Source organism: Oncorhynchus masou, chromosome 13 (assembly GCF_036934945.1).
Source record: "Oncorhynchus masou masou isolate Uvic2021 chromosome 13, UVic_Omas_1.1, whole genome shotgun sequence".
Taxonomy (NCBI): Eukaryota; Metazoa; Chordata; class Actinopteri; order Salmoniformes; family Salmonidae; genus Oncorhynchus; species Oncorhynchus masou.
Window position 1 is genome coordinate 35,273,563 of NC_088224.1, and position 142,192 is coordinate 35,415,754.

The following is a 142,192-nucleotide window of genomic DNA, read 5'->3' on the forward strand; positions in this document are numbered from 1 at the left end:
TAACCAAGTCAAAAAAACACGGTGTCCGACGAAGACCGTGTAAAAAGAGTCTAAACAACTGTCTATTGTTAGAGCCGATCCATTCCTACGAGAAAGCCATTTAGAATTTTCCCCGAACCCTAGTGTCTAACCCCTCAAGTCCTCTGGGGCCAGACGAAGCGAGGCGGGAGGTGATGGAGCCTTCACCGGCAAAGGGGAAACCACAGGGTCGCCTATTGGTGTCCACGACCCTGGACGCAAAAGATGAGCTGGAGGAGGTAGGGCTACTATAAAACATTCTCAAGAAGCTTTGCTACATCATACGAACATCTGTTCAACCATACAGCACGTTATAAAACATTCACTACAAAGACACGGAACCATTTTTTACAACATAGCCTGTATGTTGCTAGCTAGCTATCATTCAGCAAGTTTGGTTACTAATTCGAAATGGCATTTTATAGCCTGACGTGTATGTTTGAGGTACGTATTTTCGCTCTGTTGACGTGAGTTTAAATGATGGGGAATCCAGCAGAATTTAGGGTAGCATTTAGCATGCTATTTTGGTAAACATAGATGAGCCGTGCACATGCGCAAAACTCACCATACACATAAAGTACTTTTTCTGACAACCCTTGTCGTGATCCTTCCCCTAAAAAAAAATCAAGAGCCTAACCCCCACACGGTTAAGGCATTTTCATACAGTAGCTAGCTCAATTGACAGTGATCATCGTTCTGTTGTTGTTTGTGTGCAGCCTTTCTGTGTGATTTTTGTGTGTGATTTCTCTGACTTGTTGTGCCCATGTGTTTTAGTGTGCTGTGTTGTTCTTTGTGTGGCATCTTGTGTGTGTTTCTGTCTGTGTGTGTATGCCCACATTGTGAATTGTGAACAATTAGGCCTATCTATGCTTCTGGGTGTCTTTCTGTCTTTGTGTTTAACATTCCTTTTTTTGTTGTGTTCATTAGCGGTTGGAGAGGTGTGTGGCGATCGTCACTTCATTGACAAATGGCCTGTCAGAGCGTGAAGCCAACGATGCTATCACAGCTAATGTGAGTCCCTCGCCCTCTCACTAATAGTCCACCACCATGGGATAGGACTCTGCATACTAGAATATGCAGATGAGATGTAGCTACTTACATATTTTAGTTGAGCCTTAGGCTCTACATTAGATTAGTTGTATAGCACATGATTGAATTTAATCTAATAGAATTGACTATGGTCAGAGTCATCAGTTGCTTAGCAAATGAGTTGTTCTCATACACATTTCTGCAATGCCCTTTGTAAATGTTAGAACTCAAAGGATGTGACGCATATGCTACATAAGCATATTGAGATGTGTAAGATTATACAGTATGCTACTTGTAGGCTAGGTGAGAACTTCTCCTACAAGCCCAAACTTTGATGGCGAAATGGGCCAGGGACTAAAATGTAGTGACAACTCCAATAAAATAATGATTTGCATGGCACTCTTATGTTTTTCAATAAAGTTATTAGGAAACAGCTCTAAATGTATTGTGATTTGTGACTTGTACTATTAAACCCAACACAACCTAATATCATTACAATTGCGAAGCACTACACAGTTAGCTTAATTTCTCAATTAAAATTACATTTCATCAAAATAATTTCAGGAATGCCAATCTTACCTGTTTCTAACTACAAAAACAATTTCAAGACAATCTGAGATGGTGGTTGTCATGGCCTGCTGAAATGACAAGAAATGTAAGATGTTGAATTGAATAGGTTCAAGTTACATGAAGCCCTAATACGGCTGAAGCCTCCTTCGTCAACACCATGATAATGGAGGCTACAGCCCCATCAAATGACATTTTATTTGTCACATGCTTCATAAACAACAGGTGTAGACTAACAGTGGTTAGAGCATTGGACTAGTAACCGAAAGGTTGCAAGTTCAAATCCCCGAGCTGACAAGGTACAAAATCTGTCGTTCTGCCCCTGAACAGGCAGTTAACCCACTGTTCCTAGGCCGTCATTGAAAATAAGAATTTGTTCTTAACTGACTTGCCTAGTAAAATAAATAAAAAAATAAATGAAGAGAGCGAGAGAAATAATAATAAATTACACATACCTTGGTCAGGGATAAGTTACATGGTATGATATATTGTCCTCATCTCCTCCCTTCTCTAGGTGTGTAAAGGTCCACAGCAGCACGAGGAGGTGTGTCTGGGACTCTTCGCTCTGCTGCTCACAGAACCCTCACAGGCACAGAGAGTAAGGCCTCATTACTACCATATACATGATCATTATCATACTTCATATCATTATCAAACACGTTACCATTTCATATGATCATTATGGTTGCCAAGTCAGATGGAGCTCATTTCGGGTAGATTCAACATTTTTACATCTTAGTCTAATTTCGTTATTGCCTTTTCAAAATACTCTGGAATAGTTTTCCTGTTCGCCGGAAGTCGAAAGCCAATTCTGGGAGACTCCGGGTCAAACCAGGAGTGTCGGAAAGCTCTCATGATCATGTCTCCATTGATTGCATTCACTATACACACACCAATATTTATACACACCTCACATGGTTTGAATTAGCTTACATAGTGACTCTTGTGAGTGCACTAAAAATAGTGTGCTGTTATCAACACCCTAATACCTTGAATGCTTTAGGCTACAGGATATGTGAATGGAATTATAGACTCCAAATACTCTACCACCCAGCGTTGTAAAGTAAAAAAAACTTTAAAGTGCTACTTAAGTTGTTTTTTGGCATATCTGTACTTTACATTACTATTACTATTTATATTTTTGGCAACTTTTACTCTCTACATTTTCCCTGACACCCAAAAGTACTCGTTACAATTCAGACTTATCAAGAGAACGTGCCTGGTCACCCCTACTGCCTCTGATCTGGCGTACTCACTAAACACGTGCTTTGTTTGTAAATTATGTCTGAGTGTGCCACTGGCTATCTGTAAATAAAAATTTGAAAAATACAATTGTGCCGCTTAATATAAGGAACTTGAAATTATTTTATGCTTTTGATACTTAAGCACATCTTAGCAATTCCATTTACTTTTGATACATAAGTACATTTAAAACCAAATACTTTTAGGCTTTACTCAAGTAGTATTTTACTGGGTGACTTTCACTTTTTACTTGAGTAATTTTCTTGTTTCAAATATTTTTTATTGAACACACACAAGAATGGTGTATAGGTATACAAGACAGGTATACAATTCTTATCTAAACATAAAAGAGCAGACAGGAACAACAAGACCCAGAGTTCTAGGTACAAAACAAATAATACAAAACAAGACATACAGAACAAGGACATGTAAAAAGAAAGAGGGTAGATGTCGCCCCCCCACTTCTTCCCCCCCTTTATCCCCTTGAGTAATTTTCTATTAAGGTATCTTTACTTTTACTCAAGTATGACGATTGAGTACTTTTCCCACCACTGCTACATACCAATCTATACATCACATACACCTCAAACACTTCACAAATGTTCATGCTAAACTCTGAAGCCTCACTGTCCTTGTCAGTATTTATGGCTTTCACGCAACAAACATCACACACACAGTACAGACACTCATATTTATTACACCCTCACACAACACTATACATACGCACACTGCAGCCTCCTAAACCACTGTGTGTGATTACCTGTATCACACACACTTTATTCACATCTCACTTCCTCTAACACCACTATTATATATATATATGTGTGTGTGTGTATATATATATATATATATATATGTATATGTATATGTATGTATGTATGTATATATACATACATACATACATACATACATACATACATACATACTTTCAGACTGTAGATTATCATTACACCTTATGATGAGACATGAACATTTCCACCGTAAGGTTCTGTAGAATGGGGCTGTTGGGTAAAACTGTAGAAATTATTTATAGAATGGTGAAGTTCTGATCCAGAGTCTGCTGTAATGGTTAGACCTCCGGACCACATATCACCCTGACAACATGGCTACTAATCCCATCTCCTTCCTGTCTGTCTTCCTCTATCCGTCTCCCCTATACATTCTGACTTTCACTGTCCATATATATATCATTTTTATTATTATTGTTTATAGAAGTTCACCATTCTTAAAAAATTTATATATATATATTTAAAGAATGGTGAACTTCTATAATATTCCCGTGGCGCCTCTAAATCCTTGTCACCTGAACATGTTTGACTGGGGTGCCCACTTGAATCCACATTACAGTATTTATACATAGCCCCTATTGATGCACAAAGCTGTTCGTTATCACACTGTGTTGTATGTACACTGTACAGTATGTCCATATGCTACAAAGCAAATGAGCCTTTCGTCATATAACACATTTGTATTCGCCACTCTACCCTCCGCAGTGCTACAGAGACCTGACCCTGGTGAATAGGGACGGCATGAACGTGATCCTGATCAAGATCAACCAGATCCTCATGGAGAAGTTCCTCAAGCTGCAAGACGTGTGCCGCACCCAGGTCAACAGTTTGTCTCCGTGTAGAAAAGGCAGAAACGGTTTCTGTGCTCTCAATTTTAATTAGCTTTATTGACACACAATACACATGTAGATTTTGATGTTTTCTAATGAGTAAGTGATTGGCTAATGACCCCCCCCCCCCCTCTCTCCTTTCAGTTGGTGTGGTTGGTGAGGGAGCTGGTGAAGAGTGGCGTAATCGGAGCGGACGGCATCCTCATGACCCTTATGAAGCAGATTGCAGGTTGGTCCATTCACCATGTGCACTGTTGGTTTCACTGCTTTGAGATGCAGAGCAATTCTTTCTGCCAATGCACAAAGTAGTGTCTTGTTTCACCGTTGCTCAAAATGGCTTCCTTGTCTTTTTGTTTATTTTTTTATCTGTGTGTTGGTTTGCTTGATTGAGCAGCTATGTGGCTTTTTTTCTGTGTCCAGGAGGAGACATCACCAATAAGAACCTGTGGCTGGCGGAGAATGTGCTGGACATAGTGGTGGAGCAAAGGTGTGTTGACAAGTGGAGTTCAACAGGAAACACTCTTTCACTACAGTATTGTCATGTAATAAAAGTCCAACTGGATCATAGGGCAAAAACATATCTCACACAATTATTTTTTTTAAATCATCTCATGCTTTGAAGTAGGCTCATAACATATGCGAAGAGCTTACCAAGAAAAACTTCCAAAGGGACTACATTTGAGGCAGAAATTCAACAGAAATCAGTCTCTGCTTTTTGTTGTTAAGTGCTCCAACTCTTTTCTGCCTCAAGTTAGTCCTTTTGGAAGTTTTCCTTGGTCTGCCCTTTTTGTGATTGTTGCTTTTTTTGCTCAACACACTCACACTTTGTGGAAGTTTGGACTCATCTGGTTTACCATACAACAAACCCACGAGAATCATCTACAATCATCTCCATCTCTTTTTTTTCTTTTTTTTTTCTCTCAGAGAGTGGGTGCTGAAGAGTGGCATGCTGATAGCCATGTCAGTGTACACCTACCTGCGCCTCATCGTGGACCACGGCACCCCGGCACTGCTGGTCCTCAGACAGAAGGAGGTGGACTTCTGTATCGGCCTGCTTCGAGAGAAGGTGAGGGAGGGAGTGATGTAATGTGATCAGGGAGGTAAGGAGAAGAGCAATATAGTGAGTAAGGGATTGTGGGAGGAGTACATTTCAAGGTTGGAAGGAGGGAGAGGAAAGCGGGTGGAATATAGTTAAGCTAAATCCCAGAGGGGGGGGGCAGAATTGGAGTGAAGATGCATATGGATTCTTGATGGAAGGAGGACTGATAAGAAAGAGGATTCATGTCATATTCTATATGCCCAAGAACACAGACTGTTATTATACTGTAGCTAGGTTTGACATGGAGGAATTTCCACACAGCAATGAAGTAATTGAATGAGCAATGACATTTTCTCTCTCTCCTTTACCCTCGTCCCTGTCTAGTTTATGGAGTGTTTTATCATTGGGAGAGACCTGGTGCGTCTGCTGCAGATTGTGGCCCGGATCCCGGAGATGGAGCTGCTGTGGAAAGACCTGCTCCACAACCCCCAGGCCCTGAGCCCTCAGTTCACTGGTAAGGGTAAGAAAGTGTCGCTCAGCACGGGGTGGGGGGTGGGGGGCCATGTGTCTGAGAGACTCGTGGCTCAGTTCTAAATCTCTCTCTTTCTCGCTCCTTCTCCGTCTGGTTCTATAGGCTTGCTGCAGCTCCTGACCGCTCGCACATCCCGGAAGTTCCTGGCTTGTCGCCTCACACCAGACATGGAGACCAAACTGCTCTTCATGACCTCCAGGGTAAACACACACACACACTACAACACTTCTCAGAACAGTACAAACACATGTACAGTACATGCATATTCAAATTCCTTTATGCCTATCCTGTCCCTCTCTCCCTGTAGGTGCGTTTTGGCCAGCAGAAGCGATACCAGGACTGGTTCCAGAGACAATACCTGTCCACGGCAGAGAGCCAGTCGCTGCGCTGCGACCTGATTCGCTACATCTGCGGCGTGGTGCACCCATCCAATGAGGTGTTGAGCTCCGACATCCTGCCCCGCTGGGCTATCATTGGTTGGCTGCTCACCACCTGCACGGTAAGGGGCGGGGCAAAGATGGCTAGCGCTTTATTTTGCACTTATGCCAATGATGATTTCCTGTCTGTTAATTAAGTAGACAATAAAGCTTTTTTTCATTTGAATTTACCTAGTATTTACAGCTATTTAACTGGACGTTACCCATAAATAACATTGTTAAATAGTAATCACATTGTAATAAATACATTTTTATTACTTACATCTTCAGTCTAACGTGGCGGCCTCCAACGCCAAGCTGGCCCTGTTCTACGACTGGCTCTTCTTCAGCCCAGAGAAGGACAGCATCATGAACATAGGTAAGACGGGGGGAGGGTGGAACACTCCACCTGTATCTCTTCATGTAAGGGGCCAATGTGCTCAACCAAATGTATAGAAGTAGGACAACATGTTTTTGGGTGCTGGGTTAGTGGTATATTAGAATAACGGAAACAGAGTTTACAAGATGGACACCTTTCTGCTATCACCTTCTCTCTGCCACAGTATGCACTGTTTTCTCTTCCCTTTCTGTTTTCATGGTTTACCCATCCATTCTCTCTTCCCCCTCCCTCTCTCAGAGCCGGCCATCTTGGTGATGCACCACTCCATGAAGCCTCATCCAGCCATCACTGCCACTCTCCTGGACTTCATGTGTCGGGTGAGTGGATGCACACATTACACAATGGAGCTCATTTATATCACTTAGCTATGGTGAATTTGCTGCTTTTTTTTTTTAGCTATTCAAAGTGGAATAGACTTTGTTGACTCGTGCTTCATGCTCCGTGTGTTAGCAAAGCATTAGAGAGTGAAGAGGTGTTTTTACATTTCCTGCAGTGTTCACCCGTTTGGTCTGACTTGGGAAACGAGAGGTAAATTTACAGCAGTGGGGAAGTTTAATGGCAACTTTATTTAGTGTTCGTCATGCCATGCTTTAGAGACGTTAGTTGTGTGGTATTTTGGCCTTCTCTCAGATGTTTGACCCATCTCCTCTTTTGACCCCTTCTTGACTTCAGTTGATCCTACTGTTTTGCTCTCTTTTCTTCACCCGCTCCTCCTCTCGCTCCCTCGCAGATCATCCCTCACTTTTTCCCCCCTCTGGAAGGCCAGGTGCGTCAGGGAGTCTTCAACTCTCTCACCTTCATCATGGAGAAAAGAGTGCTGGCGTGAGTCTCTCTCTCACGCATACATGCACACACCACCGCCATCATAGGATATATTTGACCATAGACCTTGTCACAGTTATGCATAAACTAATGTAATATTATATTTCAATTGAACCTATATTTTTGATCCAATGATTTTGGTATTGTCAGTGATTTAGTTATTTTATTCCATTTTGTGTCCATGGATCTTCATCAGCGTTATTGAAACCACATATATGTCTGTCTTTTCCTCCCTTAGTCACCTAGCCCCACTCTTTGACAACCCCAAACTGGACCGGGAGCTGCGCTCCATGCTGAGGGAACGCTTCCCAGAGTTCTGCAGTTCCCCCTCGCCCCCCACAGAGGGAAGGGATGAAGGTACAAATGAAAGTAATGAAACTTTTATTTATTAACATTAATGAATTAATAAATCAACACTGTTGGTGGTCCTTAAAGAAGAATTTCTTTCCACAGCTCATTACAGTTACAGACATGCAAAATAAACATCCCTCATCTGCAACCATCCTCCCCCGGGCATGTACAATAACACTAATCAATATTGTCAGGTTGGGAATCATAAAGAAGCAACCTTTGAATCATGCTTTATGATATTGGTAGAGTTGAAATGGCCTCTTTCTAGCAACAGCTGGGAAAGTAGACCTTGTCTTTTGAATAGCCTCTAGTCCTTAGAGCCCAGGCTGTTGTGCCAACTGAAAGTGGCTTTGGGTAAAAGTGTCTGCTGAATTAGAGCATGTTCCATCTTGAACAGGAACTGTAAAGTAGAGGATTTTCAATTCAATATGACTTTATTGAATTGTATTGGGGTGCAACTGACCGTTTAAAACGTGAATTTCCCCCATTAAATATTGCATGATTAAATAATTGATCCTAGTGTTAATGTTTAACTACTTTGAATAAGGTTAACCAGGAAAATTGTGTGTGTGTGGTGGGTGTGTTGTTTTGGAGGGATATATCTAGCTAAGCTGTTATTCGTGTTACCTTTATCTGAGAAACTTCTGTTTCCTTTCCTCTACTCTGCAATGCCGTCTAATCACCCTTCGCTCATCAGTGAAAATGGAGGAGTCTGTTTCCTTGGAGATGGACAATCATGTGTTGCTGGACAAGGAGGGTGGTTGCTATGACAACACGGAGGCTGCCTTCAGCGACGATGAGGAGGAGATTAACAACAAGGGTGAGGGTAAGGAAGGACTCATTTTATTACTGCACTCAACCCATATAATAGATACTGTGTTATAACCACCAGACTCTCAACACTTAAATTGGTACAATCTATTTCACTGCATTTTACACCAAATGACCTCTAACGTGATCTAGCCTGGTCCCAGATCTGTTTGTGCTGTCATGCCAACTCCTATGCATGACAATGACCATAGGAGTTGGATAGACAGGCCTGGTCCCAGATCTGTTTGGGCTATCACTAGCATAATCTGAACTCTGATTATCACCACATTAGTTTATTTTTGCTTTCACCCCCCCCTTTCAACATAGATCAGCAGCTTAATACATGAACACTGCTTTTAGCTTCAATGAAACCAAATCAGAAACTTGCATGTGAAAGCAATTTAGAAACCCGCAAACCAATTCAAAAGACTGGAAACATATTAGGGGCTCAATCTCACTCTGCTTCTTACTCATCCGCTTCAAGTCATTGGCTGACCTCTCATTTTGGTTATTACAGGAAATAAAAAGCGGGAGTTCCGATTCCACCCAATCAAAGAGGCCATTATTGAGGAGCCCGCTGACATCACTCCTTACGTGGACCAATTGGACGACATGATGAAGGAGAAGGTGTTGCAGTTACAGAAAGGAAGGTCAGTTGAGTGGATGTGACTTGACAATGCCCTCGCATCATAACATTATTTGTCTAACAAACAAGCACACTCCATTTAATTCAATTCAATTAGTGTGATTGGTGTAAGACATTACCAAAGCAAACATATAGGAATATATATATTTTTTAAATTCATTGCCGCTGTTAACACTCAATCTTTCACATTCACTGACATTCTCAGTCAGATCCTCAGTCACACATGCCCGATCCCAAACCAAGAACTCGGAGAGATACTGGGTGCGAAGTCTTTTGTTCCACCCCGGCACTAATGCACTTGTTTCCAGCTATTCATGGTCCTCTTCAGTTTCGACCTTGATTATTTCAATCGGGTGGGTTACTGTGGGGCTAGAACAAAAGCTTGCACGCCCAGTAGCTTTTCACAACCAGTGTTGGAGATCCCTGCTCTTCCCGTTCACACTGTTAGCTTATGTATCGAATGAGGAGGCGTTGACAATAATGCCGTTCGCTTCACGCCTCTGCCTAGCTCACTAGTAGGTTGGGTTGTTTCTGCCATTTTCCGTCCATTGATTTGAGTTGATTTGGAGAGCCACTTTCATACTCCATCTCTCAGCCTCCCCCCAATCACTCCCATTGCTGTCGTTGCTGATTGCAACAACATTGGTGATTGCAGCCCTGGAAGTCTTTTATTTGAAATGGGCTCGTTAATAATGATTTCCTTTCCCATCTGTCCCCCCAACAGTGACACTGAGACACATTGTGAAGTCATGCAGGAGATCGTGGATCTGATCTTAGAGGTGAGTGAACTAAAAGAATAAGGTCATCTGAATAACATGGTCTTAAATCCAGATATTTATTGGGGGTCATCATACACTGAGTGTACAAAACATGAAGGACACCTCTTAAATATTGAGTTGCACCCCTGCCCTTTTGCCTTCAGAACAGCCTCAATTCGTCGGGGCATGGACTCCGCAAGGTGTTGAAAGCGTTCCACAGGGATGTTGACCCATGTTGACTCCAATGCTTCCAACAGTTGTCAAGTTGGCTGGATGTCCTTTGGGTGTTGGACCATTCTTGATACACACAGGAAACTGTTGAGTGTGAAAAACGCAGAAGCGTTGCACCTACTACCATACCCTGTTCAAAGGCACTTAAATATTTTGTCTTGCCCATTCACCCTCTGAAGGGCACACATACACAATCAATTGTCTCGTCTCAAGGCTTAAAAATCTTTCTTTAACCTGTCTCCTCCCCTTAATCTACACGGATTGAAGTGGATTTAACAAGTGACATGAATAAGGGAGCTTTCACCTGGTCAGTCTGTCATGGAAAGAGCAGGTGTTCTTAATGTTTTGTACACTCAGTGTATCTCTGGGGGGGAAATGAGAATTCTCTGTTTTATTGATGTTCCCGCTCGCCCTCTCTCTTGCTCGCCCTCTCTCTTGCTCGCCCTCTCTCTTGCTCGCCCTCTCTCTCGCTCGCCCTCTCTCTCGCTCGCCCTCTCTCTCGTCCTCTCTCTCGCCCTCTCTCTCGCCCTCTCTCTCTCAGGAGGACTTTGACTCAGAGCAGATGTCAACTCTGGCCTCCTGTCTGGCCGAGCTCTTCAAGGGCCACTTCAGAGGAGACGTGCTTCCCGACGAGATCACAGAAGAGTAAGTGTGTGTGCGGCCTCTGCCGTACATTTGTGTATACACGAGAGGATTTAAAAAAAAATGTATTTTTAAATATTAACTGTGTGTTCTTTTGTTCACAGGTCGCTGGAGGAGTCTGTGTGTAAGCCTGTCTGCCTGGTGTTCAGGAACCTGTGTCAGATGCAGGAGGACAACAGTGGCTTCTCAGTGCTGCTGGAGATGCTGGCGGAGCTCTACCAGAAACAGCCCAAGATCGGCTACCACCTGCTTTACTACCTCAAGGCCAGGTGAGGGCACTGGGCCCAACACACTGTTTAGCATTAGCTTTAAAAATGAATGAGGACCCCTTGGCTTCAGGGAGGCTGAGGGAGTCGTGCGTTAGAGATTTTGTTGTCCTGCCTGAAGTTACTGATTATCTAGCTCCTTTCCTATAACCGTGCACTTTTTTAGTTTCTCTAATGCTGCTGGTAATGCTCCTTTTACCGCGATAAAGCTGTCATTGGAGACAGTCTGTACACATTTTTGCCATCTCACGGCTCCGTAGGTTTAACATCATTTGATCTAGTGTTGTTGCACCATTGTTTGGTCGTAGCTGAAACCAAGTTCTAACATTGTTGTAACATTGTCTCCCACCACAGTAAAGCGGCGATGGGGAAGATGAGTCTGTATGAGTCTTTTGCCCAGGCTACAGCGCTAGGAGACCTGCACACCTGTCTGATGATGGATATGAAGGCCTGCCAGGAGGACGACATCAGGCTCCTCTGCTATCTCACACCATCCATCTACACGGAGGTACACGCAAACACCATCTTCAAAGATGGACTTTTCCCAAATATTGTTGTGTTACAGGCTGAATTTAACATGGGTTCAATTGAGATTTTGAGTCACTGGTCTACTCACAATACCCCATAATGTCAAAGTGGAATTATGTTTTAGAAAATGTTTACAAATGAAAAGCTGAAATGGCTTGAATCAGTAAGTATTCAACCCTTTTGTTGTGGTAAGTCTAAATAAGTTCAGGAGTAAAAATGTCACATGGACTCACTGTGTGCAGTAATTGTGTTTATCATGATTTTTAAATGATTACCTCATCTCTGTACCCCACACACTATCTGTAAGGTCCCTCATTTGAGCAGGGAATTTCAAACACAGATTCAACCACAAAGACCAGGGATGTTTTCCAATGGTTTGCAAAGAAGGCCACCTATTTGTAGATGGGTAAAACAAAGCAGACATTGAATATCTCTTTGGATGGTGTATCGATACACCCAGTCACTACAAAGATACAGGCGTCCTTCCTAACTCAGTTGCCGGAGAGGATTTCACCATGAGGCCAATGGTGATGGGAGATAACTGAGGATTGTTCAACAACATTGTAGCTACTCCACAATACTAACATAAATAAGAGTGAAAAGAAGACATTTTTAAAAATGTAGCAAAGATATTAACTTTTTGTCCTGAATACAAAACGGTATGTTTGGGGCAAATCCAGCACGACACATCACTGAGTACTACTCTTCATATTTTCATGCATGGTGGTGGCTGCATCAAGTTATGGGTATGCTTGTCATCGGCAAGGACGAGGTTGGTGCTAAGCACAGGTATAATCCTAGAGAAATTTGGTTCAGTCTGCTTTCAAGTAGACACTGGGAGACAAATTCACCTTTCAGCTGGATAATTACCTAAAACACAAGACCAAATATACACTGTAGTTGCTTACCAAGATGCCATTTCATGTTCCTGAGTGGACTAGTTACAGTTTTCATTTAAATCAGCATGAAAAGACTTGAAAATGGCTGTCTAGCAATGATCAAGAACCAACTTGACAGAGCTTAATTTTTTTAAATTAATATTATTATTATAATATTTTTTTTCACCATTATTTAACCAGGTAGGCTAGTTGAGAACAAGTTCTCTTTTACAACTGCGACCTGGGCAAGATAAAGCAAAGCAGTGTGACACAGACAACAACACAGAGTTACACATGGAGTAAACAATAAACAAGCCAATAGCACAATAAACAAGCCAATAGCACAATAAACAAGTCAATGACACAGTAGAAAAAAAGAATGTCTATATACAGTGTGTGCAAAAGGCATGAGGAGGTAGGCAATTAATAGGCCATAGGAGCGAATAATTACAATTTAGCAGATTAACACTGGAGTGATAAATGAGCAGATGATGATATGCAAGTAGAGATACTGGTGTGCAAAAGAGCAGAAAAGTAAAAATAAAAACAGGATGATGTAGGTAGATTGGGTGGGCAAATATTGGGTGGGCAAAAATCCAGGTGTGCAAATCTCTTAGACACTTACCCATAAAGACTCACAGTTCTAATCACTGCCAAGCATGTCTTGACTCAGGGGGTTGAATACTTATCTAATCAAGATATATCAGTGTTTTGTTTTCCTTAAATTATGTTCCATTAGAATTCTTCTTTGACAAAAAATGACAATTTAAATCAATTTTAAGCCCACTTTAACACAACAAAATGTGGAAAAGGTCCAGGGGTGTGAATATTCCTCGGAAAGTATTCAGACCCCTTCCCCTTTCCACATTTTATTATGTTACAGCCTTATTATAACATTTGTTAAATAATTTTTTTCCTCTCTAGGATTATACCTGAAATTTTTGGAAATGTATTAAAGATAAACTTCTTATTTACATAAGTATTCAGACCCTCTGCGATGAGACTCGAAATTGAGCAGGTGCATCTTGTTCCCATTGATGATCCTTGAGATGTTTCGACAACTTGATTGGAGTCCACCTGTGGTAAATTTAATTGATTGGAAAATCACACACCTGTCTATATAAGGTCCCAAAGTTTCCATGAGGTCGAATGAATTGTCCGTAGAGCTCAGAGACAGGATTGTGTCGAGGCACAGATCTGGGAAAGGGTACTAACAAAGATTGAACTCTTTGGCCTGAATGCCAAGCGTCATGTCTGGAGGAAACCTGCCACCATCCCTACGGTGAAACCTGCCACCATCCCTACGAGGAAAACTGCCACCATCCCCCCTATGGTGGTGGCAGTATCATGCTTTGGGGATGTTTTTCAGCTGCAAGGACTGGGAGACTAGTCAGGATCAAGGGAAAGATTAACGGAGCAAAGTACAGAGAGATCCTTGATGGAAACCTGCTCCAGACCGCTCAGGAACTCAGACTGGGGTGAAGGTTCACCCTCCAACAGAACAACGACCCTAAGCACACAGTCAAGTCAATGCAGGAGTGGCTATTGGGATCAGTCTCTAAATGTCCTTGAGTGGCCTAGCCAGAGCTCGGACTTGAACCCGATATAACATATCTGGAGAGACCTGAAAACAGCTGTGCAGCGACACTCCCCATCCAACCCGACAGAGCTTCAGAGGATCTGCAAAGAAGAATGGGAGAACCTCCCCAAATACAGGTGTGCCAAGCTTGTAGCAACATAGAAGACTCGAGGCTGTAATCGCTGCTAAAGGTGCTTCAACGAAGTACTGAGTGAAGTGTTTGAATACTTATGTAAATGTGATCTATAGAAGAAATATATAAATATGCTAAAATTTATAAACCTTTTTTTGCTTTTTCATTATGGGGTATTGTGATTTTTACAAAAATAAATTTTAGAATAAGGCTGTAACTTCAAGGGGTCTGAATACTTTCCAAATGTACTGTATATGTTGAGGTCAAGACCATCTCATTTACATAAAAAAAACACACTCATTCGCCCAACACACTCATTCAACCAACACACTCTAGCATACCACCGTTTGACTGCTGATATCTCCCTCCTCTCTCTGTAGTTCCCAGATGAGACATTGCGCAGTGCAGAGCTACTCAACATGATTGTAGCTGTCATCGATTCAACACAGGTAATTCAACCACACTCACACAAAAATATGCAGTACTGCATAGTATTTTTCTCCTTCAACCCTTCCATTTCACTCCCTCCATCTCTATTTGTTTTCTTTTTTTCAGCTGCAGGAGCTGATGTGTCATGTAATGATTGGCAATCTGGTGATGTTCCGCAAGGACTCTGTCCTCAATATCCTCAGTGAGTCACATATAACGTCAGACACACACACTCATATACTGGCACACACACCCAGACTTAAAAACACAGACTCGTAGTGCTTGTGTCTGCTGAATGTTGTCAGTCTGCTTATTGTATGAACTGTGTGCTTGTGTCTCACTGTATGAAATATTGTTTACAGTCCAGTCTCTGGATTGGGAGACGTTTGAGCAGTACAGCACCTGGCAGCTCTTCCTGGCCCACAGCATCCCACTGGAGACCATTATCCCCATCCTGCAGCACCTAAAGTACAAAGGTGAGATACGCACACACACACACACACACACACACAAAGGCCTAGACACTGCTCTCCACTATTCTTAGCTAAATCTCTAAGACTGTTGACCCCCTTACACTCGTGGAAATTGACCTGTATAGATGGGGCCAAGTTTAAATGTTTCCAACAGAAGAACCTCACAAGTCATATGCATGACCATGGCAGCAATTGAAATAACTTTTTGGAGGTGGGGTAATTATCAGATGATGATGATGGTGAGGACACAACAGTTAACCTTACACAAGACTGAATCCAAATATTACAATGTTAATTTTATGTGCATTTTACACTTGCTGTACTTTTCACAATATTTGTCAATAACAACATCTGATAATACTCTGGATACGTTCAGTAACATAATAAGAATATTCATTGACATTTTGGAATAGATAAGAAAAAACAATGACAAAGGTTTGAGTGAGAGGTCTAACTGGTGTCGTCACGTGGTCACACATCTCTCCAAACCGTGCACAAGTTCCTAAGTCATTTCAATGCACTTTTACGACTGAAGGAAGATCCTTCAACTGTAAGGTGTTTTTTTTAGCGCTCTTAGCTTTGCCATCGTGGAACTGAAGAAGGGACCATTGTAGTTTTTTTGTTTGGAACACAGCCCTTCGTCCCCACCATCACACATAAACATTCCATTATTAATCGCAATCTGTATCAGGTGGGCATAATTGAAAAGCTTTTTCTATTGCCAACATGGCTATCTAAGTTATAATCGAATTTACAAGCCCTTAACCAACAATGCAGTTCAAGAAATAAAGTAAAGAAATGATTTACTAAATAAATCAAATAAAAAGTAACACAATAAAATAACAATATTGAGACTATATACAGGGGGTGCCGGTGCCGAGTCAATGTGTGGGGGTACAGGTTTGTCGGGGTAAGTCGTACATGTAGGTAGGGGTAAAGTGACTATGCATAGTCAATAAATAGCAAGTAGCAGCAGTGTAAAAACAGGGGGAGGGGGGGGGGCAGCAGCAATGTAAGTAGTCTGGGTGGCCATTGGATTGTTCAGCAGTCTTATGGATTGGGGGTAGAACCTGTTAAGGAGCCTTTTAGTCCTAGACTTGGTGCTCCGGTACCGCTTGCCGTGCAGTAGCAGAGAGAACAGTCTATGACTTGGGTGACTGGAGTCTTTAACCATTTTTTGGGCCTTCCTCTGACACCACCTAGTATATAAGTCCTGGATGGCAGGAAGCTTGGCCCCAGCGACGTACTCTGCTGTATGGTACTACCTTCTGTAGAGCCTTACGGCCGGATGACGAGCAGTTGCCATACCAGGCGGTGATGCAACCGGGGCTCCCGAGTGGCGCAGTGGTCTAAGGCACTGCATCTCAGAGCTTGAGGTGTCACTACAGACACCCTGATACGAATCCAGGCTGTATAACAACCGGCTGTGATTGGGAGTCCCATAGGGCGGTGCACAATTGGCCCAGCGTCGTCCGGGTTTGATCTTAACAGACTTGTCTAGTAAATAAATGTTCATTTTAAACCGGTCAGTTTGCTCTCGATGGTGAAGCTGTAGAACTTTTTGAGGATCTGGGGACCCATGCCAAATATTTTCTCCTGAGGGGGGGAAAGGTATTGTCGTGCCCTCTTCATGACTGTCTTGGTGTGTTTGGACCATGATAGTTTATTATTGATGTGGACGCCAAGGAACTTGAAACTCTCGGCCCGCTCCAACACAGACCTGTCGATGTGAATGGGGGCGTGTTCGGCCCTCCTTTTCCTATAGTCCACAATCATCTCCTTTGTCTTGCCCATGTTGAGGGAGAGGTTGTTGTCCTGGCACCACCTGGTCTTTGACCTCCTCTGCTGTTGTGTCGTCAGCAAACTTAATGATGTTGTTGGAGTCGTTCTTTGCCACTCAGTCGTGGGTGAACAGAGAGTACAGGAGGGGACTAAGCATGCACCCCTGAGGCGACCCACTGTTGAGGATGAGGGTGGCAGATGTGTTGTTGCCTACCCTTACCACCTGGGGGTGGCCCGTCAGGAAGTCCAGGATCCAGTTGCAGAGGAAAGTGTTAGCTTCGCGGGCACTATGGTGTTGAACGCGGAGCTGTACCCATGAATAGCATTCTCACATAGGTGTTCCTTTTGTCCAGGTGTGAAAGTGTTGTTTGAAGTGTGATTGAGATTGTCTTATCTGTGGATCTGTTGGAATTGTAGTGGGTCTATGGTTTCCACGATGATGGTGTTGATGTGAGCCATGACCAGCCTTTCAAAGCACTTCATGGCTAACCGAAGTGAGTGCTACAGGGCGTTAGTCATTTAGGCGGGTTACCTTCACTTTCTTGGGCACAGGGACTATGGTGGTTTGCTTGAAACATGTAGGTATTACAGACTTGGTCAGGAAGGACACTTGATACGCACATGCTGAGTGACTGTCCAGGTAATCTGTCTGGCCCAGCAGCCTTCTGAATGTTGACCTGTTTAAAGGTCTTGTTCACACCTGCTACGGAGAGCGTGATCATAGTCGTCCAGAACAACTGGTGCTCTCATGCATGCTCCAGTGTCGCTTGCCTCAAAGTGAGCATAAAACGCATTTAGCTCATCTGCTAGGCTCGCATCACTAGGCTCGGGGGAGCTTGCGGCTGGATTTCCCTTTGTAGTCTGTAATAGTTTGCATGCCCTGCCACATCCGACGAGCATCAGAGCCGGCGTAGTAGGATTCAATCTTAGTCCTGTATTGAAGCTTCGCCTGTTTCATGGTCCGTCTGAAGGCATAGCGGGATTTCTTATAAACTCAGTGAGGATATTGCCTGTAATCCATGTCTTCTGGTTGGGATATGTACTTACAGTTACTGTGGGGACGACATCATCAATGGACTTATTGATGAAGCCGGTGACTGAGGTGGTATACTCCACAGTGCCATTGGATGAATCCCAGAACATATTCCAGTCTGTGCTAGCAAAACAGTCATAGTTGCCAAACAGAGGGCGAGTGAGTGCTTTGTATGCATCTCTGTGTGTGGAGTAAATGTGGTCTAGCGTAGAGGTTGACCGATTATGATTTTTCAACGCCGATACTGATTATTGGAGGACCAAAAAAAGCCGATACCGATTAATTGGCAGATTTTTGTGTGTGTGTGTGTGTGTGTGTGTGTGTGTGTGTGTGTGTGTGTGTGTGTGTGTGTGTGTGTGTGTGTGTAATGACAACTACAACAATACTGAATGAACAATGAACACTTTTTTTATTTTAACTTAATATGATACATCAATAAAATCAATTTTGTCTCAAATAAATAATGAAACATGTTCGATTTGGTTTAAATAATGCAAAAAGTGTTGGAGAAGAAAGTAAAAGTGCAATATGTGCCATATAAAAAAGCTAACATTTAAGTTCCTTGCTCAGAACATGAGAACATATGAAAGCTGGTTGTTCCTTTTAACATGAGTCTTCAATATTCCCAGGTAAGAAGTTTTAGGTTGTAGTTATTATTGGACTATTTCTCTCTATACCATTTGTATTTCATATACCTTTGACTATTGGATGTTCTAATAGTTACTTTAGCATTGCCAGCCTAATCTCGGGAGTTGATCGGCTTGACGTCATAAACAGCGCAATGCTTGAATGCGTTGGGAAGAGCTGCTGGCAAACGCAGGATTATGTTAAGATTGATTATTTTTTATAGGATAAGTTTAATGCTAGCTAGCACCTTACCGTGGCTCCTTGCTGCACTCGCATAAGAGGTAGTCAGCCTATCATGCAGTCTCCTCGTGGAGTGCAATGTAATCAGCCATAATCAGTGTTCAAAAATGTTAACTTGATATTGGCCCTAATTAATCGGCCATTCCGATTAATCGGTCAACCTCTAGTCTAGAGGTTGTTTTTTTCCCCTCTGGTTGCACATGTGACATGCTGGTAGAAATTTGGAAAAAAGGATTTAAGTTTGCCTGCAGTAAAGTCCCCGACCACAAGGAGCACCGCTTCAGGATGAGCATTTTCTTATTTGCTTATGGCCTTATACAGCTCGTTGAGTGTGGTCTTAATGCCAGCATCGGTTTGTGGTTGTAAATAGACGGCTACAAAAAATGTAGATGGTGTGGTCTAGTGTGGTTTATCATGAGTTACGCTATCTCAGGCGAGCAATGACTCGGTGAAACATAAGATATTACAGTTTTTAATGTCCCGTTGGTAGGATAGTCTTGAGCAGAGATCATCCAGTTAATTCTCCAGTGATCACATGTTGGCCAATAGAACAGATGGTAGAAGCAGGTTACCCGCTCGCCAACAAATTCTCAAAAGGCACTCCGATCTCCGCCCCCTCTATTTCCGTCTTTTCTTCACACGAATGACGGTGATTTGGGCCTGGTCTCGTAGAAGCAGTATATCCTTTGTGTCAGTCTCATTAAATAAATAATGTTTGTCCAGATCGAGGTGAGTAATTGCTGTTCTGATATCCAGAACCTCTTTTCGGTCATAGTAGACGGTACCAGCAACATTATGTACCAAATAAGTTAAAAAACAATGTGAAAAATGAACAGCACAGTTGGTTAGGAGCCCGTAAAACGGCAGCCATCCCCTCCAGCACCATTATTAAAAAATGACGTCTTAGTGTTAGGCTTTCAAAAGTCACTTCAGACAATCAGATGGTCATTTTAGTGCGCATAGAATGTCATGAGTGAATTGATGTGTGTGTGTTCTTCTACAATATGACAAACCGGCTCTTTCTGTTCAGGACAACCCAGGGTATATTATGTTAATAGCTGACAGTTAAGCTACTACCGGCTTATCTTTATAATATTTGAGCTGGGTATGCTATTGACCTTCACTAAAATGTGTTAATGGTTCTACACTACTCTTTCCACTGGCATAATATGCTCATGTTGTATCTCTTCCTTTCCAGAACACCCAGAAGCACTCTCCTGTTTGCTGTTGCAACTACGCAGGGAAAAGTAAGCTATAGTTATGGGTACATATCTCTGCAAATTAATAAAAACAAGACGACAGTGGAACCAGTACTGATCCCTGTGGTGCTCCTTCCCACTTTAGGCCCAGTGGGGAGATGGTGAAGATGGTGCTCAGTCGGCCCTGCCACCCGGAGGACCAGTTCACCACCAGTATCCTGCGCCACTGGGCGGCCAAGCACGACGACGTCCTGGGGGAACACATCAAGGCCCTGCTCATCAAGAACAACAACCTGCCACGCAAACGCCAGAGGTGACTACGAGTCCACTGCTTTCCATTTTTAAAGAGATGGAGTTTTTACCCCAATCTTAATGGTTTTCTTCAAATTCAGAGAAGATCTTTGATGTTACGTCAATCCACAGTTTGGATATTGCTAATGTTGGCATCCAATTGTGTATTGGTTCGCTACACTTTCTAAAATAGCTCACACATACACCATATATACAAAGTATGTGGACACCCCTTCAAATTAGTGGATTCGGCTATTTCAGCCACACCCACTGTTGACAGGTGTATAAAATCGAGCACACAGTCATGCAATTTCCATAGACAAACATTGGCATTAGAATGACCCGTACTGAAGAGCTCAGTGACTTTCAACGTGGCGGCGTCATATGGATGCCAAAGTCAGTTTGTCAAATTTCTTCCCTGCTAGAGCTGCCCTGTCAACTGTAAGTGCAGTTATTTCGAAGTGGTAGGCCACATAAACTCACAGAACGGGACTGCCGAGTGCTGAAGCGCATAAAAATTGTCTATCCTCAGCTGCAACACTCACTACCGAGTTCCAAACTGCCACTGGAAACAACGTCAGCACAACAACTGTTTGTCAAGAGCTTCATGAAATGGGTTTCAATAGTCGAGCAGCCACACACAAGCCTAAGATCACCATGCACAATGCCAAGCGTCGGCTGGAGTGGTGTAAAGTTCGTCACAATTGGACTCTGGAGCAGTGGAAACGCATTTTCTGTAGTGATGAATCACGCTTCAGTCTGGCAGCCCGACGGACGAATCTGGGTTTGGTGGATGGCAGGAGAACGCTACCTGCCCCAATGCATAGTGCCAACTGTAAAGTTTGGTGAAGGAGGAATAATGATCTGTTTCTCATGGTTTGGGCTAGGTCCCTTAGTTCCAGTAAAGGGAAATCTTAATGCTACAGCATACAATGACATTCTAGGCTTCCTACTTTGTGGCAACAGTTTGGGGAAGGCCCTTTCCTGTTTCAGCATGACAATGCCCCCGTGCACAAAGCTGGGACCATACAGAAATGGTTTGTCGAGATGTCTGTGGAAGAACTTGACTGACCTGCACAGAGCCCTGACCTGAACCCCATCAAACACCTTTGAGGTGAATTGGAACGCTGACTGCCAGCCAGGCCTCATCGCCCAATATCAGTGCCCGACCTCCCTAGTGTTCTTATGGCTGAATGGAAGCAAGTCCCAGTAACAATGTTCCAACATCAAGTGGAAAGCCTTCCCAGTAGAGTGGAGGCTGTTAAAGTAGCAAAGGGGGACCAACTCCATATTAATGCGATTCAACCTATAGCGCAACACTTTCACTCCAGAAGATCTGGGTTCGACTTAGAATTTAATATTTTTCGACAGCACTGTTTCCAAAGATTTAAAGGAGAACTTTGCATACTCGTGTTCCATGCATTGTTTACTTCACCGTTTATTTTCTCGAGGTAAGGAAAACAATTATCATTGGTGTAAAAGTCTTTATCTCTTTAACTGAAGACACACATGGGTTTAAATGCTTCAGAATGGTGTTCTAGTGTTTCTGTTCATTGACGTGAGCTTTTGGTGATTTTAACTGCACTGCAAATAGCCTGAGTGATCACCCATGGTCTTGATTATAAGTTGAATTGGTTGTTTAAATGCTGTGCTGGAACAAAAGCCTGCACACTGTGTTGATGACCGTTAGGTTAAAGCCTGGTCACAGTAGTGTTCCTGTTCACTGGAGTATAAGGAAGGAGTGTTTTATTGCCTGTGTGTTTCCCCCAGTCTGCGTAGCTCCAGCAGTAAACTGGCCCAGCTGACCCTGGAACAGATCCTGGAGCACATGGACAACCTGAGGCTGAACCTCAGCAACACCAAGAACAGCTGTGAGACACACACACACTGTTTTACTATTCTAAAACACATCTCTCCTGCAATAGCAACAAACTAACACCACCTTATACACTTACCTTAGTATCCCCCAAACACATGTCTAACCCAGTGATAAATACCGTACCGTGAACTCTGACCCTTCTGTCTGTGTGTCTCCAGTCTTCACACAGACACCCATCCTGCAGGCACTGCAGCATGTCCAGGCCAGCTGTGACGAGGCCCACAAGATGAGGTGAGACCCCAGACTCTCTTCCGGTCCTCAGAGGATCATTTAAAGAGCCTATGAATAACACGGTTACTAGGAGTGTCTTATAGGGGTTTAAGAGTATGACAGTATTGTAAATGTGTCCCCTCTTTCTGTCTCCGCCACTCAGATTCAGCGACCTGTTTTCATTGGCAGAGGAGTATGAAGAGCCATCCTCCAAGCCTCCCAAGTCACGGCGCAAGGCCCCCGCTTCCTCTCCGCGGTCGCGTAAGGGAGCGGCCACCCCTGTTAGCAACGAGGAAGAAAGCGCATCCAGCAGTGCCTCGGTAGGTCCTCCTATAACCACTTCCTGTTGAGAGACTCTGTGTTAAGATGAGCCTCCCATAGTCCCATAACATTTTACACTCCAGCACCAGGATTAGATTTAGGTTCTATTAATTGCTGATTAACGGAACCTAAACTGTTAATCAGGAACTATTTTGTGTCTCTCTCAGCTGTGTAATTATAGATATTTCGGTCTCCACTTGTTCCTCAAACCTCCTTTTTTATTTCCACCCCTACTCTAGGAGGAAGAGGACTCTAAACCCAAAGCTCCCAAGAGGAAGAGGAAAGGCTCATCTGCGGTGGCCTCGGACAGCGACTGAGAGCCCCACAACCAACCCGCTCCCATCTGCCATAGTGACATCCCTGAAGACAGGACCATCAGCCAACCAGCTTCTCCAAACCACAGAGGAAACCCCGCCCCCAGAGACACTCAACAAGAGGGCGCGGGACTCCTCCACGTGGATTCTAATGCTACTGGCCGGAGCCATGGAGACGCTCTTCCTCTCCTCTCACTGGTCATTGGCTGCTTTGTGTCAGTTGGTCTGGCTGGATTGGTCAGGGGGGGAATTCCAAAGTGCTCGAGAAGCGAGGGGAAATGCCAGTCGCTGTGGCACAGACTGACAGAAATACTGTTACCAGACCATCTGTGTCCTTGAGGAAAGGATTACATGACTAGACTTAGGATGTTTAGGGGGAGAGAACGTGTTGCCCTATTGTCACTTAGTGGTCCGCCTATCACAATGCACTTGGAGACATCAGACCGACAAAGCATTTTATAAGCCATGGCCATGATGACCGACCAACCAGCAAGACCATCCAGTCCAGTCAATTTTAACAGAGGCACATGTGGAAGGTTGGGTTTAGGCGATTCATCCCGTTCCTAGAAAGAAAAGTCACCTCTGTCACAATCCCACCCCCCCAGAAAGACAAAAAAGAAAAATCCTTCCTGCGTCTGAAAAAAACTTTAACTATTGGTTGATAAACATACCTGTCGCCTGTTCCTGTTCACTCTTCATTTCTGATTGGCCAGAAGCGAGAACATGGACACACACACACTCTCTCTCATTGGATCATTTTAACCACAGATGGTTGGACTGTATGCGAGGTCAGAAATAAAGACTGTATGAATGGAGGAGCCAGAAGTAGTCGCTGAACTTTTTAATGGAAATGTCTTTCTACTGAACTATTTTCATAAAAAAGGTCATAACTATGTTAAATGATTATGATATTAATAAAAAAAAAGGGCTAAAAAATAACTGTGGTGTGGAGATATAGTCTTATGTAATGTGTTTGACTATTATCTTTTAAATAAGAATTTGAATGTTGCATGTTAAGTATGATTCAGGCTTATAGTTGAGTTTTCACACTGCAGCACAGCTCACACCAGTCAATGCTGTAACACTACCCAGGACATTACTGGAGTACCCTTCTGCTTAGAGATGTCACATAATGTAGGCTATTTAATTATCTGGCTAAGTTTAGCAGTAGCTATTTAAACCAATCCGGACCGTAGATTAGTTTCTCCTGGCCCCATAGGCTATCTCCTAAAAAAAAAAAAAAAATATGAAATACTACATATGTATGCAGTGAGAACTGAGGTTGAGATTAGAAGTCTTCATTTATTGACATTTGTTTCAAGATATCAATGTTAAAGTATTGTCATTTGTATCAGGCAAGCAATTCAATATCAGGCAAGTCAAGTAAGAACATATTCTTATTTACAAGTTTCTATCGATTTGTTATTCAGTATGTACATCAAATCATACATCGATGTGAATGTACAAGATTGAAACATTGACTAAACTTAAGATCACATCTTCGATCACAAAATGCAATAATTGCACAGGGTTAAAGAACATGAAGCATCTCTCTAGTAAGGCTTCCTCGATCACAGTTTACACAGCTCTATGTTTTTGTGTCCAAAACCCAGGATAGAGGGGCTGAATGAATGTGGTCTGGACTCTGGAGGAGAGAGTCCGAAACGCTGTAGAAGGACAGAGAATCTGCTTTGTGATCCAGGTACACTCCTACTCTGGAGGGCTGAGGGCCTGATACTTTAATCTCATCATTATTGTGTCTGAAACGATAACCAACATGATAACGCTAATACTAATACTGAGTCATTACCACCTGTTCTCTGCTATATCCGGACCACTCTTCTCTACCTCCCAGTAACAGCTTCCACCTTTCATATGTTGTGGAATATGAAAACCTGGGTGAAGAGCAGAAAGTTAGCATGTCTTGGGGGTGTGATAGTTGACACTAACTTCTCTTGTAATTGGTAATGGTGAGAGGTTAGTGTGTCTTTGGGGTATGATCTTTGACCCTCTAACTTTCTCACTCATCATTATACACAATTCATTCAGGATTATCTGTAGTCATGGTAGCATCCACATTTTTTATTTATTTTACCTTTATTTAACTAGGCAAGTCAGTTAAGAACAAATTCTTATTTACAATGACAGCCTACCCTAGCCCAATTGTGCACCGCCCTATGGGACTCCCAATCATGGCCAGATATGATGCCACCTGGATTTGAACCAGGGACTGTAGTGATACCTCTTGCACTGAGATGTAGTGCCTTAGACCGCTGCGCCACTCAGGAGCCCTAAATGTAAAGTGTGTAGAAACATATATTCTTATTTAAAAACGCAAGTGACATCAAAATGACACAATACATTATTTACCATTCATTACTATCTGGCACAAAATCATCTGAAACACAACCAAAATGAACTCCAAAAGCATCCAACAAGTTTGTAGAGTCACAAACTTGATGTAGTCATTGTGTGCTAGGAATATGGGACCAAATACTCAACTTCTACTTCATTCATAAGAATCTTTAGGGGTGTCAATAATTTTGACCCCTACCTTTTTGAGAAAAAAGATTACTTGTTAAACAAAATCTATTGCGCTAATTGTATTAGTATATAATAACATTTTCCATTTTTTTTTTGCATACAATATAGCTCAATATTTGAATTCTTCATTTTATACAGTCATTATTGCTTATCTTTATCAAGGGTGTCCATCATTTCGGACCCCACTGTATGTATATATATATATATATATATATATATATATAATTAGTCTATGTATTTTTAGATACAGGCCTATTGTAAATGTGTATTATTGTAGTGTTACCATCTTTATTGCAAAAATAAATAAAAATACAAACATGAGTGACTGTGCCCAACACACCCCCACCTGTTGTTATGTTGGACACCTACTGACCAGAAAATATAACATGTAATTGCTAAAATAAAGTTTTAAGGAAATAACGGCAGGCACCACATACTACAAGACAAAACGGCTCACTCAATCAAGCCTGATGGTATAAGTATAAAAGCAAAGCTTTAAATATATATACATTTTTCAGTTATAAAATGTAGTGGAATGGGATAATGTCTTAGTGTGGTATGTGAAGAATCCAATAATTGTATGCAGTACAAATGACATTATTGTGGGAGCACCTCATCTAAGAGTATGCTTTAGGGAGAGTGTGGGTGAAGTAAGCATTGTGGTGCTCATGGGGATTTCCTTTATTTTTCGGCTTCAGACCAATGCCTACTTCTCACTGTTTAGTCTGTCTGTATGTAGGGACGTCAAACATTCAGGCTGCTGCACAGACACTAGTCTAGAGTGCACTGTTAAATTATGTTTATTTCCAATGGTATTGTACTTAATCAGGTAAAAACTGCTGAATGTCTCTGTTTGTATTAGGATATTTGTACTAGGATATTGAATTTGAATAATATTTTTCCATTTGTACAAATTTAACTTGTATTTCATGATTTTAAACTGAATTGAGTGAATATTTACAATTAATTTAATATTCAAATGCATATTTATATATTCAGTTTGAATATGGTAGATATTGCATTCATTTACCGTGTATCAAGTTTACAGACTATTTTTTCAAGTTTATCAAAGTGTCATATATTCAACTTCTCAGATGCAGCCACATTCAGTTTTCCAATTTAGTTCTCTAAATTCAGATTAAAAAAACAGAGACGACATCCTGCTACCAAAGACCGTACAGTATGAAGATAGGCTAAAATTGCTTCTGCAATAGAAATCCCAGATCACACTTGCAAGCGATGTCATAGCGACATTGGCTAGCAAAGCTCACGCAAAGACTTTTTTTAAAACGAACACTCATTGTATCAGTGACTCACACGTAGAAATACCTCATTGGGTCTTAAGGTCGTCTCGCGCCGAATTGCGCATGTGCAAGCCATCATCAATGCACTGCTTCGAAATAAAGTTATTTTTGACGAAAATGAAAACGTGTCAGTTTGTCACTTTCCCGAGGTTGGAGTAATTAACATGGTCAACTACTTCAGACATTGGCTCGAACCTAGGTTGTGCCTTTAGATTTCGAGAAAATTAACAACTAAGGAATAATTGTTTACTTCTCTCATTGACTTCTCAAAACCCAAACAACGGCCTAGTCTGTTTGGTCTGCTTCGCAAGCATTTGCAATGTTGCGCCTCTGGGTTTAGAAACTCTGTGCTGGTACTTTGCCAGACAGGAAAAGTAGAGAACAACAGATATAGTTAAAACGCTCACTATGGTAAAAAAGAAAGGTTCTGGTGGTTTCTGAAGTGAATGTGACATGTTTAATTTATTTTCTCCTATGAGTTTGGCTCTAGTATTTGGCACGTTATCAAATAAGTCAACTAAGACTCTCTGGAATGTGGATGCGCTTTCTGTTCCCCTCTATGATGATCTCAAGCGCTTTAGAAGGGAGTGTCACAAAAATCACAATTTGGCCCACAAGAATAGACTACATAACCAAACGTATGTGGACACCTGCTCGCCGAACATCTCATTCCAAAATCATGGATATTAATATGGAGTTGGTTCCCCCTTTGCTGCAGGCACTTGCTTCTATTCAGTCACGAGCATTCGTGAGGTTGGGCACTGACATTGGGTGATTAGTCCTAGCTCGCAGTCGGCGTTCCAATTCATCACAAAGGTGTTCGATGAGGTTGAGGACAAGCCAGTCAAGTTCTTCCACACCGATCGAAACAAACCATTTCTATATGGACCTTGCTTTGTGCACGGAGGCACTGTCATGCTGAAACAGGAAAGGGCCTTCACTGGATTTCCCTTCACTGGAACTAAGGGGCCTGCCCGAACCATGAAAACAGCCCCAGACCATTATTAGTCCTCCACCAAACTTTACAGTTGGCACTACGCATTGGGGCAGGTAGCTTTCTCCGGGCATCCGCCAAAACTAGATTCGTCCGTCGGACTGTCAGATGGTGAAGCGTGATTCATCACTCCAGTGAACACGCTCCCACTGCTCCAGAGTCGAATGGCGGCGAGCTTTACACCACTCCAGCAGATGTTTTTTGCATTGCGCATGGTGATCTTAGGCTTATGTGCGGCTACTTGGCCATGGAAACCCCTGACGTTGCTTCCAGGGGCAGTTTTGAATTTAGTAGTGGGTGTTCACAATCGAGGACAGCAAAGCTTGCGTGGCCTACCACTTCACAGCTGAGCCTTGTTGCTTCTAGATGTTTCAATTTCACAATAACAGCACTTACAGTTGACTGGGGCAGCTCTAGCAGGGCAGAAATTTGACGAACTGACTTGTTGGAAAGGTGGCATTCTATGACAGTGCCACGTTGAAAGTCACTGAGTTCTTCAGTAAGGCCATTCTCCTGTCAATGTTTGTCTATGGAGATTGCATGGCTGTGTGATCGATTTTACACTCCTGTCAGCAATGGGTGTGGTTGAAATAGCCGAATCTACTAATATGAAGGGGTGTCCACATACTTTTATATATATATAGTGTATATACTGAACAAAAGTATAAATGCAACATGCAACAATTAAAAATATTTTACTGAGTTACAATTCATATAAGGTTATCAGTTAATTTAAATAAATAAATTAGGCCCTAATATATGGATTTCACATGACTGGGAATACAGATATGCATCTGATGGTCAAAGATATAGTACCTTTTAAAAAAGTATGGTTGTGGATCAGAAAACCAGTCAGTATCTGGTGTCCCCACAGTGACTGTAAGTACATACCCCAACCAGAAGCCATGGATTACAGGCAACATTCGCACTGAGCTAAAGGGTAGAGCTGCCGCTTTCAAGATGTGGGACTCTAACCCGGAAGAAATCCTGCTATGCCCTGCCATGAACCATTAAACAAGCAAAGCATCAATACAGGGCTAAGATTGAATAATACTACACCGGCTCCGACGCTCATCTTATGTGGCAGGGCTTGCAAACTATTACAGACTACAAAGGGAAGCACAGCCGCGAGCTGCCCAGTGACACAAGCCTACCAGACGAGCTAAATCACTTCTATGCACGCTTCGAGGCAAGCAACACTGAGGCATGCATGAGAGCATCAGCTGTTCCGGACGACTGTGTGATCACGATCTCCGTAGCCGACGTGAGTAAGTCCTTTAAACAGGTCAACATTCACAAGGCTGCAGGGCCAGATGGATTACCAGGACATGTGCTCCAGGCATGTGTGCTGACCAACTGGCAGGTGTCTTCACCGACATTTTCAACATGTCCCTGATTGAGTCTGTAATTATTGTGACTTTGCCATTGTAATTGTGTGTAAACTTGTATAGTCAAATTAATCTATGATCGTATGCTATCCATTTGTTTGTATGCTGTTCTTTGTATGACATTTTAATATTTGATTATTAACCAATGATATTAGGCCACTCCTGGCCATGATTACAGACACCTGTGTCCTTTGACACTATATAAACGAGTCATCCCGCAGTGTTTGTGATTATACCCTGATGAAGACAGCTTGGCTGTCGAAATGTTGGTATTAAATGTTTGCATCTGAGCTCCAAGAGTGTGCGGCTCTCTTTTATTTTTATTTTCAAGTTTCTACTCCGCTAGCCAGCACCTCGTCTTTATAGGTGTGCGTTTCTCTTTCTTTTTCTTCTAGATGAGTCTGTAATACCAACATGTTTCAAGCAGGCCACCATAGTCCCTGTGCCCAAGAACACAAAGGCAACCTGCCTAAATGACCCGTAGCACTCACGTAGCACTCACGTCGGTAGCCATGAAGTGCTTTGAATGGTTGGTAATGGCTCACATCAACACCATTATCCCAGAAACCCTAAACCCACTCCAATTTGCATACCGCCCAAACAAATCCACAGATGATGCGATCTCTATTGTACTCCACACTGCCCTTTCCCACCTGGACAAAAGGAACACTTATGTAAGAATGCTATTCATTGACTACAGCTCAGCGTTCAACACCATAGTACCTTCAAAGCTCATCCTTAAGCTAAGGATCCTGGGACTAAACACCTCAATCTGCATCTGGATCCTGGACTTCCTGATGAGCCGCCCCCAGGTGGTGAGGGTAGATAGCAACACATCTACCACGCTGATCCTCAACAATGGAGCTCCCCAGGGGTGTGTGCTCAGTCCCCTCCTGTACTCCCTGTTCACCCACGACTGCATGGCCAGGCACGACTCCAACACCATCATTAAGTTTGCAGACGACACAACAGTGGTAGGCCTGAGCACGCCCCCATTCTCATCGACGGGACTGTAGTGGAGCAGGTTGAGAGCTTCAAATTCCTTGGTGTCCACATCAACAACAAACTAGAATGGTCCAAACACACCAAGACAGTCACAAAGCCTATTCCCCTTCAGGAAACTAGAAAGATTTGGCATGGGTCCTGAGATCCTCAAAAGGTTCTACAGCTGAGGGCCTCCCGGGTGGCTCAGTGATCTGTGCCACCAGAGACTCTGGGTTCGCGCCCAGGCTCTGTCGCAGCCGGCCGCGAACGGGAGGTCCGTGGGGCGACGCACAATTGGCCTAGCGTCGTCCTGGTTAGGGAGGGTTTGGCCGGTAGGGATTTCCTTGTCTCATCGCGCACCAGCGACTCCTGTGGCGGGCCGAGCGCAGTGCGCGCTAACCAAGGTAGCCAGGTGCACGGTGTTTCCTCCGACACATTGTTGCGGCCGGCTTCTGGGTTGGATGCGCGCTGTGTTAAGAAGCAGTGCGGCTTGGTTAGGTTGTGTTTCGGTGGACGCATGGCTTTCGACCTTCGTCTCTCCTGAGCCCGTATGGGAGTTGTAGCAATGAGACAAGATAGTAATTACTAACAATTGGATATTACGATTTTCTTTTTAAAGTTCTACAGCTGCAACATCGAAGGCATCACTGCCTGGTACGGCAATTGCTCAGCCTCTGACCTCAAGGCACTACAGAGGGTAGTGTGTACGGCCCAGAACATCACTGGGGCTAAGCTGCCTGCCATCCAGGATCTCTACAACAGGCTGTGTCAGAGGAATGCCCTAAAAATTGTCAAAGACCCCAGTCATAGACTGTTCTCTCTACTAACGCATGGCAAGCAGTACCGAAGTGCCAAGTCTAGGACAAAAAGGCTTCTCAACAGTTTTTACCCCCAAGCCATTAGACTCCTGAACAGGTAATCAAATGGCTACCTGGACTATTTGCATTGCTACTCTCTGTTTATCATGTATGCATAGTCACTTTAACTATACATTCATGTACATATGTACATACTACCTCAACTGGACCGCCCAACCAGTGCTCCCGCACATTGGCTAACCGGGCTATCTGCATTGTGTACAACCCACAACCTGCCAACCCCTCTTTTACGCTACTGCTACTCTCTGTTCATCATATATGCATAGTCACTTTAACCATATCTATATACTACCTCAATCAGCCTGACTAACCAGTGTCTGTATGTAGCCTCACTACTTTTATAGCCTCGCTACTGCATATAGCCTGTCTTTTTACCGTTGTTTTATTTCTTTACCTAACTATTGTTCACCGAATACCTTTTTTGCACTATTGGTTAGAACATGTAAGTAAGCATTTCACTGTAAGGTCTACACCTGTTATATTCGGCGCACGTGACAAATAAACTTTGATTTAATTTTATTTGCCTCATGCAGCTAAACACATCTCCTTCACATAGAGTGAGAGGAGGAGACGAGAGGAGACGAGAGGCTTTAAGAGAAGAGAGGAATGGAGAGGAGAGGACTGGGGATAGAAGAAGAGAGGGGTTGGGGAGAGGAGAGGAAGTGGAGGAGATGAGGGTGAGAGGAGGGTGGTGATCAGAAGACTGTGTGACTAGCTTGTGTTTCTGCCAGAGGACTTGATCAGACTGTTGATTGTGGCCTGTGGAATGTTGTCCGACTCCTCTTCAATGGCTGTGTACAATGGCTGTGCACAATGGCTGTGCGAAGTTAATGTATATTGTAGGGAACTGGAACACGCTGTCGAACAAGTCAATCCAGAGCATCCAAAACATTCTCAATGGGTGACATGTCTGGTGAGTATGCAGGACATGGAAAAACTGAGACATTTTCAGCTTCCAGGAATTGTGTACAGATCCTTGCGAAATGGGGCTGTGCATTATCATGCGGAAACATGAGGTGATCGCGGCGGATGAATGGCACGACAATAGGCCTTAGTATCTCGCCACAGTATCTCTGTGCATCCAAATTGTCATCGATAAAATGCAATTGTGTTCATTGCCTGCAGCTTATGCCTGCCCATATCATAACCCCACCACCACTATGAGGCACTCTATTCACAATGTTGACATCAGCAAACCGCTCGCCCACACGATGCCATACACGCTGACTGCCATCTGCCTGGTACAGTTGAAACCGGGATTCATCCGTGAAGAGCACACTTCTCCAGTGTTCTCTGAGCTTCCCTGGGACGGTTTCTGACAGTTTGTGCAGAAATCCAACGGTTGTGCAAACCCACAGTTTCATCAGCTGTTCAGGTGGCTGGTCTCGGACGATCCCTCAGGTGAAGAAGTCGGATGTGGAGGTCTGGCGTGGTTACACGTGGTCTGCAGTTGTAAGACAGGTTGGACATACTGCCAAATTCTCTAAAACGACATTGGAGGTGGTATATGGTAGAGAAATTAACATTCAATTCTCTGGCAACAGCTCTGGTGGACATTCCTGCAGTCAGCATGCCAATTCACACTCCCTCAAAACTTGAGACATCTGTGGCATTTAGAGTGGCCTTTTATTGTCCCCAGCACAAGGTGCACCTGTGTAATGATCATGCTGTTTAATCAGCTTCTTGATATGCCACACCTGTCAGGTGGATGGATTATCTTGGCAAAGGAGAAACGCTCACTAACAGGGATGTAGACACATTTGTGCCAAAATATTGAGAGAAATACGTTTTTGTGCGTATGGAAAATTTCTGGGATCTTTTATTTCAGTTCATGAAACATGAGACCAACACTTTACATGTTGCGTTTATATTTTTGTTCAGTAGTTGAATAGCCCTGTCATAGCTCTTCTAAGGATAGTCATTCCACCACCTATTTAATCTTGCACTTGTGACTGACTGGGTTCCAAACAAGTCTCCTTCATGTCACAAGACTGTGTTAGTCAATTTAGCTAAAGCCCATAGGGATGAGTGCAGGAAGCTAACACAAGTCTTCAATCTCCAGCAAGGTTACTCATCTCCAAAAGCACAGTTCATCAAACCCCCTCAGTTACATTTAACCTCCCTTTGACCTCATACTCAGAGATCACTGCACCAATATAACGGACTGGGTTCGAAATCAGGCCTACTGCACAACAACAACACTTTCTGTTGAGCAATTGAAGAAGGCCTTTTTCAATCACACGGTGGGTTGGAACACTTCAGGGGGGTGGTCACGTGTGTTTGCGAGTCAGAGGTCAAGTGAATCAGGGGGAAGTGGTACTCGTTAAGCAAGCATAGTCCTATAAAGTGTGTGTGTTTTTAATTATTATTATTTCATTGTTATAATTATTAGACAATAGTTGACATACGGTGTCTACTAAGTATAGTTTTTTTCTCTTTCATTCTGACTCTTGAGAACGAGATGGTGCATCTCAAGAGATTCCATTGTGCAAAATTTCAAATAGACTTAAATTAATACATGAGTGTTTTTTTTTTACTGTTAAAAATATATTAATTTCTCTGGTAGTCAAATAGAACGTATGTGACCCAGAAGGTGTCTATTTCATCCATTGCTTTCTATAAAAAGGCTTTTGCCTCAGATTGAGGCCTTAAACCAAAATCTGGTCAACACAACAGAAGCATCATGCCCACAGGGGGCACAAGGGCATGTGCCGGCTCAAACAAATGTTTCTCTGTAATTCTCTGTAATTAGCAAAGTTGGCTTTAGCTAGAACAGATTGGGAACCTATCTCCCAACCTCATAACTAGCTAGAAGCCATTTCAGGTTATCAAACACGAGTAGCTATTCAACTATCTTTTACCTGGCATGCCTGCTGGCAAGGTTGGCAAGCAATAACTAAATGTACTGAATAAGACTCACAATCCTCTCAATCTTTTCCCCAGATTTGAGCAGATAGCAGACATTTTTTGTTTCTTAAAAAAAAGAGACACTAGTCAGGACACAGAAAACTCAAAGAGGCATGCTTAGATAGGCAGAAATATCATAGAATTACATAGAATAAAGCATAATGATTATGGCTCTGTGCAGGAATCAGCTATTTCCAGTGTAATTCTCCAAATTCCAGACAGCGGATGACCCTCCAGCCTCACACTTAGTCCCCCCTCAGATTTTTGGGGTGCATGACGCCCCTGAAATCAACTGTTATGACTCAGTTCATCTTTAAATGTTACCAAGTGCAGGAGTTTATATATATAGCCTGTACCACTGTGCATAGACGGGGTTTGGACAATAAAGGCATTTAGTGTTATCTCGAGTGGATGACTCGCTTTCACTCTGCGCTGCAGTCGCGTGATGGTCCTGTGATGGCAGAGAGAGGTACAGTACATTCGGAAAGTATTCAGACCCCTTGACCTTTTCCACATTTTGTTACATTACAGCCTTATTCAAAAAAAAAATTCCCCTCATCAAGCAACACACAATACCTCATAATGACAAAGCAAAACCAGTTTTTTTTTTGCAAATGTATTAAAAATATGACATTTACATAATTGTTCAGACCCTATGTGCTTAGGGTCCTTGTCCTGTTGGAAGGTGAACCTTCGCCCCAGTCTGTGGTACCGAGCTCTCTGGAGAAGGTTTTCATCAAGGATCTCTCTGTACTTCGCTCCGTTCATCTTTCTCTTGATCCTGACAAGTCTCCCAGTCCCTGCCACTGAAAAACATCCCCACAGCATGATGCTGCCACCACAATGCTTCACTGTAGGGATGGTGCCAGGTTTCCTCTAGACGTGACTCTTGGCATTCAGGCCAAAGAGTTCAATCTTGGTTTCATCAGACCAGAGAATCTTGTTTCTCATGATCTGAAAGTCCTTAAGGTGCATTTTGGCAAACTCTAAGCGGGCTGTTATGTGCCATTCCTGAGTAGTGACTTCTGTCTGGCACTCTACCATAAAGGCCTGATTGGTTGTGTGTTGCAGAGATGGTTGTCCTTCTGGAAGGTACTCCCATCTCCACAGAGGAACTCTGGAGCTCTGTCAGGGTGACCATCAATTTCTTGGTCACCTCCCAGTTTGGCAGCACGGCCAACTCTAAAAAGAGTCTTGCTGGTTCCAAACGTCTTCCATTTAAGAAAAATGGTAGGCCACAGTGTTCTTGGGGACCTTCAATGCTGCAGAAATGTTTTGGTACAATCCTGTCTCGGAGCTCTATGGACGCCTTGTCCTCATGCATTGGTTTTTGCTCTGACATGCACTGTCAACTGTGGGACCTTATCTAGACACGTGTGTGCCTTTCCAAATCATGTCCAATCAATTGAATTTAGCAACATGTGGAAAAGGTCAAGGGGTCTGAATACTTTCCGAATGCTCTGTATACGTGGCGACGCCTCGTGTTGTGGCGGGTGGGTCAATATACTCCTGGTATCGACACATATAGGCTATGTACATAGATCAGCGGTAAAAACCTGTACTTGGCTTTAACTAGGAATTTACAGGCGAGGGGTTTAGAAAAATGACTCAAATGAGATGATTGCTTTGCCTGTGGGTCACAGTGGGTGGAAATAGAAGAAATGACGTTTTGATTGGAGTTTTCGGTGTATTTTGTTTTCCTATACAGCACATTAAAAATGAAAGCCTTTTTGTAAGAGAGCGACGTTTATTATTAGGCCCAAAAATATATGAATCATTCTTCAACGATATTGTATTAAGAGAGGGTTTTTTTCACACCAGGTGTCTGAAAAAAAACAAATAAGTAACTCAAGTGTGATGATGTTGTGCGGAGACATTAATTTCTGATTTATTCACCATCATGAATCATGAATGATTAAGTTTGTCCAGATGATTTTCCTTCTATTTCTCTCTATGATAACAGCTTGCCTTCTGAACTGAGACTCTTTTGTCTGAGGGGAAAATTGGAAAATCTGGGTTATAGACTAGACCATTTTTTGTAAACTCAAACATGTAGAACGGAAATCCAAAAATGATATAGCGCCCCTAGAGTTTCAAGAGGTTAAGCAATCAAAAACCTAACAAAAAACGAAAATGTAGGCAAATCATTACAACCTGGCTGTAATGCTGTCTAATCTATGCTATGCGAGATCCTGGCTTCGCCTGGCTGCTCAACCTTTATGCAGGGGAATACCAGAACAGATGAGAAAAGGAAAAACGTGAAAACATTTTCATAACGACAACATAACTCTGTGGTTGTGAAACTTGCAGTGAAGCACAGTGTCAGAAAAAAAATCATCTTTTATGATTTAAAGAAACTTGAAGAAACCAAAATGCCATTATTTTTATAGTCACATTTCAGTTGCCTTCACTGAAACCTGTAGGCAAGTGCTTTTGTAATTTAAAAAAAACAACTATGTGTATGCTTATTCTCTACATGTATTCACCCCTTGAAACCTGAAGTGTAATTAAATAAATTAGATCCGTTGGTTAGTGTGAGAAAGACCATAATTAAATAAATTAGATCCGTTGGTTAGTGTGAGAAAGACCATCGGTGTGTGTGTGTGTGTGTTCAGGGAACCAGCCACCCATGAAACAAACTCACCACCGGGGTCATGAGGCATGTGACCGCCGTGCCAGAGATGGGGGGAGGGCGGGTGTGGGAGGAGAAGTCAAGTAAGACCCGCGGGGACTCTGACATGGTTGGACTACTAGGCACATGTGTTTCCCCTTCTCTCACTTCTACTTACCAACTCCTCTCTCCATTACTATCAAGACACATCACCGGGCTGGTGTGTGTGACAGGACGGGACGAGACGGGACTGGACAGGTGTGATGTATTGCGATGCGGCTCCTTCTCATCCACGGTGTGTTTTTCCTCCAGTGTTTGCGGTTCTCCCAGCAGCAGTTTCCAAGGCTCTGCGCCACAACCGAGGCCCTGCTCTCTAAAGAGTGCTGCCCGGTCTGGGAAGGGGATGGTTCGGCCTGCGGGGCCAGCTCTGGCAGGGGGTTCTGCCGGGACGTGGAGGTATCGGATCTCCCCAACGGGCTGAATTACCCCTTCTCCGGCTTGGACGACAGAGAGAGGTGGCCTCTGGTATTTTATAACCGGACCTGCCAGTGCGCCTCCAACTACATGGGGTTCAACTGCGGAGAGTGCCAGTTCGGACTGTTTGGGGCTAACTGCGAGGAGAGGAGAGAGTCCGTGCGGCGGAACGTGTTTCACCTGTCGGCAGCGGAACGGCGGAAACTCATCTCTTACCTCAACCTGGCCAAGCATACCGTTAGCCAGGATTATGTCATAGCCACCGGGACCTACCGGGAGATGAATAACGGGAGCACCCCGCTGTTCTCTGACGTCTCGACCTATGACGTGTTTGTGTGGATGCACTACTATGTCTCCAGGAATGCTCTTCTCGGTGGACCGGGGAATGTCTGGACCGATGTGGACTTCGCCCACTGGGCTCCCGCCTTTCTGCCGTGGCACCGCGTGTACCTGCTGCACTGGGAGCGCGAGATCCGAAAACTGACCGGGGACTTTGAGTTCTCCATCCCATACTGGGACTGGCGAGACGCGCAGGGCTGTGACATCTGCACCGAAGACCTGATGGGCGCCCAGAGCCCGCGAGATCCCAACCTCATCAGCCCCGCTTCAGTGTTCTCTTCTTGGAGGGTGAGACACCTTTCATCCTCTTCCTGTCTCTTCCATCATCTTCCTCTCTCATTTCTCTTCACTCCTCCTCCCTTCATCTCACTCTCACTGTCACCTTGACATTGTTCTTAGAAGTTCACAATAGTCTCCAAAGTGTTGCATTTTAATTCATGGTTACGGGAGGTCTGGAGAGGAGGAGTCCGCTATACAGGTTTTATCATATACGGTATTAATAGTCACAGTAGTCCAAACTGCTCCATGAACAGCAACAAAAGAGTGATCAAATTAAGAGCCTACATCTGTATGTATCACATCAACATGTGTGCCAGTTCAAATTTAACACAAATGTAAACTTGAACTTAAACTAATGACACAGAGGCTCAAACTCCCAGAAAACAAGTTAGAGTGTTGTTTCATGGTATCTTTGCTTGGTGTCTTTTGCAAATCTCTGTCTAACTATATCTATGTACAGGCCCTTGACTTGGACAAGAAGAAGCGACTATCGAGATGTAATCAATCACACAGTGTATGCTTCTCAACTCACAAAACGTGAAGAGACATTTTCATAATTTAACTTTTCTTCATTACTTTTCATGTGATGACTTGAATGAATACTGTGATGATATACTATCATTGTTGAGCTCTGCTGTAACGTAGATAGGATGGAGGAGGGGTGGAGGATAGGAGAGGACTGGGGAGAGGAGATGAGAGGAGGAAAGAGGAGAGGACTGGGGAAAGGAGATGAGAGGGGAGGAGAAGAGAGTGGGGTGAGGAGAGGAAGTGAGGAGAGGGAAGGAGAGGAGAAAAGAGGAGAGAAGATGGGCAGAGGAGGGTGGTGATCAGGAGAATGTCTGATAACCTTATGTTTCTGCCAGAGGCCATGTTCTGTGATTAACACACACACTCTCACACACACACACACTCTCCCTCTCTCTCTCTCCTTGCGTGTGTGTTTGTGTAGGTGATGTGTTCACGGGCGGAAGACTACAGTGTGAGGGGGGTTCTGTGTGACGGTAACGACGAGGGGCCGTTGCTGCGTAACCCTGGCAACCACGACCATAACTTGGTTGCGCGGTTGCCGACGGCAGCAGAGGTGGAGTTCACGGTCAGTCTCCGTGACTACGACACAGGAGCCATGGACCGCTCCGCTAACTTCAGCTTCAGAAACACACTAGAAGGTAAGTAGGGGTGTATGTGTGTGTGTTTGTGTTTGTGTTTGCGTTATTAGTTCTAGACCTCTAGAAAGTCAGTAGTTCTAGAACACTCTAGAGAGCATTGTTCTAACCCTAACTCTGATGTTGTATTCTGACCTCTAACCCTTGACTTCTAACCCCTGACCTCTAGGTTTCGGCAGCCCTGTGACAGGCATGGGTAACAGTGTGGTGATGGGGATGACATCTAACCTCTAACCCCTGACCTATAGGTTTTGGGAACCCTCAGACAGGCCTGGGTAACAGTAGAGTGATGGGGATGCACGCCTCTCTTCATATCTTCATGAACGGCTCAATGTCTTCAGTCCAGGGGTCAGCTAACGACCCTATTTTCCTACTACACCACGCCTACGTAGACAGGTTAGCACGCACACACACGCACACACACGCACACACACGCACACACACGCATACACACACCTCTCCCACACCCTCTTTCTCTATCTCTCTCTTTCTATTTCTCTCTGGATCACTCTCTCTCTCTCTCTCTCTCTCTCTCTCTCTCTCTCTCTCTCTCTCTCTCTCTCTCTCAACACACACCCTCCCTGCCTCTCTCTCTCTCTCTCTCTCTCTCTCTCTCTCTCTCTCTCTCAGTCTCTCTCTCTGTTTTCAGTATCTATGAGCAGTGGTTGAGGAGACATGCTCCAGAGCAGACCCACTACCCAGAGTTCAATGCTCCCATTGGCCACAATAGGCAGTACCACATGGTGCCATTCATACCTCTACACAGAAACATAGAATACTTTACCTCCAGCAAAGAACTGGGGTACCAATACTCCTACATGCTCAACTCAGGTAAGTACAGTGTGTGAGTGTCAGCGTGGGTGTGTGTTGTTTGACTGACTAATTTAGTAATATGCATGTTATAATCATGAACGGCTGAATGATTTTAAAGGACTCCTCCCTCTCCCCTCCTCTACCCTTCTCTCCTCTCTTCCCCTCCCCTTCTCCTCTCCTCTCATCCCTTGCTCCTCCCCTCCAGATCAGAGGATATCGGAGGTTCTCAGTCCTTACCTGGAGCTAATGATGGAGGCGTGGCCCTGGTTGCTAGGGGCGTTGGTCCTGGGGGCGCTGGTTACCATGACTGTGGCTGCAGTAGCTGCTACTATGACCCAGATGTGTTGGGGTGCGTGGCCATGGCAACTCGGGGAGAAGAGTTCAGCGTTCCACCTACCAGAGAGGGAACCTCTCATCATCAGCAGTGATAGTGATACCCCCAACTACCACACTGTTTAGTCCCAACTACCACACTGTTTAGTCCCAACTACCACACTGTTTAGTCCCAACTACCACACTGTTTAGTCCCAACTATCTCACGGTTTAGTCCCAACTACCACACTGTTTAGTCCCAACTACCCAACTGTTTAGTCCCAACTACCACACTGTTTAGTCCCAACTACCACACTGTTTAGTCCCAACTACCCAAACTACTACACTGTTTAGTCCCAACTACCCCAACTACCACACTGTTTAGTCCCAACTACCCCAACTACCACACTGTTTAGTCCCAACTACCCCAACTACCACACTGTTTAGCCCCAACTATCACACTGTTTAGCCCCAACTATCACACTGTTTAGCCCCAACTTCCACACTGTTTAGCCCCATTTACCCCAACGAGCACACTGTTTAGTCCCAACTACCACAACTACCACACTGTTTAGCCCCAACTACCACACTATTTAGCCCCAACTACCCCAACTACCACACTGTTTAGCCCCAACTATCACACTGTTTAGCCCCAACTTCCACACTGTTTAGCCCCATTTACCCCAACGAGCACACTGTTTAGCCCCAACTACCACAACCACCAAACTGTTTAGCCCCAACTACCACACTATTTAGCCCCAACTACCGCACTGTTTAGCCCCATTTACCCCAACGAGCACACTGTTTAGCCCCAACTACCCCACTGTTTAGCCCAATGAGCAATGAGAGTGTGTGACTCTCTTTGTTTTTCTAGCTTCCAGTTTATTCTCCGTTAGTCAGCACCTAAACACTAAATAATGTACTCTGGGGATGCTCCAGCTCATACCTTTTATTGGGCTATGTTAGGAGTTGTGCCCCATGAACATATTTTATACTTATATTTTACAGTGCTATGTCAACTCACACTGCCTTTGACTTTAGTAGGAATATAGAGTAATGAAATATTGAAAAAGGAGTATTGCATTGGACAGCTCATAATAATGGCTGGAACGGAGCGAATGGAATGGCATCAAACATTAGGAGACCATGTGTTTGTATTTGATAAAATTCCACCAATTCCACTCCAGCCATTACCACAAGCCCATTCACCCCAATTAAGGTGCCACCAACCTCCTGTGGTAACATATACAATAAAAAGACACCCTTTTACAGTAGATGTGCTTGATTTACATCGGATTGTGCATTCTTGGGTCATTCTGTTGGCTACAAAGCGGGATCTCTGTCTACCGGCACACTGCCCGAGCTCAACCAAGCGCACGAATTGATTGACAAGCACACGAATCAGGAGGAGCATGTGTCGGGTGCGTCACTTGAATCACCAGCAACGAGATGTGTTCTGGCACATGCGGAATGTTAGGTTTAGATTCCTCCCCCGTTAGTCTAAAAAGCGTGCAAGAGTTCATGGAGTCTCTCTCAAAAGGTCATAACTATGTTAAATGATTATGATATTAATAAAGAAAAAAGGCAAAAAAATAACTGTGGTGTGGAGTTATAGTCTTATGTAATGTGTTTGACTATTATCTTGAAATAAGAGATTGAATGTTGCATGTTGAGTATGATTCAGGTTAAGCTTACACACTGAAGTGGTATTACAACAGCGTGGACTAGAGTTCACAATTGCACTAACAAGAGTTCCCTTCGCTCAGAGATGTTGTTCTCTTGCAGTGAAACAACATTCCCCCTCCCGGTTCAGTGATTTCATTTTAAGTGGATCAAGATTTTTTTTTTTAACCCAACAACGATAGGATTGAATGGGGCATGCAGACCAAGTTTAACATTTCTAGCCAAATAATTTCAAAGTGGTAAGCTTGGTCTGCATGCCCCATTCACTCCTATTGTTTCCATTGTTGTCTTCCACTCGATACGAAATCGCTGAACTGGGACCGGTTAATGTTGTTTCACTGCATGAGAATAACATAGCCTGCATTATTTAGTTTGATGCAATTGTGAACTTGATCCGAAAGCCCCATTCATTCCAACTTCCTGGTTAGAAGTGGCTTCTGTTGGCTTAATGGCTAGATGATAGCCTCTCCTGGCCCAATACACTACTTTCAAGTTAAATAGGAAAATAGAGATACATTAAGTCTAAAAAAGAGTAAAGATGTCCTGTAAATCTAAGGATCAGTCGGTAAAAACACCAGACAATCAGTCTTCATTTATTGAAATCCATAATAAAAAAATCATAATAAAAAAATATAGCGGCACAGTAGTTGTTACTCATTTATATCAAAGTGAGAATACATGGAGATGAATGGGAATGTACAAGACTGAAACATTGGCTAAACATCAAGATATCGCCTTAAATCATAGAATGCAATAACTGCACAGGGTTAAAGTACATGATAAGGCACATCCAGTAAGGCAACCTCTACAACTTACACAGCTCTGCGGTATCTCCAAAATAACCAAAGCCAAACCCAGGATAGAGGGGCTGAGTGAATGTGGTCCGGACTCTGTGGAGGAGGCTCATTGTACCAGAAACACTGTAGAAGGACAGAGAACCTGCCTTGTGATCCAGGTACACTCCTACTCTGGATGACAGAGGGCCTGATACTTGAGTGGCAACATTATTGTGTCTGAAATGATAACCACCATGATGATGCCGTAAACTCCAGGACTTGTCATTGAGTCCTAATACTGAGTCATTACCACCTGTTCTCTTAATATCTTTATATGAGGCTGCTATAGAAACACTGTTCCCACTCCTCTCCACCTCCCAGTAACATCGTCCAGACAGACCCTCACTGTACAGCACCTGGCAGCGGTCAGGGAATCTGTCTGGATGGTCAAGATATGAATGGCCTGGTTTAGCTGTTATCTTTTTGATCCCATCAGACAAAGAGAGGTTGTAATGTGCTGTGTTTGGGTCCAGAGTCAGCTGACAGGAATCTGGAAGAAGAACAGAGTCCAATGAGGGGAGAATAATTCTATAATTTTATACTGTTCCCTGGCCTGTACCCTGTGTTTTATTAGTGCAGAGCAGAGATCCAATCGGTGCAGGAGTCAGATAGCTACCTCGTTTTTGACTACATCTACCATTGCTGTATAATTCAATACGAGGGTGTGTGAGAAGTGTAAGATTGTAAGTTACTCAGGATGAAGAGACTCACATTGTAAGAACTGTTCTCTGGTCTTGGGCTCAGGAGGTAATAGAACATCCACTGTATTCACTAGACACAAACATGTTCACAGAGAGAGGGGAAATGTTACCATCCCATCTACAATATTACACATGTATGACGTTAAGTCTGGGACCTTTGGTCTAAAGTTGAATGTTTTTACGACGTGTATTATTTCTCTATTGTTTAACCCACCTGCGCTGGAGATCTTGGTCCGTTGTCCTTTAAGGAAGCCTTGTAGTTTCTCCCTCAGCTCAGACACAGCCTCGCTCACGTCTCCAAAGTACTGATGAGGACTAGCAACGATAGCGGGTAAGTCTGAAGAAGATACACTAGGATTGGAGTAAGACTGAGAGAAGACAGACAGACACAGAGAGAACATGAAATAAATGAACGTAGAAACATTCTCAAGTATAGAACGTACTGTATTATCTGTCTTTTCTGAAATGAATATTTTTTTAAAAACACCTGCAGACACAAGAAACAAAAGCCATCAGTATTCTAAAAAACCTCAGACTTTCCTGTTGTCTTGTAGATGAATAAATGATTAACAATGGTCTACAGGTTAATGCACTGACACATCAACGGAATATTCAACCCACAGCCCTGAAATACAGTAATAGTTCAGAAGAGAAGAATCACAGACTTTAGTGAAGAACGTTTTTACTTCAGCTTTTTCCGGAGGATTCTTAGATGTTAGATGTTTGATAGCCTATGGCCCCTGGGCTTGCCGCCCTTGCCTTGTCACGGGAAGTGTGCAACCGAGCAAGGGCATGCTGTATGTGGACAATCCAAATGTTACTTGCGAGCAGACATTTACATTCAGAAATGGCCATTAGGCCTATGCTCCAAAGTACACAAGTAAAAATGAGTCCGAGCGAGAGAGAGACAGAGAGAGAGAGAAACACATAGTCGAAAGGTCATTGACAGAATTGGTTATTCCTTTTAACAAGGCAAATTGCAATATAGTTACTTGGAGGAAATGGATGTGATCCTCTGTGTGTGAGAGCTGCTCCAGCTCAGTGTCTTTCCTCTTTCGCTCAGCTATCTCCTGCTCCAGTTGCTCCAGGAGTCCTTCAGCACGACTCACTTGAGCTTTCGCCTGGGCTTTTATCAGCTCCTTTGCCTCGGTGTGCAGTTTCTCCAGGGAGCGGATCAGCTCTGTAAAGATCCTCTCATTGTCCTCTGCAGCTTCCTGTGCAGAGCGCTGTTAGGACACACAGACAGAGAAGAGAAGGCTCCACGTTAAGCAGCATGCTGTATTCCCTAGCTAACTGGGAGCCAAGACAGCCTGTTCCCCACAGTGGTGCTCAGGGGGACTGAATCGTTGTCTCTCACTGGCTGACTGGAAGAAGGAAGTGACATGGTGCATCTCTTTTGGTCAACAATAATGTACTTGCCTTGAGAGACTCCACAGCCTGTTGGAGCTCCTTCAACTCCTTCTCTCTCCTCTGGACTCTCTGCTGGACTTTCTGCTGACTCATCCCCAGCTGTGTCTGTGGAGAAAAAGTGGAGCTACAGTGAACTATCCCTTTAAATTAAATGTGGACTCATAAAAGGTTATTTAGATTAGTTTAGAGTGCTCATCACTGCACTCTATACTCCTCTGTAAACTGGTGATCTCTGTATACCCGTCACAAGACCCACTGGTTGATGCTTATTTATAAAACCCTCTTAGGCCTCACTCCCCCCTATCTGAGATATCTACTGCAGCCGCCATCCTTAACATACAACACTCGTTCTGCCAGTCACATTGTTAACGGTCCCCAAAGCGAACACACCCTTGGGTCACTCATCTTTTCAATTCGCTGCAGCTAGTGACTGGAATGAGCTGCAACAAAACACTCAAACTGGACAGTTATCGTCAAAGACTCAATCATGGACACTGCTTCGTGTGATGTGTTGTCTCTACCTTCTTGCCCTTTGTGCTGTTGTCTGTGCCCAATAATGCTTGTACCATTTTTTGTGCTGCTGACATGTTGTGCTGCTACCATTGTGTTGTCATGTGTTTTTCCTTAGGTCTTTATGTGTTGTCTCTCTTGTTGTGATGTGTGTTTTGTCCTATATTTATTTTTAATCCCAGCCCCCGTACCCGCAGGAGGTCTTTCACCTTTTGTTAGGCCGTCATTGTAAATAAGAATTTGTTCTTAACTGTCGTTCTCAAATATAAATCATTTGAATGTATATCGGTCCTTTCTGAAAGGACTCAAAGCAGACATACTATTTGGCACTGCGCAGCCATGGAAGAACAATCAGTGATATAAAAACCTAAGACTTTCCTGTCATGTAGATTAATAAATTGTTTTATAAATGGATAAAACAGAATATGAAATAATCATCCAACAGCCATGAAATAGAGTTCTACTTTAGAAGATTGTTTTGTCTTCACAGGAATCATTTAAATAAGACTTTGAATAACACTTCAGCTTTTCCCATGGGATTCTTATAAGTTAAGTCTATGGCCCCTGGGCTTGCCTCATTACTGGAAATGAGCAAGGGCATGCTGTATGTCGACAATCCAAACGTTACTTTCAGATATTGACAATAGGCCTATATGCCAAAAATGAAAGTAGACATTAAAAACAAGTCTTAATGGAAAGATAAGACACCTATTAAAATACATTTATTTTGACAAAGCTCACAAAAATGACATACATTTGGTTTGAAACAAATTGGACTGGCACGGTTGTAGCAAAATAGGCCCCTAGCTCTCCTACGACCATCCATGGGCTTTGATCTGGTCCTTCCGTCTACGCACTGGTGTTAAGGCTTTCAAAGCAGCGAGAGGTTTGGTGAACAGTACCTGTAGACCAGCTACTCTACCGGTCTTCAGAATCTGGACAGAAGGAGAAGGGGCTGCCGTGCTTGGGGGCACGTCAGCCAGGTTGGAGTTGGTGCTTGTGGTCCTGCGCTGGTCTCCAAGGTCTACAGAAGAACTTGGACGAGTTGTGCAAGAGAGACAGTCCATGTTGGTTTCAAAGGAAGGTCCTGTGGCCGTCGCACCCTTGTGGAATAGCGATTCCCTTCGCCGCGTACATGGACTCTGGGCGAGCGCACGGAAGCCGTATGAGGTGGTGACTTTGTCGACGTGTGGCAGGGACATTGCAGCTCGAGTGGATGGGTCAGATAGGTCCTCTCTCGGTGAGAGGTTCCGGTGAAGCTTGGCCCTCATAGTTGGTGTCGATGGTAGTCGAGGGAGCCGAGAGGACGGAGTAGATGCGGACAGGTGTTGGTTGGGGCTAATCGGGGACAGTCTTGACTGATCCGTTTCTGAATCTAGCTGTGCACGGGGATATCGCAGCCTTGACGGAATTATAAAGGTAGGAATCCTTTCAGGTGTTAGAGCAATGTTACGCAGAGACACACCTGCCTTTGATGCTTGCATGGTCAGAACGCGTCGATAGTTGGGGTGCGTAACGTTCAACTTAAGCTGGTAAAACAATGTGCGACAGACTTCGAGCCAAACCTACTTGTATATTTTCAAACAAAGCCCCTTCTAAAAAAAAAAAAAAAGTCGTAATGACCGTAGTATTCAATTGCAGGTTTTCCTGGGCAACCCACCTGGTGTTTTCATAGCCTACGCTAATGGAGCACCAGGTGAATTTAATTAACGAATGACCTAAACTAATTAGACAATTTCACAGGTTCTGTTAATTGACCGAAGTCTGGCCAAGGCATTCCAAACGTTTCTGTAAAAAACAAATCTACGATCACACCGACAGTGTCATTGCATTTTGGTACACCGGACGTACACTTATTTCCAATGGAATGCTGCGTTTGCCTTGCAGCATTGCATTGTAGTGCGTTCTGTGTGGTGCTTACGTTGGATTTATCGAACATGTGCGTTAAACTGTATGCGTAGACGGCTTGACAGAAATGGTAGCAGAAGGTGAATGTTGAATTGTTGTTGCACACATATCCAGATGATGCTGCTTACTATTTTGCTCAATGAACCTCTCGGTATTTGTGATGCTCCTCTGGGTACCAGCTCATGTGGGAGTAGAGGGGAATGAGGAGGTGGATGTTATCACCAAGCAGGCTCTTTTTAAACATCCTAATGTTGACATGGAATTGTCCATCAGTAAAGCAGAAGCTAAGGGGTTGATGATAGCAGAGGTTAAAAACAAATGGCAAGAGTTGTGGAAAGGGGAAGGTGCCTGTATAAGATCCAGGAAAAGGTGGGGGCAGCGAGGTCATCAGGTCAAGAGAGAAGGGAGGAAAGTATAATCACAGGGCTGAGACTGGAACGTACAAGGCTCAGTGGGGACCCATCATTCAGGGCACCTGTTTTGAGCCCCACCTGTTTAGCAAGATGAATAAATAATAATAATAATAAATTGCTTTGCATGTTATTTTGCCATTAATACATGTCCACATATCAGTTTGCAAACCATGTAACAAAAAAAAGAATACATCTTTGAATTAATAAAGCTGCATGCAAACATGGTCTCTTTTTTTTTGTTGCTTTCTTGAGTAAGGCAGCTCCAAAAGGCAGGTGTTTCCGCCTAGCTCAGTGCTTTCTGTGGTGGTGGGTCAGCCATCCAGCAAATACGGAGCGTAGGGGTTGATGATGTTCTCTAGTTGCGCCGTGATTGGCTCAGTGTTCTGTCACACATGGGGACACTACGTCCCCGCAGAATCTAGGGGGAGAGCTCAACAATTCAAGCCCCTTGGGTGCTGCCATAGAGTTACATTAGAAATGCCCATACAAGAAGTCTCGAGGTCATTGGCCACAGATAGAATGACGTCAAATCACATTTTATCTACCGAAGCATTGATTGGGCTGATCATGTCAGCATCATACTTTCAATCTTACATCAATCTTAGCTAGCAAGCTGGACAAGCAGTCATCATCATGAACCAAGTTGACAATCTACTGGCAAATCATTTTCAATCCTTGTCATATGAAGAGAAATGATAGATAAAATGTATCTGTGCTCATCGGCCATTGTACATAAACATTACACAACAAGCTGGAAACTGCAAATTCAACAATGAGTGGTTTGAAAGGAATCAGTGGCTAACTGCAAGTGTTGCAAAGCAATCACTAGCCTGTTATTCAGTGTAGTGGGTGTGTGGTCCAAATTTGGGTTTAAGGGTCTCTTTTCCAAGCTGAAAAATGATAAACATTCAACACCATGGGCCAGAAAACGTTGAATACATTGGCCACGCTGTCAATTCAGCATGACTTCTGCCACGTTCAAAAAACTAGAAACTTGGAACTGGGAAATCTCAGACTTCAGTGAGTTCAAGACAACTGGGAACTTGGGGAAAAAACTAGCTCCGACTGGGAAAAAAGTTTTGAACGGTCATCCAACTCGGAATTCCAAGTCGGGAACTCTGGCCTCTTTTTAAAGCATCGACCTGAAGATCACTGACGTCATGATTCGACCCAGTTGTCTTGAATGCACCATAAAGAATGACAGACTTTGATGACAAAATGTGCACAAAGGGTGAGTCCAAAAATGTATTGTATGCTGCTGCATAAATGATGTAAAATTCCAGGGAGATATGTAGACTGTAGATATTAAGTATGTTGCGTAGTAAGCTGTTAGTTGCCCATGTTCATTTTATGAGTGTTACACCAATGCCATGATTACTGTGTATATATGTGATAACCTTTGTATGCCTGCAATGCGCAATGATGGAAAAGTACTGGTTTAAATGGAGATGTACTGCTTTAGTTCTCAGGCTGAGAATTGCAATGCAAATAGTCTGGGTAGCCATTTGATTAGATGTTCAGGAGTCTTATGTGTTGGGGGTGGATGTGGACCATTTCCATTTTTGTGGGGTATAATGACACCACTGTGGGACTCTAATTCCTTCTCAGTGTATGAGTCAAGAAAGTGCCTATACTCCTATATACGATATTACATATAGCAAGTCAATTATCTCACATCTCTGAAAATATTTGTAATGTTGTACTTCTTGTTGACAAAATTCATGCTAATGTTGGGTTTTCGAGCTAGCGCCCAATAGACTCCCATTCCCTCTTTGAAGGAGAGCTCTCCTTGTCACAGAATCGCCCAGAATGCACCGCGCGGCCCATTGACGTCGCATGGGCAACGGACACAATGGGAGTTAATACGATTTGAGATTGAGTTTCCCATCTCCTCAAAAGTGTCTCTGACAGGAATGAACTCAGTGTTGCACCCGGAAGCATAATGTCAGTTGTAGTTTTCTGCGTTTACCGCTGATGGAGCTCGCGGTTTTGTGGCGGGTAAGATAAAGTGTTGTTTTGAAAACTCCTATTCATCAATTAATTTGAACATAGTAACGTTATTCGCCTTTTGAGAAATTCGTTTGTTTAAATGTTGTTCTGTTGAGAATAATTTCCAAGCTAGTATCAAAGGCAGTTTGTTAGCTACTTAGCTAGCTAGCTTAGGTTGCTAGCCGTCATACCATCACAACTGGCACTATGAGGACACCACTCACTCAGTAAGAGCTAACATTTGTCAACTAAAGCTAACTGTATGCAAACGTGTTCATACATACCACCTCTAGCTAGCTAACGTAAGTACTTTACAGAAAGAGCTGGACAGATAAGTATTTACATTTAGCTTTGAGTGTTAGCTAATAGTAACGTTGGCTAACACTAGTGCCCATATGTGTACAAAACAGTGTGCGTCTCATTTAAACCAATCTGAGCTGACAACTGGACAGGTAAAATCGAATTATCTGTACTTACAAGCTAGGATATTCTATTCTGCCATATGGCTTCCCCCCATCTTGTCAGACCAGTGCAGATCAAAGGATCCAGAGGACACAAGGATGGGGAGATACTTGAGACTAGTTGTACATGCACACCATAAACTCTTTCCATGGTTGTTCTCAATCAATCTCACAGATGGTACTACAAAATGAGTCTGGTCCGCAAACGCAAGTCCAGCTATCTCAAAGGCGGCCCTGCCAAGTCTATTAGGACAGGGAAACTACAGTCTACTAGAACACCAGCATCCTACAATGCATCATCACCACTCAGAACAGAGGCTAGTGCCATCGTTACCATTTCCACGGAGGAGAGAGTCCCGGAGATCCATGGGACATCATCGCCATGGAGACGGTCTCCCAGGTTCAAGAGTCATGGCCTGATTGGCCAGGTTCCCAGCTCAGACCTTCTAGTTGCTGAGGGTAAGTAAGAGGAAAGGGAGACGGGCAAAGGAGAGTAGTTCTCACTTCACATTTAGCTTTTAATGATACGTTTTATCTATGTTTTGTGCCTCCTACCTAAGCAATTGATATATAGGTAAATATGTGAGGCTCTTGGCTTTGCAGGATCTCCAGGTCAGGTAGAGAATGAAGAGGAGGCAGGCCAATGCAGCCCTGCACAGTGCCCCCCTCAGACAGAAGAGGAAACAGACCTGGTCATCACAATGGGTGAGGAGAACCTATATCTATTAACTGCCCGCCCTTAGCAACTAATACTGAAACAGTACTCACATCTTGTATACAACATGAACAAGATAAGGAACGGTGCACAAAATGACCTTGGAGCAGGACCTTATCCACAATCGATCCTGAAGTTATCTCAGCTAACCATTTTCCTTTTATAGTATGAGTAAAGCATACTGTAGGAGGGCAAGACTGATTGACTCTCTCTCCTTCTCTGTCAGATGACAGGCAGGGCGGGGGACACAAGGGCAGCAGGAAGAAGGGAGGGGTAAAGAGGAAGAAGAGAGCTGCGGACGGAGAGGTGGGGGGCGGAGAGCAGGAAGGGCCCAGGCCAGAGCTGGAGATTGACAGGGAGCTGGACCGTGAACTAGAGAACAAGTCCAGACAACACAACTTGACCACGGCCAACGTCCGCAACATCATTCATGTGAGTGCAGAGAAGGACCACTCACTACGACCCTACCACTAACTCACTCATAGCTGCAACCTTGCCAATGTTCCTTATGCAGCTAGTGTGGACTGTGGAAACGTTGATTTCCTACAAAAACAATTTGCCTACAACCTCACATACTGACAGACAAATACAGACAGACTGATTGTAAGCCTGGTTTTTGACCTTTGACCCACAGGAAGTGATCACCAATGAGCATGTGGTGGCTATGATGAAAGCCGCAATCAATGAGACGGAGGCCGTGCCTGTCTTTGTGAGTGTCAACCATTGCATTTCCATGTCCCAAATGAAGACTTCTTCAGTTGGTTTCAGTTGTGAATTGACACGTTCAAGTCTCTGTGTGCACTTACATTTAACATCTTTCTCATCTACCTCTTAGGAACCCAAGATGACACGTTCCAAATTCAAGGAAGTGGTAGAAAAAGGAGTGGTGAGTTCACTGCCTCGAGTGTGTGTGTTTTAGCATATATTTAGATTTGCCATGTTATGCTATTGAGCCTCTTGAAATTCAATCTTTGTGTAATTTCAGGTAATTCCCACTTGGAACATCTCACCCATTAAAAAGGTCAATAAAGAGAAGGTAAGGGGATACCTAGTCAGTTGCACAACTGAATCCATTTAACCCAACACAATCAGAGAGGTGCGGGGTGCTGCCTTAATCGACATCCAGGTCATCAGCGCCTGGGGAGCAGTTGTTGTTGGTTAACTGCCTTGCTCAAGGGCGGAACGGCAGATCTTTCCACCTTGCCTTCTCAGGGATTCGAACCAGCGACCTTTCGTTTATTGGCCCAATGCTCTTAACCTCTAGGCGACCTGCCACCACCAATGAAAATCCATCAATCGTCCTGCTAATGCTGTTAAAGTTTAGTATGGCACCGTACTAGAAAAGGCTGAAGTGCCTGTCCATTTTCAGGCCCCACAGTTTGTTGACATTCAACTAGCGGAGGAAGACTCCTCTGATGAAGAGTACTGCCCCGACGAAGAGGAGGAGGACGAGACAGCGGAAGATGTAAGAGATTCATAGGATTTGTCTGTGTCTTGTGAGCTTGTGGCCTGAAAATGTTTTAGTTTTTTTAATGCATTGTAAGGCATTCATCATGCTTACGGAGTCATCGTTGTAGTTAAATAACCTGTACAAAGTGGTTCCGCTGTATTTCCTTTAGAATGCCATAGATATGTTATGATTGTATATTTCAGTTCTTTAAATAGAAAAACACATTTTCTATCTCTCTCTCTCTCTCTATATATATATATATATATATATATATATATATATATATATTTTATTTATTTATTTATTTATTTATTAAAGTGACTGTATTGAACTTTGTGCGTTGTAGACATTTCAGGAGAGTGACATGGAGAGCATGGCCTCGTCGCCTAGAGGAATCAGAGGAGGCTTCCACAGGGGAATACACACACAGTGGGACGACGACGACAGGAGTGTCAGTCCCATGCAGGTGACACTCTAAAATACAATTTTAAAGATTTTTTTTATTTGTAAAAAGATTTGTCTTTTTTTTATGTCAAATGTAATAAAATCCAGAATATTGCCTTTTGTAAATAGCATAATATGCTCTTGTTATTCTATTCTTGTGAGATATGTTTATGGAACTCCTCCTTTCCTCTTAGGTCCAACGCAGCAGGTCCAGACACCTGACGGTGGAGGTGGTCCCCATGGGCCCTCCCCCTCCCCCCAACCTTCCTCCTCCCATGGCCCCCAGGGTCCTTCTACCACCAGGGCCCCTCCTGACTTCAGCTTCCTGGAGAAGCTCCATGCCGTCGAGGAGGAGCTAGCCATCGGTCCAGTCTGCCTGGAGCCCTACCAGGTACCAGGGCGATTCCACGCCATGATAGGGCGAAAATATTTCCGCTGTCTCAGATTGTTCGGGCAATTCTCACATAGAAACTTAATTGGGAGGAATGATATTTCACATGCTTTTTTGCATTTGTATCACAATTTTTTTTTGTTGGGAAAATCTTAATTTTAGGTTACTTTTTAGACCTATACTGTACATACCTCCTGTAAAACCCTATGATTTGTGAACCGAACATGATACATACAAACACTTGGTGTCATTATCCTCCTTATATTGTGCTCGAAAATGTCTAAAAAATGTCACATTCATTTATTCAGCATTTATAATTATTAATATCTCAAATACCCAAATTGATTTTGTTTATTGTAAGACATATTGCTGAGGACAATATACTCTATCACATTTACAGTGGGGGCTCTCTGCTAATTCTGACGGTATGATTTGTTCTGGTAACCTCCTGCTTTTGCTCTCCCAACCCCGTCCACCTCTCCATATTGTCTTTCCTATGTCTGTTCCTCCCTAATCTTCTGTCTCCCTCCCCCTATCACAGCCACCCCTGGCGGACGGTCTGATGGCGTGTCGTACTCGCTCCAAGAGGCCCCTCCGGGACGTCCCCATGGGCCAGCTGGAGGCAGAGCTCTGCGCCCCCGACATCACGCCTGACATGTACGGGTGTGGCTCCGCCCCCGAGGACCTTGAGTGGACCCACTGGCTTCAGGGCATCATGACCTCTGACATGTACAACGATGGTGAGTGGGTGGAGCGTGTGTGCGCTTCTCAATTCCAAATCCACTCAAGCAACTATTCTCGGCAGCTAGTGTAGATGGGACATTCTCACGAAGCTGTCAAAAAAACAAAACCAATTCTCAAGTGTCATTTTTCACAAAATGTACTCTTGAATCACTACGATTAGGATCTGTACTTAAATTATGAAATAGATATTATAGTTTTTTTTAATCATATGTGTTTTACCAACATTTTCACAAAATTCGCATTATCCTATAAGTCCAAAAATAACAAATCAATATTCCTAAGAATTTTTAGATTGCTCCCCTAATGAGTTAAACATAACACAGAAAATAAAATGGAAATTTTCCCAATTTGAGCTCTTCAGCCAGTTCTGTAATGAGAAGGACAAGTGGGGTAAAAGGGGTGTTTTGAAAATATAAACCTAATTCTGAAGACCTATAAGCAAGTAAGCTAACTTATGGGGGCGGCAGGTAGCCTAGTGGTTAGAGCATTGGGCCAGTAACTGATATGCCACGCCTGTCAGGTGGATGGATTATCTTGGCAAAGGAAAAATGCTCACAAACAGGAATGTAAACAAATTTGTGCATTTAAGAGAAATACGTTTTTTGTGTGTATGGAACATTTCTGGGAGTTTTTTTTTTTTCAGCTCATGAAACATGGGACCTATATGTATGTGTGTGTGTGTGTGTGTGTATATGTATATATATCCCATTATTTTGTTGAGTAGTTGAATAGCTCAGTATATATCAGGGATGGGCAACAGTCCTCAGGGGCCTGATTGGTGACATACTTTTGCCCCTGCTAACACTCCTGACGCCAAGAATTAACTAATGCAATTAGTTTAATCAGTTGTGTTAGTTATAGGGCTGAGGGAAAATTGACACCAATCAGACGAGCGAGGACTGGAGTTGCCCATCTCTGATCTATATAATATATAGTGTTACTACTCTCTGACTTACTGACTCTTGCAAAAAAACTCTTGCAAACAAACTCTTGCACTCTGTTCCTCTTTTTCAAATGTCCTTTCTCTTACTCTTTTCAGAGGAAGGCGACGATGATGACGACCCGGAGTATAACTTCCTGGCAGAGATCGACGAACCCGACGTGGAGGATTACCGTAACGACCGAGCCGTCCGCATCCCCAGTGAGTTACCATGGGGACCCTAGGGACGGCGCTGCCTAGCAGCCAAGAGATGGAGTCAACTCATCTAGGCTGTGACCATGTTGGGCGCTGACCCTCATCTCCCATTCTTCGTAATTCTTTTTCAGAAAAGGAAGTGAACCAGTTGATGGAGGAGTTGTTTGAGACCGTAAGAGATTCTGTGTTATGTTGTTTCATTAGTCTCTTTCTTTACCCCTGTGTTTATGTTGTGTGGTTGTCTGTGTTTATGTTGTCTGTGTGGTTGTCTATGTGTGGTGTATTTATCTCTCTCTGTGTGTTCCAGTTCCAGGATGAGCTCACTGCTCAGGAGCAAGATGAGGAAGGACACGAGGAAGAGGAGGAGAGGGAGGAAGAGGCGCCTGCCCTGGGGAAGCCTGCCTTCAGTACCCCGCCAGATATCCCGTTAGTATACCCGCACACTTGTGCACGTCATATACACACTGTTCTGCTGTTGTTTTTGTTACGGTGTCATCTTCACAAGTACACTCTGCTGCAGGAAGTTTTGGAGTCAATTGAATTCCATTTCTCAAATCAAATTTTTAATTGTGTAGACTAACAGTAAAATGCTTACTTACGGGTCATTTTCAAACAATGCAGTGTTAAAGAAGCAACAAAAATAAAACAGAAATAGTGACCTCGAGGAATAAATACACAGTGAATAACGAATTCATAGTCCGTTCAAAATATTAATGTCAACCTCTAATCTCAACCTTCAACTCACACACCAACCTTTATACCTTCAACTCACCCACCCAGTGACATTTTTTCAATCTCCAATCACAACCTTCATACCTCTGAGTGGCAACTTTCAACCTCGTCTGATTTGACCGCTGTATAGCTGACCCAGTTTGACCTTTGATCTCTAGGTTGGGGGACCCCATGGCGGTGGTGACAGCAGGGCGCTACCGTACTGTGAAGGAGCAGCTGGCCGCCATCCGGCATCACCGGGCCCTGCTGGAGAGCCAGGGCCTTTTGGCCCCCAGGGCCCTTGTCACCAAGCCCCGAGAGCCCCCACCTCCATTCACCCCCACCCTCTCCCACTGCCAGAGACTCCAACTGCAACAGCAAGTCCAGCAGGTCTGTGGTTCTTGTCTTTGTTTTGTGGTTAATTCCACAAATTCAATTCTACTTAAATTCCCTGTCCCTGTAAATTAATTTAATTCAATTCAAATTCCAGGTCAGTCTTTGAATTCAGAGATGATTCAATTCCTCTCAATTCCAATGTTAGGTAAATTCCAACATTTCTATTCCCAATTAAATATTATCCCAAACAATTACACAAGTATGAATTAAATAGTCTCAGGCTTTCGGGCTGATTTTGTCACTGTTTAGACAGCCTAGCTATACTGGAAATATAGGAATACATGTTGAAATAATTGCAGTCAATTGTTTTATACTAAGTGCATTAATTCCATTAACTGGGACATTTACAAATATTGAATTTCAATTCTAAATTCCAATTGAATTCAAATTCTCCACTTCATGAGTGAATTGAATTGCAATTTCAAATTAAATTGGAATTGACCTGAACCCTGCGTTGTTACAGTTGAAGTCGGAAGTTTACATACACTTAGGTTGGAGTCATTAAAACTCGCTTTTTAACCACTCCACAAATTTCTTGTTAGTTTTGGCAAGTCGGTTAGGACATCTACTTTGTGCATGACACAAGTAATTTTTCCAACAATTGTTTACAGACAGATTATTTAACTTATAATTCACTGTATCACAATTCCAGTGGGTCAAGTTTACATGCACTAAGTTGACTGTGCCTTTAAACAGCTTGTTAAATTCCAGAAAATTATGTTTTGGCTTTAGAAGCTTCTGATAGGCTAATTTACATAATTTGAGTCAATTGGAGGTGTACCTGTGCATGCATTTCAAGGCCTACCTTCAAACTCAGTGCCTCTTTGCTTGACAACATGGGAAAATCAAGAGATCAGCCAAGACTTCAGAAAATAAATTGTGGACCTCCACAAGTCTGGTTCATCCTTGGGAGCAATTTCCAAACGCCTGAAGGTACCACGTTCAACTGTACAAACAACAGTACGCAAGTATAAACTTCATGGGACCACGCAGCCGTCATACCACTCAGGAAAGAGACACGTTCTGTCTCCTAGAGATGAACGTACTTTGGGGCGAAAAGTGCAAATCAATCCCGGAATAACAGCAAAGGACCTTGTGAAGATGCTGGAGGAAACAGGTACAAAAATATCTATATCCACAGTAAAACAAGTCCTATATCGACATATCCTGAAAGGCCGCACAGCAAGGAAGAAGGCACTGGTCCAAAACTGCCATAAAAAAGCCAGACTGGTTTGCAACTGCACATGGGGATCATACTTTTTGGAGAAATGCCCTCTGGTCTGATGAAACAAAAATAGAACTGTTTGGTCATAATGACCATTTGTTATATTTAGAGGAAAGGGGAGGCTTGCAAGCTGAAGAACACCATCCCAACCGTGAAGCACGGGGGAAGCAGCATCATGTTGTGGGGGTGCTTTGCTGCAGGAGGGACTGGTGCACTTCACAAAATAGATGGCTTCATGAGGATGGAAAATTATGTGGATATATTGAAGCGACATCAAGACATCAGTCAGGAAGTTAAAGCTTGGTTGAAAATGGGTCTTCCAAATGGACAATGACCCCAAGCATACTTCCAAAGTTGTGGTAAAATGGCTTAAGGACAACAAAGTGGCGTGGCCATCAAAGCCTTGATCTCAATCCTATAGAAAAATTGTGGGCAGAACTGAAAAAGTGTGTGAGCAAGGAGGCCTAGAAACCTGACTCAGTTACACCAGCTCTGTCAGGAGGAATGGGCCAAAATTCACCCAACTTACTGTGGGAAGCTTGTGGAAGGCTACCCAAAACATTTGACCCAAGTTAAACAATTTTAAAGGCAATACACTCAATTAGTATTTGGTAGCATGTAAACTTCTGACCCACTGGGAATGTGATGAAATAAATCATTCTCTCTACAATTATTCTGACATTTCACATTCTTAAAATAAAGTTGTGATCCTAACTGACCTAAAACGGGGAATTTTTACTAGGATTGAATGTCAGGAATTGGGAAAACTGAGTTTAAATGTATTTGGCTAAGGTGTAAACAACAACAAACATATCTAAATCAACCTAGGTAGTAAAATCCTGGTCAATCCTTGGAATCACAATAAAGATAACCTTTTTTTGTTTCTTGATCAGTAATGACTGTATTTTCCTCTGTCTGCAGCACGTCCAGCTCTTAACCCAGGTCCAAATGTTGACCAGCCCAGTGGCTGCACTGCAGAGCGAAGCTGCCACCACCAAGCAGTTCCTGGTGAGAGAGAAACATACTGACAAACCCACTTTCACTGGTGCCTTCAGCTGCACCAACTTTTAAACATACTCTCATTCTCTCTCTGATACTCCCACCATATCTCCCTCCTTTTCATCTCTCTCAAAATATATATGTAGTTAATGTACTCCTTCCCTACCTCTTCCTCAGATGGAGTTACAGATGTTTGCCCAGCGTGGGGAGTTGACCCGGGGCCCAGTGGAGCCAGGGTTCACCAGTGTGTTCAACGCCTGTAACCTACAGGGGGCACTGTCACTGCTAGAGGAGCTCTCACTGTCCCCAATCCCTTACCAAGAAGCCCCTAACGAGCCACGAACACGCAGGAGAGGTAAGCGATCGCGAGAGCAATGGCGATAGTCAAATTGATGAGGTAAAGGCGACTTCTGACAAACATATACTCTGTTTCATTTCAACATACCCGTCTCAATTGAAAATATTTGGACTCACTTAGGATGTTGGGCCTAATTCATGTTTGTTTTAATCTTTCTCACACTAACTGGTTCGTTGTGTGTTACCAGTCCGGAAGCATCCGTCGATGCCCCCCCAGCTGGCATGGCTGTTTGCCACGCGGCCCGTGTTCCTGTACCCCGAGCTGCTGCCCCACGTCAGCCTGGACCCAGCCCTGCATTCTACTCGCTCCGTCAGCATGTTCACCGCAGGAGAGGACTGGTATGAATCACCTATTAAATATAATGACTAAACGTTATACCCTCCTAGAATGCCCATATTACACTGTATATGCTCTGTTAAATGCACACCGTCCTAAACCAATTTGTTTCCGTAGTCCGTAAACTTGGAATCCTAAATGAATTTGATTTCTGTATGCTTTTTTGTGTTAACAACTCTCTGAGAAATAAACTAAGTCCGTGGGCTGAGTCTTTTGCTCTTCGCCATTTTGTTTTTCCAGCCTGATCGTCCTGGGCCTGAGGAACCTGGGGGAAACCCTCCAGCCCAAGGAGCTGCTGTGTCACTACCTGCTCCGCGCCAAGAAGGTCTCTCAGCTTCGTGACCACATTTTGGAGAAGTGTAAACCCACCCATGCCAACAACGTCATCAAGGTAGAACCTGGATCTACAAATTCTATACAGTATTACTAAAGTAAGTGTTAGTGGGACTATTTATTGTTTGGGTAGTGCACACATTTTTCTAAATGACTTGTTTCTAGTTAGTTAGTTTGCTAGTTTCTTTAACTTGGACCTGTTCTATAGGCCAGGAGAGATTACAATCTACACTCTAGATTTCTTCACATAGACATACAGTGGCAAGACAAAGTATGTGAACTCTTTGGAATTACTTGGATTTCTGCATAAATTGGTCATTAAATTTGATCTGATCTTCATCTAAGTCGCAACAATAGACACAGTCTGCATAATCTAATAACACACAAAAAATTATACTTTTTCATGTCTTTGTTGAACACACCATGTAAACATTCACAGTGCTAGGTGGAAAAAGTATGTTGAACCCTTGGATTTAATAGTTAAATAAAAATAACTGGGTGACCCTCCTTTGACAGCAATAACCCACTCCAGAAGGCGTATTTTCTTCTGTTGTAGCCATTCTGTTGTTGATTTACTTCTGTGTTTTGCATCGTTGTCCTGTTGCATCACCCAACTTTTGTTGAGCTTCAATTGGTGGACAGATAGCCTTACATTCTCCCGCAAAATGTCTTGATAAACTTGGGAATTCATTTTTCCGTCGACGATAGCAAGCTGTCCAGGCCCTGAGGCAGCAAATCAGCCCCAAACCATGATTCTTTCTCCACCATATTTTACAGTTGTTTTTTATGTTGGTGTGCTGTGCCTTTTTTTTCTCCACACATAGTGTTGTGTGTCCCTTCCAAACAACTCAACTTTAGTTTCATCTGTCCACAGAATATTTTGGTGAACATCCAGGTGCTCTTTTGCGAACTTCAGACGTGCAGCAATGTATTTTTTGGACAGCAGTGGCTTCTTCTGGGGGTGTCCTCCCATGAACACCATTCTTGTTTAGTGTTTTACGTATCGTAGACTCGTCAACGGAGATGTTAGCATGTTCCAGAGATTTCTGTAAGTCTTTAGCTGACACTCTAGGATTCTTCTTAACCTCATTGATCATTCTGCGCTGTGCTCTTGCAGTCATCTTTTCAGGACAGCCACTCCTAGGGAGAGTAGCAACTGTGCTATCTCCATTTCTAGACAATTGGTCTTACTGTGGACTGATGAACATCAAGGCTTTTAGAGGTACTTTAGTAACCCTTTCCAGCTTTGTGCAAGTCAACAATTCTTAATCTTAGTCTTCTGAGATCTATTTTGTTCGAGGCATGGTTCACATCAGGCAATGCTTCTTGTGAATAGCAAACTCAAATGTTTAGTGGTTTTTATAGGGCAGGACAGCTCGAACCAACATCTCCAATCTCGTCTCATTGATTGGACCACAGGTTAGGTGACTCCTGACTCCAATTAGCTTTTGGAGAAGTCATTAGCCTAGGGGTTCACATACTTTTCCCAACCTACAATGTGAATGTTTAAATGATGTATTCAATGGAGACAAGAAAAATACAATAATTTGTATGTTGGTAGCTTAAGCACACTGTGTTTGTCTGTTGTTGTGGTGAAGATCAGATCACATTTGACGACCAATTTATGCAGAAATCCAGGTAATTCCAAAGGGTTGTCATACTTTCTCTTGCCACTGCATCCACTAACATGAAGTAATACTCAACTAAATGTTAGAGTTGACCATAAACAATACGAACAAATGGGCCTCAAAAAGTGCCTCTCCCTACGTCTTTTTCAGGCCTACCAGCTCCAGAAGGTGGTTCAGCCCATGCCAGTGGCCTGTGAACGAGTGAACCCGGGTGACCTGCGCCCCTCAGTGGAGAGAGAGGAGAGAGCCATGCCCGGATGGCTGGGGGTACCAACCAACACTTAGAATACTAGGGCTTGATCCCAATCACAAATCCACACCTAGGATAGTTAGAAACTATATTGTTGGCTATCTAGCATTCCAATTTTCTTAGGGGAGCTTCCACCGTATTGCAAACACTTATTGTCTGCTAACAATAAAGGTTGTTTCGGTCTGAAAGTTTGTTTGTATCAGTTAAGATAAAAGTCAACTTTGTTTGGATATTTGGATAACTAAATAGTTCATATTGATTTAAATACATGTTCTATTCCTACAGAGAAGTTTGCCTTATATCTACGAGGCAATCGAAGATCTCAATAGCTCGCCAGATACAGAAACCATGTCGGCCTGTCAATCAAAGAAAGCCCCACTCAACACGCTTCTCTTCAGTTCTTCCAGGACCTTGGACTACAGCTTCCCACCCGCGACTCGCTACCCGCCCCAACTCCCCGACAGCCTTTCATTCCAGCGCTGCGGCTTCAGGCGCTGTCACCCTCCACCAGACTGTGACTTCTCGCTGTCCCTTGCTGTATCGCACAGCGCCCCCCACAGTCTGAAAAGTGGAACTACACGCTCAGAAAATAATTTGCAGACTGGTGCTGTGATTCAGCACGAACTGCAACCCATCCACCCTGCAACATCCAAACCTCCTCCTCTTCAGCATCCCACCAAGCCTCATTTGAAACATCCCCTCAGGCCTCAACCCAAACCTTCCCAGAAGCCCCTGCAAGTCATTCTCAATTTGCCTGCCCCAGTTGCTGCAGCTGTCCTTTGTCCCGCTCATTCCGCCAGGGTATTGGCCTCCCGATTGTCCCATTCCACTCCATTGGCCGAAGACCAGGTTGCTGGGAAGTTCAGCACGTTCGCCAACCTCCGCAGGCTGCCCAGGCTGCTGCCAGCTCCTTCACCCAACAACAAGAACCCTCCACAAACAAACCTGAATACTGTGACCCCTAACAGTGGCGCAAACCTCCTTTGGTTTTCACATATGAATAGTAGAACCGCCTCCACTAGTACCGAAACCCAAACCTCTGTCTCTACGAGTCCTATCGAACAATTCAAGGACAAATCCTCCAGGACCAGCCGGCGGGTGACGAAGGAACTCAAAAGCAGCCTGAAGAGTGAGGGTCAGACCCAGCCTTCAGCCTCCCCGGAACCCACTGCCCTGGACCAGGCTCTGACCCCTGACGACTATGTCACAGCTGTAATGGAGGAAGAGGGGAGAGATGAAGAGAAAGAGGACTGTGGCAGGGAAGAGGAGGATGGGGATGAGTTTGGAATGACCCTCCTGGCCCTGTCTGAGTCCTCGGCCAGTCCCCCAGGGAGCGTTGACTGCGTTGACCCCATGGAGGAGTCAGAGGAGGTGCAGGAGATAACGCTGACCCTATCACCTAGACCGTCGGGCGTGGGGGACGGAGGGAGGGAGGGTGACGTGGGGATGGGAGATCAGGAGGTAGAGGAAGCGGAATCACCAGCCTCTGAGGTGTCCACGTTGTCCGTGCCAGAGCTGCAAGTGAGTGAGATCATGCGACACGTTGATATTACAACATATTAATAAATTGTATTTACCAAGTTCTTTACATGTATATCACACGCCTCATAGTTTTGGTTTGTGTGTTATCTTACCTTTTAGGAGACAATGGAGAAACTGTCACGGCTGGCGTCGGGGGGGAGGATAGAGGACTCGGAAGAAGGCGAACGATCAGGTACACCCTCAGGTTAGCGTCCCGCCAATCTTTAAAAACCATAACATGTAGGGGGACACACACAGTTTTTCCACTAGGGTTTTTTTCAGCAGCAGTGTCAAAGTTAGCAAGGGTGGTGGATGCGCTCTTCCTGGGGCATATCTATAGGTCTCCATTATAAATATTATACATTTTTTGCAGTATAGGCCACAATTTGCAGAAGCAGCCGCTGCTAAATGTGTATAGGGGGGAACACTTCACATAGAATTTAATAGGTTTATGAAATATATCAATGCTATAAGATTTCTACAAAGTCCTAGGGGTCTGTTTGGAATTAGGGGGGAGTCTTTCTCTTCTCCCATATAACCACACCTGCTGGATTTGATGTCCTTCCCAGGCTGCTGTAGTAACACCCCCAACCCTCCCAGCTCAAAGCACGAGCAGCATCACACGGGAGAAGTTGGCAGCGAGGGCATGTCCAAAATCCCACCATTCCTCTGTGACTATGATGACGTACTCGACAGCGACCCCCTGAGGGAGAAGAAGGAAATGGCTTTTGCTCAGAATTATCTCAACAGGGTAAATAATAATTTATTTTATTTATAAAGCTCATTTCTCGCACCCAAAGTGCTTAAAAGGCTTTGTCTGATTAACACCACTAGCATTGAGCGAAGTTGGCCAAAATAACCATTTGAAATGGACTGGGGTAGCATTCAATCCGATATTACATCTGAATAAGGCAGCTTGCGATTGCATGCAGTGTATAACTTGCAATACGTTGTTGTACTATTTACAGTTATAGCCACCCTCATCAACATCATTTAGATTTCTGCCTAAATAGACATACCCAAACGTGATTATTTTTCCTGAGATGGCTGTTAACAACTGTTGCGTAGTTTCAGAAAGGTCTGGAACTCACCTTTCTGGTAAAAAAAATAGTTAGAAATTGCTGAGGTGTACTCACTTTGAGGACACAAGTTCATGTACGTTGCACTAATATCGGATTTTTCATAATGATTTCTAAATATAGAAACAATCCAATTTTAAGCGACTTACTATAAGATTTCACCTTAGAACAGTGAATGATCCTACTTAGTGACAGTACAATATTGGCACAAGTTCATATAACTGACGAGACCTTTCTCCTAAATGTCTACTGAGCGGCGCAGAGACACCATTCAAATGTGTGCAGATTTGTTACAACTGCAGCTTTAAGCAGGAATTAATTTCGGCCATCTGTGACCCAAGAGAAAGTGGTCTTGTTTAAATTCTATGAAATGTAGTCTTTACCTGTTGAGAGCTGTCAATCTGACTGAGAATATCACAGTGAAATGAAACCTCAACTGTTGTATTTGCTAGACTGTCCTCTTTCATATACCGTCTCCCAGGCTGGGCTCAGTCACTCAGAGGAAGAACAAATTGATTATTTGTCTGGATAGGCCAGAAAATCACTCCTTATGCAAATGTGGGGTCTAAAACCTGACACTTCAAGTCAGCGCCGCTGAGAGAGTGGTAGCACAGAGCAGACAGATGGGGGTTTTTGGCAGTAGAAGGAACAGGACCTTACGACATTCACAGAGCACTTTGTACACCAGAATGTCAGTCGGAACCAGTCCAGAACCGCCCAAAATCTCTTATATAGGGGACTTAGCAGCTAAGACGTTAAGAAATCCTTAATCCTACTGCAAATATAACTCTCTTGCTCTTTATGACCAGGTGTGCCATGCCCTGCAGGAGGTGCCGGGGCGTGTGAAGGAGTTTCTGGAGGTACTCTATGAGTTTGAGCAGGACGGAGATGAGCACACCTCTGTGGAACTCTTCACCAGGCTAAAGCCTGTTCTGAATGAGTGGCCGGAGCTGCTCCGAGACTTTGCTGCCTTCCTCCATCTAGAACAAGCCCAGGAGTGTGGACTGGTATGTGCTGGCTTGGCCTTCTATTCACTTTGTAAATACACACTTAGAAACTTGTCGTGTGTGTGTAATTTCATCAAAACTAAAGCCCACTGGTCTGTTATTTGTGTGTGACAGACAGTGGTCAGTGTTAATATTCCTTCTCCTCCACCTGCCGTAGCTCGCAGAACAGCAGGCATTTGAGCGGAGCCGGCGCTTCCTGCGACAACTGGAGCTGAGCTTTGGGGAAACCTCCTCGCACTACTGCAAGATAGTGAGCGTCCTTCAAGGAGGCCCTACTCTCAGCCCTGCTGGCATCAAGGAGGTGTGCTGGGGGGTGCTACATTGATTTCACATGAGCAGCATGTTCTACTTTTTGTCTTGGAAAACGGCAATATAACATAATATCAAAGCTAGCGAAGCAGGCGGGAGTGAAATATCATAGTGGAGGAGGGTCCATTTATTCATCAGATTCGAAAGGCAGTTTATTAGGACATTAGATGTCTCTTTCTCTATCTTTCAGATGAAAGCGCAGGTGGCCACCCTTCTCCAAGGTCACACCCACCTGCAGGGTGAGTTCTGGGGGTTTTTCAACGAGCTCCACATACGGCCCTCGCTACATTGTCAGACTGAGAACAGAGGCTGTGGTGATGTGACCAACACAAACTCCACTTCCCAGAGGTCATCAGGAGTAAATGCCAAGCGATGCCAAGGTCCTAAAACCCCAAAAGCCAAACGAGTAAGGGAGGATGAAGCGGACGAGGAGAAAGAAGGGGATCGCTCTAACCACCCAGTCTGTGCCAAAAACATCTCGCTTACACCCAGTGGAGAGAAAGTCATCCTCTGGACCAGGTTAGAGCCATTGTCCTCCTGTTGTATGCTCATTTAAGGTGTGGGGTGCAAAGTGTATTCTACCATTCTGGTGGATTGTCAAATAGATGCTTCGCAATAGAAATAATTGTATTAAATCTGGTTTCATTATTGTTATGTTTTAACAGGGAGGCGGACCGTGCCATCTTGACCGCCTGCCAACAGAAGGGAGCTAATAAAAGCACCTTTCAGGCTGTCTCCACCCAACTTGACAACAAGACAGCCAATGAGGTGAGCGAGAACCACACCCACTTCTATTTCTACCCCTTACCACTTCCCATAGCCCCACTATGTGGCTGAAAGAACAGGATAGAACCATAACCATGTTACTTCCTATTTAGATCTGTGAAGGGCCAGCAGCTAGACCAATGGGTACTAAAATGGAATTGAGTCTGTGTGATTTTAAGATGTTTCCTTTGAGGAGGTGGCCATTTGACCCTTTTATCCCTTTACTGTAACTTCCCTAAACATGTCTCCTCTAGGTTGGCGCCCGTTTCCAGGACCTCATGCGCCTGTTCCGTTTCTCCACGCAACAGGTCTGCTCCGATGATGACGTTAGTGACACAGAGCAGCCAACCAGCAGCAGAGAGCCAGAACTGGACTGAACCGGCCCAACACCAAGGCTGCGATCAGTGGGGAACAATGTGGAACCTTCAAATGGACATATACTGAGCGTGGCCCAGGGGAGGAGTACTGTTATAACAGTCAGCTGGACTGACCTGGGAGCTGTCCAAGCTACAGAAAAGGAGGAGCATTTGATTTAACAATCTCTGAATACTTGGCTGGGACTGTATAAGAATATCTGACTCAACACTATATAGGGGACTGCGAAGACATGTCTCCCTTTGATGGCACTATATGGGTCCACTAATGAGAGGATTTTTTTACTATTATGTGCATGAGTGCCATGTGCAGGCCACATGAGGTTCCTGGTGCTATGAACCATGTAGGTGGGAGGAGGTGCAGCAAATGTGAAGTACAATTGTCTTGATTGTATAAAAGAGACCGATTGCAGAATGTGTTCATTTGGTCGTGGCTCCACATAATATTTAGTTTGCTGTTGAAGGGATTTCAATGAAAACGGACACGTATACAGTAGCACAATCATGTTGAAATGATCAGCTGAAATATATATGTAATATTTTGTTAAAGGGGAAAACGGGTAATTGATTACCAACAACCAGGTCAGGCCCCATGCATAAGCGACATCGTCGGTCGCCTTGGGATCTCAACTTACTGTTGAGTTAGAATAGTAGAATACACAAGGTGCAATTTCGAAATTTGGTTGTGCATCAGCAGTTTTTCTCATATCAGTTACTGACAGTCACTAAATTAGCTATGTCAGCTAACCATTTTTAGATTGGTAAATTAGTCTTGCCAGCCCCCCCAACCCATTCTGTCCTAGGGCAGCCCTTTTTCCAATTGTACAATTTGCCATTGTGTTTTGTAATGAATCTACTGGTATTGAGTGGGTGGGCAATTGTGTATATTTGAATAAAATGTGCACATTTGTTTTACAGTGGTGCCTTTCAGTTTATTGGTGTGTTGAAATAAAACATGAATGGGATTCTTACTTATACTATTTGATGTCTGTAAATTGATGGCGTATATTTGGGACAGGTGCTCTGTACTTGAACTGTATGAAGCCTGTCATGTGTGATGATATGGACCTTGGTTGCACTATGATTGACATCAAAGTGGACCGATGTACTACTTACATCGCATCAATGTATGTCCTCCTCGACCAATGACAAAGTCAGTTTCCTTCATATTCCGTTTATGTCCCGCCTTTCAATTGTCCACTCGTCTTTTTCCGGAAAGAGGAGCCGCAGGGTGACAGCTAGGGTCCTTTTTTCCCCCACAACATATGTGCTCTTTGTTTCTGTATTGTATTTGACAATCCTGTTCACTTTAAGGATTTAGAAATATGGCTTCCTTTTTGTCGCTCATCCCTGCTTTCATGTTATCGGTTGTAATATTTTCTGGCGCGGTAGTCGCACGGGGTGATGTGCTAGAGCTAGGGGACGCGGATTTCGATTACCTGGCAGCGGAGCACGAGACGATGTTAGTGAAATTCTACGCTCCGTGGTGAGAAATGGAAACATTCCCTTATGTCTATATCCATTGTCATTTATAGACGTGCAATGTAATTTAAGGCAAATATGTAAGTACATGATCTACTCTAGGCAACTGTCCAAGACGTGTTCCGTTAGCCAGCTAACTATATTCTTTGTTTCAGCTGTCAAACTCAAGGCAAGTAGCTACTGTATCAATGCAAGCTAGCTAGTAGCATGTTGGCCGCTCTGTGCAAATAGTATCAGCTATTGATATGTTTTCAAAATTGGCAATATTATGTCTTTATAACCCCAATTTGCTTATGAGTTTTACAGGTATAACACATTTATACCCACGCATAACTATGGTATCATTTGTATTGCCTGTCACTTCATATTCAGTTCCTTGGATTATATCTCCAGTAATCTATATTTTCATTATTTGCTTCGCAGGTGTGGACATTGTAAGAAACTAGCCCCAGATTTTGAGACCGCAGCTAGTCGACTTAAAGGGACAGTGCCACTTGCTAAGGTATGATAAAGCTACCACACCACTTTATCGGAATAGATACCAATGTATTTTGTTTGCAAATTTGTGGTACAGTTGCTAGTTATATAACCCAAGGACATTATATGAAAGGGGCTAATGTACTTTATATAGACCCCTTTCCAGTGCACGACACAGTGACGCCGACGTTCACGCACAGATGCACCCTACTCTTGGCTGCAGTAAGAAAGGCATCGACGTATGCGCCCATGAAACATCCTGTATTTACGTTTTTATTACTTCTAAACAAAATCACTTTTCGGGGTTTCATACGCTTACAATGATGTTTCGATTCTTGCTTGAAAAGTTGCTAAGTTTCTGTTTGGTTTTGATCTTAGCAAAATAACTTGGATGCAGCTGTTGTTTTGCTACATAGGCTGTAGCTAAAGCTAGCCAAAGAGCAATCTTTCTGGTTGAAGTGTTAAAAAAGAAAATGTATAATGCAGTTTATTTGCGATGATGACACTATGATATTAAGCAGGACATTCACGCGAGCCTTAAAATATAATTGTAATCCAAAAGTAGTGTGAAATGCACTCCGAAATAGAGCCTTTCCCCCAAAAAAGAACTCCAATGTGTTTTGCCACCAACTTGTGCATATCGCCCTCCTGCAGCAATGTTTGAAAACACAGATGGGTCTATTGCCTTTGGCATCTCCCTATCGTTTTCTTTCTCCCACTTTTTCTCACTCCTCCTTTGCTTTCTATAATTGTTTTACTCTGACTATCTATCCCTTTCTCTCTCTCTACCTCCCCATCCTCTGTATCTCTTCTGTCCATCTCACTCTCTCACCCCTCAGGTGGATTGCACAGCGAGCCCAGACACATGCGGGCGTTTCGGGGTCACAGGGTACCCCACACTCAAGATATTCAGAAACGGAGAAGACTCCTCGTCCTATGACGGACCACGCTCAGCAGGTGTGTGTGATTTTAAGCGTTATTTAAAGTACACTAATCACGTAGGCCTACTAATGCATTTGTCTGCATACAAACAGATGGGATTGTCCACTACATGAAGAAGCAAGCTGGGCCCAACTCGGTTACTCTGCGTAGCGAGGCAGATGTCGAGGCCTTTGTCAACCACTTTGACGCCAGTGTAGTGGGTACGTCATACTCTAGAAGAGTATAGTTACCTGTTTGTTCTTAACTGAATCTTTGGTTCCCTGAATCTGCACTTTTCACATTGGCCATCATTTAATTGATGTCCACTGCTCTGAAAAGCCTTGTGAGAAGTGAATGCAACACTGGCAGTGTTGGAAAGGGCTAATGTACTTTCTCTCTATACTTATCGCTCTACTCCCAGGGTTCTTCTCTGGGCCTGACAGTGCTCAGCTGGCAGAGTTTCTGAAGGCGGCCGGCGTCATGAGGGACCACTTCCGCTTCGCCCACACCATCAACATGACCCTGGGCCTCAAACACGGGGTGGACACAGAGTGAGTGAGTGAGTGAGTGAGTGAGTGAGTGAGTGAGTGAGTGAGTGAGTGAGTGGGAGGAAGGTGTAGAGAGATGGGGAGGGATAGGAAGAGACTGGGAAGAAGTGAGCGTGATAGAGAACCCTGTTGAGGTAAATCAGGTGTCTTAGTGCTGGGCTATAGCAAAATTGTGTACACCCAGGAATGGACTGAGAAACACTGCTATAGTGTGACTGTACAAGGTTGACTAACAGACTGATCAACTACCATCTTATCGCTCTCTCCTGCATCTCTCCAGGAGTGTTCTGCTGTTCAGGCCCCCAAGGCTGAGCGGTAAGTTTGAGGAGAGCGTGCTGCGGTTTACAGAGACCATCACCACCCACACACTGCGCCGCTTCATCAGAGACAACATGTAAGACTACTGCTCCCGTCTGTCTACTCTAAATCCATCACCTGAATGTCTGTTACATTAGTGTCTCTATCTCTCTATCATATCACTCTCTTTTTCATATCCCCATCTCTCTTTCCCTCTCTACCTCTACTTGAGTGTCTAACATTATTGGTCTTCCTGTTTCCTTTTGTCAGTTTTGGAATGTGCCCCCATCTGACCAATGAGAACAGAGATAAGCTGAAGGGGCAGGACTTGTTGACTGCGTACTATGATTTGGACTACCTTCGGAACCCCAAAGGCTCCAACTATTGGAGGAACAGGTTGGTACACCTCCAATACCACAACACTTTAAACCACACTAATATCAGATGACCCACACTTAATAGCAACTTTCTCTTTTAGTTCAGTTCTGTTTTTAATTTGATACTGAATTCATAGTAGGTATGTTATTATTGTATTGGTTACAATTGTTACACATTTTTTTTTATGGGATGATATTGAGATACTATTATTACCTTACATGGTCATTGGGCAACGTAAAGTGTGACCAAGTAGTAATGTAGATATGTATTTTGATTTTATCCTACATACAGTACATATAATACCTGAATTCCAAATATTGCACAAGGTGGTATATAAGTTTCTTATCATTATTATTAAATGTCGTTCATTTTCTCTTCTCAGAGTGATGAAGGTGGGTTATCAGTTTGCGTCCCAGGGCCTGAGTTTTGCCGTGGCCAATCGCAGGGACTTTGTGGATGAGCTAGAGGAGGAGTTTGGTCTGGGTGCGTCAGACGGAGGAGATCTGCCCTTCGTAACCATCAGAACACAACAGGGCTTCAAGTACACCATGAGGGAGGAGTTCACGTGAGTTAGACATATACTCAGCAAAAAAAAGAAATGTCCCTTTTTCGGGACCCTATCTTTCAAAGATAATTTGTAAAAATCCAAATAACTTCACAGATCTTCATTGTAAAGGGTTTATACACTGTTTTCCATGCTTGTTCAATGAACCATAAACAATTAATGAACATGCACCTGTGGAGCGATCGTTAAGACAATAACAGCTTACAGACAGTAGGCAATTAAGGTCACAGTTATGAAAACTTAGGACACTAAAGAGGCCTTTCTACTGACTCTGAAAAACACCAAAAGAAAGATGCCCAGGGTCCCTGCTCATATGTGTGAACGTGCCTTGGGCATGCTGCAAGGAGGAAATAGGACTGCAGATGTGGCCAGGGCAATAAATTGCAATGTCTGTACTGGGAGACGCCTAAGACAGCGCTACAGGGAGACAGGATGGACAGCTGATCATCCTCGCAGTGGCAGACCACGTGTAACAACACTTGCACAGGATCGGTACATCTGAACATCACACCTGCGGGACAGGTACAGGATGGCAACAACAACCGCTCGAGTTACACCAGGAACGCACAATCCCTCCATTAGTGCTCAGACTGTCCGCAATAGGCTGAGAGAGGCTGGACTGAGGGCTTGTAGACCTGTTGTAAGTCAGGTCCTTGCCAGACATCACCGGCAACAGCGTCACTTATGGGCACAAACCCACAGTTGCTGGACCAGACAGGACTGGCAAAAAGTGCTTTTCACTGACAAGTTGTGGTTTTGTCTCATCAAGAGTGATGGTCGGATTTGCGTTTATCGTAGAAGAAATGAGCGTTACACCGAGGCCTGTACTCTGGAACAGGATTGATTTGCAGGTGGAGGGTGCGTCATGGTCTGGGGCGGTGTGTCACAGCATCATCGGACTGAGCTTGTTGTCGTTGCAGGCAATCTCAGTACTGTGCATTACAGGGAAGACATCCTCCTCCCTCGTGGTACCCTTCCTGCAGGCTCATCCTGACATGACCATCCAGCATGACAATGCCATTTCCTGCACGACAGGAATGTCAATGTTCTGCCATGGCCAGCGAAGAGCCTGGATCTCAATCCCATTGAGCACATCTGGGACCTGTTGGATCGGAGGGTGAGGTCTAGGGCCATTCCCCCCAGAAATATCCGGGAACTTGCAGGTGCCTTGGTGGAAGAGTGGGGTAACATCTCACAGCAGGAACTTGAAAATCTGGTGCAGTCCATGAGGAGGAGATGCACTGCAGTACATAAAGCAGCTGGTGGCTACACCAGATACTGACTGTTACTTCTGATTTTGACCCCCTCCCCCCATTGTTCAGGGACACATTGTTCCATTTCTGTTAGTCACATGTCTGTGGAACTTGTTCAGTTTATGTCTCAGTTGTTGAATCTTGTTATGTTCCTACAAATATTTACACATGTTAAGTTTACTGAAAATTTAACGCAGTTGACAATGAGAGGACGTTTCTTTTTTTGCTGAGTTTAGTTGAGGTTCTAAGTCTAACCCTTTAAGTTCCACCATGTACAACCCTACTAATTATGTTTGCTGTTGAACCTATTTAACAGGAGAGATGGGAAGTCCCTGGAAAGATTCCTGGAGGATTACTTTGCTGGACGACTAAAACGTTACATCAAGTCGGAGCCCATCCCTGAGAAAAACAAGGGTCCTGTCAAGGTATGTTTGTTTGTCTATGTGAACGAATGTCTGTATTTCTGTGTTATTTTTCAATACTCAATCACAGTACATTTGTGTTTCTGATTTTGTTGTCGTGACAATTCACATTTATTGTGTGTGTGTGTCCACTCCCAGGTAGTGGTAGCAGAGTCATTTGAGGAGATTGTGAATGACCCTGAGAAGGACGTGCTGATTGAGTTCTATGCCCCCTGGTGTGGTCACTGTAAGAGCCTGGAGCCCAAGTACAAGGAGTTGGCAGAACAGGTGAGAAAGACTACATACACAGACTCACCAATGCCACATTTTAAGTAATTTAAATCTAGAACAGAATATTTTATTTACTGCCACTGTTTACTATTATGGCTTTCCTCAGAACAATTGTATGCATTGAAAATTGTAATTTGTCAGTAAACTAAGGAAAAGAGCTAAAGCCAAGTAAACCCTTTTGTTCTCATTGGTTATTTCTCCTGTTTTCTTCTCAGCTCTACTCTGACCCTAATATTGTCATTGCCAAGATGGATGCTACAGCCAATGATGTTCCACAAGGCTTTGATGTGCAAGGGTGAGACATCACACTTTATCACCTGGTTATCCTTTCCCTTCTATCAGCTCTCACTTATCTTTCCATTCATTTTCACCCTGTCTCTGGTCATTCATTCATTGTGTTTCTCTCGCTCATGTGTTGTTCTGTAGGTTTCCCACCATCTACTTTGCTCGGGCAGACAAGAAGGACCAACCCAAACGATATGAGGTGAAATCTCCCTAAACTGTTATTTCCATTTTACATAAGCAGACACAAACTAGTCATATACCAGTGTTTCCCCTATATTAATTTAGCAGTGGCGTCCCACCACTCCCCAAAAATATATTTACAAGATTTATATATATATATAATATTTATTTGTATTAATTTATATATATAGAGATATTTTTGCCGAAACATGCTTTTAAAGGGATAGTGCACAATTTTCGCAATTAATCCCTTTTTGTACTTACCGAGTCAAATAAACTAATGGATACCATTTTTATGTCTGTGTGCAGTTTGAAGGAATTTGCAAACTGGCGTTAGCGCAATGACTGAAAGCAATGGCTCACAAAACTACTTCACCCACTAGATTTGCCACCGCTGCTGAAAAAAATCTTAGGGGAACACTGCATATACTGATGTATCAAAGATTGTATATGTTGGGTTACAAAGGGAGCTTAAAATGTTTTCCTCTGTAATTCCAGGGAGCCCGTGAAGTGAAGGACTTCATCAAGTACTTGAAGAGAGAAGCCTCGCACATCCCCGTTGTCAGCGGCGTGAGAGAAGACTTGTGAACAGAAGTTAGGCGATGGCAGGGGTGTATGATGGGAAATGTAGCTTGAGACCCCTGGAATTGCGATTTTGGATACGCTGTTCCTGAAGAGTCACAACTTCTGCTGAGATTCTTTATTTCTGATGAAATAACACTCCAGAAACTCTACCCACAAAGTTTTTTTTCCCTTGAAACAACAGATTTGAATGAAATCCAAGTTACATGTTTGACGCTTCAGGAACAGAGCCCCTAGTAATTGATCAGGAGGAGGAATAGCATTTCTACAGAAGAAGAGAAACAATGAGTGAGGACTGCCAGCTTCTAAAGTCAAGTGACCTGGAAGAGAGATGAGGCTGATTTTCTTGTCATAAGACTGAACCAAACCTTCCCAATTTCCATTCGTATAAAGGCTAAATCAAAATGTACATCAACGGCATGAACTCACCAAGGTTCAGTGTGTTGTAGGTTTGTCATGCATAAAATACCGTGAGATTAATATATGCTGTATAATGATACTGTAATAACATCTATTTCTATATAGATCTTGACTTATCGTCTCTCCTCTATCTCAGAACCATCCGTCTTCCTTACCATCATAAGCCATACCATCCATTCCACCAATGATGCTTGCTTGTGTAAAATCCTCTGAAATGGCTCCATATTTCCTAGTTCTAAAAAAAAAAGTTCAGACGGGTATAATTACCTGCTGGTCTTTATATATGTGCGCTTGAGCTACTGAGTTGGTGTCATTCCAGACAGCACCAACAACCAACCAACCACTTCACTCCTGATCTATCTGCCTCCTGACTGCATACAAAACCCAAAACATCCCAACCCATTCTCCTTCTCTTTTTTTTTGTCCATGCCAATATCAAATTAACCATATTGGAAATACTGTAAAGGCAATATTCAGATTGGCAAAAATTACAAGTAGCCACCATGGTGTTCTTGAAAACAAATGTTTGCACCCTATGTTTTTGAATATTCAGGTTTCTATTTATGTTTCTATCATTATATGCCATTTTGCCAGGGATTTTTAGAGCAACTAACTTCTGAAAGGCCTATACAATGTTTGGATGTGGCTATGAAGGACGTGTGTGTGTGTGTGTGTGTGTGTGTGTGTGTGTGTGTAGTCATATTTATTGAATAGAGTATACAGGAAGCAACATACTTTGTACATAATGTGTGAAAACAAAGGATATTTGCTATCTTAATTGTCTCTTTTTGGACAGAGCCTTATAATTTATTGATGTACATGTTGCTAGAGTTTTGCACTCAGAGGACCCATTATCCTTAGTATATTTATTTTTGATCTGCTAAGAAATTGAGATATGTCTTTGGCGTTTTCTCACTTAAACGATTCTGGTACCATTTTTAAAAAATCGGTCTTTGTTGTTTCTTTGACTTCCTTCTGGAAAACAGTCAGACAATAGTCTACTGTCGTACAACGTAGTAACACAGTTACCATACTTACATCAGTGAATACATATATTTTGTTTTCTGGACACAGTGCAGCGTTCCCCAACTGGCGAGCCCCCCAAAATATATATATTTAAACAAACATGTTTTTTTGTGTTGGACATACTCATTGTCGGACATACTCTGAACAAAAATATAAACGCGACATGTAAAGTGTTGGTCCCATGTTTCATGAGTTGAAATAAAAGATCCCCGAAATGTTCCATACGCACAAAAGCTTATTTCGCTCAAATTTTGTATTTCTCCTTTGCCAAGATAATCCCTCCACCTGACAGGTGTCATATTAAGAAGCTGATTAAACAGCATAATCATTACACAGGTGCACCTTGTGCTTGGGACAATAAAGGCAACTCTAAAATGTGCAGTTTTTGTCACACAACGCAATGCCACTGATGTTGCAAGTTGAAGGAGCATGCAGTTGGAATGCTGACTGAAGGAATGTCCACCAGAGCTGTTGCCAGATAATTTAATGTGCATTTTTCTGCAATAAGCCACCTCCAAAATCATTTTAGAACATTTGGCTTTCTGTCTAACTGGCCTCACAACCTCAGACCACGTGTATGGCGTTGTGTGGGCGAGTGGTTTGCTGATGTCAACATTGTGAACAAAGTGTCCCATGCTGGTGGTGTGATTATGGTATGGGCCTGCATAATCTACAGACAACGAACACAATTGAATACAATTGCATTTTATCGATGGCAATTTGAATGCACAAAATACCATAACAAGATCCTGAGGCCCATTTTTTTAAGGTATCTTTGACCAACAGATGCATATCTGTATTCCAATTCATGTGAAATCCATAGATTAGGGCCTATTGAATTTATTTCAGTTGACTGATTTTCTCATATGAACTGTAACTCAGTAAAATCAATGAAATTGTTGCATGTTGCGTTTATATTTTTGTTCAGTATAAAAAACTAATAACACTAGGACATCAGCTCAAAGTGATTTTAATTTTAAGAAATCTGTTCCGAAGTGTTCCCACACATAATAGAGAGACGTGATCGTATAGAAATGTAAGGAAGGTCTGAAATGATTGTTTTAGACAAATATATGTTTGGGCTTCTTGCGGTCAATTTGCAGTCTACAAATTATTTGTAATTATGTTCCGCTCCAGAAAAAAATGGCTTGCTTCTGAATCAAGTTGATCCCTGCATTAGTAGGGCGGCGCACAATTGGCCCAGCGTCGTCCGGTTTCGGGCGTCATTGTAAATAAGAATTTGTTCTTAACTGACTTGCCTCGTTAAATAAAGGTAAAATAAATACAACATAGTGGTTTGGTATTGTCATTATATCATTTTTTTTCCTTCAATAAAATAACAAGAAGGGAACATCCTGTAATACAGGTATCCTTGAATTTCAGAAAAGGTCTAGATGGATTACTGTATATGGAGTTGCTTGGTTTTGTACATTGCAATGAATATATGATACAGGGTGTGTCTCACAAGCCTGTTGCGTTTACCCCGGTTCCCCCAACTGGTGGAAGTCACAGTACATTATGATTTGCTCGAAGGTTATTGGTTAACACACTGGAAGAAATCCGCCCCGCATCTGGATCTTCTTCCTCTTGTGCTGCCCAGAAGGTTCCAGGCCGTTGTCCCACACACACTGTCACGATGATGGGCCAACAGGTTCTCGTGTTGAGTAAGTTGATAGAAAAACCACAAGCAACGAGAAATGTAACATCTTGACTTTTATTTCGTTGGAAATGTGACGCATTTGGATGTTTTTGTCGTTTGTAATATCCTGACAACCGGCTACACAGGTAGCCAGCAACAAAGCATGTGCTTCTGCTTCCTTGCCGACCACTGACAGTGCTAGTTAGCGTTAGCAAGGTATTTAGCTAGTAGGCTAACTTGCTCTTTGTATGACTTTCTTGGCCGTAACGTTACAAAAACCCTATCTGGCTGGTTACAGTACATTTGACACAACCGCTAACGTTAAGTGCTCAACTAAAATGTCCATTCTCAAGAATACAATTTGCAATGACGTTACACATTGACAATAATTTATTGCTAGCAAATTTTAGCTAGTTTGGTTGCTGTTGACCAATTGGGGCTAAAAACACGGGAGTCCTGCCCATCTGGTCGGCAACATTAGTGAAACTCAAAGTTTGACTCAAATCACTGCAATTTGAACCTGGTCGTCGGAGCTTCCAGGCATGTCAACATCAGACAGCTCCTGCATGTCAGTAACTAGCATGTCAGATGATTTAAGCCAACTTTGGTGCTGTATTTGTGTGTCGTTTAGTAACTATGTATCTGTTAGCTGCAAGGCATATTATTACATTGTAAAATGTCAGCCTTCCAAAATACGAGACATCCATAATCCACACACGATACGCCTAGCTAGCTATTGTATGATGTAGTTAGGTAGCTAGTGAGCTACAGATGTGGGATCTTAATTTGTACATGGAAATCAAAAGGTGTAGAACAAACGTAGACTGGTTGGATCACAGAGGTAACTAGACTTATTGCTGTAATGATGTTTTGGTCTGCTGTGTTTTTGCAGCAATATTTTACACAATATAGTATAAACTCCGTTCTCATGTTCCCTACAGGCCAGAATATGAAGAGGGAGTCTGGACGGAAGGTTCAGACCGGAAATATCAGTGCAGCCAAGGTGAGGGCCCATTAGTTAGTGTCTTCCACTGTACTTGGTTGAATTAACATGGTTTCTAGCTATGTTATTTCAACATAATTGTATGTTTAATTGCTGACTATGGGGCCCAGTACTAGGGCTGGGATGATACCAGTATCGTGATAATTGCTAGCATGGGGGAGGCATGAAGCGGTCTAAACTTCTTTTGGAAAGCAGCCCTAATGTTGGAAACAAACATGTTGTCATCTAGAGTCACATTTATTTTCCAAGCTATAGCACACATTATTTTACATACAGCAGGTGTTTAAGGACCAAAGAGAGTCTGCTTTTTCATTTTTGCCATGGAACAAATATTGCGATACTGGTATCTTCACATCCCTACCCATTACATTGCTTCTGTAGCTCAATTGATGAGGAATGTAGGATAGCTATGATGCATTGCTTGTTGACACTATATAGATAAACCTTTTTTCGTGTGTGTGTTGTAGACGATCGCAGACGTCATCAGAACATGCCTGGGACCAAGGGCCATGATGAAAGTGAGTTATAGGTTTCTTTTTATCCTCAGGTTTTTGTCACAGTTTTGCTTGAAACATACTTTATGGTAGCACTTGAATTGGGGAAACCATAACATGCTTTGTGTGTAGATGCTTTTGGACCCCATGGGTGGGATTGTGATGACCAACGATGGCAACGCTATCCTGAGAGAGGTGAGAAGAGCACACTTGCTATGATTCCCAATACGTCCATGCAGAAAATATCAATGTTCAGTGCCCCAGTACAAAGCCCACCTCCTTCCCCCTGTCTGCTTCCACAGATCCAGGTCCAGCACCCGGCTGCCAAGTCCATGATTGAGATCAGCCGCACTCAGGACGAGGAGGTGGGAGACGGCACCACCTCTGTCATCATCCTGGGTGAGTCACCACATGCCCAATACTGTGAATAAATACACTGCACCATCAGGTCTATTCTCATAGTAGGAGTACACTAGTAATCCAATCCAGCCTATTCTTCATGTATTACTCCTGTGTCTCAACCAGGCCAAGAATTTTGTGGTTTTAGGGGCAAGGCCATTTTGGGGATTTTTTTTAACCTTTATTTAACTAGGCAAATCTGTTCAGAAAGAAATCGTATTTAAAATGCCAGTCTACACCGGCCAAACCCGGGCGATGTTGGGCTAATTGCACACCTGCCAACATGCACATGTTTTGCGTACCAACTACGCAATTATCTGTCCGCGTACGAGATCTGAGTTAAAAGTATGCAGAAATGAATAGGGCCTGATTAATATAAATTTTTATATTAATTTTTTTAATTAAAAAAAAAATGTACATTTTAACTCTATGTCCCATTAGCTGTGTTTTTCACGCAACCTGATAGACCGTTCCTGCTAATAGCATGTTGGAACATTTATAGCCTGCTGCCGTATGCGCATTGCTGCGCTTATAATGTGAAGAAATAATAGGTTATTAACATTTTAATATAGAAATTCTGATCTGTTGCATCAGCCTCATTGCTTTTAAAATGTTGTTTTGATGTACAGTAGTAATATTTATCTGGGGTCTATCATCCCACAACTGTCCCAGAGCGTCTGTTTGGAATGTTTCTTTCTGGTACAGAACGACAAGCTGACCCATAGAATAGGTCAATTTATGTAATATGTGAGATAGTAGATTGACATAGGTTAGTGCTTTTGCTGTTACTCATCTTGTTGCCGGACAAAGTAAACATGGACAGTTCTAACGTCTTCAATATGTGCCTGGGAATTCTGTAAGGATGCACGCGCCGTTTGCATCCCCAATGTTTCTGACATCACTAGTAGTCTACTTCGGAGCTGCGATGCCTGTGAAAAGGACCTGATCACGTGATAGGCATTGACTAATAAGAATATAAATATCTGAAAGAGCCATGTGAGTGAGGGGTGCTTCGGAGCAGGGCGATTGGCATCTGGGAGAAGGGAATTTGTATTATATTTAGCCCAAGGGCACAACGGCCACTTTGGCCACAAGACGTGGATTTATTTAGGGGGTGTTTCGGCCACAGAAGGGGGCATCGACAGCCATAGCCGGGGAGACATCCATACATTTTGTTCATCTCTCTAGCGGGTGAGATGCTGTCTGTGTCAGAGCAGTTCTTGGAGCAGCAGATGCACCCGACCGTTGTCATTAGCGCCTACAGACATGCCCTGGATGATATGCTCAACCTGCTCAAAGATATCAGGTACTGTTCCAGCCTCTACCGCCCACCCACACACAACCTTTTAATCGTTAAGGGCTGAATTCTAACTTGACATCTGTATAACTTCACTTCTCATGCAAATCTGTGATTGCCATTAATCTGTGATTTTATATGAAGTCTAGAGCTTTGGCCCAAATACTTTTTCTGGTCACTGCATGTTTCATGTCAAACAGTGATCCATTTTCAAAACGCAAGATATGTTTTAGACCTGCATTTTAAGGTGGAAGTCATTCATCTTAGCAGCCAATGTCATGTTACTTCTCTGGAGTCCAGAGCAAGCAGGTTACGGCCAACCTGTATGTTGCAGGATCGGCTTGAAAGCATGGTCTGTCTGCAGCCTTTTTCTTCCTCACAAATATTGTAACATATTCTGGTAAATGTATTACATCTTCATCCCATATGTATTGAAGGCAGTGCGACGTTACAGCTATTTTATCTTCAGACAGATAGCCAGTTGCCACCCAAACTTGGCCTAGATCTGTCTGAAGTATGAAAATGATCATTGAATCGCCAGAAAGCCTATTCTGGCAAAGATGCGTCTGTAGCACATTGCTAAATTTTTTATTTATTTAAACATACTATGTTTTTGCCAGCAAAAACTGGAGAAAATGAAACCAGTGCTTTCTGGTCATTAACCTGGATATGCATGCCCGCCTTTGCGTGCCAAATGCTGATGACTGGTCAAGAGTCAAGACACTTTTTGTTTCTGAGGCACAGATGAGATGTTTGAGACAGGCCTACAGTATTGTACCAAATTATTTTGTTAGCAACCAGATCGAATAGGCAAATGTATAAATATACAATACAAATGGTATCTGTAGCCTATTAAATTGTAGGGAAAATATGTATTTTTCTCATTCAGTTTTAACCCCCCCACAAAAACCTTCTCGTGACCCCCAGTTTGAGAACCACTGTTTTAGGTGGCAACCGCTTTCACACTCAACATTTGTTTAACAACTCTCTTCTCCTCCCAGCACCCCAGTGGACGTGAGTGACAGGGAGATGATGCTGAAGATCATCAACTCTGCCATCAACACCAAGGCTCTGAGCCGCTGGTCTGACATGGCCTGCAGCATCGCCCTGGACGCCGTCAAAACTGTGGAGATGGAGGAGAACGGACGCAAGGAGATCGACATCAAGAAGTACGCCAAAGTAGAAAAGGTAAGGGTCAAAGTGTCTTTTTTTTACATTTGTTCTCCTGTGCAGTCCAAGTTCTGCTTCATCCTCTGTGTTAATGTGTTTGTCCAGGTTCCCGGTGGGATCATCGAGGACTCGTGCGTGCTCAGAGGTGTGATGGTAAACAAGGACGTGACCCACCCGCGCATGCGCAGAATGATCAAGGATCCCCGTATTGTGCTTTTGGACTGCTCCCTGGAGTACAAGAAGGGAGAGAGCCAGACTGATATTGAGATCACTCGTGAGGAGGACTTTGCCCGCATCCTGCAGATGGAGGAGGAGTACATCCAGCAGATCTGTGAAGACATCATCCGCCTCAAGCCAGACCTCGTCTTCACAGAGAAGGGCGTCTCGGGTATCCCACGCTGCTTCAAAATGCATTGTTCTTGTTAAGACCTATGTCTGATGCAACTGACTTTTATTTAACCTTTACTATATTTTGCCTCTCTCTTCAGACTTGGCTCAGCACTACCTAATGAAGGCTAACATCACGGCTATTCGCCGTGTAAGAAAGACTGACAACAACCGGATCGCCAGGTAAGCCAATTGAAAGCAATTGTTTTTTTGTTGACGTGACATCAATTATCGGAGACAATTATCGCAAACAAAAACGTTTAAATTTCACCGTTTTGCTCTGCTCTGTGTCATGTTACTATGTACATAGCTATGTACATAGCTAGCGAAAGACCGAGCACTATTGGTTTATTCCTGCTTCTTTAACAGGGTGTATGGTCTTCACAACTACTGCTCTAACCTATTTCCTTGTTACCCCTCAGGGCGTGTGGCGCACGCATTGCCAGCCGTACGGACGAGCTGCGCGAAGGGGACGTGGGACTGGGGGCGGGCTTGTTTGAGATCAAGAAGATTGGAGACGAGTACTTTGCCTTCGTCACAGAGTGCAAAGACCCTAAAGCCTGCACCATCCTGCTGAGAGGAGCCAGCAAGGAAATCCTGGCGGTGAGAAACTGAGAATAAAGCTTTCAAAATAATATGCTCTTTTTATTGTGTAACAATCACTAAGTGCTAAAAGAGAGGGATGATAATGTAAATAATGACCTTAATGGGATGAGTCTCTTCTTCCCCCACTCCCCTCCTATAACCTTTTTTTTTGTGTTTTGTTTTGTAAGTCACAAGTTATCAAGACTAAATTAGGTTTTTACTTGTGTTCTGAAATCTCTCTCTTTCCCCCATTTACGTCTTTCTCCCAGGAGGTGGAGCGTAACCTGCAGGATGCCATGCAGGTGACCCGCAATGTGCTGCTGGAGCCCAGCCTGCTGCCTGGCGGTGGCGCTGCCGAGATGGCTGTGTCCCAGAGGCTGATGGAGCTCTCCAAAGCCCTCACTGGCGTGGAGCAGTGGCCCTACCGTGCCCTGGCCCAGGCCCTGGAGGTCATCCCCCGCACCCTCATCCAGAACTGTGGCGCCTCCACCATCCGTGTGCTGACCTCCCTCAGGGTAAGAGAGCGACAGATACTGAGAGAGTCAAAGGTAGAACCTCATACCATCTCGCAAGCGTGAGAGAGGGTGTGAAAGGGAGATGGAGGTTTTACTGTACATTATAGTGGCCTTTTTACTGAGGTCCATCCCCACTCCAGGCCAAGCACACCCAGAAGGGCAGTGTGTCGTGGGGGGTGAATGGAGAGACTGGCACCCTGGCTGACATGACCTCCCTGGGCATCTGGGAGCCACTGGCCGTCAAGGCCCAGACCTACAAGACTGCAGTAGAGGTGAGACTTCCAACCACCTGCTGAATTCAATGTTGAGGGCATTGATGCGCTACACAAGTGTTCATTAGTTACAGTGCCTTCAGAAAGTATTCACACCTCTTTACTTTTCCCACATTTTTTACAGCCTAAATTTAAAATGGATTAAATTGAGATTTTGTCTCTGGCCTACACAAAATACCCTGTAATGTTAAAGTGGAATGTTTTTAGACATTTTTACAAATTAATAAAAAATGAAAAGCTGGAATGTCTTGAGGCAATAAGTATTCAACCCCTTTGTTATGGCAAGCCTAAATAAGTTCAGGAGTAAAACATTTTCTTAACGAGCGCCATAATAAGTTGCATGGCAATACTAGCATTTAACATGATTTTTGAATAACTACTTAATTCTATGTGTGGGGTACAGAGAATATCTGTAAGGTCCCTCAACTGAGCAATGAATTTCAAACATTCAACTACCAAGACGGGAGGTTTCCTAATGCCTCACAAAGGGCACCTCAAATCAAATGTTGGTTGCGTAAACATATTTTGCAGGTGCATTGAAATGCTTGTTTCGAGCTCCAACAGTGCAGTAATAACTAACAAAACTATATATATGAAATATCAGAACGAGCAATGTCAGTCCGAAATGAATATATATTTATATGATGGTGTGTGTATAGACATTATGGACAGTATATGAATAGAAAAAGTGTGTACAGCAGTAGTTTTATAGGATGAGCCTAGACTAGAATACACCTATTTTTTGATGGGTATAAAATAAAAAGCAGACATTGAATATCCCTTTTGAGCATGGCGAAATTATTAATTACACTTTGGATGGTATATCAAAACACCCAGTCACTACAAAGATACAGGCGTCCTTCCTACCTCAGTTGCCGTAGAGGAAGGAAACCGTTCAAGGATTTCAGAGGCCAATAGTGACTTTAAAACAGTTTGTGTTTAAAGGCTGTAATAGGAGAACTGAAGATGTATCAACATGCATTAAAAGTAAAGTTGCAAAGAAATTAGTTTTATGTCCTAATATAAAGCGTTATGTTTGGGGCAAATCCAACACAACACAAGAGTACCACTCTTCATATTTTCAAGCATGGTGGTGGCTGCATCATGTTATGGGTATGCTTGTCATTGGTGAGGACTACAGTTTATTTTTATCCTAAAAAAATAAAGTAATAGAGCTAAGCACAGGCAGAATCCTGGTTGTCTGCTTTCCAACAAATACTGGGAGACATTCACCTTTCAGCAGGACAATAACTTAAACACAAGGCCAAATATAAACTGAGTGAACAAACATTAAGAACACCTGCTCTTTCCGTGACCTCGCTTTCACCTGGTCAGTCTATGATCCCTTATTGATGTATCTTGTTAAATTCACTTCAATTAGTGTAGATGAAGGGGAGGACACGGGTTAAAGATATTTTTAAGCATTCAGAAAGATTGTATGTGTGCCGTTGAGGGTCAATGGGAAAGACAAAATATTTAAGTGCCTTTTCAACGGGATATGGTAGTAGGTGCGAGGCGCACCGGTTTGTGTCAAACTGCAACACTGCTGGGTTTTTCACACTCAACAGTTTCCCATGTGTATCAAGAATGGTCCACCACCCAAAGGACATCCAGCCAACTTAACTCAACTGGGAAGCATCGTAGTCAACACAGGCCCACATCCCTGTGGAATGCTTTTGACACCTTGTAGAGTCCATTCCTCTAAGAATTGAGGCTGTTTTGAGGGCAAAGGGGGGGGGTATGAAGGTGTTCCTAATGTTTTTTTTACGCTGGAGTTGTTTACCAAGATGACATTGAATGTTTCTGGGGGGCCGAGTAATAGTTTTTGACTTAAATTGGCGTGAAAATATACGGCTAGACTTGAAAATGGCTGTCTAGCAATGATCCAAAACCAACTTGAGGGAGCGTGAAGAATAAAAAATAATTTTAAAGAAGTGCAAATATTGTACAATCCAGGTGTGCAAAGCTCTTAGACTTCCCCAGAAATACTCACAGCTGTAATCGCTGCCAAATGTGATTCTAACATGTGTAAATGTGCTAAAATATCTAAACATGTTGTCATTATGGGGTGAGATTATTAATCCATTTTGAATTTAGGTTGTAACAATGTGTAAGTCAAGGGGGTATGAATACTTTCTGAAGGCACTGTACATATTGTTTGGCTATACAGTTCTACTCCCTTGTACTCCTTCTTTCTTTCTCCAGACAGCCATCTTGTTGCTGCGCATCGATGACATCGTCTCTGGACATAAGAAGAAGGGAGATGAGCAGACAGGAGGAGGACAGGGCGCCGAGTAGAGGGGTAGAAGGATTTGGAACAAAGAGGCGGAAGAGGGTAATGGAGGAATAGGCAGTCTGAGCTATTTCTTGTTGTTGCATTGTTGAAGAAACCTGCAAGTAAGCATTTTGTTGGACGGTGTATACCATGTGTATCCTGTACATATGATTAAAAACTTAACAGCACTGTTTTATAAACCTCTCACTCAGATATGACATTTGTTATGGTCACTAAGCAGACTGGGATAGGGTTGTTGCATGTATTACATACTGTATGAATGTACTGGATTTGGTACCAAGGAACTCAAGTTAGTTTGGTTTGTTTGTGTGGTGTGTGTTTGTGCAGTATTTATGGCAGTAAGTGTGACTGAATATGTTCTCCTGGGATCAAGTTTTACCTCGGTTAGTCTCACGAGGAATTTCTTTGTTTGGAAGAGCTCCTTCGTGACTTGAGTTGAATAACGGTTGCCAATGGATGGTGACCAAATCATGTGACGAAGTCATTTGAATGAACTACTAAAGCACTGTGATCCTATAGAAAAATAGACCTTCCAAATTATTTATAGCCTGCAATGTATACCTCTGAAGGTCCTTTTTTAAATGCTGCATTATATGGATTGGATCGTCTTGCATTTCAATGAGTGAGTGCTTTTTTTCTGCAAGAAATAGTTGGAGTTACGGTGTCTCTGGTTCTGAATCCTGTTACTCCACCAGACCATTTACCTCCATTACCCTTTGCCTGGGGCTGTTACCTGTGACAGAATCAACCTCAATAAAAGTGGATACAAATGACACAGGCCTATGTTTGTTTCATTCACTTTGACACCCATGATGTGTGTTTGATTATGATTCTCTCACCACTTTTGTTAACAATGTAGCTTAGCCTATGGTGAAATGTTTCATTAATTGCTAAGGTGGCATTACATTTGCTGCATCGTGAAATCCAGAGTACTTAAGTAAAAAATACTTTAAAGTCCTACTTAAGTAGATTTTTTGGGCTATATGTACTTTACCATTAAAAAAAAAATGTAAACATCGACTTCACTACATTCCTAAAGAATGTACTTTTTACTCCATACATATTCCATGACACGCAAAAGTACTTATTACATTTTGAATGCTTAGCAGGACAGAATATGGTCCAATTCTCACACTTATCAAGAGCTCATCCCTACTGCCTCTGATCTGGTGGAATCAAAAAATGGAATTAAGAAAAATCTAAAATATTAGGATGAGCAATGTCACAGTGACATTGACTAAAATACATTATATACATATGAGATGAGTAAAGCAGTATTTAAACATTAAAGTGACTAGTGGGTGCTGTAGATGTCATGGAGGGCAGGCAGTGTGCCCCCAGTGATGCGTTGGGCAGACTACACAACCCACTGGAGAGTCCTGCGGTTGCGGGCGGTGCAGTTGCCGTACCAGGCGGGTGGACCGTTTCAGATCGTAAGTGATGTGTACGTCCAGGAACTTGAAGCTTTCATCCTTCTCCACTGCGGTCCTGTCAATGTGGATGGGGGCGTGCTCCCTCTGCTGTCCACGATCAGTCCACAATCCACGATCAGCTCCTTTGTTTTGTTGACATTGAGTGATGAGCGGTTATTTTCCTGGCACCACTCAACCAGGGCCCTCCCCTCTTCCCTGTAGTTTCCTGTCACTGTTGGTAATCAGGCATACTACTGTAGTGTTGTCTGCAAACTTGATGATTGAGTTGGAGGCTATGTGGCCACGCAGTCATGGATAAACGAAGTACAGAAGGGGGCTGAGCACACACCCTTGTGGGGTCCCTGTGTTGAGGATCAGCGAAGTGGAGGTATTGTTTCCTACCTTCAACACCTGGGGGCGGCCTGTCAGGAAGTCCAGGACCGAGTTGCACAGGGCGGGGTTCAGGCCCAGAGCCCCAAGCTTAATGATGAGTGCGCTATAGTCAATGAACAGCATTCTTACATAGGTATCCCTCTTGTCCAGATGGGATAGGGCAGTGCGATGGCGATTGCATTGTCTGTGGATCTATTGGGGCGGTAAGCAAATTTAAGTAGGTGTCAGGTAAGGTGGAGGTGATATGATCCTTAACTAGCCTCCCAAAGCACTTCATGATGACGGAAGTGAGTGCTACAGGGCGATAGTAATTTAGCTCAGTTGCCTTTGCTTTCTTGGGTACAGTAACAATGGTAGACATCTTGAAGCAAGTGGGGACAGCAGACTGGGATTGGGAGAGCCAGCTGGTCTGCGCATGCTCTGAGGATGCAGCTAGGGTTGTACGTTGGAGATGGAGAGCCCGAAGTCCTTTGTAGCTGGCCTTGTCGGTGGCACTGTTTTATCCTCAAAGCAGCAAAGTTTAGCTTGTCGGGAAGCTAGACATCAGTGTCCACTTGACACTTTTTATGTAAATTATGTCTTGAGTGTTGGAGTGTGCCCCTGGCTATCTGTAAAATAAATTTGAATTGTGCCTATTGGTTTGCCTAATATAAGGAATTTGAAATGAAGTATATTTTAGCAATTACATTTACTTTTGATACTTAAGTATATTTAAAACCAAATACTTTTAAACTTTTACCAGAGTATGACAATTGGGTACTTTTTCCACCACTGCTGAACTCGATAATACAAATCAGCTGATCAAATAAAGTACGAAGCACGTGATTCCTCCATGTGTATGCCGAAAAAGAAAGATGGCGACGGAGATTTTGTACACAATCCACGTTTATGTCTTATTTTTGCTTTTAACCTTTCGGTTTTCTTCTAGTTTTATCGGCAATGGTGAAAACTACCGTCGGAATGTAAGTTGGGTAGTACTTTGTTGTTTACATTTCTGTTGTACAGTGATAAAGTGCTATAAAAGGTTGCCAACGTTAGCTAATCCTTTGCTGACCAGATAAAGTAGTAATAACGTACTGTAACGTTAGCTAGCTGACGCTTTGAGAATTTAGTTAGCAAGGTAACCAACGTTACTGCTAGATAGCAAGTTATACATTTTAGCTAGTTGGTGGTTACTAACATTTTGGATATACGTGTTTGGGTTTGTATTTATAGCTCTAGCCATATTGTAATGATGACCAACAATCTATAAAACTGTAATTTACCAGTGGTGTGAAGTACTTAAGTAAAAATACTTTAATGTACTTAAGATGTTTTTTTGGGGGTCTCTGTACTTTACTATTTAAATTTGACTACTTTTACTTCACTACATTCCTAAATAAAATGCTCTATTTTTTTACTCCTTACATTTTCCTTGACACCCAAAAGTACTTGCTACATTTTGAATGCTTAGCAGGACAGAAAAATTGTCAAATTCATGCAATTATCAAGAGAACATGCCTGGTTATCCTTACAGCCTCTGATCTGGCGGATTTACTAAAGACAAATGCTTAGTTTGTAAATGATGTGAGTGTGCCCCTGGCTATCCGTAAATAAAATAAAAACAAGAATCGTACCATCTGGTTTGTTTAATATAAGGAATTTGAAATTATTAATACTTTTACTTTTGATACTTAAGTAGATTTAAAACCAAATACTTTTAGACTTTCACTGAAGTATTTTACTGGATGACTTTTACTTAAGTCATTTTTTAATGAAGTTATCTTTACTTTTACTCAAGTATGACAATTGGGTACTTTTTCCACCACTATCATTTTACCCATTGTTGGACCCCAGCCAACAATGCATACTGTAGCGACATGAGGCTACACAATCCCTTCTGGTTGTGGTGGGTGTGATTTTGAACTAGGGACATATTAGATTTTAATCCATCTACACACAGTATCCCATAATGACAAAGCAAAATGTATTTTTAATTTATAAAAAAGAAGTTTTCAGACCCTTTGCTATGAGATTTGAAATTGAGCTCCGGTGCATCCTATTTCCATTGATCATCTTTGAGATGTTTTGACAACTTGGAGTCCACTTGTGGTCAATTCAATTGATTGGACATGATTTGGAAAGGCGCACACCTGTCTATATAAGTTCCCACAGTTGACAGTGCATGTCGGAGCAAAAACCAAGCCATGAGGTCAAAGGAATTGTCCATAGAGCTCCGAGACAGGATTGTGTCGAGGCACAGATTTGAGGAAGGGTACCAAAACAATTCTGCAGCTTTGAAGGTCCCCAAGAACAGAGTGGACTCCATCATTCTTAAATGGAGGACGTGTGGAACCACAAAGACTTACTTGACCTGGCTGCCCAGTTGAACTGAGCGATCAGGGGAAAAGGGCCTTAGTCAGGGAGGTGACCAAGAATCCGATGGTCACTCTGACAGCTCCAGAGTTCCTCTGTGGAGATGGGAGAACCTTCCAGAAGGACAACCATCTCTGCAGCTGTCCACCAATCAGGCCTTTATGGTAGAGTGGCCAGGTGGAAGTCACTCCACAGTAAAAGGCACATAACAGTTTGCCAAAATGCACCTAAAGACTCTGACTATGAGAAACAAGATTCTCTAGTCTGATGAAACCTAGATTGAAGTCTTTGGCCTGAATGCCAAGAGTCATGTCTGGAGGAAACTTGGCACCGTCCCTACAGTGAAACATCGTGATGGCAGCATCATGCTGTGGGGATGTTTTTCAGTGACAGGGCAGGGACTGGGAGACTAGTCAGGATCAAGGGAAGGATGAACGGAGCAAAGTACAGAGATCCTTGAGGAAAACCTGCTTCAGAGCGCTCAGGACCTGACTGGGGTGAATGTTCACCTTTTCAACAGAACAATGACCCTAAGCACACAGATCAAGTCAACATAGGAGTGGCTTCGGGACAAGTCTCAATGTCCTTGAGTGGCCCAGCCAGAGCAGGAGCTTGAACCCGATCAAACATATCTGGAGACACCTGAAAATGGCTGTGCAGCGATGCTCCCCATCCAACCTGACAGAGCTTGAGAGGATCTGCAGAGATGAATGGGAGAAACTCCCCAAATGCCAAGCTTGTAGCATCATACCCAAGAAGACTCGAGACTGTAATCGCTGCCAGAGGTGCTTCAACAAAGTAGTAAAGAGTCTGAATGCTTATGTAAATGTGATATGTGCAAAAATGTCTAAAACCCTGTTTTTGCTTTTTCATTATCGGGTATTGTGTGTAGATTGAGAGAAATTTGGAAAAAGTCGGAGTCTGAATACTTGCCGAAAGTTTGGGTTTTGTGTTTTTCATAATTTTTTTATTTAATTGAACCTTTATTTAATTAGGCAAGTCGGTTAAGAACAAATTCTTATTTACAAGGATGGCCTAGGAACAGTGGGTTAACTGCCTTGTTCAGGGGAGAACGACAGATTTTTACCTTGTCAGCTCAGGGATACTCTAGCAACCTTTCGGTTACTGGCCCAACGCTCTAAAAACGAGGGTACCTGCCGTCCCACTTGCTGAGATAGCTAAATCAAATAGTGCTGAAACAAATATAAACCAAACATTACTCTGTGCTGGCAATCCAGCCATGTCAAATATGAATAAATATTGATTAGGAACGATCTCATTTGAGACCTGTTTTCTTACCAAGTCCAGAGCAATCAATATGTTTTGTTGGCCTGAGCAGGACTCTGTGCAAATCTGTTATTGATTCATGAATCATCTCTGTTTACAATTTCAGTTTGCTTGTATGATTCTCACCTGTGTCGCTATAGAAAAATGAGAACATACTCTCTGTTTTACTTACCTCTTCCCAGGTATCCCTGGAGCTGAACCCTGGTCTGAACTCCTTGCTGACACCGCTGCCCCCTGGTGTTGGCTTGCTCCATGTGCGGGCACTCGGCAAAAACAACACACTGCATTACCTCCTCTGCAGCCAGGGGGCGCCCGCGTTACTACTCGTGCACACAAGCTCCATTTCATCCAAGGTGGAGGTAGACTGGCCTGCTTTCCTCATGCAAAATACCACAGGCAGCCTGAAAGTGACTCCAGAGAGCAGTGTTCTGTACAGCAATGCACTCGTCTTTACCAGGGTGAGTCACAAGTAGTTCTAAATGGTGGTCATCGTTTTCATAGGTGTCAGTTGAGGTGATATTCTGGTGGCTGATACAGGTCACATGACTGTATTTAATCCAAATGCATATAACATAAAGACGAGGTGCTAGGTTTTGAACCATATTCCATGTTATGGAAAGTAATCATTTGCGTGGTCAAATTATAGCTCTAGACATTCTTGTTGATCATAAATGTTTGAATGGTTGTTAGCAATATGGTAGTAGCTCTAACAAACACCTGGGTTTTAAAAACGGGTTGATTTCAGACTGGGCAGCCATACGTAACTCCTTCACTAAACCAACTAATTTGTCTGTCATCAGCTGTGGGAGTATGACGACGTCAACGACACAGCTGACCCTGAGCACCTACCCCCCTCCAGCTTTTTCCAGCCCTACGAGCTGCAGAATTTCTCCTGGGGCGACCTGAACAAGACATTGGACCCCACAGGCCACACCGCCTTGCTTTGTGGAAGAGATGCCAGCAAGAGCTTCAGCAATGGCTCGCTCTGTCTGAAGGTAGTTGGAACTGGATCATCTAAAGCCTGCATGATGAAATTAGACATTTCATCATGAGAGATTCAGACTGTTGTCTGAGTCCACTCAACAGATAGCATGGGACATGGTCTCATCTCTACATTACACCACTTTTAAAGTTCTGAAAATGTCTGACAAACTTTGATTTTTTGATTTTAAACTTACTGAAGTGAGTACTACTGATCAGGCAGATTGTACATTTTATTGCATGTTAGCTAGCCTGTATTCAACCATTATTTTCCTAACGTAGTTCTCAGCCTTTGATGTTGAGGGGCGTGACCAAGGCTGGCCCAGTCTCCTCCACAACGCTAACTCCTCCCAGCTGAGGGTGGGGCTGGACGGCGTGGCCCCGAGGTCCAATCGCTCCCGCTTTTCCCTAGAGCTACAGGCTGTGGGAGACACCCAGCCCATGAGCAGAGTGGACATGCTCCGGTCAATAGATGACGAATACACACCCTCCATATTCAAGGTAATGTTTGTGTGTGTTTATAGACATGCACTTATACTATAGTAAATGTTACTGGGTAACAGAGTGTTTAGATGTTTATATTTCAACAAATTTTGTGTGGTTGATCATTTATGGTTGATTCGCTGTTCTAAACCTTCTCTCTGTAGACTGTCACTAAAGCTGTCAGATTCTACAGTGATCTTGTCTTTCCTCTCCCTTAGGTATCTCAGTGGGTGTCCTCTCCAGTCAACTCCACCTCCCCTGTTCTTGGCTACGCCCAATGGAAGCCTGTGGCCTACCGCAGGCCGTCGCCTGCCTTTGAGGATGCCACTCCCTGCCGGCACTCAACGCCTGTCCCTGTAGCCCAGCTTCCCCCCTCCGGCCTGGTGCGGGCTTATTTTGGAGGGGAGCACCAGACCACCGGGCTCAACATGACCTTCAGTATAACTGGAGACCCATTCTACAACACCACCAACTACCTTAGCTGGTAGGTAACTGTTTACATCCTATTGGTTCATATGTTGCATTTTAGCAACTTGAAATGAATTATACAGTAAATTGCAGTTTATAGCCCCACTGTTAACCAATCATCTCGCACCACCACCAACTACCTGAAATTATAATGAAATTGTCATCACTGATGATGTTCTTCCTTCTCTTGCTTTTTCTCTGTCTTATTGCCTAACCTTTTCTTCTTCCTAATTCAGGACTGTGTTGGTGGGACTGGGCTCTCCTCCTGTGGACTTGTTTTCTCCCCTGGTTCTGGTCATCATGGTGGTGGGGCTGGGCACTCCCATGCTGATCATCCTGCTGGGCGGGGTGTGTGTGTGTGTCCGCAAGAACAGGCCCCAAACGCAGGTTTATGAGCCAATCCAGGCCAAGCCTTTAACCATTTTCTAGCCAATGAACAGAGACACCTCTGGGCACAGTTTTTCAAAAGTTATCTATCTGGATTTACCCTATCGGATACGATTAAATGCATAGAGAAAGTGTCCGGCAGGTGTCAATCTTTTTTTAAATGAGGTGCACTAATACATGTGGAATACACCACTTGCACGGAGCTCTGTCTAATACGGCCATCCATTGTTGGCACAATCAACCAATAAGTCTTTGACAGAAACTCACTTCTAACCACCTGCATAATTTGGGAATGGGCTGAATCATCCTGTGGATGAGAGCCAATTAATGAGTGTGTTTATTTGTGCTTGTGAATGCCAAAGGCTCCCATTTCAACCCTGACATTCCGTGTGAGCATTTTTATTTTATGGGGCGGCAGTGTAGCCTAGTGGTTAGAGCATTGGACTAGTAACCGAAAGGTTGCAAGTTCAAATCCCCGAGCTGACAAGGTACAAAATCTGTCGTTCTGCCCCTGAACAGGCAGTTAACCCACTGTTCCTAGGCCGTCATTGAAAATAAGAATTTGTTCTTAACTGACTTGCCTAGTAAAATAAAGGTAAAATACAGCAAATTGTGAAAAGTCTTCTTACTGTAGTTATACTTTATTATTATAATTTTTTTAAACTCATGATTAAGTACACACTTTCAGTTCTGTGTAAAACAGTATATTATCTTATCATTGTTGCTCAACAAACAGTACACGATGACATGTTACACTGAAGCTGTCTGTTTGGCACTGCCAAGATAAGATATACTGACCTGACATGGGTCCTATACTGTCTAATGATCGACTCACGCACATATAAATATCTGACGACATCAGAAGGGAGCAGGGTTTTTTTTTTCAAACACTGATCTGAGGTCAGTTTTTATTGTAATGGTTTAATAATTGGTGAAGATAAGCTAATCCTGGATCTGCACCTGAAGGAGACCCACACCTGGAGCAGTGAGGAAAATAAATCTCAGGGAAGAACCTTATAGAAACAAGGTTTGTTGCTTTTGTTCCCAACCCCCTGGATGTTAGTTATTCTTTGGGGAAATGGGAAGCATAGTTTGGGTCCATGTGCTCTTCAAAGTAAACTGAAATGTGATCATTCTAAAATATGTTTTAGGATTGTTTTAAATTCTTGATTAATGTTTATTTGCGCTTCAATGTGTCAGCTAAATTAAGTTAGAAATCGGTATGGGATTAGAAAATGTTTTGTATGATCTTGTAATTAATGTTACTTTGACAACCAGTGTTGATTTGTTGACCATTTTTTTTTGTGTGGCAAACTTCTCCTTTGGAATGAATTTAAAACATGCTTCATAATCAGGTTGTAATCACAGAGTAAATTACCTTGTGGAGTTTTTACCTGTGTTTTTCTATTCGGCAAAAATATGTTACCTTAATTTCAGAGCTAAATGCAAAATGTAATGCAAAAACACCAGTACCTGAAATATTATTATGCAATTTAATACACAGGTCATGTTCATTTTTATTTTGAGTAGACTTTACCTTTAAATTAACTGAATGGTAATGTATTGTCTCAATCCATGCAATTGTCTTTTTTTTAAAGAAGAAGAAATGGATAGGCAAGTTATTTACTGCTCATTTATTTTCTTTGTTAAACAATGTCTGGTACACAATGTCATTACAGAAATGTCAACATGTTTTAAAAAAGCAACAAGGACTCTAAATATAACTGGTTTCTTGGCCACATTTTATATACACAATATTGTTTTAGATTTTATATATATATGTTTTCATCTCTACAAGAGATGGGAAAAGGCAGGTTGTTAGAATGTACATAATTGTATTACAAAATATATTTTTTCTTTACAAACTACACATCTGTTTTCATTATTCAAATACATTACCACTAAGACGCAGATGATGCCAGCTCTTGGCTGCATTTTTCCATTGCAGGCAAGCATTAAATTACAACTAAGAAAAAGTGCAGTCAGCTAACCAGTCATGTGAGGCAGTCAATGTCCAATGACATGCTTTTCAAATCCCATGACATGGGACCTGTCCAATCACATGAATGCTGTAAGAAATACCATGTCCAATCAAATTATGTCCAGCAGCGAGAGATCCTGAAACGCATAGTTGGCTGTAGTTTATCTTCAACTGACATTGCTGCCATCTTAGTTGAAAATAGTGTTCCTGGATGCATCCAATTCCCCAGGTCACCTAAGTAGGTTAGAGCAGTGTCCTTTCACAGAGTCCTCGACCATGTCTCCATCTGCCAACTTGTTAAGCTCCTCCAGGTCTAGGGGATCGATCTGAAGGGGGTTATCCAGGGCAAAGGGGTCTGCATCAAATCCCAGCATGGGCAGAATTCCAGAGAAATCATCAAAAGCTGTTTTGTCTATTAAGTGGGAAACAAAGATAAAGTGGATAAGAGAGAAAGATTATGACCGGGATTAAATCCCGAATGCGGGTTACAGGCATTGTGGCTTTTAAAGGTAAGCTCCCGTACGCAGAGTTCCCATTCACGGTAAATGCATATGTCGGCTCAATCGGAAATTGCCTTTAAAAGCCGCAATGCCTATAACCCGCAATCGGATTGAATCCCGCCCAAAGTTTTAAAATAGACAAGATAAACTTTATAAAAGGTTAAAATCACAGTGGAAATAAAATAAACATGTTTATGATTCAATTGCCAGGTCCAACATTTCAGGAAATGGACTTGTAACTGTCTGGATGAAACAATACCCTGTGTAAATTGAAAATAAGGTAACACTTCCCCCAAATGTTAACTATTTAACTGCAGCAAGCGATTAAAAAGTATAAGAGGGGGGGAAGGAGTGGGTCCTACCTGTCAAAAGGATGTTATGACAGTCCACACTGCTTTGGTTCTGGCAGTGGACGGACATCTGAGGTACTTGGATCCCACAGTAAACCCCTCCATCTTTCCCAACCACAGATTGAGGCCCAGAATTTCCCCAGAGAGGCTCCTTACTGAGTTGTCCCAGCTGGGCAGAGTTGTGGACAACCAACAAAGATTAGAGACCGTTAGATTAAAACTATGGACACTGAATGAATCGACAGGTAAAATAGAGTTGTCCTTTCAATACTGTTAGATTATTTACAGTTTTAGGTCTTAGGTTACCTGCTGGGAAAGCGCCTGAGTCTGGCTGGGTGTGAGGTGTAGGCCCATGTAGGACTCATTCTGGAAATGATCCAGTATGGAAGAGTCCTAAGAAAGCAGAAAGGGGGCGAGTGAACCATTAATAGGGCTGCACATTGAAATTGCAATATTGACATGTGCAATACCCATATCGCAAGAGATCGATATCGCATCCAATATTTTGAAACGCATCTCAGCCGCGTGTGACGTCCGTTTTGATAGTTGACTTGTTTTTTCTATCTTGCGGCTGCTTCCCTCGCACAACAAGCCCGCCCCCTGTCACTCTAGCAGCACAGTTCCCCAGTTAGATTCACTATACAGATGTAGCATCTTAATTTGAGCCAGTTTGCTACAGTAGGAGAATAATCCTGCAGCAACAGGACATTTGAATTATTATGTGGATTATAATTAATGGACATGTTTGTAGGGGTTGATACATTTATGGTAAGGGAAAATCAAGCCTGAAATTTCAAAGTGGAAATTACAAACTTCAAATGCTTTTTTTAAACCTCAAATACAATACACGTTTTACAGGTACGTTCTCCTGCAACAGGGTTATCAAATTAAGATCCTACATCTGTAAGTTTGCCTGCAGTTATGTTAGGTCAAATGCATTCAACTGATTGTTTTCCACTTTTCTTCTACATTCTATTCCAACAGTTCACCAAAGTGTTTTGATCTATATCGCACATCAAACCGCAAAATCTGATCAAAAAATTGCAATTCGATTTTTTGCCCATATTGTGCGGCCCTACATTACCATCCCTTACTGATAGACCAAACATCAAATAGCCTCTTACGGATCCTAAACATAGCCTAAACTGACCCTAAACATAGCCTACATCACAGACAAAACAAAGAGGCTGATAAAAGTGCAAAATGTACACTGACACAAAGTCAGTCAAAATAAACAAAACAGATGGGGTTATTCTCACATTGTAGAGGTCCGGACTGTTGTCCATGAAGGAGTTCATCTGTGAGGAGAGTTTGGTCTGAATCTGGTCCTTCTGACCTTGCACCTTTTGATGTGCCCAGCTCCTTCCCTGGACTTGGGTCTGATGCTTACGAGTCATCTGCATCGTTGGTACTTTTTGTGGGTTTGACATGTTCTGCCCACTCAAGTTGAGGCTCTGAGATGGCGGGTATGCACACTGGAGATGCCACTGATGTTGCTGCTGTTGCTGCTGCTGGTTGCCATTTTGCGGCCGCTGCTGTTGGTATGGTTGAAACTGCTGGAGCTGCTGTTGATGCTGTAGCACCTCATCTTGTCGAAGTGCTCGGTGTTGCTGAGGTTGTCTTTGGCATGCTTGTTGTTGATACTGTTGCTGATGTGGGTTCTGCTGGTGTGGGTGTTGCTGGTGCAGCTGGTATTGTTGCCTTTGCTTCTCTTGCTGATGCTGTGGGAGGTTTTGGTACACTTGTTTCTGTTGTTGCTGGTGCTCTTTTTGTCGTTGATGCTGTTCCTTTTGTAATTGATGTAAGTGTTGTTGCTGTAAGTTCTCACACTGGTTTGACCCACTTTGACGTTGCTGTTTTGTGTCCAGGTCCTGACCTTCTGTCTGGACATGCTGGATCTGGCATTGATATAGTTGATTTGGGTGTTGGTACTGTTGTTGATGGTGATATTCCACTCGTTGGAGATTGTGTGTCTGTGGGAGCTGTTGCTGTGGGTGTTGTTGAGGATGTTGTTGCTGCTGCTGCTGCTGATGTACACCTCGTTGTAGATCCCTGGATTTCTCGTGGGGTGGTGGCGTTTTCTGCGGTTCCTGCCTGGGTTGCTGCTGCCCCTCTGTCAGAGAATGCTGCCACTGTGGCAGGCCTCTATGCATGGGCTGCTGAGCTGCTGGAGTACCCTCGTGTTGAGGTTGGCAGTGACGATACCCTGGTGGCCTTGATTCCTGTGGTAATTGGTTGGTGTTCAGGAGAACTCCCTTGGAATTTAAATAAGAGCAATACATCAAACTGTCTTAATATGGAATTATATGAAATAATCGTATTAACGAAAACAATGATGTCACTTAAATTCCAGTTTTCTGGAGATACCTGAGTTATAGAAGATAACTTTGGAGACCCAACCGGTGAAAACTGTTTAGATTGGAGCCAGCGAGACTCTCCACCAGTGGGAACGACCAGTGGGCTGAGGGGAGTCCGCCTCCTTGACGGCGGCACCTGCGTCTGGCTCGTTGGACGTGGGGAGCAGGATAGCGAAGAGGAGGAGCAAGAGCGGGATCCACCAATCCCACTGCTGTAGCTACAGTGGCTAGTTGTGGATTGCAGGGATAGGCCGCTTAGGGAAGAACTGCTGAGGAAGGACTGGAGGGATTGGTTGCTAGGGGATGACTGCAGGGAAGTGTTGCTGAGTGAGAAGTTCAAGGAAGTGGAGCTCAGAGAGCTGGAAAGAGAGTGGCTGCTGAGAGAGGATTGGATATTGGGGATGCTGTGGGAGGACTGGAGCAATGGGTTACTGTATGAGCCTTGGAGAGACAACGACAAACCTGAGAATACAGAATAAATGGACACCATCATCACCATGTGAACATACCTCAACTGGCACCGACATACAGTAAGAACTTAGCACACAGACAAACACACCTGGCAAGGGAAATTCATCGTCCCTGGCTCCAAGGTAGGAGAGAGTTCCAGGTAGGTGGCCAGTGCTGCAGGCAGTGGGTTTGTCTGGGTCCACAACTACTGGCTGTGGGGAGGGGAGGTGCAGGCTGGAGAGGTCGGGCAAGGAGCCACTCACATTGAGAGCGGACGGGACGTTGAGAGCACTGAACTGCTGATCTGGTGAGGACAGGATGCTGGAGAAAACCACAAGAGGGAAAGATGGGAGGTTCAGCTAGGGCCCAGGGGTTGACTTTCCTTTTGACCATATCAATTTGGAAAAGCGGAACTTACTGTACACCAGGGAATTTACGTGATTTGATTCCAGTGGGAAGTGCAGGACACTAGGATGAGAAACAATTAGCAAGGAAACATCAGCTACATCAATGGGAAAAATACAGTCACGCATCTGCTCGACTCAATAGAGAAATATCGCACCCGTTCGCATAGGAAATATGAAGCATTGTGGATGGTTACATTGGCAGGAAAAGGAGAATAATACCTTCTTGGTATTTCTTAATGGTGTTCCCTCTTCTAGGACATTCTCCTCAATCGGAGGCACTGGATATGGAAAGACTGAGTTGACAAAGAGGAAACCATCAAATTGGATTAACGCATGGCATAGAAAATAAAGGCATTCGCTATAATTAACTAAGGACTAACGTAAGAACACTGAACACAATGCTATGACTATTTCAATATGACCGGAGGCATTGTGGACTTACCACCACGTCTGTTCCGTGAGGTTAAAGCCTGCTGGTTGGGGCTCAAATGATCCCCTGTGTGGGTGTTCCTCACACTGGTGTGCAGGGCCGAATCTGAGTTAGTTCTGGGGAGGAGAGCACACATCTTAGAGGGGAAAGCAAGAGCGTAGAAGAACAGCAGAGAAACACCATGGATACATTGCTCACCTATTAAGTGCTGTGATGGGAAGGTGCATCTGTTGGCTTTTGTCCACTGTGCTTGACCAGTTCCTTTTCGTGTGACAGAATCAGAGTCAAAATATGTATTAAGATATTTATTACGAAGTGAACTAAATATATCAGTTTGGATCCGTTTACCTTCTCCAGCTGGGCTCGGGTGGTGGAGACAGATGAACTGAGCGGTAGGGAGAGTTGTCAGTCTGTGACGGAGTGTTAAGGCTACACACAGTGTCCTTAGAAAAACCTAGGCATAGACCTACTGTTGGCAAACAATGGTACGAAAAGTTGACAGGGCATTGTCTGCACTGTGCGGTGTGCATGATTAATCCCCTCCATCTGTTTCTTAAGTGGGTCAACTTTTAACCTCTTAGAAAAAAAGGTGCTATCTAGAACCGAAAAGGGTTCTTTCGGCTGTCCCCATAGGAGAACCCTTTGAATAACCCTTTTTGGTTCTAGCTAGAACCCTTTTGGTTTCAGATGGAACCATTTCCACAGAGAGTTCTACATGGAACCCAAAAAGGGTTCTACCTACAACCCAAAAGGTTTCAACCTGGAACCAAAATGGCGACAGCCGAAGAACAGTAGTGTGGCATTTGACCCCAGCCCGCTTTTTACACACAATAGATGTTTGATCATCTTGCAATAGGCAGGAAGTAGGCTACTGTGGATTTAAGGCAATAGTTCACCCCTTTATTGCAATATTTTTATTGCAATATATAACTATTGCTTTACATCCACTTTTATGGTCGTCCTCCAGTGCTTGACTCGGGCAGGAGCTCACCAGAGCTGAGTACTGGCACCACCATTTTACTACTGTTTGAGCTCCTGTTCCTCTTCTAGAATATTAGCTCAAAAGTATTGTGGAGCTCCTGCACCTAAATGTAAACAGTGCTGGCACCCAAAATGAGCACAGTCCCCTATTTGAGTCTAAGTCAAGCACTGTCGTCCTCCATGCACTTCTGATATCTGAAGTGCATGGAGGACGAACATAATTTCTGTGTGCTTACTTTACTAGAGTAGCAAATGGCCATTAGAAAACCCTTAATAGCTTCTGTTTGTGCTTTAGCCAACTATGAATCACAGCCAGTCCTATGTTAGTGTTCACCAATATTTTCTTAGTCAAGATCACTTTCTAAGTCAAAATACAAGCTGAGATCTACCGCTCAGATTTAAATAAAATAGAAAATGTAAAAAATAAATAAAAAATATGACTTAAAAAACATAAGCCTATACAACATTAACCCATTGAAAACAGTTATGTAGCAATGAGGTTTGTGCAGTAGGCTATAGGCCCAATACCTTATCACTGCATATTGGCGACGCTTGAATTGCCCTGCCAATGTTGTTCTTCTCAGACCCTTTTGAAGTTATATTTAAAATAAATGGTATATAAGGTATATGATCATACTGGTAATATATCACTTCATGTATCACTTGTGAAAAAAACATTTTTTACTGGACTGAAGGCCTGCATCTGATGCTCAGTCTGAGGGGGGGTATTGGTATTTGGTATTTTATTAGGATCCCCATTAGCTGTTGCAAAAGCAGCAGCTACTCTTCCTGGGGTCCACACAAAATATGAAACATAATACAGAATGACACAATACAGAACATCATTAGACAAGAACAGCTCAAGGACAGAACTACATACATTTTGAAAAAGGCACACGTAGCCTACATATCAATGCATATGCATACACACAAACTATCTAGGTCAAATAGGGGACACTCCGTCCCTTCTCCCTCCCTCCGCTGAGAAAAGGAACAGTTCTGCAGCTGATGGCGAAACTTAAGTCGAACTGCATTACTTCTGCCTCGTGCACCAATTCATATTGTTAGTCCTATGACCAGAGAAAGTGAAATATTCCTTGATATTAAAAAGGACACAAGCCGCAAATAATAACGCAATTTTATCGAAACAAACATTTTATGGCTTATTAAACTTTGGAACAAAGTGTTTACAGTGCTGAATAACAACTTATACATGAACTTACTCATGAAAACAGCAGCTCTTTGCTTTTGGGACACGGTGATCTGAGCTGATTGGCCTCTAGGTGCACTTGATTTGCTATCTACCTTGCAGGCTGGGCCTGCCGGGTAGGCGGAGTTCTACCTTCATAGATATGAAATGGTTCAAAATGGGAACACCTTGCCTTCCCGGCACTAGGGCTGCTGAATCAAGTGCACCTACCGTCAACAGCACGAAACAAATAGAAAATAGAAACGCAAGGCTTTATCGTTGTTTTTTTAATGAAATGTTTGGTGATTGACTAGGACTGGCTTGACCGGTTGGTGACCACTGTCCTATGGGATCAACTAAGCAATACAGACATTGTTACACTAGCAGTGACCTCACTTCACTTTGTCACTTTAAGTGACCCATCACTGCCTGCCCTTGACTGAGCATAAAGGATACATGTCTCCTGTTTGGCCTGACTGGGAAACTGAGCCGCCCCTCTCCTTGTGTCCGCTCTGCCATTGGGTGAAGTCTTATGGGGAAGCCATTGTCTGGACTACAGGGGAGCTGGACCTAACAGTCAGACAGATCAAGGGTTCATTTGACTTTCAGTAGCCTACAGTTGAAGTCGGAAGTTTACACTTAGGTTAGAGTCATTAAAACTCATTTTTCAACCACTCCACAAATTTCTTGTTAACAAACTATAGTTTTGGCAAGTCGGTTAGAACATCTACTTGTGCATGACACAGTCATTTGTCCAACAATTGTTTACAGACAGATTATTTCACTTATTCACTGTATCACAATTCCAGTGGGTCAGAAGTTTACATACAGTAAGATGACTGTGCCTTTAAACAGCTAGGAAAATTCCAGAAAATTAAGTCATGAATTTAAAAGGTTCTGATAGGCTAATTGACATAATTTGAGTCAATTGTAGGTGTACCCGTGGATGTATTTCAAGGCCTACTTTCAAACTCAGTGCCTCTCTGCTTGACAACATGGGAAAATCAAAAGAAATCAGCCAAGACCTCAGAAAATAAATTGTAGACCTCCACAAGTCTGGTTCATCCTTGGGAGCAATTTCCAAACACCTGAAGGCACCACGTTCATCTGTACAAACAATAGTACGCAAGTATAAACACCATTGGACCACACAGCCATCATACCACTCAGGAAGGATACGCGTTCTGACTCCTAGAGATGAACGTACTTTGGTGCGAAAAGTGCAAATCAATCCCAGAACAACAGCAAAGGACCTTGTGAAGATGCTGGAGGAAACAAGTGCCAAAGTATCTATATCCACAGTAAAACGAGTCCTATATCGACATAACCTGAAAGGCCGCTCAGCAAGGAAGAAGGCACTGCTCCAAAACCACCATAAAAAAACCAGACTACGGTTTGCAACTGCACATGGGGACAAAGATGGTACTTTTTGGAGAAATGTCCTCTGGTCTGATGAAATAAAAACAGAACTGTTTGGCCATAATGACCATTGCTATGTTTGGAGGAAAAAGGGGGAGGCTTGCAAGCAGAAGAACACCATCCCAACCGTGAAGTACGGGGGTGGCATCATCATGTTGTGGGGGTGCTTTGCTGCAGGAGGGACTGGTGCACTACACAAAATAGATATCATCATGAGAAAGGAAAATGATGTGGATATATTGATGCAACATCTCAAGACATCAGTCAGGAAGTTAAAGCTTGGTCACAAATGGGTCTTCCAAATGGACAATGACCCCAAGCATGCTTCCAAAGTTGTGGCAAAATGGCTTAAGGACAACAAAGTCAAGGTAATGGAGTGGCCATCACAAAGCCCTGACCTCCATCCTATAGAAAATTTGTGGGCAGAACTGAAAAAGCGTGTGCGAGGTTTGAGGCCTACAAACCTGACTCAGTTACACTTATTGTGGGAAGCTTGTGGAAGGCTACCCAAAAAGTTTGACCCAAGTTATACAATTTAAAGGCAATGCTGCTAAATACTAATTGGGTGTATGTAAACTTCCGACCCACTGGGAATGTGACGAAAGAAATAAAATATGAAATAAATCATTCTCTCTACTATTATTCTGACATTTCACAGTCTTAAAATAAAGTAGTGATCCTAACTGACCTAAGACAGAGAATTTTTACTAGGATTAAATGTCAGGAATTGTGAAAAACTGAGTTTAAATGTATTCGGCTAAGGTGTATGTAAACTTCCCGACTTCAACTGTACATCATATAACCATTGCTATAGCCTACATGTACGTTAATAGGCTAATAAATAGACAAATGGTTGTAAATAGTAAGTCATGTAGTTAAAAGTCATATGTTAGTAATAACTCTCACCTGTACATCTGAGGTGCTTCTCCCAATCTGGTTGACATTGGGAAGGGAGCCTCCATAATAGGTGCCAAAGCTTCTGGCCTGCCGCGCTCTCTGGACCTGAATCTGAGACCCGGAAAGAGTTGGCCGATAAAGGAGGAGTGAATAAAGACAACAACTAGTTTCATTTGGTTAATTACCAGAAAAAGCTAATGACATTTACAGTCAATGTTATAATAGTCTCACTTGTATAATGGAATTACTGGTAATTGTAAAACTGAGACAAAGTATATTCCGTATATAGTGACACTATAAGAGTGAGTCAAGGTTACTGTTGGCTCAGTCTTGGAAAGAATACCCCCTGACTGCCAACCCTTGGCATGAACATGGAAATCAGATACTGCAGGAGAAATACCCTGGCATACTTCAAAAGCCAATGTGTAATAAACCATAAGTGTAGCTGACTACCGTCTCCTATTTCTATTTTAAGGATAGTGTTGCATGGTGGTTAGGTAACATGTCGAATTAGGGTATTAATGATATGTAAAGTGTAGGCTATGCAAGAGGTCAAAGATCTACATTAAAACAAGTGCCATGAAGTCTAGGCTCCTCCATTTCAAGCCAGAGCAGTGGGCTGCAACTCATTGCACCTGACACACAGCCTGGTCTCATTGACTAAACGTAACATAGTAAATGTAAATTCAGGACACTCAAATTTGTATGATATGTTTTTCCATTTGGTATGGTTACACAAGACGGATGGTTACTTAAGGAAAAAACAAAACTAGGGTGGAACCCGAATATCTAGCAACCCAAAGCTTATGTGTTTTAATCTCATCACGGACAACTTTAGTATTTGAGCTAATTAGCAACTTTTTAGCTACTTACTTATTTTTATCCAAAAACTTTCCTTATCCCAGGATACTTCAACTGGTGACTATCCAAAAGAATAAAGAAAAAGGAGCATTCAGTTGCTGTGTAAATCTGATACATTTTTTGACGGGACAAACAAACAATAGGCTTACGTTTTTGCATGAATCGCTTACGCTTTCGGCATGATTCACCTTCATCGGCCACTCTGATGAAGGCAATTCATGCCAAAACGTAGGCCTATTGTTTGTTTGTCCCGTCAATAAATCGATCCGGTTTATGCAGCAACAGAGTGCTCTTTATTCTCCCATAGGGTAAGGAATGTTTTTTGCATTTTCAAGTCCTTCAGTCAAGCACCTGATCCCCCCCTTTTTCGTTTAAGCTGTGCTGAAGCGCATTTGGGTATACCTTTTTAGCATTGTTCTTTTTAGCTACTTTGCAACTACTTAGCATGTTAGCTAACCCTTCCCCTGACGCTAACCTTAACCCTTTTAGCTAACACTAAGCTTAACCCTTTTACCTAACCTTAACCCCTAGCCTAGCTAATGTTAGCCAGCTAGCTAACGTTTGCCACCAAGTCTGAATTCGTAACATATCATACCAATTGTAATTTGTATCATGTCATGCGAAATAGGTGATGGACATCCACAAATTAATACATTCTCATACGAAATGTAACATATCATACTAAATGGAGTGTCCCGGATTTACATACAGAATAATACAAAATGCTCTGAGACCAGGTTGCGACACCAGAGGCTTATTCAATAGGATTCTGCATTGTGTTCACAACATTGAAGATTGAGGTGCAATGTAGCCCAGCTATAACATGGACAGTGCGCTCTATAACGCAGAATAGGGGAACGCAAACTTGCACACTTTACACATACGTTTACCATGTTTCAAACATATATTTATTACACCTCCTGCAAAAAGCTGGAGTCAAATTCACAGAAGGCAATTAGATTCCGAAACGATAACATAAAGTATCATATTATCCACTACTTAATACACTCACTGAACTCTGAGGTTGTAGCACTCCAACTGTGTACTGGGACAATGACACACACTCCCATAGAAATAGAATAGTAATTATATTTAATATTGACACAATAACAAATCAGCACACTCCTAGCCTAATAGACACCCCCATGAATAGCAACGTGAGGACATAGCCCATACCTCTTAACATATTTACATTGTTCAAATCTACTATGCAGGCTACCCCAAAATTGCAATTTGTAATTCTTGCCTTGGAGGTTGTGGGAAGCCTGCACTCCATGCAGCTATATGGCAAATCAACAGGTGTTATAGCATGCAATAAATGTTGTATAAGTATATATAAAGCATATATTATGTTTAAAGATTACAGTTAGAGTGTTTTGAAGTTAAATTATATCGACACTTTGGATTAAACTGAGATTTGTCAACCAGGGTATTGACTATTTGCGGTGATAGTATCTATATTGCAAAATCGAGCGCGCTGCTTAATATGGCCTGGAATTTATTGCGTCTCTGAAAAGTAAAAACAAAGACCTCTGACTGTCTGGTGGTCAACATCACTGACGTTTGATTTTTTTTCACGGCTTTGTGGTTACTCAAGTTTTATCAACACAAATCGCGTAGGCCTGTACTCTTGACTCACCCTGGTGGAAGTGATGTCCATCATAACCTCCTGGAAGGCTGCGGTGTCCTCAGCTTGCCGCTGGGTGAGGAGTGCTATCTTCTCGCTAAACTTTCGCGGATTGCAGGACCCAGAACTAGAGCCTGGCCCCTGGCCTACCCCGCAGCCCCCGTTGCCTGTACCTGCCATAAACATAATGGATCACAATTAGTGTACAATTAACTTGACACAAGCCCCCAGAGAACAAGTTGCAAGCCGAGAAGGACGACTTTATTCACGTCATTTCGAAGCGCTTTGTGGGATATGTTGTTCTTTAATAGAAGCGGAGGCGTGTAAACCACAAAATTAAACTACAAGACCCATGCTTAGTTTTTTCATCACAGACAAAAACAACTTTGTAGATATGGGATATGTGGTTTTGAGTGTTGTGTCCCATGACATTGTGACGACGTTGTAATTACATTGTTGTTACATAGTGCCTGTTTATAGTTTCTTACAGGTTAACTATGGCTAATTTATTATAGATTTATATATCAACCTCACCATAGAACAATTGTCCTTTTTTTAATCACTTAGTGCTCTCTTTTGTGAGTTTATTTCCAAATCATTGGCCACAACCAACCTGGTATAATTGTATTATAGAATCTAGTATATACCATTGTTTCTACCATTATAGTTATATATTATATCTACCATTATAGTATCTACCATTGTTTATGAATAGACACAGCCATGGTTTACCAGTATATAACATTATTGGAGACACAGTGGACCTGTATCTCCAATAATCTGCTGTACCTGTTTATGTATCACCCGTACAAAAAAAGATGGCAGTTTTGAAACTTCAGTTAAAAGTGCAGTAACTGCTGTCAACTGTGGTATTTTGGACGCAGTAATTTCAGAATAACTGCAGTTGAACAGCAGTTATGCTGCACTGTAATTGCAGACATACTGCAAAATTAATGCAGTAAAAAAAACTGTTTTTTTTTGGAAGCAGTATTTGAAGCATACTGCAGTTACACTGCACTCTCAATACAGTTATACTACAGTGTACTGCAGTTATACTGCACCCCCGACAGCAATCTTTTTTTTTTCATAATGGCAGGTATTGGGGACGTGCATTGGCTACGGTCAACTGGAAATGAAGTGGGCCTACATTTGATCTGACATGATCAAATATCAAGTTGGATACTACAGAGCAATATTATACATAAGGCCAATGTATGCCCAGAAGATACCTTTGAATGAAAGTGTAATAGAGTGGAGTTGGTCATCATCTGGGCAGACCGGGCCTCTAGTCATTTCGGTTATCCAACATCATTTGTCATATAAATTGTTTTCCAGTTCTTTCACGAGCAGCAGACCGAGACACAGTTTAATAAAGGCCTGCTTTCAAGACGAGTGCTAGGGGGCGCTGTCGGTACTGGGAACGGGTGCAACGCATTTGATGACGTGCGTATTCATCAGCGTTTCCAACATGACTCAAAATGGCTGTGCTCTTCTCCACTGGACGGCAACTCCGGAACTGAAAGAAAAAGCAACCTAATCACACCAACAATTTGTTCGACATCTGTTAAGGTTTGTTTTTCAACTAATAATATCGTAATCTAAGGGTACATTTTTATGTTAAATTCTTTCCGCATGTGTATGAGAAGGGCTTTTGGTGAGTTATGCTGGCTAGCCATCTTCTCACTCTATAACGTTGTTACTAGCTAACGTAGAGTAAGTAGTTAACCTAGCGAGACTATTTGGAACAAAATAGCTAGCTGCTAATCATCTGGTTTGGTATGTCATGTAGCTAACTTGGTTAGTTAGTGCCTAAACGAATTATTACCTTCACGTTGTCATAAAAAGAGAACCCAGCTTACTATTGACGTTACCTAGCTAACAGGTAGCTAGCTCGCTTCGTGATGCATACATTGGCCAGGCGTGGGTTTTACGTTAAATGCTTTCAGCATTTGTATAGGGGCTTTTGGTGAGTGTGCTAGTATGCCATCTTCTCACTGTATAACTGATAATAGTTAACTAACTTAGCTAGCGTTGTAACTGTTTCCAGCTGTTTCAGCTAACCTTAGTTGGCCACAACTGCACTCCCTAAAAGCGACCCGCGTTATCTGCTTTGCTCACAACGTTAAGGAGCTACCTAATATCGCTAATGGAAAGATGAGATCAAGTTGAAGTCCAGTTGACTGTTGAAATATTTACTGCATTGTCTCATTCACTGGTGAGTTCAGAGATAAATTGCTGGATACACCACACCTGGCTAATGTGTTCATCATGAAGTCGGTTACAGCTGTTTAGCAGCAGACCTTCCCCACAGAAGTAACGTTAGGTGTCCACAGTCGACCTACGCTGTTACTGTTGAGGAGGAGGGGGGGAGGGCGTTTTAAATGACTGGAAGACAGAGGTCTGAGGTCCAGCTCTAGACACAGTTGAACGTGAACCATCATGCTTCAGTTGGACATGTAATGAGATTAACAGTGGCAACTAGATAAGCTTCTTTGACCTTTAAACAGTGTCTTAATGGTTTCTAATTATAAAAGGGATAAAAAGGTGTTTAGTTGTTGAACATGAGCATCGCCCTTGCCCATTGTTTGTCTCTTAGTGGTCATTTGATTGTGTGACAGGTATCAGCCATTTTGGACCATAGAGGATAATTCCACTATGACAAGCTTCCAGCCTTGGTTGTAATTGTGGCACACATCTCACACACCTGCATGGGGAGGATGGAGAGCGATTGCAGAATCCCCATGTTGTGCTTGAGGCCCAGAGTCCTGGCTTTGCATGCACTCTTCTGGGGTTTGGTGTCTCTCAGGTGAGTGTACTGGTGTTGTACTTCTTGCTGATAAGCTCCGAAGCAATGCAGAGCATAAAGCATTAACTGTCATTACTGTCTCTTTCAGAGTGTTTGGTGCAGCTCTGCTGAGTGAGGAGAAGACCACCGGTACTATACTTTCTGTATTTAAGAATGAGTTGGAGAACTTGAGTACAGGATTGATGTGGTGCTGCAAACACACATGAGAGTGCTCATACATTGTTAGTATAGCAAGTTAGCAACATGTTTCACGGAGAAGCAAATGTTTGTGCGCGGGGCTGATATGTGCAGCTACTATTTGCAACATATATCAATGTTCCAATAGAAGCTCCAGTTTGCTTGACTCCTGTCAGGATAATAAAATGTGTGCCTCTGTTTGTGTCATTAAGCACAATTTCTGTCAAAACTATTCTCAGCCCTTTTCAGATACTGATTCAAGGCTTTTTGTTTTGCCTGTCTTCTAGTGGCCAGGCCGGTAACCACCCCCTGTTGGCAGATGGAGGAGTTTGTGGTTGCGGTGGAATGCTCCCAGTGCACCGCTTTCCAGTTGGTGAGATCTCTCTCTTTGTCCATCTCCCTCCCCACACTTCTTTTCGTCCTCCAATAGTTCTCTGCTTAAGAGTTTATTGTTGGGTGATGTGAATGTATGCCATTAATGTAGTCATGGTTTATGCCACCTCACAGTCCAAATGGTTGCTTATGACAGTGGACTTCAAGCTGCAACAAGGCCTTTTAACTGTAAGCTATAGAGAAACTTAGATACTCGTATCTGATTTTAAAGTGGGCAGGTTTTGAGATAGCTCAGTGAAAGAGAACACTGGTATTGTAATCTGGTTTAGGATGCTTCCCAGCCAAAATAGAACCCTCTCCCCAAGTTTTCTGTTGGACTGTAAAACTGCCTTGCACCTTCCACCAACACATTACTGTAATTAAAGCATTGTTTTGTGTTTGTTGATGCATCATTTGACAGTTGGTAGACTAGGCACCCTTAACCATCCTGTCCTCACTCTAGAAGTCATGGGCAGCATGTACTCAGACGGGATACATGGAGATGATCAACTGCACCAAGTCAAATAAAGACGAGTACAAGAGGTGAGTCCCTACAGCTGCTATTGACATTTCTTTGTGATCGTTGCTGTGATGCCGAGCGATCTCTTGATTTGACAGGTTGGATCCAGATCTTGTATGAATTGGATGTAATTAACCTGAGTAAACAGTTGACTAATAATAAAAAGTACGCTATGAAGCACTTTTTCATCATAGATTACAGGAGACAAACTCAAATGTTTAGACTATTTTTGAATGAAGATCTATTTATGATTTTTACATATCGGAAATACTATTCAGTCAAGCTAATATTTCCATAATAAAGACGCTTGTTTCCCTCCTGCGCATAGCTGCCGCTCTACCCTGATGGAGGAACACCTTTTCTGGAAGTTTGAGGGAGCCATGTTGGGCCTTACCATACTGTTCGCCCTCGTAGTGGTCGCTAGGCAACGTTCGCTGGACCGGCTTGCCTCCGAGAAAGTCCGCAGGCAGATCGAGTCCATCTAGCACAGTACAGTGAAGAGTCTAATAGACCTCAGCATAGTCGCTCAGCTCATTTCAAACTCTTAATGAACAGAGCCACCATATTTCAACAGCATGGAGGTCTGGAGAACGGTATATCCGACAATGGGCCAGGCTTACTGGAAAACGGTTTCTAAATTTTGTTATTGAAGAAATGAAAATGAAATCAAGATTGAGAATGAAACTCCAGCCCTAATTATAACCCGCCAAAGGACAAATGATGAACAGTGTCTGGCGTTTTGTCAATGGAATTATTATCCCTAAAGGGAATGGCTCTTCTGAGCAGTGAACTTGCGGTACTTTGATCTAGACAAAGTCTGTGAAATTGATGAACGTTGGGAACTGGCTGCATTCTAAGTAGAAGACAATTGATGGATTCGTTCAAGCCACATACATGGTTCTTTAATTACATTTGAATTTATTTATTTTTTGCCTGTTTACAGAATTGTCTGACAAATGCCAAACAAGTTTCTGGCACATGTTTCTGTTCTCTGAGAGAACCAAGAATATAATCTAGTGTCAAATGCCCTTTCTCACTTGGAAACATGGACTAATAACTAGGTCTGTGACTCGAATGGATCAAAAATCAGTCTTATGGGGGCATAAATAAGAGTTTGTTCTTAACTAACTTGCCTAGTTAAATAAAGGTTACATTAAAAAAAATTAGGGGATGGGTTTGCATAGTGTTACCGTGTACTGGAGTATGAGTGTCATGCTGCAATGCTGTTTTCACCTTCGTGGGTTTCATATTTCCAAGTTTCAGTATTGGTATTCTACTGAAAGTATACAATCACTATGTTGTGAAATCTTGTGTGTTTGGAGATTCCATTGCAGACATGGTTCTAAATGCAAACACTAACATTTGACTACTAGTGTTTTTGATAGGCTATAGAGTTTCCAATATACACGACACACATTCATTTTAAAAACTGTTGGATTTCCACTGATTGTGACTCTTTTTTTTTAATGTTGGTTGGTCTCTGAGCTTAGTGATTGCCAAGATTTTCCAGAATTGTTCAAAGTAATGATTATCATATTTTTACCTTTCAACTGTAAATAATGTATTTTTAGGAAAGGTGTAAGATGTTTTCAAACCTCAGCAGCTGACAGATTATGAAATAAATGGGGGAGGGGGGGGGGGGAATCTGGGTTTTTGTTGTAATTAAGTGCACTTTTCAGGGATATAATCGACAACACAAGTTGAATATGAAAAAGATGCTTCCCGGAGTCAACTTGGCCTACAGTATTCGTATCAATACACTTTGATGTACCAGGAAAGCATTCATTGTATTTTTCACTTGAAAATGTGCAGTTTTGTTATCAATGCAGTTGGAGGGAGACAAAACAGCACAACTGACATGGGCAATCTAGATTGAGCTCCACAGACTCTTTTGATGCTCTTGGACAGCAGAAAATGTGGCCATGTTGAGCTCCATCTTTGACAGAACAGTACTTGCCCATGTTGGAATTGCACTAAATAAGAAAAGTAAATGACAAAGTTTATTTTGTTTGTGAGCGATTGCAATAACCAAACAAGGGCACTGAAGTTGGTGTAGGTTTCCGAGTAACCACTAGATGTTGCTCTAGTTCCACAGAATCAAACTGAAGGCAACTAGAGAAACTTGGAGCCCTACTCAAAGCTCGTAGGCCTAACTGGGATATCCCAGGAACCTGGTTAAAGGTTTTGATTGGTTTATAAAATACAAAAAATAGGAAAGGAGACAGGGTTAGGCTACTAAAAACAAGTTGTCCAACTGCATATTTAAAAGAAAAATACAAAACAGCTCAACAAAAAAGCAGCTCTGTGAAGCATATCAGATAGGCCTAAGCCTGTGGTTAGTTACAGACCATAATATACAATAATTGTGATTCGCTTTTTGCGTAACGTTAAACGTTGACATACTCCAGGAATTTCTCAACACTAAGGAAGACATTTAACATTTACATTTAAGTCATTTAGCAGACGCTCTTATCCAGAGCGACTTACAAATTGGTGAATTCACCTTCTGACATCCAGTGGAACAGCCACTTACAATAGTGCATCTAAATCATTTAAGGGGGGGTGAGAAGGATTACTTATCCTATCCTAGGTATTCCTTGAAGAGGTGGGGTTTCAGGTGTCTCCGGAAGGTGGTGATTGACTCCGCTATCCTGGCGTCGTGAGGGAGTTTGTTCCACCATTGGGGGGCCAGAGCAGCGAACAGTTTTGACTGGGCTGAGCGGGAACTGTACTTCCTCAGTGGTAGGGAGGCGAGCAGGCCAGAGGTGGATGAACGCAGTGCCCTTGTTTGGGTGTAGGGCCTGATCAGAGCCTGGAGGTACTGCGGTGCCGTTCCCCTCACAGCTCCGTAGGCAAGCACCATGGTCTTGTAGCGGATGCGAGCTTCAACTGGAAGCCAGTGGAGAGAGCGGAGGAGCGGGGTGACGTGAGAGAACTTGGGAAGGTTGAACACCAGACGGGCTGCGGCGTTCTGGATGAGTTGTAGGGGTTTAATGGCACAGGCAGGGAGCCCAGCCAACAGCGAGTTGCAGTAATCCAGACGGGAGATGACAAGTGCCTGGATTAGGACCTGCGCCGCCCCCTGTGTGAGGCAGGGTCGTACTCTGCGGATGTTGTAGAGCATGAACCTACAGGAACGGGCCACCGCCATGATGTTGGTTGAAAACGACAGGGTGTTGTCCAGGATCACGCCAAGGTTCTTAGCGCTCTGGGAGGAGGACACAATGGAGTTGTCAACCGTGATGGCGAGATCATGGAACGGGCAGTCCTTCCCCGGGAGGAAGAGCAGCTCCGTCTTGCCGAGGTTCAGCTTGAGGTGGTGATCCGTCATCAGAATGACTAGTCTTGAAACCTGACTGATTTGGATCAAGAAGGTAATTCTGAGAGAGATAGCGGGAGAGCTGGCCAAGGACGGCACGTTCAAGAGTTTTGGAGAGAAAAGAAAGAAGGGATACTGGTCTGTAGTTGTTGACATCGGAGGGATCGAGTGTAGGTTTTTTTCAGAAGGGGTGCAACTCTCGCTCTCTTGAAGACGGAAGGGACGTAGCCAGCGGTCAGGGATGAGTTGATGAGCGAGGTGAGGTAAGGGAGAAGGTCTCCGGAAATGGTCTGGAGAAGAGAGGAGGGGATAGGGTCAAGCGGGCAGGTTGTTGGGCGGCCGGCCGTCACAAGAAGCGAGATTTCATCTGGAGAGAGAGGGAGAAAGAGGTCAGAGCACAGGGTAGGGCAGTGTGAGCAGAACCAGCGGTGTCGTTTGACTTAGCAAACGAGGATCGGATGTCGTCGACCTTCTTTTCAAAATGGTTGACGAAGTCATCTGCAGAGAGGGGGGGGGGAGGAGGATTCAGGAGGGAGGAGAAGGTGGCAAAGAGCTTCCTAGGGTTAGAGGCAGATGCTTGGAATTTAGAGTGGTAGAAAGTGGCTTTAGCAGCAGAAACAGAGGAGGAAAATGTAGAGAGGAGGGAGTGAAAGGATGCCAGGTCCGCAGGGAGGCGAGTTTTCCTCCATTTCCGCTCGGCTGCCCGGAGCTCTGTTCTGTGAGCTCGCAATGAGTCGTCAAGCCACGGAGCGGGAGGGGAGGACCGAGCCGGCCTGGAGGATAGGGGACATAGAGAGTCAAAGGATGCAGAAAGGGAAGAGAGGAGGGTTGAGGAGGCAGAATCAGGAGTTAGGTTGGAGAAGGTATGAGCAGAGGGAAGAGATGATAGGATGGAAGAGGAGAGAGTAGCGGGGGAGAGAGGGCGAAGGTTGGGACGGCGCGATACCATCCGAGTAGGGGCAGTGTGGGAAGTGTTGGATGAGAGCGAGAGGGAAAAGGATACAAGGTAGTGGTCGGAGACTTGGAGGGGAGTTGCAATGAGGTTAGTGGAAGAACAGCATCTAGTAAAGATGAGGTCGAGCGTATTGCCTGCCTTGTGAGTAGGGGGAAGGTGAGAGGGTGAGGTCAAAAGAGGAGAGGAGTGGAAAGAAGGAGGCAGAGAGGAATGAGTCAAAGGTAGACGTGGGGAGGTTAAAGTCACCCAGGACTGTGAGAGGTGAGCCGTCCTCAGGAAAGGAGCTTATCAAGGCATCAAGCTCATTGATGAACTCTCCGAGGGAACCTGGAGGGCGATAAATGATAAGGATGTTAAGCTTGAAAGGGCTGGTAACTGTGACCGCATGGAATTCAAAGGAGGCGATAGACAGATGGGTAAGGGGAGAAAGAGAGAATGACCACTTGGGAGAGATGAGGATCCCGGTGCCACCACCCCGCTGACCAGAGGCTCTCGGGGTGTGCGAGAACACGTGGGCGGACGAAGAGAGAGCAGTAGGAGTAGCAGTGTTATCTGTGGTGATCCATGTTTCCGTCAGTGCCAAGAAGTCGAGGGACTGGAGGGAGGAATAGGCTGAGATGAACTCTGCCTTGTTGGCCGCAGATCGGCAGTTCCAGAGGCTACCGGAGACCTGGAACTCCACGTGGGTCGTGCGCGCTGGGACCACCAGATTAGGATGGCCGCGGCCACGCGGTGTGGAGCGTTTGTATGGTCTGTGCAGAGAGGAGAGAACAGGGATAGATAGACACATAGTTGACAGGCTACAGAAGAGGCTACGCTAATGCAAAGGAGATTGGAATGACAAGTGGACTACACGTCTCGAATGTTCAGAAAGTTAAGCTTACGTAGCAAGAATCTTATTGACTAAAATGATTGAAATGATACAGTACTGCTGGAGTAGGCTAGCTGGCAGTGGCTGCGATGTTGACACTACACTAATCAAGTCGTTCCGTCGAGTGTAATAGTTTCTACAGTGCTGCTATTCGGGGCTAGCTAGCTAGCAGTGTTGATTGCGTTACGTTACGTTAAAAGAACGACAATAGCTGGCTAGCTAACCTAGAAAATCGCTCTAGACTACACAATTGTCTTAGATACAAAGACGGCTATGTAGCTAGCTAGCTACAATCAAACAAATCAAACCGTTGTACTGTAATAGTTTCTACAGTGCTGCTATTCGGGGGCTAGCTGGCTAGCTAGCAGTGATGATTGCGTTACGTTACAAGAACGACAATAGCTGGCTAGCTAACCTAGAAAATCGCTTTAGACTACACAATTGTCTTAGATACAAAGACGGCTATGTAGCTAGCTAGCTACGATCAAACAAATCAAACCGTTGTACTGTAATAGTTTCTACAGTGCTGCTAGTCGGGGGCTAGCTGGCTAGCTAGCAGTGATGATTGCGTTACGTTACAAGAACGACAATAGCTGGCTAGCTAACCTAGAAAATCGCTTTAGACTACACAATTGTCTTAGATACAAAGACGGCTATGTAGCTAGCTAGCTACGATCAAACAAATCAAACCGTTGTACTGTAATAGTTTCTACAGTGCTGCTAGTCGGGGGCTAGCTGGCTAGCTAGCAGTGTTGATTGCGTTACGTTACGTTAAAAGAACGACAATAGCTGGCTAGCTAACCTAGAAAATCGCTCTAGACTACACAATTGTCTTAGATACAAAGACGGCTATGTAGCTAGCTAGCTACGATCAAACTATCTTGGATCTAGAATAGAAGAGTGAAAATGACAGCTATGTTGGGGCCGAGACCATAATAAAATCATCATACTCTTACCATTAAACAATTATACTAGACAATTGATTCGTAGCACTGTTATTCTCTTAGCCTTATCAAATGACTATGCTGTTTGAATCATAGCCAGGATACCTAACCTAATTTACCAGTTTATGCTCGCGTGAGTCACGCGTTTTCAACGACAGGACGTCTGGTAATCTTGCCTCTACTCCAACAGACAGAAAGTGCACAACACAGCAGAAACGATACACTGATGAATTTCACTGTAATTTCCACAGTGGTCAGACAGTTGCGCTGCTGATCTGTACATGCCACGCGATTCACAACGAGTGAGAACTCCAAGGTGCTGAGCGGATTCCTGGTCAAATGGTGAGACGTTTGACGCCGTTGTCCCCAAACAATATTTGTCTCGACGTCGATGACTGACACGATCACTGTCCTCGGTGCACAGTAATCTTCCTGTTTCTTATGGCTCAAATCCCATTAACGGGATCGATTTGACAACATCCGGTGAAATGGCAGAGCGCCAAAATTAAATTATAAATATTAAACTTTTATGAAATCACACATGCAATACACCAAATTAAAGCTACACTTGTTAATCCAGCCAATGTGTCAGATTTCAAAAAGGCTTTAGGGCGAAAGCAAACCATGCGATTATCTGAGGATAGCACCCCACCAAACAAACACAGACAATCATAATTCAATCCGCCAGGCTCAACACGAAACTCAGAAATAAAGATATAATTAATGCTTTACCTTTGACGAGCTTCTTCTGTTGGCACTCCAATATGTCCCATAAACATCACAAATGGTCCTTTTGTTAGTTTAATTCTGTCGTTCTATATCCTAAATGTCAATTTATTTGGCGCGTGTGATCCAGAAAAATACTGGTTCTAACTCACGCAACATGACCACAAAATATCTCATAAATTACCCGTAATCTTTGTCCAAACATTTCAAACAACTTTAGGTATTTTTTTAATGTAAATAATCAATAAAATTTAAGATGGGATAAACTGTGTTCAAAAACTGGATGAAAGCAAATTTTTAATTTTAACTTTATTTAACTAGGCAAGTCAGTTAAGAACAAATTCTTATTTTCAATGACGGCCTAGGAACAGTGGGTTAACTGCCTGTTCATGGGCAGAACGAAAGATTTGTACCTTGTCAGCTAGGGGATTTAAACTTACAACCTTTCGGTTACTAGTCCAACGCTCTAACCACTAGGCTACCCTGCCGCCCCAGAGTGGAGCGTGCTTTCAGGTCACGCGCCTCAACCACAACAGTACACTTCACTCGACCCTTGTTCTGAACGGGGCTACTTATTCATTACACAAAGGAAAAACATTAACCAATTTCCAAAGACTGTTGACATCCGTTGGATGCGATATGAACTGCAAGCAACTGCCTTAGAATTCTAGATACCCATTGAAAAGAGAGTGACCTCAAAAAGAAAATACTGGATGGTTTGTCCTCGGGGTTTCGCCTGCCAAATAAGTTCTGTTATACTCACATCATTCAAACTGTTTTAGAAACTTAGAGTGTTTTCTATCCAAATCTACTAATAATATGCATATCCTAGCTTCTGGGCCTGAGTAGCAGGCAGTTTACTTTGGGCACGCTTTTCATCTGGACGTGAAAATACTGCCCCCTAGCCTAGAGAAGTTAACGGATTTAATGATCACATCAGTTGCAATGACACTTTGACAGGTTGACACAGGCTGTAGGCATTTACATTACATTTACATTTAAGTCATTTGGCAGACGCTCTTATCCAGAGCGACTTAGGCCTTGGCGTTTAGCTCAAATTAACCAAACATGGTTTATATCCACAAGACAGGACAAACATTGCCTATTAGCTAATCACACAATTTCATTTTTGTTAATCTACAGTGCCTTAAAGTGTTCCCACCTCTTGACATTTTCCACATGTTACATTTAGATTGTCACTGGCCTACACACAATACCCCATAATGTGAAAGTGGAATTGTTTTTCGAAATGTTTACAAATGAATGAAATATGAAATGGCTTGAGTCAATAAGTAATCAACCCTTTTATTATGGCAAGCCTAAATAAATTCAGGAGTAAAAATTGCTTAACAAGTCACAATTTGCATGGAATCACTGTGTGCAATAAATAGTGTATCATTTTTATCACTATCCACTCATTTCTGGGTAACAACCTTACAAGCTAGGTTTCCATCCAGTTGGTGACATTTTCATGCCAATAGTCAAAATAATCTGCATAAAAACAATATGCTCATTTTCCCACCATGTTTTTCCATCTAATTTACTTGTTGCAGATAAAAGCATGATGAGGTAGTGGACATAAAAATAACTTTTGTGTTAAATTCCCACATTTTAAACTCTACTGTTAGTTTTGGCAAAAACATTTTGCGTTATATAGTATATGTGCCCACCATGGTCTTGGCACGTGCGCTCAAGCCAACAGCTTGCAGATATAGCCTACTACATGATGAGATTATTATGGACAAAAGCACTAGAATATTTTTATTTGTCAAACGGCAGTCAAGCATCTATCCTCCATTTAGATTTAGATTGGGAGTGGCAGTGAACAACAATCTTCAAGTCTTTCTGCAGATGTTCAACTCTGAAGCAAGTTCTCATCAAGGATTTGCTTTTATTTGGCTCCATTCATTGTTCCCTCTATACTTACCAGTCTGCCAGACCTTTCCGCTGAAAAGCATCCACCTAGCATGATGCTGCCACCACCATGCTTCACATAGGGATGGTGTTAGACGGGTAATGAGCTGTGCCTGGTTTTCTCCAGACATATAGATTTGCATTCAGGCCAAAGAGTTACATTTTTGTATCATCAGACCCCAGAATCTTTTGGCCTCATGCTCTGAGCCTTTCACATCTTTTTGCAAACTCCAGAAGTGCTGTCATGTGCCTTTTTCTCAGGTGTGGCTTCTATCTGGCCACTCTCCCACGAAGCCCTGATTGATGAAGTGCTGTAGAGACGGATGTCCTTCTGGCAGGTTCTGCAGTCTCAGCCAAGGAACTCTGTTCTTTGGGTTCTTTGTCACCTCCCTGACCAAGGTCCTTCTTTCCCGGTTGCTCAGTTTGGTCAGACGGCCAGCTCTTGGCAGAGTCTGGGTACTTTAATATTTTTGCAATTTCCCAATGTGGAGACCACTGTGCGCTTGGAAACTTTCAACAATCTACAAATTGTTTTTATACCGTTCCCCAGATACTGTATATGCCTCATCACAATTATATCGTGGAGCTCTACAGATAGTAAATTAGACTTCATGGTATAGTCTCTGCTCTGACATGCAATGTTAGCTTTAGGACTATATATATATATATATACGGGTGTGTTCATTTCTAAATGTCCAAACAATTGAATTGGTCACAGATGGACTCCAATCAAGTTGTAGTGGCATCTCAAGGATGATAAATGGAAACAGGATTTACCTGGGCTCAATTTGAAGTGTCATACTAGTGTAAATGAGATATATCTGTATTTAATTTTCAATACATTTGCAAAAATGTCAAACATGTTTTCATTTTGTCATTATGGGGCATTGTGTGTAGATAGGTGAGATGAAAAACTGTCACACCCTGATCTGTTTCACCTGTCTTGTGCTTGTCTCCACCCCCCACCAGGTGTCTCCCATTTTCCACATTATCCCCTGTGTATTTACACCTGCGTTTTCGGTTTTTCTGTTGCCAGTTCGTCTTGTTAGGTCTTACCAGCGTTTTTCCTGTTCTCAAGTATTTGTTATCTAGTCTTCCCGGTTCTGTCATTTCTGCCTGTCCTAACCCTTCCATCCTGTACCTGTCTGACTCTGACCTGGTTTACAAACCTCTGCCTGCCCTGGACCTGACTTTTGCCTGCCCCTTTGTTATAATAAATGTTCTGAGAATCGAACTATCCGCCTCTCGTGTCTGCATCTGGATCATATACTGAGTCATGATAAAAACATCTATTTAATCCATTTTGAATTCAGGCTGTAACACACAAAATGGGATTAAGTCAAGGGGTATGAATACTTTCTGAAGGCACTATTTTATTTTCATAAAAAGATTTGAAGGATACATGGTTTCTGTGATTGTTTTCAATTAAAATGGTCAAAAATAACTTCTTGGAAATAAGCTATTTCTCTAGAAAGAATTTGGCCAGAGTGGTCTGAGAGTGGAGGGGAAACTGAAAACTAGCTGTTATTGGTAGAGAGGTTTGGAACTCTCTTTCTTATTGGTCTATCCACTAATTTACCACCTGGTGATGTCACCAGGCAGGCCAAAACGCCATCCCACCAAAACAGGCTGATATTTCAGTTGGTCTTTTCCAACAGCTCTTACGCTTAAAGGGCATTATCATAATTTTAACAATTTCACAGTATTATTCCAACCTTATAGTGTGAAAGTAGATATATATAATACATGAGAATCACATTTTTGAAGACACCTGGCCTTTAATATCTGAAATGTGCTGGTTGAAAAGGCCATAGGTCATCTTCATATCTCACGCGTTATTACATTATTTTCATATTATCTCAACCAAAAGGTCAGACAGGTTGATATAAACTATTGGTGATTAGAAATGTGCATCATATAAATGTTTGTATATACACTGGCCCATTAACCAATGACTGAGACAGACTCCAAATCCATCTGGTATTAAAGATCAACACTTGTCCATCCAGGTCAACTCAATTCTTGAGAGCTTGATTCATATTTGATTGTAAAGTCTTATGATGGTAGCACAATTAGTCATAGGCCTAGTCATTATGGAGCGAAGACATCTGCAGCAAGTCAGCCGTGAATGCATCTCTCGGGCAAGATTAAGGCCTAGGATCTATTGCAACAATGTAAAATTACTTCCAAACGTGCAGTTATCACCTTGGTCTTTTATCCATGAACTAAAATGTGTTCAAAATTCCGACCTAAAAAAATGTAGGCCTAATAAAAAGAGCATTTTAGACAGTATTTCTGATGGATGAAACTTAATCCAATGTTTAAATTTTCAATGTCATTATAAGCAACCCATTTGGAGTTTAACCTAAACTGATTCAAATGTAGGTGTAGGTCTACAAATGCAATAGGAAAATAGTAAGTGAACTGTTTTTCAATGGGTCATCAAAAGGCTAGTACTCTACAATGCAAGAGGAGGCGTGGAGCTTAAGAAGACTTTTTAATAAACAAAGAAATACATTTACTTATACTTCGAGAAGACAAAGGAACTCAAGACAGTCATACATGCAGACTGACATTTACATTGGTAATGGCATGCGTGCATGGGAGTATCACAAGCCTGGGTCTCGGAAACGTTGTGCGTCTGAGGGTATAGGTATGTGACTGGGGTCAGTAACAACGCAGGAAAAATGTGTTGCACGCGGTGCCTCGCAGACAGTCACAAAGCCTTCCAATGCGCGGCCCGTGCTTCATAGCGCACCGCTCTCCAACATCACACTGTATATATGAGAGAAGAGAGAAATTCCCTAAATTCATTAGGTCCTACTTGCACATTTCTGTTCCCAAATCAAAGCATCTTCAATGTAACAGACAACTTCTCACAGCACCATAGGCTATGCTGGCTCTCCAAATAGATGGCTCTGGTACAACCTGTTGCGTTTTGGAAATGAGAGATATGAGATAGATGTGAAAGTACGAAGGTTCTTGACTTAATTTACTTACCCGTGGAATGAGACTTGCTTTTTTCTCCACTGATAGACCTATCCCGTTGTCTTGCTGTACCCCTTCCAGAAGCCTCTCGAGTGCATTAGCCTGAAAAAAAGTCCCCAATAAAGATTATTAGAACCATCTTCATTATCAGACTAAATAAATATTGCATGTCATCGATTTTTCGACATTAGCTTGAAGTTGGGACGATAGAATCGGCTACTTTACATTGGGAAAGAATGGACACAAATGTATTATGTAGATCTGCGATTCTCAACTGGTGGGTCATGACCCACATTTGGGTTGAGTGAAGTTTTGAATGGGTCATTGGTGTCTGAGTAAAAAAACTGTTTTATTTTTATGAAAAAATACTAGTCTGAAGTTAAACGACTAGAATTCAAGTGTGTAGAAATTATAATTAACGTCATTTTTTAAATAATGTATTCTCTGAAAATAATTATTTAATCACAGTATTGTCAATATAGAGCAGCACTATTTTGGTTGATTTTGTGGTCTCAAACCAGCGAGTTTCCTAACATTCTTCATCAAGAATATGGGCCAAATTTTATTATTTACAATGAAAGAGGTAATATCAATATAATATATATATTTTTTAAGTTTTCCAGGTTGTATTTTGCCGATGCTTTTTCGTTATGCGAATATTGGGCCACGATTGAGACAACCTGGTTCAATGTGGGTAACTAGGCAAAACCAGTTGAGAACCACTGATGTAGATAACATATAGCCTACATAGCTAATTTGAATAAGTAAGGTAAAAGTAGACTATCCTCCATCTCTATCAAAGAATAGTCACACATCAGTTGATGGTAAATAATAGATCAATAGATCAAACTTGAACAAGTTCTGGATTGGTTTGAATCGAAACAAACTGCTTTATCCTAAAATCCCCAAAAAGGACAAAACCAAGTGAATTAGTAAAGTGACTTACCAAATCTCTGGTGACATATCCCAGTGGAAATTGTTCCTCTTGTGAAGAGAGTATGTTGTCATCTGACATCTGCCCCTGGCAAACAACACTGAAGACAGACAGACAGACGCCCAGGTAGAAGAGTGCTCGAACCCTGATGCTGTCCATGGTTCTCAAAATCTTGCGCTTGAACTGAGAGAATGCGAAACAAGTCGAATTTCAGCTAATTTCTCTTGGCAACTATCCGTGTCTTTGGTATTATTCTCTCCCTTTCTATTTCACAGCTCAGGTCCTCACTCTTTCTTCTCGTGGGTACTGCACTTGCTTCTGTTGTTGCTTGGAAACTTTTGATGGCTATTTATACAGAACCAACCCCGTGCTGCTCCGGTTTCGCTCAAACGTCACACCGTCGTCTCCTCAGACTTTTTTTTTGTTGCATGGATTGGGTGAGATGGATATCTCGGTCAATGATATTAAACATTCACGCGACACCAAGGAATTCATCGACCAGGGTGAAACTTTAGGGAGCCTATCCATATATTACCATGATGTTTATATTGTGCCTCCAAAGTTGCAGCCTGGCCTCAGATTAGACGTAACATAGTACATGTAAATCTGTGACACTCAAATTAGTATGATATGTTACTTTGTTATAGTTACATAAGACAGAAGGTTACTTATGCTAAAACTAAAAGAGGGAGGTTGGTCGGGGAGGATGGACGCCATATAACGCAAATGTCTAGCAACCCAAAGGTTGCGTGTTCAAATCCCATCACAGACAACTTTAGCATTTTAGCTACTTACTACTTTTTAGCTACTTTGCAACTACTTAGCATGTTAGCCAACCCTTTCCCCTAACTCCTAACCTTAACCCCTAACCTTAACCTCTAACCCTAGCCTAGCTAATGTTAGCCACCTAGCTAACGTTAGCCACAACAAATTGGAATTCATAACATATCATACGTATTGCACTTTTTTTTTACATATTGTACAAATTGCAATTCGTAACATATCATACGGAAATTTAATATATCATACTAAATGGAGGGAGACAGATTTATACTTACTTTGTTACATCTATCCCCGAGTCCAGGTTGAAAGGTGTCATGTCCCCATATTGCTATGGTGCTACATCAAATAAGAGAAGTCAACATTCTGTATAATGCTTTATGATTGATGTTGTTCTCATTTCTTCAGTACGCAACAGTCCGAAGGAAGGAAACTACAACATGCCTTGTTCAAATGCATATCAAGCACAATTTACTTTCATTTTGATGAATTACGTTAATTAATTTATGGATCACTTGGATATAAAGTGCCTTCTGATACCATCACGAATAGGACAAGATTATGTAAAGTAGCCTAATGTGAGATTACTGATCATCTCATTGTCAGTCAAAAATGACCTACACTACACCACAGTTCCCCAGCGCCGAAGATGTGGACGTTGATTATGGCAGCCCCCCCCCCCCCCGCTCCTCTCGAATTCAGAAGGGTTGGGTAAAAAGTGGAAGACACATTTCAGTTGAATGCATTCAGTTGTACAATCGACTAGGTATCCCCCTTTTCCCACAGTCACCTTTGCTATTGGCTTAACTGGTGTGATTAAATCAAATGCCGTATTGCTCTTCAATATCTAGGCCTAAATGCACATGAGAGATTTATGGATGTTTCTCAATGTTGTGTGAATGACTCTGCCTACAGTGCCGAAAGTACCTAAGCAAATGGTACATATGTAATTTGCTGGGATACTTCATGCATGCCTCCCTTGCTAGACAGTGACATCACTCTAGGCTTTGAGGCTTGAATTATTGCCTCTGTGGAATTTCCTCTCTTTAATGTTATTCTAGTGTGATTGAATCCAATAAGTATCTGCTAGTGTGTAAGGGCAATCAAGGCTACGGTTAGAGAATAGGTCCACCATAAATGTCAAATGACTCAATCTATGGTATCCAGCAGATATATCCTAGGCCTAGGTAACATCTGAGCAATTTCTGGTCCATAAACAACTTGCCTACAGTCAATACTGTTTTTTTTTCCTTCGTCAATGTAAATCTGGAAGGAAGAGCACCGGTGTCAGGTGCACAGCTTGTTTCAGAGAATGAGGGCAAGTTGTGCGTTTCTCAAATTTAGTAAGGCGCGTTGGGATTGGACTCCCGAGGAGCGTTAAATGGGACCAAGCATGCACTGGCCTCTCTTCTCATCAGGACTTTGATGAGTCAGAAAGCAGCTTGCGCTTCATGGACCTCAAAGTGCATGGAGCCTCAGGCCTCTATGGTGCGCACCACGTGGGTCTTGATACATCCTATATTAGACCTAGAAGTTATAAAGACATCTACAGACTTGTCCTCACTGTTCGCCTCCAGGTCTTTGTCAAAAGTAGCATATTATCCTTTCTTGGTTCATATAGACAAGAAAAATACAATCATTTGTGTGTTATTAGTTTAAGCACACTATGTTTGTCTATTGTTGTGACAGATGGAGATCAGATCAAATCTGATGACCAATTTATGCAGAAATCCAGGTAATTTCAAAGGGTTCACATACTTTTTCTTGCCACTGTAGTTCAACAGCTGTCATCACTATCGTCTCATTATAATTCACTGCAGAAGGTTTATCTCAAGGATCCCTCTCCATCACCAAGGCGTAATTAAGTTCCTACTTTCCTGACACTCCCCAGCCACAGACAAGTGGAGGTGGAAACTGGACTGCAGTGTTGAGCCATGATGGACGTCCATTGGGAAAGTGGCTACAGGTGATATGCAATTAGCACTTGCTGAGTAGAAAGGCACATGTTGTTGTGCAAGTGATGTGGACTTTCACATTTGGTCACCTTTGGGCTGCTGCTATCCATTGTTGACTAATTGACAGGTCAAGTAAAGTTGTAAGTAATGAAAGGATTCAGTCATTCCAAAGTGAACCGCTTGGCCTCATCAAAGTGGTTCTTGATGTGGTAATTTGGGATTATATTGGGTATTTGGATGTGGGGGAGTTTAAGAGGGGTGAGGGTAAGGGTTGAGCCAGAGTTGAACAAAAGACTCATAATTTGGGCTAGGGTTGAGCCAGAGTTTGGACCAAGGGGCCAGGGATCCAGTCTTGGAGCACGTTTTTGACTGCCCCTACAGTCTTGCTTCGGTACTGCAGCTTAACTGACGCCGGGCCCAGAAAGACAATCTCCGTAGATGACTACATAGAGAAGTCAGATTTGAAAATCTATAATAAGACACTTCAGTCATCACATTTGTGCACAAAACATCCATTGAATTATTCTAATAATTGTCGCTGAGGCTGACAGAATGACTTTAAAACAAGAACGAAGATTCAAATATACAATTTCGCTATCAACATTGAAACAAAGTCAAATAACCAACGTGTAATCGAATCTAAAATTCTGCATTTCAAACACCCAATATACACTGAATGTACAAAACATTAAGAACACCTCACCAATATTGAGTTGCCCTCAGAACAGCCTCAATTCGTCATGCAAGGTGTTGAAAGCTTTCCACATGGATGCTGGCTCATGTTGGCAGTCTGTGAGTTCATTCTGACCTCTCTATCACAATTCCTAACTCCATCTCTCCTTCCCCTGAATGTGGAATGGCCAGGGCCTTGCTGGCCAGTTCAAACCAGTTTCTAATAATGATTCCCGGGTAAATTCTTGGTCCACCCTTACAACCGTTCATTATAATACTATAGGAATGAACAGTTGGTCTTTAGCCTGTAGTGCATCCTCGTGTATAGGGAATAGAGAGGGATCCGCTCCCCCAGCATTTTATTGATTATTGAATGACTTACAATTGTCCTGACTAGATGACTCACTCTCCCTCGTTTTTCTGGAGTGACCCATCTTACAAATGAACTACTCAATTTCAGTGATGCAGTCCTGTTGAAATGCAATACTGGAAGAAAAAAAACATGCCACACAGCAATTGGCTGAAGTATTTGAAGTAATTGGCTGAAGTCTTTGGAAGATATTACTGAAAATGTTTGCAGTCGAAGATCACTAAGAGAGAATCATTTAGGCAAAGATCAGAAAGTAGATTGTTCACCAAGACCATAGTGTAAATTAAAACTTGGCAACATATATTGGTCGATTTGGATTGCTTACATGTCTGTGTGTGCACATATGTGTGAGTCTGAGCCCTTGACAGACAGCCCTGCATTATTCAGAGGTGTGGGGTCTGCCATGTCCCCCATCTACAAGATGTCAGGTCATTTTTCATTCCCTCACCTGATTATCGCAATAACCTTGTGAAACACACTCACAGAGGAACAAACACTCTGAAATATGTAAAGGCAGTGCGTCACCGGCACCGTGCGAAGCCTCCCAAGGACCTCTCACATAGGAAGGAGTTGCACTCTGGACTGGGTTCTATGAAGTACTAACTGACCCAACAAGTCTGCAATTGTCCACCAAGGACTTATGAGTTTTACTACACTTCACTTCTGAGTTGCCATAGCCATTTAGTCTGCACATCACCACACTCACATGTAGTCGGTGGGGATTTAAAGCTGCTGAAAGCTGGCACAAGCATGTCTCAATATATGTATCCTTAATTCCGAACTCCATAAATACAGTACTGCATTCTAACAGAAGCTAGTGAAATGTGGATTAAATGGTATTTGTTTTCAAAGAAAAATCCTAAAGAGCTGTTTAATCTGACGAGACACATCTACATGAACAGTTCAGGTTGTGTAATTCAAGGGCATGGGATGATATCATTCTGAATCGTATAGTATTTTATTGTAAACAAGCCTATATTTACATGTGCTTAGTGGTTGGGATTTATTACCCAACTCAAAGACGGTCTCTTTTAACAAGCCTGGGCTTATTGACTAAAATCATTGTATCAGCAGGTGGCCATGAGTCAGACATTTTACACCTGCATTCAGGTGTGCCACAGGGATCAATTCTAGGCACTTATTATTCATTATAAACAACATTCGGAAATACTCATTCCATTGTTTACTGTAGTGGCAGTAGTTATTTTGGAAGTGTACAGTGGGCAGTATCGATGATTATGTATAAACATTTTGTTGACAGTCCTCCTTGTGCTGTTATTGTAAATGCTTGGTATTGTTTTGTCTGGCCAGAACTTGCCTCAGGAATGATCTTGGTCTGGGAGCTGTGAATAGAGACAAAAGTATATCAGAGGGACATCTCCATGTCTCTGTTGGTTCACTCGCATGTACTGTTTTAGCCGAGAGTATTCAATGTTGATGGAGCCTGACTTAAGGCAGTTGGACAACTACAATGAATTTCTTCACATTATCAGCCAGTAGCTAATGATAGTAACTTAAACGATTTTCTTTTGAGTAGAGATGCATTCTAAAGATGTCATGGAAATGGAGGAACATAGTCCTGTACTGTAGTTTGAATGCCATGGCATACGAATGTTAATTTATGCTCTGCCATGTCATGTTGCCGTATCCAATGTGTGTGTGTGTGGGAGGTTTTCTGCTGAAAGTGGATAGATAATGACATGATTAGCATGTGTGAAAATAAAGGGGGAAGGTTCTACATCTGTTGTGGGCTAGCATCTTTACCATAGGTGTCTACCGTAAGCAAAGGCGTCTAGATGTTCTACTACAGACAAAGACTAATTTATCTCCAAAGAACAGCCCGCTCTGTACCTATTTTGTTTTCGTTTTTTTAGTACGTGCTCAATTGTTCTAGGGAATACGACAATTCATTCAGGGCAATGAAAAGGACCAACAGATTATGTTACACTATTGTTTCTCAAATAGGAAATTAATGAGGTTGCTGGTTTCAAGACGAGCCCCTTGTTACATTGGAGTCAAAAGTGGAATTGCAGACCGCAGATAAGACAACCACATATTTGTATGAGAGACTTAAGATGAATGTGACAATGTGAGGGGACACTGTGAAAGCCATTTCGCTTCAGTTGGGGTCCAACTGCCCAAACAATTAGGTTTGGGTAAGCATGACTGCAATACATTTCTCTGTAAACCCTGAGGTCTTGCTTGGTTTTCTTCTTAATGGGGACATGGTGTAGCTCCAGCTGAATGATATAATAGAGCTTATATTGAGTTATTTGCACAATGCTTTGTCACGATGTTCAGAGGAATCCAGCTGAAAAGAGCTGATTAATAAACGCTTCCGGCTGACCCGTCTTATCTCTCCTCCACATCAACGAGCCGGCCAGGTACATCTCTGCTGACCTTACCGTGTGTTTTGTTTTTAAATGCCTTCTGACACCTCTATTCTCTCTCTGACACCGCTATTCTCTCTCTGACCTATTGACACTGGCGCTGCTTCTCCAGTCCGTGCGGGCGTCATGAATATTATGTTCTCTCCCAAATGAAAGTATCTGGCGCATGATTTCCGAAGCAGCGGGACAGTTTCAATGCCCATTTCCCCATTTGTTTTGTTTCTTAATTATCTGATCAAATCCAACTTTATTTGTCACATGCGCCGAATACAGGAAATGCTTTCCGACGAGCCCTTAACCAACAATGTAGTTCAAGAAAGTTAAAGAAAATATTGAGTAAATAAACTAAAGTAAAAAAATCAAATAAAAAGTAACAAAAGAACAATAAAGAGGATATATTCAGGGGGTACCGGTACCGAGTCAATGTGTGGGGGTACAGGTTAGTCGAGGTAATTTGTACATGTAGGTAGGGGTGAAGGGATTATGCACAATGAACAGTGAGTAGCAGCAGTGTAAAAACAAGGGGGGGGGGTCAATGTATGTAGTCTGGGTGGCCATTTGATGAATTGTTCAGCAGTCTTATGGCTTGGGGGTAGAAGCTGGAGTGGCAGCAACTAGCTATGTACTATAGTACAGTATATAGAAAGATAGACGTTATGACAGTGAGTTGATGCACCGTAGTGGCTGTTTTTACATGTACAACCTACCATCAGGCAAAGAGATGATTTAAATAGCTTCTCAGGTTTGACTAATTAGACCATGTTGACTGACTAGTTCCATAGACGTCATGGTGAACGTGCCCTGAAAACAAGCGCTACAACCACATTTAGGTGTTTGTCTTGGAAATAGTCCCCCCAAAAATGGCGTGTTTCTGAATACTGAATAGTCAATGTGTGCCCTGGAGGCGTCTTTTAGTGTATAACAGAATTCAGATGGGACAACTTTATTCCACAATAAATAAGATGGGCAAAACCTCGTGTTAGTGTGAGACTGCTACAAATTCACAAGATTAGGAATTTCTTTATGGCACGGTATCACAGTGTGTTCCCCTGGCTTGAAAGTTCAGGTCAGACAACAGGAAGCATGCAAAGTGAAGATTAAAAAGCCAAGCTGGGGAAATGATTATAATTGCTGCCTGAATCTAGGTCATTTTCTAAGTGACCAATGTCAGGCATTCTCTCTGGTGTGACTTTTCATGTCCATTTTAGCAGACAGTTGCTCGGGCTACTGACTGTTTTTAGCCGGTCAAAGGTGATGTGTGTGTGTGCTCTTCTTTAGACATACAGTACCAGTCAAACGTTTGGACACGCCTACTCGTTTGAGGGTTTTTCTTTATTTTTTTACTATTTTCTACATTGTAGAATAATAGTGAATACATTAAAACTATGAAATAGCACATATGTAATCATGTAGTAACCAAAAAAAGAGTTAAACAAATCTAAATATATTCTTCAAAGTTGCCACCCTTTGCCTTGATGACAGCTTTGCACACTCTTGGCATTCTCTCAACCAGCTTTACCTGGAATGCTTTTCCAACAGTCTTGAAGGAGTTCCCACATATGCTGAGGACTTGTTGCCTGCTTTTCCTTCAATCTGCGATCCAACTCATCCCAAACCATCTCAATTGGGTTGAGGTCGGGTGATTATGGAGGCCAGGTCATCTGATACAGCACTACACTCACTCTCCTTGGTTAACTAGCCCTTACACAGCCTGGAGGTGTGTTTTGGGTCATTGTCCTGTTGAAAAACAAAAGATAGTCCCACTAAGCACAAACCAGATGAGATGGCGTAACGCTGCAGAATGCTGTGGTAGCCATGCTGGTTGAGTGTGCCTTGAATTCTAAATAAATGCCTGACAGTGCCTCTAGCAAAGCACCATCACACCTCCTCCTCCATGCTTCACGTTGGTAACCACACATGTAGAGATCATCCATTCACCTACTCTGCGTCTCACAAAGAAACAGTGGTTGGAACCAAAAATCGTGAATTTGGACTCACCAGACCAAAAGGACAGATTTCCACCGGTCTAGTGTCCATTGCTTGTGTTTCTTGGTTTCTTTGCAGCAATTCAACCATGAAGGCCTGATACATGCAGTCTCCTCTGAATAGTTGATGTTGAGATGTGTTACTTGAACTCTGTGAAGCATTTGTTTCAGATTGGTGGGCATCTGTCTGCGGTGGCAGCTCTGGTGCTGGACGTGGCCCCCACTTCACCATAGTCTTTGTCCGCCACCTTGTCCGCTTCCTTGGCCTCCTAACTACGGCGATCCTACTATATAACCCCACTGGACTGAGGGGCAGCTCGGGACAGAGGGGCAGCTCGGGACAGAGGGGCAGCTCGGGACAGAGGGGCAGCTCGGGACAGAGGGGCTCTTCAGAATCCGGCAGCGCCGGACAGGCGGGAGACTCCAGCAGCACAGGGGAGGAGGAAGGCTCTGGCAGATCCTGGCTGGCTGGCGGTTCTGGCAGATCCTGGCTGACTGGCGGATCTGGAAGAGTCTGGCTGACTGGCGGTTCTGGCAGATCCTGGTGGATCTGGAAGAGTCTGGCTGACTGGCGGATCTGGAAGAGTCTGGCTGACTGGCGGTTCTGGCAGATCCTGGCTGACTGGCGGATCTGGAAGAGTCTGGCTGACTGGCGGATCTGGAAGAGTCTGGCTGACTGGCGGATCTGGAAGAGTCTGGCTGACTGGCGGATCCTGGCTGACTGGCAGATCTGGAAGAGTCTGGCTAACTGGCGGTTCTGGCAGATCCTGGCTGACTGGCGGATCTGGAAGAGTCTGGCTGACTGGCGGATCTGGAAGATCCTGGCTGACTGGCGGATCTGGAAGTGTCTGGCTGACTGGCGGATCCTGGCAGACTGACGGCTCTGGCTGCTCCATGCTGACTGGCGGCTCTGGCTGCTCCATGCTGACTGGCGGCTCTGGCTGCTCCATGCTGACTGGCGGCTCTGGCTGCTCCATGCTGACTGACGGCTCTGGCTGCTCCATGCTGACTGACGGCTCTGGCTGCTCCATGCAGACTGGCAGCTCTGGCGGCTTCTTGCAGACTGGCAGCTCTGGCGGCTTCTTGCAGACTGGCAGCTCTGGGGGCTTCTTGCAGACTGGCAGCTCTGGCTGCTCCATGCAGACTGGCAGCTCTGGCAGCTCCTTGCAGACTGGCAGCTCTGGCTGCGCTGAACAGGCAGGAGACTCCAGCAGCGCTGTAGAGGAGGAAGGCTCTGGCAGCGCTAAACAGGCGGGAGACTCCGGCAGCGCAGGAGAGGAGGAAGGCTCTGGCAGCGCTGGAGAGGCGAGGCGCACTGTAGGCCTGATGTGTGGTGCTGGCACTGGTGGTACTGGGCTGAGGACACGCACAGGAAGCCTGGTGCGGGGAGCTGCCACCGGAGGGCTGGTGCGTGGAGGTGGTACTGGGTAGACCGGACCGTGCAGGCGCACTGGAGCTCTTGAGCACCGAGCCTGCCCAACCTTACCTGGTTGAATACTCCCGGTCGCTCTGCCAGTGCGGCGAGGTGGAATAGCCCGCACTGGGCTATGCAGGCGAACCGGGGAAACCGTGCGCAAGGCTGGTGCCATGTAAGCCGGCCCAAGGAGACGCACTGGGGACCAGATGCGTAGAGCCAGCTTCATGGCATTTGGCTCGATGCTCAATCTAGCCCGGCCGATACGCGGAGCTGGAATGTACCGCACAGGGCTATGCACCCGCACTGGGGACACCGTGCGCACCACAGCATAACACGGTGCCTGCCCGGTCTCTCTAGCCCCCGGTAACCACAGGACGTTGGCGTAGGTCTCCTACCTAGTGTCGCCCTACTCCGTGTGTGCCACCCCCAAGACATTTTTGGGGCTGACTCTCGGGCTTCCATCCGCGTCGCCGTGCTGCCTCCTCATACCAGCGCCTCTCCGCTTTCACCGCCTCCAGCTCTTCTTTGGGGCGGCGATATTCTCCTGGCTGTGCCCAGGGTCCTTTACCGTCCAGTTCGTCCTCCCATGTCCATTCCTCTTTGAGCTGCACCTTGGGGCGGCTACACTCCCCTGGTTTAGCCCAGGGTCCTCTCCCGTCGAGGATTTCTTCCCAAGTCCAGAAGTCCTTATTACGCTGCTACTGCTGCTGCCCGTTACCACGCCGCTTGGTCCTGTTGTGGTGGGTGATTCTGTCACGATTTTCTGTAGGTGAAAGAGAGTCGGACCAAAATGTGGCGTGGCTATTACGATCCATGTTTAATGAAACAGAAATAAACATGAATCAAATACAAAACAAACAAACGTAACAAGAAAACCGAAACAGCCTAATACTGGTGCAAACTAGCATACGACAGACATAAGGTCAAAAGGACAATCAACCACCAAACCCAACACCAAACAGGCTACCTAAATATGGTTCCCAATCAGAGACACTGACTAACACCTGCCTCTGGTTGAGAACAATATCAGGCCAAACACAGAAACAGACAAACCAGACACACAACATAGAATGCCCACTCAGATCACACCCTGACCAAACAAAACATATAAACATACAAAGCAAACTATGGTCAGGGTGTGACACCATCCCTCTGCTGAAGTCCATGATCATCTCCTTTGTTTTGTTGACGTTGAGTGAGAGGTTATTTTCCCTGGTCCAGTTATTTTCCCGGGCCCTCACCTCCTCCCTGTAGGCTGCCTACTACTTTTGTGTCATCTACAAACTGGATGATTAGGTTGGAGGCGTGTGTACAGGAGGGGGCTAAGCGCGCATCCTTGTGGGGTTCCCTGTGTTGAGGATAAGCAAAGTGCTTCCTACCTTCATCACCTGGGGGTGGCCCGTCAGGACTTCCAGGACCCAGTTACACAGTGCGGGGGACAGACCCAGGTTCCAGAGCTTAATGATGAGCTTGGAGGGTACTTTGGTGTTGAATGCTGAGCTGTAGTCAATGAACAGCATTCTTACATAGGTATTCCTCTTGTCCAGTTGGGATTGGGCAGTGTGCAGTGCAATGGCAATTGCATTGTCTGTGTATCTGTTGGGGCAGTAAGAAAATGTAAGTGGGTCTAGAATGTCAGGTAAGGTAGAGGTGATATGATCCTTAACTAGCCTCTCAAAGCACTTCATGATGACAGAAGTGAGTTCTACAGTGCCCTAGTCATTTAGTTCAGTCACTTTTGCTTTCTTGGGTATAGGAACAATGGTGAACATCTTGAAGCAAGTGGAATCAGCAGCCTGGGATATGGAGAGATTGAATATGTCTGTAAACACTCCAGACAGCTGGTCTGCGCATGCTCTGAGGACGTGACAAGAATGCCATCTGGGCCGGCAGCCTTTCGAGGGTTAACACGCTTAAATGTCTTACTCATGTCGGCCACAGAGAAGTAGAGCCCACAGTTCTTGGTAGCGGGCCGCGTCGGTGGCACTTTTAATCCTCAATGCGAGTGAAGAAGGTGTTTAGCTTGTCTGGAAATAAGACGTCAGTGTCCGCGACGTGGCTGGCTTTCCCTTTGTAATGTGTGATTGTCTGTAGTCCCTGCCACATTCGTCTCGTGTCTGAGCCATTGAATTGCGACTCCACTTTGTCTCTGTACTGATGTTTTGCCTGTATGATTGCCATATGGAGGGAATAACTACACTGTTTGTATTGGGCCATATTTCCAGTCACCTTTCCATGGTTAAATGCGGTGATTTGCGCTTTCAGTTTTGCTGAAATTATGAACTTATCCTCTGCAGCTGTGGCAGTCCTCATGAGAGCCAGTTTCATCATACCGCTTGATGGTTTTTGGGACTGCACTTGAAGAAACTTTCAAAGTTCTTAAAATTTTCTGTATTGACTGACCTTCATGTCTTAAAGTAATGATGGACTGTCGTTTATTTTTGCTTATTTGAGCTGTTCTTCACATAATATGAACTTGGTCTTTCACCAAATAGGGTTATCTTCTGTATACCACCCCTACCATGTCACAACACAACTGATTCGCTCGAACGCATTAAGAGGGAAAGAAATTCCACAAATTACCTTTTAACAAGGCACACCCATTAATTGATATGTTTTTCAGGTGACTACCTCATGAAAGCTGGTTGAGAGAATGTCAAGAGTGTGCAAAGAGGTCATCAAGGCAAAGGGAGGCGACTGAAGAATCCGGATTACAAAATATATTTAGTTTTGTTTAACACTTTTTTTTGGTTACTACATTATTCAATGTGTTGTTTCCATAGTTTTGATGTCTTCACTATTATTCTACAATGTAGAAAATAGTAAAAATAAAGAAAAACCCTTGAATGAGTAGGTGTGTCCAAACTTTTGACCTGTAGTTCTATCTACCCTGCAAAGCCTGCCCAAGTCTCCCTCCCCTCAGACACCATTTATGGTGCAATAGTCAAGGGAAGAAATGTAACATGATTGCACAAACTGATATTCATAAAAACAAAGTCAAGATAAACAATTATTTGCCACTTTTCGTCAATAAAGCTGTCATGAGTGGAGTGCACAAGTGTACCCAGGTGCTGAAATTTGCTGAATGTATCAGTTGAGAAATTCACAAAATACGAGAAAGTACACAAATGCTTCCCTTAACAAATACATGAAACCCGGGTGGATTACTCAATGTAGGAAGTCAGAATTTAACACATCTTTGTGGAATTTCACAGAGTTTAATCTTTTGAATACACAAAAATGCATTATATAATGTGAAAATGAATAGGTCCATCAGACAAATAACAATCATTAAAAAGGAGAACAAATGTATTCAAAAATATTCATTATGAAATATAAACAATATGTATAAATGCATACACTACATTGACAAAACCATTAACCAGTTGACATGATTAACCCTGTGTGCATTTGAGGAGTCGGTATGACCGCCTCTGTAGAGTTCATTTATTCACTGTCTATAAAACATTTATAAAACACTTGTAAGAATGATAGAAAACACAACATGATAATAAGAGTGTGCTGCAGAGGGTCACCGGCCCCTTATGAGGGGGTGACTGGTGATGCAGAAGTGCCATTTTCTAAGGAAAGTGCCTGTGTGTGTGGTCAACAGCATGGCTCAGATTAGGATGCTGTGCCATGTTTGTGTGTGATGCTTCTTACATCCTAAACACAGACAAACCAGGGTAAATGCGCCACACACGGGAAGTAGTGAATCTTGGAATGAACACGTGTAAAACGGGACATCAGATATATTTGTGCTCATGGTATCGAGATTCACAATCTTTTCAAACCTGTCTTTTGGGAGCTTTTCATAAACAGAATGACACCTTTTCTCAACACAAAGCCACATGAATCTAAGTAGTTCCAAAACAGAAGAAAAATACGATTGAACATCCTGATGGGCAAAGCACGTAACAGGTAATGCGTTGCTTCGGTATTGTAGATATTTACAATCTGTTTCTTACTTTTCGAGCAACACTTTAATATCTTCTCACTAACCTGTCCTCCTTTCTCTTCAAAGACCTGCTGCCCTTTAATACATCGTCGTTGGGCATTTCTTTCTATCAGCTTCATATTGCCTGTACCAACTTCACAGATTAGCTACCTCCCTGAATGATGCAAAACCATATGAATATCGTGCGGTGGTAGCGTTTGCTACATAAGCAGTGTTGCGTGCGTCTTAACACATAAAAACAACAGGATGTGAAGTGGTTTATCCTATGTCGTGGTTTTCGTCTATTGACTGCTATAGAATACTACGGGTGATGTGTTGCAGTGACATGTCCAGTGGGAGCAGTGGTTTGAGTCCCCGGTTTGGGCTTCAGGTCCTGAGGGGGGCGCAGTCATAGACTGAGGGGTTCTTTACATACGCATGTTTGAGTTCACAGTATTTAGGTGAAATGTCCCCCAGAGTCACTGATGTCCTTTCACGCTCTTGCCTTCATGCTTCGATCCATGGATATCTGAAATGTTCGAGGAAAAACAGTCATGTTTTCCCGCCAAATAAGAATGAACTCATCGCCCTATACACGATGTAATGCACATAGGTTGAGAAAGAGGCATGCTACTAATGGCGTCCACATCATAATCAACACGTAGGTTGCTCTGTAGCAATCAGACATATTCGCCACATTTAGTGTGCAGAAAGCACCATCAACTTTATCAAAAATATCACTACATCTACCTACCATGTTGTTATTATTATAACTGTAGAACACACTTATTAGAACCTTTCACACTTAAATCTGTAGTATGCACTATTATGCATTAGTGTCCTTGTCCCGCCAATGTGTATACGTATACATACTGTATGTTCAAGTTTGTATTCAGTACATGTATTTTAGCGTGGGTCTGACCCACCTCCTAAGTGTGTGTCCTATAACGTCATTGGTCCCGACCCGCTCATAGGAGTTGGCCCAGGTGGTGCACGGTTAAGCCCACGGCCAGCAGCAAACAAGGACGAGCGGTCCTGGAGCCCTGGACAAACCAATACACAACACCAATGTAAGTCATTCTCAACCGTAACAAGATAAAATAGTCCTGCCAAGGATAAAACAGAAGATAACTGTGCAAGAGAGTTATAAACTGAGGAGTGGCAAGGTGACCCGACGAGAACTGAGTGAGATGCAACCACTGCCACCAATGTCCACCAGTGCCATGAGCAGCTGAATGTTCAGCTGAAAGGTTCAACGTAATCTACTGTGGGAGAGATGTATGGTTTAAGTCTGTCTTATAAATGCAGTATGTTTTTTGTTGGGCTAGAAGGCAATAATAACAGTTGCCTTTAACATTCATACAGTTATGTGAATGTGTTTGCATGTATGTATATACATAACACTTTACTATGTATACAATACACTGAGTACACCAAACATTAGGAACACCTTCCTAATATTGAGTTGCACCCCTTCCCCGTTTGCCCACAGAACAGCCTCAATTCATCGGGGCATGGTCTCTGCAAGGTGACGAAAGCGTTCCACAGGGATTCTGGCTAATGTTGACTCCAATGCAGGTGTTCTTAATGTTTCGTATACTCAGTGTCTATATTCTGTGTATTGCAGTTTGCATCTTCAGTGCTAACTCTATATGAATGTGCAACTCTCAAATGATTTAATCACACACCCACTAAAGAATGGCGCTGGATTGTTACTTAACCTTAGTGTTATATATACTAGACAAGTATTGGAAAGGTCCTGTATGAGCCTTGAGCAAGGTGGTCATCCCACACTCTCTTTATTCTTGCACAGACACGGAAAGATTTTCTATCTAAACATGAATTCCAATGATACTAGTGTTTGTTTAAATGTCAAGACTAAAACCCCCTAGAGTTTACATTAAGAGATACCACAAACGTTTATGTGTAAGATATTACAGCTGGTCACGCACATGCACGTGCACTTATAACATCAATAAGATGCGATCACCTTATTGGTCCAACCAAAATATGACTTTCGCTTACAACCCAACCCCTCTGAAAGACACACATACACGTACATATACAGGTTTTAGACAGGCTGTACTACCACACTGGGTGCCTCCCCTTTTGGAGGGGTTGGGTTTTAAGCGGAAGTCAAATTTTGGTTGGACCCCGTGTGCAATTGACCAATATAGTGATCACATCTTATTGATGTTATAAGTGTGCGTGAATGTGCGTGACCAGCTGTAATAACTTACACATAAACGTTTGTGGTATCTCTTAATGTAAACTCTAGGTTTTTTTTTAGTATTTTATCACTATTATTATTGGAATTTATGTTTGTATGAATGGTAAAGGAATACAAGAGGACCAACATAAAATAGTGACAAAGTAGTAACACACACACACACACTGACTGTTGGGGATTGATATTGCTTTTTGGCAGAAGGTCAACGTGCTTTCTCATGGTTGGGAGGCTTTGGACAAATCCCAGGGTGCTTGTTGATAAGGGTTGCCTTGACTTGAGTTTACAGTTATAAAGCGGATGGGGCTTTCAGACAGACCCGTATCGATAATAGGATCCACCTGTTGAGATCTTGACTAAGCCACTGAAATGGGCTGAATTTGTACTTCTAAAATAAGTACCCTCAAAGCAATATGTATCAGATGTCATCATTAAGTTATATTGTCTTTCCGGGGAAAGTATGCCTGTCTGAGGACTTAACATGTTCAATAATCAAGTAGTTTGGTAAAGCTATCCACTCATTTTGAAATAGGACTAGGTTAACTCAACAAAAGTGGGTTGCCATAGTTTGTTCTTGCTGTCAGTTAAGATTTGGATGTAGAAATACTGTTTATTTGAAATGAACAAAAACAAAGTGCTGTGGTGGAAATAGCAGGAGAAGCGGCTCCAAAAATTGCTGTGATTCCTAGTAAATGTATTGTTCCGAACGAACCCATCAAATCTCCCCAGTGCTGGTTTGCCTCTGGGTAATCCACACACCCACGTAAAACGCAAGTCATCATCCTCGTAACGTCCGCAGGCATGGAACAGGTCAGTGTGACATTAGTGTTCTCAGGGCAGAAGTATGTGGTTTTGGTTTAAGCCTCCATCTTAAAAGATATATGACTCAAAGGTCGACCATTTAATTTGGGAGATAAAAAAGGGAGTCTAATCAGACACAAACGACTTCAGCAATATGATGGGATACCTTCGCCAGGACTATGCTGCTGTCTGTGGTCGACATAGTGGTCGAGAAGGTTGTGTCTTCCTCTTGCTCCATATCTTCTCCCTCATCATCCTCCTCTTCACTCCCACTTAGAAACTTGTCCAGGTCCTCAGTACTAGTGTTACCTAATGAACAACATTTTATTTGTGAGGTAACTTTCCAGTACTTACTGTATTTCAAAAGAATTAAACACAATTGTTGTAATTCTGTTGTCCCCAACGGGGATAAACACATCGGTCAAAATGTATAAAAGTAAATGTTTTAACATACTGAAAAATGTGTATTCAAAGGTGGCATTGTAGTCGTAGTCCGGTGTCGGCGTTGTGTCACCGTAGTCATCATATTCATTTTGGCCTGTAGGGAAGGAGCAGAAACAGAAGGTTATGTCAATGCAGTGAGTCAAGAACAGATTGTGTTTGGGTCTAAAAAAAAAAGAATAAAAAGATTTAACGAAAATCAAGATCAAAGATGAGAGGGGGAAAGCTGACTTACAATGTTTTATTTCCCATGTGCTGACTGGCACACGGCTAGCGTCAGCATTGCTTAAAGGGATAGTCCACTAAAAATGCAAAGTTTATCAGATATTTCCAGACCTAAAAAGTGGTCTAATGTTAAGACGAGTCCCAAGCTATCGGTTGTATGGATACAGCTACAGTGGGGAGAACAAGTATTTGATACACTGCTGATTTTGCAGGTTTTCCAACTTACAAAGCATGTAAAGGTCTGTAATTTTTATCATAGGTACACTTCAACTATGAGAGATGGAATCTAAAACAACAATCCAGAGAATCACATTGTATGATTTTTAAGTAATTCATTTGCATTTTATTGCATGACATAAGTATTTGGTACATCAGAAAAGCAGAACTTAATATTTGGTGCAGAAACCTTTATTTGCAATTACAGAGATCATACGTTTCCTGTAGTTCTTGACCAGGTTTGCACACACTGCAGCAGGGACTTTGGCCCACTCCTCCATACAGACCGTCTCCAGATCCTTCAGGTTTCGGGGCTGTCGCTGGGAAATAGCGAAAGATTTTCTATTGGGTTCAGGTCTGGAGACTGGCTAGGCCACTCCAGGACCTTGAGATGCTTCTTACGGAGCCACTCCTTAGTTGCCCTGGCTGTGTGTTTCGGGTCGTTGTCATGCTGGAAGACCCAGCCAGGACCCGTCTTCAATGCTCTTACTGAGGGAAGGAGGTTGTTGGCAAAGATCTCGCGATACATGACCCCATCCATCCTCCCCTCAATACGGTGCAGTTGTCCTGTCCCCTTTGCAGAAAAGCATCCCCAAAGAATGATGTTTCCACCTCCATGCTTCACGGTTGGGATGGTGTTCTTGGAGTTGTACTCATCCTTCTTCCTCCAAACACGGCGAGTGGAGTTTAGACCAAAAAGCTCTATTTTTGTCTCATCAGACCACATGACCTTCTCCCATTCCTCCTCTGGATCATCCAGATGGTCATTGGCAAACTTCAGACAGGCCTGGAAATGCGCTGGCTTGAGCAGGGGGACCTTGCGTGCACTGCAGGATTTTAATCCATGACGGCGTAGTGTGTTACCAATGGTTTTCTTTGAGACTGTGGTCCCAGCTCTCTTCAGGTCATTGACCACGTCCTGCTGTGTAGTTCTGGGCTGATCCCTCACCTTCCTCATGATCATTGATGCCCCACGAAGTGAGATCTTGCATGGAGCCCCAGACCGAGGGTGATTGACCGTCGACATGAACTTCTTCAATTTTCGAATAATTGCGCCAACAGTTGTTGCCTTCTCACCAAGGTGCTTGCCTATTGTCCTGTAGCCCATCCCAGCCTTGTGCAGGTCTACAATTTTATCCCTGATGTCCTTACACAGCTCTCTGGTCTTGGCCATTGTGGAGAGGTTGGTGTCTGTTTGATTGAGTGTGTGGACAGGTGTCTTTTATACAGGTAACGAGTTCAAACAGGTGCAGTTAATACAGGTAATGAGTGCAGAACAGGAGGGCTTCTTAAAGAAAAACTAACCGATCTGTGAGAGCCGGAATTCTTACTGGTTGGTAGGTGATCAAATACTTATGTCATGCAATAAAATGCAAATTAATTATTTAAAAATCATACAATGTGATTTTCTGGATTTTTATTTTAGATTCCGTCTCTCACAGTTGAAGTGTACCTATGATAAAAAATTACAGACCTCTACATGCTTTGTAAGTAGGAA

At 43.1% G+C, this 142,192-nt stretch overlaps 8 protein-coding genes, 1 long non-coding RNA gene and 1 pseudogene across 16 annotated transcripts in view; 7 read left to right on the plus strand and 3 right to left on the minus strand.

Annotated features, from left to right (window-relative positions):
* Positions 1-24,242, plus strand: part of LOC135552153 (integrator complex subunit 3) — a 24,309-nt gene extending 67 nt beyond the window's left edge. The window contains exons 1-29 of one of the 5 annotated variants that reach the window (XM_064983596.1): positions 1-257; positions 946-1,029; positions 2,129-2,212; positions 4,350-4,463; positions 4,619-4,703; positions 4,895-4,961; positions 5,399-5,540; positions 5,898-6,033; positions 6,148-6,245; positions 6,353-6,544; positions 6,753-6,840; positions 7,099-7,178; positions 7,592-7,683; positions 7,922-8,052; positions 8,732-8,860; positions 9,362-9,494; positions 10,215-10,269; positions 11,021-11,124; positions 11,226-11,390; positions 11,742-11,895; positions 14,886-14,954; positions 15,061-15,136; positions 15,297-15,410; positions 20,288-20,336; positions 20,434-20,601; positions 22,350-22,450; positions 22,617-22,689; positions 22,832-22,988; positions 23,229-24,242. The exon at positions 1-257 is cut by the window's left edge and continues 67 nt beyond it. In XM_064983596.1, the coding sequence (XP_064839668.1) occupies positions 174-257; positions 946-1,029; positions 2,129-2,212; positions 4,350-4,463; positions 4,619-4,703; positions 4,895-4,961; positions 5,399-5,540; positions 5,898-6,033; positions 6,148-6,245; positions 6,353-6,544; positions 6,753-6,840; positions 7,099-7,178; positions 7,592-7,683; positions 7,922-8,052; positions 8,732-8,860; positions 9,362-9,494; positions 10,215-10,269; positions 11,021-11,124; positions 11,226-11,390; positions 11,742-11,895; positions 14,886-14,954; positions 15,061-15,136; positions 15,297-15,410; positions 20,288-20,336; positions 20,434-20,601; positions 22,350-22,450; positions 22,617-22,689; positions 22,832-22,988; positions 23,229-23,306 (3,102 nt within the window). In that variant the 5' untranslated portion in view covers positions 1-173 and the 3' untranslated portion in view covers positions 23,307-24,242. The remainder of the gene's footprint in view (positions 258-945; positions 1,030-2,128; positions 2,213-4,349; positions 4,464-4,618; positions 4,704-4,894; positions 4,962-5,398; positions 5,541-5,897; positions 6,034-6,147; positions 6,246-6,352; positions 6,545-6,752; positions 6,841-7,098; positions 7,179-7,591; positions 7,684-7,921; positions 8,053-8,731; positions 8,861-9,361; positions 9,495-10,214; positions 10,270-11,020; positions 11,125-11,225; positions 11,391-11,741; positions 11,896-14,885; positions 14,955-15,060; positions 15,137-15,296; positions 15,411-20,287; positions 20,337-20,433; positions 20,602-22,349; positions 22,451-22,616; positions 22,690-22,831; positions 22,989-23,228) is intronic. The other 4 variants (XM_064983598.1, XM_064983599.1, XM_064983597.1 and 1 more) reach the window with 4 other exon arrangements.
* A 12,836-nt stretch (positions 24,243-37,078) lies between these two features.
* On the plus strand, positions 37,079-41,874 carry LOC135552154 (tyrosinase-like). The gene is made up of 5 exons (XM_064983601.1): positions 37,079-38,014; positions 38,955-39,171; positions 39,417-39,564; positions 39,818-39,999; positions 40,187-41,874. The coding sequence occupies exons 1-5, from the start codon at positions 37,187-37,189 to the stop codon at positions 40,438-40,440; spliced, it is 1,629 nt and encodes a 542-aa protein (XP_064839673.1). The 5' UTR covers positions 37,079-37,186; the 3' UTR covers positions 40,441-41,874.
* Positions 41,875-42,631: 757 nt separating this feature from the next.
* LOC135551414 (uncharacterized) lies at positions 42,632-43,875 on the minus strand. Its single transcript, XR_010457300.1, has 3 exons — positions 43,728-43,875; positions 43,524-43,583; positions 42,632-43,302 (listed from the first exon to the last, which is right to left on the minus strand). It is a non-coding gene; the product is annotated as an uncharacterized LOC135551414 (long non-coding RNA).
* A 5,809-nt stretch (positions 43,876-49,684) lies between these two features.
* Positions 49,685-67,291, plus strand: LOC135552156 (GON-4-like protein; annotated as a pseudogene).
* A 292-nt stretch (positions 67,292-67,583) lies between these two features.
* On the plus strand, positions 67,584-75,700 carry LOC135552157 (protein disulfide-isomerase A3-like). Of its 2 annotated transcripts, XM_064983602.1 has the most exons (13): positions 67,584-67,860; positions 68,280-68,358; positions 69,173-69,290; positions 69,368-69,475; positions 69,676-69,805; positions 70,083-70,196; positions 70,370-70,495; positions 70,860-71,042; positions 72,612-72,720; positions 72,856-72,984; positions 73,203-73,282; positions 73,414-73,471; positions 73,951-75,700. In XM_064983602.1, the coding sequence occupies exons 1-13, from the start codon at positions 67,700-67,702 to the stop codon at positions 74,038-74,040; spliced, it is 1,485 nt and encodes a 494-aa protein (XP_064839674.1). In that variant the 5' UTR covers positions 67,584-67,699; the 3' UTR covers positions 74,041-75,700. The 2 variants fall into 2 exon arrangements, with proteins under 2 accessions (XP_064839674.1, XP_064839675.1); XM_064983603.1 differs by lacking the exons at positions 67,584-67,860; positions 68,280-68,358 and adding an exon at positions 68,387-68,594.
* Positions 75,701-77,044: 1,344 nt separating this feature from the next.
* LOC135552158 (T-complex protein 1 subunit gamma) lies at positions 77,045-86,312 on the plus strand. The gene is made up of 13 exons (XM_064983605.1): positions 77,045-77,144; positions 78,061-78,122; positions 78,590-78,640; positions 78,749-78,811; positions 78,919-79,015; positions 80,204-80,321; positions 81,314-81,500; positions 81,588-81,870; positions 81,971-82,052; positions 82,292-82,472; positions 82,724-82,969; positions 83,110-83,241; positions 85,447-86,312. Exons 1-13 carry the CDS (start codon positions 77,117-77,119, stop codon positions 85,537-85,539), a joined length of 1,623 nt encoding a protein of 540 aa, XP_064839677.1. The 5' UTR covers positions 77,045-77,116; the 3' UTR covers positions 85,540-86,312.
* A 1,878-nt stretch (positions 86,313-88,190) lies between these two features.
* LOC135552160 (glycosylated lysosomal membrane protein-like) lies at positions 88,191-95,171 on the plus strand. The gene is made up of 6 exons (XM_064983608.1): positions 88,191-88,304; positions 91,167-91,442; positions 91,785-91,979; positions 92,248-92,466; positions 92,667-92,932; positions 93,153-95,171. Exons 1-6 carry the CDS (start codon positions 88,197-88,199, stop codon positions 93,343-93,345), a joined length of 1,257 nt encoding a protein of 418 aa, XP_064839680.1. The 5' UTR covers positions 88,191-88,196; the 3' UTR covers positions 93,346-95,171.
* LOC135552159 (CREB-regulated transcription coactivator 2-like) lies at positions 94,923-107,030 on the minus strand. 2 transcript variants are annotated; one of them, XM_064983607.1, is made up of 14 exons: positions 106,765-107,030; positions 104,274-104,375; positions 102,405-102,518; positions 100,127-100,188; positions 99,977-100,039; positions 99,791-99,894; positions 99,568-99,641; positions 99,360-99,409; positions 99,051-99,262; positions 98,502-98,953; positions 97,394-98,356; positions 96,441-96,527; positions 96,147-96,303; positions 94,923-95,696 (listed from the first exon to the last, which is right to left on the minus strand). In XM_064983607.1, the coding sequence occupies exons 1-14, from the start codon at positions 106,936-106,938 to the stop codon at positions 95,515-95,517; spliced, it is 2,796 nt and encodes a 931-aa protein (XP_064839679.1). In that variant the 5' UTR covers positions 106,939-107,030; the 3' UTR covers positions 94,923-95,514. The 2 variants fall into 2 exon arrangements, with proteins under 2 accessions (XP_064839679.1, XP_064839678.1); XM_064983606.1 differs by having other exon boundaries at positions 97,394-98,389.
* A 1,182-nt stretch (positions 107,031-108,212) lies between these two features.
* On the plus strand, positions 108,213-112,070 carry LOC135552161 (protein JTB-like). Of its 2 annotated transcripts, none has more exons than XM_064983609.1 (6): positions 108,213-108,321; positions 109,371-109,558; positions 109,647-109,687; positions 110,023-110,108; positions 110,571-110,650; positions 110,956-112,070. In XM_064983609.1, exons 2-6 carry the CDS (start codon positions 109,461-109,463, stop codon positions 111,110-111,112), a joined length of 462 nt encoding a protein of 153 aa, XP_064839681.1. In that variant the 5' UTR covers positions 108,213-108,321; positions 109,371-109,460; the 3' UTR covers positions 111,113-112,070. The 2 variants fall into 2 exon arrangements, with proteins under 2 accessions (XP_064839681.1, XP_064839682.1); XM_064983610.1 differs by having other exon boundaries at positions 110,574-110,650.
* Positions 112,071-121,840: 9,770 nt separating this feature from the next.
* LOC135551415 (cocaine- and amphetamine-regulated transcript protein-like) lies at positions 121,841-123,607 on the minus strand. The gene is made up of 3 exons (XM_064982630.1): positions 123,291-123,607; positions 122,357-122,446; positions 121,841-122,131 (listed from the first exon to the last, which is right to left on the minus strand). The coding sequence occupies exons 1-3, from the start codon at positions 123,435-123,437 to the stop codon at positions 122,024-122,026; spliced, it is 345 nt and encodes a 114-aa protein (XP_064838702.1). The 5' UTR covers positions 123,438-123,607; the 3' UTR covers positions 121,841-122,023.
* Positions 123,608-142,192: the final 18,585 nt, after the last annotated feature.

Bases quoted from the DNA above. Each gene is read 5' to 3' on its own strand.
- LOC135552159 (XM_064983606.1), bottom strand. From the start codon at position 106,938: ATGTTTATGGCAGGTACAGGCAACGGGGGCTGCGGGGTAGGCCAGGGG. The intron at 102,519-104,273 runs GTGAGAGTTATT...TCTGACTGTTAG, and splicing joins GAAGCACCTCAGATGTACAG to GTCCAGCTCCCCTGTAGTCC. The intron at 99,642-99,790 runs GTAAGTCCACAA...TTGTCAACTCAG, and splicing joins CTCACGGAACAGACGTGGTG to TCTTTCCATATCCAGTGCCT.
- LOC135551415 (XM_064982630.1), bottom strand. From the start codon at position 123,437: ATGGACAGCATCAGGGTTCGAGCACTCTTCTACCTGGGCGTCTGTCTG. The intron at 122,447-123,290 runs GTAAGTCACTTT...ACTTTTTTTCAG, and splicing joins GATATGTCACCAGAGATTTG to GCTAATGCACTCGAGAGGCT. The intron at 122,132-122,356 runs GTAAGTAAATTA...TCATATATACAG, and splicing joins AAGCAAGTCTCATTCCACGG to TGTGATGTTGGAGAGCGGTG.
- LOC135552160 (XM_064983608.1), top strand. From the start codon at position 88,197: ATGGCGACGGAGATTTTGTACACAATCCACGTTTATGTCTTATTTTTG. The intron at 88,305-91,166 runs GTAAGTTGGGTA...ACCTCTTCCCAG, and splicing joins GTGAAAACTACCGTCGGAAT to GTATCCCTGGAGCTGAACCC. The intron at 92,933-93,152 runs GTAGGTAACTGT...TTCCTAATTCAG, and splicing joins ACCACCAACTACCTTAGCTG to GACTGTGTTGGTGGGACTGG.
- LOC135552154 (XM_064983601.1), top strand. From the start codon at position 37,187: ATGCGGCTCCTTCTCATCCACGGTGTGTTTTTCCTCCAGTGTTTGCGG. The intron at 38,015-38,954 runs GTGAGACACCTT...GTGTTTGTGTAG, and splicing joins CAGTGTTCTCTTCTTGGAGG to GTGATGTGTTCACGGGCGGA. The intron at 39,172-39,416 runs GTAAGTAGGGGT...CCTGACCTATAG, and splicing joins CTTCAGAAACACACTAGAAG to GTTTTGGGAACCCTCAGACA.
- LOC135552157 (XM_064983602.1), top strand. From the start codon at position 67,700: ATGGCTTCCTTTTTGTCGCTCATCCCTGCTTTCATGTTATCGGTTGTA. The intron at 69,476-69,675 runs GTACGTCATACT...CTCTACTCCCAG, and splicing joins CTTTGACGCCAGTGTAGTGG to GGTTCTTCTCTGGGCCTGAC. The intron at 70,496-70,859 runs GTTGGTACACCT...TTCTCTTCTCAG, and splicing joins TCCAACTATTGGAGGAACAG to AGTGATGAAGGTGGGTTATC.
- LOC135552161 (XM_064983609.1), top strand. From the start codon at position 109,461: ATGGGGAGGATGGAGAGCGATTGCAGAATCCCCATGTTGTGCTTGAGG. The intron at 109,688-110,022 runs GTACTATACTTT...CCTGTCTTCTAG, and splicing joins GAGTGAGGAGAAGACCACCG to TGGCCAGGCCGGTAACCACC. The intron at 110,651-110,955 runs GTGAGTCCCTAC...TCCTGCGCATAG, and splicing joins AATAAAGACGAGTACAAGAG to CTGCCGCTCTACCCTGATGG.
- LOC135552158 (XM_064983605.1), top strand. From the start codon at position 77,117: ATGATGGGCCAACAGGTTCTCGTGTTGA. The intron at 78,641-78,748 runs GTGAGTTATAGG...CTTTGTGTGTAG, and splicing joins GACCAAGGGCCATGATGAAA to ATGCTTTTGGACCCCATGGG. The intron at 83,242-85,446 runs GTGAGACTTCCA...TTCTTTCTCCAG, and splicing joins CCTACAAGACTGCAGTAGAG to ACAGCCATCTTGTTGCTGCG.